We start from the raw sequence: 104762 nt of genomic DNA, 5'->3' as shown, positions 1-104762 counted from the left end.
TGTACTTTTTAGCAAACTGTAACTTGGCCTTTCTTACCAGTGTTTTGTATCTTGTGGCGAACCCTCTGAGATTATGCTGGTGTATTCTTCTCTTTATGGTAGACTTTGACACATCTATGCCTACATCCTGGAGAGTGTTCCTGATCTGTTCAACAGTCAAAAAGGGTTTTTCTTCATGACTGAAAGTATTCTTCAGTCATCCACTACTGTGGTATTCTGGGGTCTACAAGGTCGTTTTCTATTGATAAGCTCACCAGTGCGTTCTTGCCTCTTAATGTACCAAACAGTTGATTTTGACACACCTAAGGTTTTGGCTATATCTCTGATTAATTTATTCTGATAAATTCTCATTTATTTCATGATGGCCTGTTTTAATGGCATTAACACTTCTTTGGTCCTCATGTTGAGAGACAACCCCAACAGACTCCAGGTGCAAGTGTCACATCTAGAATCAACTCTAGATCTTTTGTTAGCTCTCTTGTGCATGAACGAATGATGCAACAACACACAGCTGGCCAAGAAACAACCAAGCAGCCAATTGTCCAATTACTTTTGGTACCCTAAAATCAGAGGACTACGTATAAAAAGATGAAAAGTGATTCCTATATGGTTCACCCAATATAGATATAAATATCCTCGAAATAAAGCTGATATTCTGCACTGTAACCTCATAGTCATTGTTTCATTTCAAATCCAGTGTGTTGGAATACAGAGCCAAAACAGGAAAAATTGTCACTGTCCAAATACTTACGGACTGCACTGTATACTCTATTGCTGTAAGTCAATAAATGTGTGTCCTGTTTTATATTCCATTTTGCGTACTGTATGTATCCCCATTTACTAACTTCATTGCTGTTTTCCTATCTTTTAAGCACTGTACATAGAACTTTCAAACGATCCTAGAATATTAAAATTCGTGCAAACATGAAATTTAAAACGATCATTTTCTTTTTCTTTTTGCTTGTTTGTAAATGTAGCACTTGCATTACATTGATAACTTCTATAGCATTGATTTTTGGCCACACTGTAAGTGGTCAAGCCAATAAAGCAACTTGAATAAAAAGGTCATCGGTTTGGTTTTTTTTTTGCAGTTTCTAAGTGCTTTTGCATAGCCTCGACGCTGATCGGGTTTTTGCCAATTTCCCCGTGACATATCCTATAATTATAACGTCAGGTACTGCGAAAATAAAATAATAATAATAATGACCGACACTATTTTATTTTTATTCATTAATTACAGAGTAATAAAATACCAAAGTGTCTTGTGAAATGCCTTGCAAGTTATTGATATATACTTTTTCATTAACAGTACATTTCTATATATATATTTTTTAAACCTACATTCTTTTAAAATACAATTCTTCAATGAATAAAAAAGGACCTGTAATTCAGTGTTTTTGACAGTCGTTCTTCACTTTTATTCTATTTATCAACCACATTCCTCCGTCGTTTCATTTGCAAATAACTCCTGAACTATACTGTAATTATACAGTAATATACTGTGTAAAGGTAACGTTTAACATTTTAAAAAATTCAAAATGTTAGAGATTATAGACCAAAACATTCACATGAAAAAAAATCGGTTACTTAGAAAAACAGCCACATGCGCATTTTTCATAGAAATAAACACGTTTCACATCTGCATGTACTTATGCATGCACATACATGAATATGCACACATGTCATGTAGTCATGTAATGCTGAGGTCCGAGCAGTCAGAAGTACACCCCGAAATGTTGGGGGCACCTTGCCCGTTTCACTGCCTGCGAGCTGCGCCGGGGCTGCGCCGCGCTCCGAGCCGAGATCCTCTGTGTGTGCGTCTGCTCCGCTGTTGCTGCCCTTTGATCCCTGCATTAGTGTTAGTTAGGGGCTCGGAGACACACATACACAGAGAGCAGCCATAGTCAAGACACAGCAACAACAACACCAACCACCTCCTCCTCCTGTGATCCTATTCCCAACAACACACTCTAAACCGGGGACAGCCAGGTGCACAGCAAGTCCCTGCCATCAGACACTCGCATACAATTTCAATGGAAAAAATCCTTTTTTCTTCTTATCCCTAAACAAGGAGGAGAATGTGAAAAAAGGGGGGAAAATGCCCAGGAGGAAGCAGGAGCAACCCAAGCGCCTGCCTTCACGTAAGTCGATTTCTGGTTTCGTATATTTTTAAATGGCTCTCAGTGTGTTTTCCGCAGTAGTTTAGGGTTAAAGAGGTGAAACGGACAAAGACACGAGGTAGGTTATTTCTCCTTTTTTAGGTCTGTGCTAGGCAGCCATGTTGGCGATGAGTAGCTAGCGAGTGTATTATAAGCAGTGTCTTTAACGCTAAATGATCGATAAAGGTCCTGTTCTCCTAAAGGTTGCGGTCAGTTAGCGTGTCTGTTGGCAGTAAATGGCTTTATGGCAGAGCGTGTTTGCGAATCCGTCCATGGAAGTGTCTCTCTCTCCTGGAAGCGAAAGGGGAGGATCTGAGGATCTGGCCGCAATAAAATGAAGGGTCAGTCGGATCAGACAAGCCAGGCTAGACTCAGGCTTCCATGCCCCAGCGTCAGCAGCAATAGTGCGATCCAGCACCGCTCGGTAACTTATTTCCTCTCTCCATGTAAAACATCTAACTTTCTTCCTTACGATCAAGAGCCCGGAATGCTTTACTCGCGATCCGGGCAGTTTCCGATCGGGGATGCGACGGATAGACGGAGATTTTTAAAGCTTATGTTTTCCGTCCAGCCCTCTCGGTTCAGAAGGGTTCATGTCTGCAAGCTGCCTGTGTCAAAGCCATGGTCGGTCACCTGAAGTTCAGGGTATTTTTCCCCCATATGCAGCCATTCATTGCAGACAGACTGCGATCAATAACGCAGGCATGTAGGCAAGATGGCACTTTTCCTGACTGCCCGGGACCTGTGAAGCGACGCAGCCTTTTAAATTAGCAACGCGCTAAACTTAGCTTTGAATGGACTATCAATCGTTGTTTTTTGTTCATTTGACCCTACGTACGATGTTTACATTGTGCTTTTATCAGTCGAAAAATAAAGCCTGCTGTTGCGCTGTTTGTCCACTAGAGGATACCGAAGGTAGATCTCGGAAAACATTGATCAAAAGACTTCTGTGAGGGATGTTTTCTAAGTAAAACAGTGATTTTGAACCTGTACCTGTGTGTTTCCCTGAACATGCGCTTATGTGGAAAGCGAGCTGCGCATTTATAATGAGGGGTTAATATTTTAAAAACACAAAAGGCATATTATTTTAAATTGTTTTCACTTGTGTTTTATAAACCAGAGAGAAGCACATATATGTGTGCCCACATATTAAAATCTCTCTCCAGTCAGTTGGCAAAGTCGATGAGAAGTATTGTGAATTAGTGTTGACATCGTATTTCCACAGATACAGTGTATAGTGTATCTGATATCATTTGTTCAGTGCAAGTTTTGTCTTTCCCAATATAAGAAATTCTTCAGTAAGAAGAATGGGTAAGCATGTTTATAGGTTTGTAAGGGTTATTTGACAGGGTCTTTCTCTGGACTTCCTTCATCCTTACAGTGTAGTTAGCTGAAATTAAATGGAGCAACACCAAGCAGGCGTGTTCATACACTGAATCTGAAAGTCAGCAGTGACATTGCTGCCAAACACATCACAACACCATTTCAAACACAGTTATTTTAATTTTGACACACAGGACCTGATGGTACAATCCCTTAGAGATTGTGAGCACTACACTTGTTCTTGCCATAGTCTTGAGGTTAGATAAATTTGTGAGGAGCTATGCCATTAACTCATAATAGTTATTTCTTGTCGGTGAAAATTGGATCTGAATTCTCTTTACTAATGCTGTTCTCAATTCCTTACACATCCTGTGTCTTTACAAATAAACTGACAGGCTGATTCCTGAACAGTGTTGCCATTAAATGAGTTACCAGTTTCTTATTCCCTGATATTATCACTGTAAATATAATGTATCTTTATTTTATTTGAAGCCAGTATGGATGCAGTCTATGTTTACACAGCCTGTCTAGTTGTTGTTTAGTTTTCTGTATGATTCCAATTGTCAGTTCAATGCAAGTAAGACAATTGGAAGCACTTTATTTTTCCTTTGTTGAATGATGATGAGGGTGTACAAACTGTTTTAGAAACGTTACGTAAGACTTTAGACCAGCTGATGTCAAAACAGTCTCTTCACTTTTTAGATTTTTTATGTTCTGGATCAAGTGGGTACATTTTTAGTTCATCCACTTCAATTAATAGTCTTGTTTCATTGTGTTTGTTTTTCCCCAAGATTTATTTTTAACACCTGAGTGCCACTTCAGTGTGTTTTCGCCCTGCAGCCCTTATCTGGGTCCTTTTTATGCTCTCCTTAGGTTCCGTTGCAAAATAAAAGAGGGTAGTCCTTGATATAATATATGAAGCACAAAAGTACTAATAAAAAACTCACAATTTCTTATATGATCTTATGTTTTATATGATCTTATATGATCATTTCTTATATTATCCTAATGTATTGAAGATATCGTGTGCTATGCGTAGAGCTTGTTTTCCTGTAGTTAACTCCAGATTAGTGTTATTTCCTCATTATAGACAACCTCTGTACTGTCGATATTGCTTAACCATAGAGGCATACCAGGGTTGTCGGGGGCTTCAGTGCTTTAGTTTAATTAAGGGACTCAAAGGCAGTATCGGGTAATTCAGAGCTTGGCTGAAATGGAGACCAGAAGCTTCGACACTTCCCAAGGTTCTGTATTCCATAGCCATCACCTGATAAGATTCCCTAGAACAGCTCAATATCGCCCAGCATCACATAGAAAATACTTCCTTAATACAGCATTGTGAAACAAAAAGGCGTTTTCTGTAACTCAAAGCCGTAAATGTAAAACCTTTGGGTTAAGTCTCAGTTGTGTTAACCAAATTGTGATGAACAAACCTTTAGCACACTGCTTGTCCAGGGCTGTATTATAGGTCAGTCCTTATTTTATTATTGTAGTCTGTAACACTGTTGGTACTGCTGCTGACATCAGTAGAATGAATATACAGGCAGCTGAATGTTCAGTGCTTTCCCATCGTTCTGAGGTATGAGTTAATATTCCAGTTTGCTGTGGAGTTCCTACAGAAACAGAAATGGTATGTACATTGACCACATAGATGATCCTGTAATGATATGGGTCTGCTTCTGAAGTTAGTAGTTCCAACAGCTTAAGCTGGGTTTGAGGAAGGTGGACACAGGCCCATTTACTCAACTTCATCATTTTCTTTCCCCACAACATAAGTCTAAGACAGCAGCACAATTATGTACTGGTTCTTCAGAAAACATCCGCTTGTGGTAGTACATAAACCTTAGCCCATAGATCTCATAAAAACATTTTTATGGCAGCGGTTCTTAACCTGGGTATGCAACATGTCAGATACACAACATCTTTGTTTCATGAAACCAAGGTACTTTAAGGTAAATGTAAAAACAAAGTCATGTATTATAAATGTTACTACAAAATTTAAATAAATAAATTAAAGGAATAATTCTCTCTCTTTCATTCTATAGTTATGATATAGGTTTATAGAACAGACCTACTGTACTTCCAACGGTTTTTGAATGGGTGCAAGAGCAGATTTTGAGAACCAAGGGGCTGCAGGCTCCAGTAAAGGTTAAGAACCACTGGTGCCTGTGCTCATATCAGTGTAGGCACCTTAGTTTTTGGTTGGCAGTTTGATATGGTGCCAGTGTCTGGTGTTGCAGTACTCACTTGCTGTGGCACTAGGTAACAAGTTCAGAGTTTGACAATTCATGTCCCAGTTCAACAGTTCCTTCTCCTAAAGATTATGTGAAGTTGACTATCCACGATTATTGCAGGAAAACAAGTCGCACAAACGCCATATGTGAAGAATTCAAACGCACAAAATCCAACATGCCCTGAATAGAAAACATCAAATGTCATGCATACATTGGTCCAGACCTCTCTGCCATATTGACGATTGGATTTATATAATGTGATAAACCAGCCTGAGTCTGTGATGTATATGTCTGTATTCTGAAGCTATGTATTCTGTATCTGTAAAACAAAGATACAAATGTGTACTTGAGCTCAGCTCCCCTTTTTTCTTGTCCTTTTCTCAGTTTTTCCTCCTTTTTGTTTTATCTGTTGTTATGAAAGAGGAAAAGTTAATAGTTTAAAAAAAGAAAACATCAAATGTGAATTCTTTTTTCTGAGCTGGTGACAGTGGATGAATTAATTAGTACTCTGTTGAACTCTCCGATAATTGTCCTTTTTAGTGTAGCGGTGCATTCTTTTCTTCAGAATTCACAGTGCCCTTGAAAAACTAGAGGCAACTCTTTTCTCACATGATGTATGTCTACATTACCTAATGTACAAATAAGGGTAATGCAATAATCTGATCTTATCCCCCCCATTAGCATAACAGTATATATACTGGTATTGATTTCTTTTTGTGTTGGACCGAAAGAATGTCCAATACAGTATACAGTAGTATACTGATTGCAGTAGGCCTTTAGTGTGCTTACTATATAGGTTTTGATGTAGCATTATAGTATATATTTGGAAGAACAGGCTAGCAGCTATTTTTAGATGATTTTGGCCATTGTTCCTCTTGACTTCCAAAACACAGAGTACCAGCCAAGAAACAAAGAGGAAACAAATCACAAGCTGTGTTTGAAGTGCTTGTTTGAGTTCTGTGCAGTCTAGTGAGCCAGTGCGGCCTTTCAGCTTTATGATCATAATCTCTGTGCAGTTTAAACAAGGTGAGATGTTTGTTCCTAAAAACAGCATTTACATTTGTGTATTATGATATAGTTACAGAGATGATAAAGTTTACTTATGACAAAGTAGACATCTTAAAAAAAACTCAAGATCACATTAAGACAATTAAGCTCTCCCTCTGGCACATTTCTTGTCACTTTGCACATTTTCATTCTTAGTGTTTAAAAGCCTCACAAATATTGTGCCAACATTATTGTCCTGTTTCCAGATTCTTTTACTGCAGGTGTTACTTTTGTCTATTAGTTAATGGGAAAAATTGTGTGACCGGGACCAATTTATTGGACCACACCGAAAGAACTACAATATAGGAGAATACCAAACTATTTGTGTACAAATGAGCCATTTAGTCTCATGTAGTTCTCTTTTTGTCTGGGCAAACTGTACATTTTCGCCAAAGTGGCTGCTTTGTTTGTAATTATCTTCAAAATGTAACATTTTTACACCATTATGTTCTTATGGGTTGTCGCAGTACAGTGTATTTTTAACCAGTCTTTCAGTTGACCTGTTTTGCACCAATACAGTAATGTTTCATTTAGCAGGAAATATTTAGATTAGATTAGTAGTTGACTGCTAAAAAAAAATAGTTGAATGATTTTGTTTAGATTAATTTATTTAAGTGTCAGATTTTCTCCAGGTATGTATTCATTTTTTTCAATAATATCACATAATATCACCATATCCGTTGTGTGTGCTGAAACAAAGCAGACAATGTTGGTATGAAGTTGGAAATGTAACACAGAGTTTCAGATTTTGGGTGCCGTGAATCAATGCAGTAACCTCAGACTAAGAGCAAATAAGTTCTGGTACAATTTTTTTTTTGTCACCATAGGTAACAAGTAGGAAGGAGAAAGTAAAATTGTACTTTGAGAGAATATCAGACCTTTCCTTTGAACAAAAAGCCAGTCTTGCCCTGAGCAGTGAAGAATCTTTTTTTTAGACCTGTATTTTATCTGTAACCTGTTTTCTAAGTGTAAGATGATTGATGTCTGGCAGTGAGTGAAAGGCCATGGTATCTCCTCACCAGGATGTTTCACTGGCCTTAATGGTACAGAATCTCTCTTTACTAGTGAGTCATCATGGCTCCCCCCTGCAACGGTTATTTTGACCTTGACTGGCCTCGGGCCTGGAAACTTTGGATTAAAGGAAGAGGAAAACACAAGGGGATTTTCCATGTCAGCCTTGGCACCTGATCTGCACAGAGGTTCTGCCAAAACCAAGGTGGTCGAGCCGTCACAGAGACTCTGCTGAATCGAGGTGGAATGATTTGTAATCCACCAGCTTTTATGTAAAAAACAATTAGAGGGCACCCATAAATTGGACTGTGTGTAAAGTACCATGTGTTTCTGTACAGCTGTGTGGGTATCAGGCTCGTAGATGTAGAACTGAATAAGCCTCTACAGCATTCTCCAGCATCTACAATACAGAGAGAAATACAATTAAAGGTTATGAGACATCATGAGTGATAAAATCATCTCAAGGCACTGTGCTGCTCTGAAGTTCAGGAGGTTCAATATTGAAACTATAATAAAGTAACTCTGTTGCTCCTTCTAAATCGATCCTCGATTGAAATGCATCATTTAATAAGTACTTAATATGACGGATCATTACTTGTAAGATATCTCATTGCTTTCTGCTAGATCTTTGTATATCTGAGACATTTTTTTTGCAGTGAGAGACACTGCTGATTCTTCCAATTAATTGTACAAAGACACATGTAACGGGGTCAGTAAGACTATGTGTCACCATAGGCTTCTGTGACAGATATTTGAAAGAAGCTAAAAAGAAACCAAAAATATTTTTTTCAGACCGGGCCCATGCAGCTGATTGTTTCACAGTTAAAAGTCTAATTTAAAGATAAAAAAATTGCACAGTAATTTCACTTGCCCACACCGACCTAGAAAAAAGGAGACCTTTGTCACCCCTGTGAGTCTTTTCATTTGTCCAGCCAGTGTGAAGTTTATTCCTGAAGTTGTCTGAGTGAAATAGGTGTGCTTTTCCTGCTTGAGACTTGAAACGTTTTGACAAGCTGCAACATTAAGATCTACAGCATTGAGAGCAGCCCTTTGGCTACTGTTGCTTTGCACTGAGTAATAAGGATCTCACAGGAGCAGCAGACATACAGTTGGCAGCAATTCACAAAGCAAGACTCAGTATTTCAGCTGGGAAGAGGTGGGGGCTGTCCACAGCTCCGAGCCCCTTTCTGTGTTGTAGTACTAGAGACCATCCAAATCTGTCCTTCCCCACTGGAGAAGGCTTTCAGCTCCCAGCGACAAGAGGAATGGAGCCCTGGGAAGGTCTGGGAAACCTGTTCTGTCCGGTAGCTAGGACACAGTGCTAAAAAGGGATGTGATTTATGAACCGACAAGTTATTCTTACCATGGTTTGTTAAGAGAGAAATGTGTAGTCATCTAGTAAAAGGAGAGAGGGGATTTTAGAATGGGCATCATCATGAGTCAATGTTTTTAAAGCACTGACTTGAGCTCTGGTTTGCTGCATCCCTTCCAGTTTGGAAACCGGGCCTCCTGACCGATCTTATCCCTGCGCTGTCAGCAGGTACTTTTAGCACTTTAGGATGTTACAGCATAAGGTTCCTGAGCAGCTCGCCTGAACGAGGCCTCTTCCGGAAGTACAGGATGAGTCCTAGAGCCTGGAGCCCCCAGGCGCAGTCCTGACAGTGGGTTAACCAGGACTTGGCAAGGTGTGTGTATGTCTGTGTGGGGGGCATCTAGCCAGGCTGTGTAGGCTCCTGAAGGACTGTTAGAAGGACTGGGCCATACTGGTAGGAGCAGAGCCTCCCTCCTTCTGGTCATATCTGGACTTTGCTGTGTCTCTTCCCCTCTGCCCCTCTGGCTGGCCAGACAGAGCAGTTCAGGGACCACACACGCTCTTCTCTGCTGCTCCTTAGTCCCTTATTCCCGAAGCGCTCCATAGAAAGTGGAAGATCCGTGGGAAAAAAGGTTCAAAATGTAGGTAAAGAAATGTTCTTTCGGTCCAATATAAAAAGAAATCAATAGAACCGGGAGTGTGCAGTATAATGTGAGTAATGTTGTTTTTTTTGGTAGTGGTATTATTTTTCTCCTGCCCTGGGATTTTGAAGTAAAACACAGAAACGTATAAGAAGAGGACTATTGCCTGTTCAAAGTGCAGTAATGGTCTTAAAAGTTATGTCCACAGTTCTGTGGCTTTTTACTTTGCTTCAGCATGTAGTTCCTGTCCAATGTCAATTGTATTCCTCGTGAAAATTAGAAAGGTTTTTAAAGTTGGCCTGCTCACGTATGAGGCATTGAATCGTCTAGGTCCAGGTTATTTTAAGGGATTATAAGGGAGTATAGACTAGCTCTTATGTTGAGATCTGCTGATTCAGGTCTTCTTAGACCTGGCAAAGAGGGTGATAGAGCCTTCTTGAGTGTAGCACATCAATTGAACTTATTGACCGGCATCCATTAGAGATTCTGCAAGTGTCAACATTTTTAGAACTCACTTAAAGACCTGTCTTTCACTATTAATATATAATTAATTAATCTTTATTTTATTGAGTCAGTTTAAAAGTGCTCTTTTGGCTCTGTTATGTGTATGATGCACACAATGGTATATATTGCTTTGTGTGTTTTGAAAAGCATTAATAAAATGGTGGTTAGCATTGCTGTTTTGCAGCGCTGGGGCCCTGGGTTCAGTTCTGGACCTGGGGTGCTATCTGCATGGCTATTCTTGTATGTTTTTCTGTGTTCGCATGGGTTTCCTTTGGGTCTTCTGTTTTCCTCCATTTTCCTCACACACTCCAAGGACATACTGATAGGTCAATGGACTTCTGGTAAAATTAGCCCTGGTGTGAGTGTGTGTGCCCTGTGATGGACTGGTGTCCTGTCCAGGGTGCATCCTGCCTTTACCTGTTGCTTTCTGGGATATGCTCTGACTCCTCTGCAGCCCTGTGTTGGATAAAGAGTTTAGAAAATGGATGAATAGATAATGACATGTGTTACTGTTTTCACTGCTTAGAGCTAACTTAAGTTTAACAGTGGTGTTCGGTGTTATGAGAAAACCTGTAGTTTTTCTAAAACGGTAGATGATATGCAGTGGAAAGGAAGACATTGTATAATTGTTTCACCTAAAAAGTGTTGTTCTTTTGGCCTTGATCTTCTGCAAGATGAAACCTTGATAGCTGATTGCTATGAGAAGAAACTGTAGTGTGAGTGTACCAACATATAATACTGAACAAGATTATTATTGCTGCAATTTCTGTGCTAGAGCTTGAAGCCAATTGCATGAAACCAATCCTATTCTGGCATGGTTTTCAAAGGTGTATTATAGGGCTTCACAAATAAAGCTACAACTGACCCACAGTTTTTCAAATGTACATGTATTTGTAGCCCTCTTGATGTCTTATTTAGAAAAGAGGAATTGGCCAGTTTGTAGTCCCTCCAGATGTAGAGTTGTCAAGTGCAGTCAAGTTCAGCCTTACAGCTGCGAAGCTTGCATTAGCCCCGGGCTAGGGTCCTTCTCCTAGTCGGATCAGCACATCCTAGCCTTTTGGTGAGCAGGTGATTTCTGGACATTGTGGTCCGCTTTGTTCTCTCGTAACTGTTTGAGTGGCGGTGAAAGCCCATGAGTGATACTGTGTCTAATAATGGAGAGATTCATTCGCTCCATTCTTTCAGGATGGCACAAGACATCTTTCACCACATTGAAAATGTCATTATTGTGGCTGCAAGCAGCTTAAAGTGCTTGTCTGCATCATTGACCAAAATGTTTTTTTGTTTTCTGTCATCAGGATATTGTTTGTCAGGGGGAGTTAAAGAACATTAGAATCTGAGGGCGAAATATCTGTGGACCTGTCTTGAAGTGAAGTGTCAGTTAAACCTAATGCTTTACTTGTATCTTCAATTTAATGGTATGTAGCAGGATACCAAGACAAGGATAAGATGGGCTGGATGACCTCCTCTTATTTGGAACGTATTTGTAATTCTTATTTTCTTAGTTCATTCTTTATTTGGTAACGCTTAGCAGACACTTTTAATGAAGTTCCTTATTCCTTGAAGCCAGACTTTCATTTACTGGACATGTAAGCCATACATCTTCTCTTTTCTTCTGCTGTCAAATGCATATTTTACAGGATATGTTTGTAAGTCTGGGACAACGTTACAGATTACACAATGATAGGCTGGCTGTCTGATTACTTGGTTTATGTTTTCTTTCTTGCCTCTCACACCTTGTTTTTTTCCCTGTTTAGGTTCTTAATAACTCTCAATGTACCCCATAGCTCATAATTAAACTCTTCCACTCTTTAACCACTTCTGCCCCAAAAAACCCAAATTGGTAATAAATGTATGCTGAAACAATATTTCCGTGCATTGCTGTGCTGAAAAGCTAAAAAGTGTGCAGCATTCCCTCTTAAGGCATAGCAAAGTGCTGCTGAGTGCGAAGTGCAGTAAGGTCAATCAATTTGTTAGCGCGGCAAAGGAAGAGGCTGTAGCTTACTGTAAAATACAGTGACAGAAAATACTACACGTGTAGTATGGCATTGAAATTAGAGGGATTTTGAAGGACAGTTTTTTTACAAAACAAAAAGGTGGATTCCCGCACTACACACTACATGCTGACCTGTTTCTTTAATCCTTACCAGTCACTGGGAAATGGGCAGTATTAACTCTTCCTCCATAAAGTATTCTAGATTACAGTGTAAACCCTAAATGAGCACATTAAAAACCCGATTTGGCCCTTTGCTCAAGATGCATTTTCTCATCCATGATAGGAACTGAATATGTCATTTGCTTGCTTCTGGTTAAAGGTGTTGCAAGAAATAAAAACCTTACAGGAAGTTGTTTATACATTATCATCCTGTGGATTTAGTGAATTAATAGCTGGGTTCCTGCACACTTAATGTTGAGGCCTCACGATGACATTCTTTGATTAGTCTGGACATCTAATCGTTATTGTATCACAACCATGTCTGAGTCTTCAGTCGCATTCTTTTCACTTAATTTTCAAATCGCTGCTTGATTGGACCAGTAGTTCACAAGCTTAGGAGGGCCACAATTCAAGGAGCCAGTTCAAATAGATTTTACTTTGGTTGAATGTCGGTGATAAAATTAGAGCAATTGGCCTTTTGCCCTTACCCCTTTGCACTAAAAATCTTATCATCACCGAAAAAAATCTAAATGAAGAAAAAAGAAAATTTGAACTTGCTGTAACGTGTTCATATTCATCCCTAGTTTACTTTGTGACTTTCTCCATGATAAAAGATGTTAAAAACTGTACAGTACCTGTGTTCATTTCGCACTAGTTGTATGCATGTAGAATAATCTCGATTATTGGTTGAATTGGCTCAGCACTTCCTCATAGAAAAAAAAGGTCAGATTGAGAATCTCAGCAAATTGTGAGGAAGAACCCAGCATGTATTTAGCTGGTCAGAGATGCTAGGATGACATTTCTTTAGGGAATACATCACACAAAACATAGGAGGTAATCATAAAATAAATCTCAAGTAGTTCAAGTAGGTAGCTGTGTCAGCATGCGTAGGCTGCAAGGGAACAAGTAAAGGTTTATTCCATGCTGAAAAGAGAAGAAAAGCGTTCTTCGGTTGTGAGAAAGAGAGGAAAGGAAATAAAATAAATCTCACTTTTCATCAAGCCATGGAAGAAGCCAATAATTAGAGCCTTATACACAGGAGATGGCTGATACTTATTCCACCCCTGTTCCAGAATGTGTTGCTCATGCTGAATCTGACAGCTTTAAGATAGCATGTTTGTAGCCAGATTCCCTCTCCAGTTTATGTGCATTAAGACATTTCTTTCAGCGAAACAGCCATAATAACAGTTTCCACATTTGTCAGATCAGTGTCCAAGGTTTTTAGATGTGGTTTGGTTGTGACAGCTAGACCTTTTGAATACTGGTACAAAGTGAATGACCTTAGTCATCAAGTAGGATCTTAGTGCCCAAATTAAACTGTTGTTTTTGGTTTAAGGGCGATTTCATTTGTGCACCTTGACAGATGATCATTTTTGTGTTCCTGGCTGGAGAATAACACATACTGGGATCCTTCTGATAATTTGTCCCATGGAATTGGGATTCCAGGTGTGAACTGTCCTCTACCAGGAAAAAAAATATCAGTCAACACTCATTTTGTAGTGTGGTTAATATTACAGTATGTGTGTAAAAGTGTCTGTGACACCTTTGCTTTAAGTACTATGTATAGAAAATAGTAGTTCAGGTGGGGAGCTGCGTCAGCATGCGTAGGCTGCAAAGGAACAAGTAATAGGTTTATTCCATGCTGAAAAAAAGAAGAAAGAAAACACAACGTTTCAGCTGTGGAGCCTTCTTCAGGTGCCGCACAGGTGTCCACACCTGAAGAAGGCTCCATGGCTGAAACGTGTTTTCTTTCTTCTTTTTTTCAGCATGGAATAAACCTATTACTTGTTCTCATGTGTAGAAAATATTGAGATTCTCGGGGTCAAAGGTCAAAATGAATAATCATCCATTTTTGACAGGCATAGAATTTTATTTGATCAAGACTTTACTGTGTCCCTAGCTGGAACTTAATATGTGAAATATATTTGGAGGTGTGCTGGAAAGGACTGGAAGTGTAGTCTTCAAAAATGATATAATTTCAGTGCCATTGTGGACAACAGCAACCCATTCGTGTTGGAGATATCAAAGCTTATTTGAGGAAATCTGGAACAATCTAACATGTGTATAGTTGTTTTAATAGTAAGAGCGACTATAGCCTACAACTAAGGAACCCCAAACAATAGACATAACTGCAGTCTGCAGTGTAGTACATTAATACATAGCAAACTGAAAACTGGAGTCAAATTATTTCTTTAATGAAAGAGACAAACTCAAATGGTATTTAAAAGGGAACAATTATTTCAAGATGTGGGCAGAATAAACTTAGCAGCATCTAGTTTATTTTTTATGGTTCCTCATTTACTGCGATTTCAGTTTCCATCCTGTGTGTTGTCTGGAGCAAACGGAGGATTTGTCAGTTTCCTCACAGCAGTATGTCTGGGTAGTTCAGGACACATGCAAGAGGGCAGTGTTAGAGATCTACGTGTAGCGCTCATGCCAGTCCTTAGCGGCAAACGGCAAAAGGCTGAGGGTCTGTACAGACCGCCACTCAAATGTAAGATGGAGTCTCCTGCTGTTAAGTGACGCTGATGCCCATAAAGAGGTTGCCCTTTCCAAGACTCGCACGGACGGTTCTTGAGCTTCCGGAGACTGACGGGATTAAACTGAAAGAGGCATTGCTCCAGGCTGTTATGATCCAGCGCCTGTCACTCCCATGCTACTTAAGACGGCGATCTTTTCGGGTGACTGGGTGGCCAGTGGTTTGGTTCAGTCATCTCCTCTGCACCAAGGCTCTGCTGTATTTTACTGTGTTGTAGACTGGGTTTCTGCATTTCAGGAGCCCCTGTGACCCATCTGTTGGGTATGAGGTGCCTTGTCAAAGTTGAGCAGACAACTGCCCTGCCCTGTACTGTAATTTCTTTAGAAGGTTCTAGACTTACCTGTGTGTTGTCCCCTTCCTAGTACCGTTTTGTTTCAAAATGAGGAGAAATAAGACTGGGGTTTGTTGTCGGCTGTTCTGTTATTGTGCAAATGAGGAAAAGGGGCATGTGGGAGACGATCCATTATTATTCCTGTGCAGTCCCTGAATGTCAGTGACAGGAAGAATGAGACAGAACCCCTGTGGTATTACTGTACTATTACTGTACTAATACAGAAACACATATGTGCCAGTACACTGTTTTCTGAGATGTTCTGTAGTCAATAAAAGGGTATACTGGGGGTGGATGAATCACAAGGTAATATCAAAAGAATAATTGTTTTTCAATATGTTAGCATTGTCCAACATACTGTAGCAATGCAATTGTGTGTGTAGCTGTACGTTTATGAGAAGCTTGAATATTTTTGCTATGATATACTATTTGCTAGTATATCATGTACTGATATTGTACTGAATACTGAAAAGAACCACTTTTCCTTTTGAAAATATATGGATTTTTTTTCATTTTCCTCCTAAGCTGTGGAATCCTTAATAGAACCACTTCAAAAATGGTAAACGGATGGGTCTACTTTTATGTTGTTCTTCTTTTTAATGTCTATTTTTACACTATTTCCCGTGGCTAATTGGATAGTAACAATCGGCCTTCAAGATTTATTTTCATATAGTTCTAAACTGGGTAAATTATTAGGCTTTGCAATTTTCTGGACACTCCTGTATATTCAGATAATAATGGATAGACTTTGTGCAGTAACTTTGAAACAGCTTTATTCATTCTGTTTACAAGACAATCCTTCATCTTATCTTTCGTAAACAGAGTTTTAAAAAAATTACATTTAGGAACTATTCTGTACAAAGGAATAAAACACATTTGGGTTCTTGTAGCATTAATATCATGTCTTATTTGGATATGAAAAGGAAAATACTGGTAGCATGAGCATCTATGACTGTATAACTAATATTACAACGTGGATGGGTTATGTTTTGCTGTAACAACAAAACAGTTGCCTTGATTATTTGAATGTCTACATGCATAAGCAAAACCCGCAAAAACAGCTACTATCATGGAATTATGGAAAAGTTCATTACCACATAACCCTAATAATATATGGCACTGGTAATTATGACCGAAATGTCTCACTCCACTTTTAATTGAAAATAACATTGTCTTAACAATGTCCGGTTTGGTTTCTCAGTTATCCACAGAATTGTGTCAATGCAGTGTTTCTGCAGCAGCATTCAAAAACCCATCCATTCCTGCCCTGATAAGAATAGTGGCAACTGCGTTCTCCATTCTCAAGAAGCAATGACTAAGAATGGAGATTATACCGCTTAACTTTGGGCTAGATAACTTGGCATCTCAAGACCATGTTATTTCCCCTCTTTCAGTAAAAAAAATGCAAGTTAGGAACAACAATTATAATAATTTAAAACCAATTTGTCTTACACTATGTCAAATTCAATTAATTTAATTAACTTACAAAATCCACTTAAAATACAAAATGTTGAAATCTGTGTTTCCCGAATACAAATGTAAGTGTAATGGAAAATCCAGATTATACATTTAAAACAGTTCTATGTGTAATAATAATTATAATATCAATAATATCCTATACTTACATAGCACTTTTCTGTACGCTGTGCTCATAGGGGTGTACAGGTTTTGGGGACTACCCTCCACCACCATATGGATGATGCAACAGCAGCCAGAGTGCGCCAGTGTGCTCAGCACACACCAGCTATCAAAGGGGAGAACAGAGTAATGAAGGAAAATTTGTAGATGGGAATTATTAGGAGGCCGTGGCTGGTAAAGGTGAATGGGGAAATTTGGCCAGGACACCAGATTTACACCAATACTCCTTTCGAGAAACTCCCTGGGATCTTTAATGACCATGGAGAGTCATATATCAGTGGGGGGCAACCTTAAAGGCTCAAAAGCTTAGACAATGAAGCAGATTGCCCACAGCAAACTTAACAAGAAATTGCCAAACTAAGCACATCCTTTACTGATAACCAACACTGAAAAAATGTAAGAAAACAAAACCTGAATGATATGTCCTTGTTATACGCGAATTTACCTCAAGCGGTTTTGAGTATCCGCGCCAATTTTCTGTGTACCATTTTGCCTTGCGCGACTCTAATTCTGAGGATCCGCGAGTTCAAGAAGCATTCGTGCGCTGCAGTGTGTGCTGGCACGAGAGTTCTTTTCACAGGAAGAGAACCGCGTGGTCAGATCTCGTTCTTTCTCAATAAACCTGCATTGCCAGTAGACATGTCAGTCGTTTCTCTCACATTCTCATACTGCTCTGTGAATATTAGTGTACATTATTGCTTTGATGGGTATTGATATGTGATTGTGCAAAGATGTGTTCGTGATAGTGACTTCCTAAATAAAAGTAATAGGCATTAGTTATTGTTCTACCCTGTTATAGATGAAAAAATGTTTGAGAGATTTTAATCTTAGTCTTAATAGGTGGGTCTTAACTTCAGTTACCCTAACCCTTTTTTACCCATAAAGTTTACCAACCGCGAATTTATTTACCACAAAGAGTTTTCAGGAATGTAGTGGCACAAGGTATTACTATATATATCAGGGGTCGGAACCCTTTCAGAAGGGACGTGCGAAGAGTTAGCTCATGTAAATGTTCTTACAGGTTTGTGTGACACTTTTCTAATGTCAATAATAGTCCTGCTCAAATTTTGGTTAGTAAAAAACAAATATTAACATATAATTAATAAATGAAAATACATGTGTTACCATTTAGTCTGATCCTTGCCCTTGCTGAGCCCTCCAGTCTCAGGCTCGTGGTTTGACACTTTAAGCAGCACACAAGCTTCTTGAGTGTTCAGTTGTTGACCAGCTGTGCTTCACAACTTCATGTGTGAAAATATCTGTCCTTAGAGGTATGTTGATCCAAATACTGAGTGCAGTGAAAATGCAACTTTCTTCAAACAGTCAAATTTTACTAGCAGGGACATTCAGCAGGTCATGATAGAAACGCTGTGATCATTTTTAGTAGCCTCAGCTGTGTTTTGCAAATCCCAGAACTTTGAGTTCCATAAGTCAGAGCTTATTCCATAAGTCAGAGCTGTAATTCAATTAGCTACATTCAAAATCCTACATTCAACACCCATCCAATGAACCACTGAAAAATCCATGTTTCTGGTATCAAAGCTGTCTGGTGTAATCATAAAAAGAAAATATTGGACCGGAAAGTTGGAAATCCTGAAATCTGACAGAAAATCCTGATCCCATTTCATGTACGAACACTCCCGACTCAGCAACGTGGATTGTACAATGTTTTGAAAGTTCTTTCAGATGGTAAAAATGGTGGAAAGTTGAGGTGTCGATGATCCGAGAAAGAAATGGCAAGTTTTGCAAGAAATGCCTGCCATGTTTTGAAAGGGCCTGTAAGAGTTTGACCTGCAATCTGCAGATTGAGGTTCAGTTCATTCATATGTGTGGTGATGTTTGCTAGAAACATTAGTTTTGCAGCCCATTTTTCATCATGTTATTAGAGTAGCTTTAAACTTTTTCTGACATAAAGATCTTAATTGCATTAAGACTGTCCACAAAGCTTGTCAGCACCTTTGCATTGCTCCTGAAGGAGGGTTTGAAAGTGCCTGTGCCAGATTGAGCAACAAGGAAATTCACTGTTTTCACATTATTAAGCTCATAATTCGAAATCTTGGCACAAAGATTTTCCTGACCAGTGATACAATGAAAATCTACTGTGGAGTGGCCAGTGAGGTCCGAAACGATCTTTAAGAATCCCTGCTGTTTCCCGTCCATATCAGAGGAACCATCAGTCGTCATAGAAAATATTTTCTTGATGTCAATTCCTCTTTCCTCAAAATGATCAATAAAAGTGTTAGCTATGTCTATGTCTTTCGGCCATTTTACTTATGTGTCTCTCCACCAATCTAACAGACACAGGTAAGTCCTTAATTCTAGTGATGACCATGTCTTTGTTGGCCAAACAAACAAAACATCTGAACAACTAAGAAAAGCCTCTTTTATATTCCCCACCTCTGAATGACTTTCCATGTTTTGCAACACATTGTGTGATTTTGGGACTTCCCTCTGTGGCTTGGTTTTTACTTACACAGAAATTAGTAAAGATGCTGCTTTGTTTCCGTGCCTCACTGTGGTCCGTTTATAGACTCAGCTTTGTCCACCTCAACCTTGAAGTGTTTGTCGTGTTTTGTCTGAAAATGTCATTGGACTGTTGATGTGCAACAAGCGACAGTCTCCCAACATAGAGCACAAACAGAACACTTTTTATGTTTTCTGTATTCATCTTTCCAAAAGGGCTCAAATGAGAGGACATCTAACTTTGCTTTCTTAGCATCCACCATTTTGTCCAAAATGCTTGGCCTTATACTTCACAGGATTGCAAGCTTTCCTGTGAAAACAATAGGCTATCCCCACTTAAAATAATGCAGTTGATTAATAAATAGCAAAGCAAATAAAGAGCTTTCATTGGATAGCGTGTTGTAGAGAATTACAGAACAGCCAAGCCTAGCCCTTATCCTTTTTTTAACTTATTTTCTTCTTAAGACCTTTATCGCGTGAGCTGTAAAAAATCCTTCTGTGTGCCAATAACGGCATGCATGACATAGGCTGTCGACCCCTGCTATATATACTTGTCTCTCATTCAGACTGGCTTCTCCAGTTGAGATTTAGAAATGTTTATGCAACCATGAATAATCCGTACATGCACTATGAAGTGTATTGCTTGGTTTCAGGGGGATCGTGCACTGGTCCTACACAGCAGTAATGCAGGAGGCATTATGGGTCACCCTTAAAGAGCTTAGAGTTTAGAGATCACTTGAAATGAAAATCCGAACACCCTGCAGCTCCTAAGGACCACAGTTGGCAATTTCCTGAGTAAATTGAAGCAATTAATTTACTAAATTAATCAAAACCCAGGTATCCCACGTCTTCACAAACTGGTGATTTGCGGGTGACCTGTGCGCTTGGTGAGACTCTCTGAGACCAGGGTTCACCACCCCTGTCTTAGTTAGTATTCACCATAGGATTGTGTCAACAAAGGAAGGCGCGACCCAAGGTTTTAAAATCTGCACAGGCCTTGAATTTCAATCACCAGGGAGAGCATGACGAAATTTGCTGTTGGCACTACAAACATCAAAAGCTTGATCTGCTTTACTTTTTATTTTCACTTGCGGTGAAATCCATCATTAAATTCTTGGGGGCTGTGTTGAGGTCAAGCAGTATGAGTTTTGAAAGAAGGGTCAGGACCTGAAAAGAGACTTTCTTGAAAGATTGGCAACGAGATTAAAAATCTCTCTTCGGCCATTTGGGTAGCCAATGCATCCTGATGTAACATATAGACGAGCATTGCCCGCATTTACACACATTGAATTCTTCAGATCTGATTATCAAGACGACAGACCAGAGTACTGAAATCAAAGTTTCATACAGCAAATATGCAAAATATTTAGTAGTCTCATAAGTCATAAGTCTAGCAAAAGTTGTAAAATGTTCATACAAGTTTCTGATTGCAAAACTGCCTCATCATAGTAAATCAGATCTCCAAAGAAGAAGGCTCAGCAGCTGAAACCTTGTGTTTCTTCTTTCTACTTTTCAGCGTGGAATTAAGCTTCACTTGTTTACAGTCCTTACTTGGAAGACTATGCTATTCTGCTGTCCTTGACCTCTTTATGACAGTGTCTGTATATGTGTTGTCTTCCCAGACTTCACTGACCACTCCAGGGAACTGTTCACAGATCTGACCTGGTTGTCGGGGCAATGACAAGGCACATTGCTGAGGTGCATGCTGGGTCTTTCGGAAAGTGCCATGTTTCCTGTGGGTGTTAGGGCCCACAGTGCGGGATGAGCCCTCCTCACAGTAGTGCCAGTGATCCGCATGGGAAATCTCAGCCATGTCGTGGGAAGGTAACTGGAGGGTTCTCGTCCTCCTGTGGTAAATCAGATTGCTCTGGGTGCCCAAAAGCCTTCAGAATTGCACTGTGTAAAGATTTGAGCCAGTCCTCTGAGAAGCTTGTGACTTCTACCTTTTCTGTTTTTGCAGTGTGATACAAAAGAGTAGCACTTCACTGGTACAGAAATACCCAGACCTCCATTGAAATGGTGCAAACCGACATTGTCATTTTTTCACACATTAATCTTCCTTTCCAAAGGAGCCCAGCCATTGAGACTAATGGATTGCCAAAATGTGAGGTGCTTCTATTTTTCATTTCTTTTCCCCAACCAGTGTATAAGGATACTGGCACGATACGCTGCTTAAATTTGACATTGCGTTATTAGTTGATCCTCTTGATGAACAGCTTTACTTTGAAGATAATGAAGGTTTCCAAGGGAGAGAGTGTGCAAATGACAAAAACGTGAATTGTGAAATGAATGTATTATGATAAGCTAGTATTCTGTCTCCTGTTTGGGAAAAAAAAACACAGTCCACTTATCATATTGATGTACTATAAAGTAATGAGACAGGACAAATGTGTAGATGTGTTTGTTAACTGGAGAGAATGAGATACTGAGAGTGCCCCAATTAGTGGAATTACCTTCCCTTTTAACATGAGTACTAGTCATTTATAGAGACATACCCATGCAAGATGCTGTTTGCCCAATGTATTTTCCATTCAGTGTTAACGAGGCAGACTGCTGTATGTGCTCATTAGAATAGCCTGCAGTCTTGTCAGGGACGCAGTGCCTGACACTGTGTGGACGTTTAATGGCCTTATTTCTTAATTCTTATTTCTGACTACTCTCTCATTATGATGTAAGTACCTGAGGGGCTTATGGCTTTGCAGGTGTGAGATGGTAGTGTGATGGTGCCTCTGTGTTTTAATAGGAGAAGATAAACTATAGGTGTCTGCTGAAGCGCTTCCTCTGTCTTGTCTTACTAAACACTAAACTTACTAAAATGTTTCCATTGCCTTTCTTCAGTGAGGAAATTATATTATTGTGTTCTGTTTTAGTGTTATGCCAATGACTCATCCAGTCCTCCAATTGTGAAGTTAGACCATCTATTTATGTCTATATGAGACACTGGAGACACTCCATATGAGTTCAAGAAGTGCAGCATGGTGGCAAGGCCGTTAGTACTGGTGCTTTGCTTCTCTTGCGTCCTGGGTTTGATTCCAATCTCGGGCACCTTCTGTGTGGAGTTTGCATGTCAACACTTTTTAATCAATGTATCTAAACTGTCCCAGTATTCTTGTATCCTTTCTAGAATTCAGTCTCCACCTCGCACCATGTGCTCATCATATAGGCTTTGGGACCTGGGAATAAGTAGCTTTCAAATAGTGAAAGTAAATTGGTAGCTTCAATATACCTGCATTCATAGGCAACATTGTGAATCCTGTGGCATTTGGCCTTCAGAGCATGCTGAATCTTTTAGTATTAATGTATCTTTAATCTTCAGTATTAATGTATTGTTAGCATTAGCAGGGGTTCATGGAAGGAAATATTACTGACTTTTTAGATATGTTCTGAACAGGTCAAGAACCCCGTTTCTTGTGTCGTGTAAAAAGTTAAATCACTCATACCTCAGTGTGTACTTAATCATCGTCTCCACAACTCTCAATAGACCCATGTTTTTTCCCCACAAAAAACATTTCTTTTCTAACACAGTCTTCCTCCCGGCATACAAAAACTGAACACTATAAACTCAGCTTGGGTAAACACACATTGTTTTAGTACCCCTGTTTGTCATTTGTTAGTGTGCTTTTCAATTTATTTATAATCAAGCAGTCTACTAGATGTTTAAGTAGAAAGTTATGTCATACACAGCCAAAATGTCCTAAACCACTTTTTCTCCATAAAGGAGAAGAGCTAGAATTAGAGGACAAAATCTTTAAACTTAACAAACAACCTCTTTGTATTTATCATATCTGAAACATGTAATGTAGCCTTGTCTCCTCCAATCTGGATTTTCTTCCTATTATGTAGTAAACATTTCCATTTCAAGGAAAAAATTAACAGAGATAGTGCTCTTTACAGGAATGTGGCCAAGCCTTTGAGTGTGTGTTTTTTCTGCTCTTTAAAATCGATTTATAACACTGATTTACTGCATTCACTAATCAAAGTAACTAATTCACCCTCTCCTGTACCCTTGCTTGCTTAAAAGACATTTTTTGAAATGATCGAGTCTCAGGTAGTTTGGCCAATTTGGCATGTAGGAGAAAACATGGTGATAGGGTTCAGAGTGAAAGCTGTACAACAGGCAGGTCAAGAGCTCTAACCTTATGACCATGTGAATCTGCCCTGTCAGCTGCTGTCTGTGTCACAAGTGTATCTGAAGAATGATGGCAGTCAGAGAGTTCAGGCAGGGTGTGTTGGAGGCCTCCAGTCTGGTTCACTTGAAATAATTGTTGTCATTTGGGTTTTAAGTTTTTCTTTTTCATCTAATGTCAAAATGAGCCATATTGTATTTTTTTATTTTAATAGAATCTCTTGTTATCTTCTTTTCTATACCCACCTGATTTGGAACAGCCAAGTGTGGGCTTTTTTCATGTCTCCCCTCGCAGCTGTAAACCCTGTGACCGCACACGGGGGGACAGTGAGGACGTTTCTCTGACCCGCCCTCCTTGGGGCCTGTCATGTTTTAAACCCTTGGAAGATACGAGGTCCTGTACTCGCAAGCCTGCAAGTGCCCAGGAGGCCATGGGTGTCACTATGCTGCTGAGAGCCAAAAGAGTCCTAGCCAACTGTTACCAGCTTCCCTCACCAGCACTCAGCCAATAGCACACCGCCACTTGGGCAGTACTTGGGGGTCACAGTCGGCTAGGTTGTGCTCTTGTAAACAATGTTTCTAGCCTGGTAGACACTTTATGATACAGGCTCATAAAGCACATAGCACATGCAACAGGATAGTGAGCCTGTGCTCAGGTTAACCAGTTGCGCCCTTTATATGGTATTTTAAATACAGAATGATGAAAGTTTTGAATGAGAAAAAGCTTTTTTTCCCAATTAGTTCAACTGTGAAGTAAGATGAAATCGAGTGCATTTAAAAATCGTTTTATGCACATACAGTACACAGCACCTATAGAACGTTTACACACCCTTTCCAAAATGAAAAAAATTGTGACCAAACAGTCTGAAATCGAGAAGCATTAAATCAGCATCGTACCACAAAACTTCCAAGTGACAATCCAAAATTCAAATTTTGTGCAAAGTAGTTACTTTTATTCTCCAAGTAAGCCATTTATTATTGCACTTAATTAAAGTACTTTCTTTTTATCAGCTGATATTTAAGGTTCAACAGACATCTGTTGTATGTCATGGAGGAAAGCCTCATGTAGATATCATGTGAAAAGCTAAGAAATTTAAAATTTCTTAAAGTATTGCCACACATGCAGTTGGCCTGTTTGTGGTGTCATCCATATATTGTCCTTCTGGCCTCAATTCTCACCTCTCCAGGGCACGGTGACCCCTGCTGGCCAGAAGGAGATTGACTATCCTGATCCCTGCAGACCAGCGTGTTTCAGTTGCTTGGCAACCAGTTGTGCTTCTTCCTTAAGGAACACAATTCAACCAGAAGACATGGTTCACATCAGGGGTGCCATGATAAAGCAAACATTCACTCCCAAAAAGGGGTTAAATATATCGCACAACATTAAAATACAGATGTTCAAAAGCCGTGCCACTTAATGTAATTAATGAGCCAGTACTGGAGTTTGGAACACAAACCGAGTCAACGCTGCTTTTTTTTTTTCTGTGATTGCCCCTGTCACACTTCCATTGTGTGCTGCTCAACATTTTGTTGATATTGGATAGTAATGTAAAAGAGTGTGAGGAGCAGCACAAAGCAGGTTGAAAAGTTTGAGGTGTGGCCAAGCAGCAATACAGACCCTGTTGCTTTGACAACATGTCCTCACAGGTTTGTGAATATTAATAGGTTATCAAGAATATTCACTTTCTTCTTTCGCCCTTGTCTGGCTGGCAGTTAGTTATCTGAGCCTTATGAATATTGATATATGAAGTGTATATTAATGACCCACCGTGACCTTAACCCTATCCTTATTGCCTCCCTGGTGGTAACCGCAGGCTCATGAATATTTATTAAGCTCTGTAACCTCCATTACCCTAATCTTTGCTGTCTAGCCTCCCAGAAGGGCCCGTTGCCATGGTTACCCCTTTACTAAACTCTTTTCAAACCCTGGGAAAAATATGGTTAATAAAAGAGTTTGATAATCAAGTTGTTCTACTGTACTAGAACTAGTTCCTTTTTTTGTAATTGCTGCTGTGTCTTGCCAAAGGTATTTACATATATCTGTGCACAAGTACACTGTTTATATTTTGTAGAATCAGCGCCCTCCACATTTATTTATACCCTCAATGAAATAGGAATGAAAACATCATGTAACAAAAAGATTTATGGATTACATAATGTGTTCTGCTGAAAAACAAAAAAGTAACACTGTAATCTTAACAGAATTCCACAGAGCAAAGTCATTTTTGTTATAAATTATAGGAAACACTAGTGTCACTTTTATTCACACACCTGTGGTTAATATTTTGTAAATCCTCCACTGGCAAGGATGTAACTGACAAGACACCTCCTGTACTGTGCTGTGAGGTTCTAGTATTTCTGAGGGGGGATTTCTGACCATTCCTCCAGGCAGAAGCACCCCAGGTCATTCAGACCCTTGGTTTCTCTTTGAGAACTGCATTCTTAAGTTCAAACCCCAGATATTGGATTGGACTGAGTTCTGAAGATTAAAATAGCTGGTTAACAACATTTATTTTGCACGCAGAGGGAATCAGATGTTTGGAGTTCATGTTCCGAATGAAATTAACAAGGGCTGTAGGACCTGTATGTGCAAGACAACCCCAAAATATAATAATCACCCAGCATATTTCACAGTGGCCAGGAGCGTTTCCTTCACAAGCCTCACCTTTTTAATGATCATACGACACTGAGGGGCACGGCTAATAAACTCTATTTTCATTTAAATTGGACAGTAAGACGTGGTTCCAATTGTCAAGCAGATGTAGTTTGCCAAACTCTGAGTCGCCTCTTTTTGTAGTTCGCCCTCTGAGGGCTTTTCCTTGCAACCTGGCCATGCCTGCCACATGCGGGTTTGAGTCTCTTTTCAGCTCTTTGCATCCTGAAGATGGCAGTTTGTGTTGGCGATCTCCAGCTGTTACATGTGAGTTTACAGTTACATTTTGAACCACTTGTCACACAGACTGTGTTGGCAAGATACTTGCTGTTTTTCTGGCACGGTTGCCACGATCCCAGGTTGCCAGTAGATTCCACTTTTTGTATATTCTGTTACAGCGATTTGACAGTCAATTGAGATTTGTCTTGCCTCTGTGAAGCATGTGGCAACTGAAAGTCTCCTGTGTGTTATTTCTTTCTATACCCCAGTGAAACGGGAAACGTTTGGAGGTTCCTGTATAGTTCAGTGGCTTACACTTCATTTTTAAAAAGCAGTGTAAAATGTTACTGTAGGTTTGTTTTTCTTGATTTGTTTTTTAAAATAATACTTAGAGGGATCAATTTGTCCATTTTCAGGAAGAATAATAAATAATTTGTGTTTAGGAAGTGTTCTGTAAGAAGAGGTGAAAGTAAAATTATAACCTGCTGTCAGATCAAAAAGCCTCTATCCTGCTGTTCTTTAGATTAAGGGTAATAACTTATGTGTCAGAACTCTTTTCTAATTGTTTATACCATAGAGTAGGTGGTATGAAACCGACTGTAAAAGCATGAGACACACATGAACATTTGGAATTGTTCTATTATACAAAGGTGTTTATCAAGCTATTTTGGAACATTTTCAGTGGTATTTTTTATGTTTTAACAACTATAAATGACCATTTAACTATCTGAACATGACTGTGACTAACCCAAGTGCTTCTCTGTCTTGAATTTTATTTAGAGCTTTGTTACTAGTCAGACAGTCCAGCCTGGCTCTAAATGATCTCTAAAAAACACATGCAAGTGAACATTGAAGGCCATAGCAGAAGTGAGAACATAGTGAACAATTTGGGGTATCTGTATTTTTACTTGTTAAAATTAAATTTATGAATGCAAGAATTGGGCAGAATGGCAGAGAAGGATATGAAATCCATCTCTGGTGGACCAGTAGGTGGCACTCTATCCCCTGAACCACAATTTCCAAACAAGGGTCCCAGTATGGTGATGGAGGGGGTGTGTTGTGCTTTAAAAGTGCCATCATTTGGATGAGACACTAACTTTGGTTCTATGCCTGTTAGTGTAAAGCTTTTTGGAAACCTGACGTGCTATGTGAATGCAATTAATTATTATTAAAACCAGCTGTCAAAGGAGACAGTTGTTTCAGTTTTGCCTTTGTACCTGAACAGTCTTGAGAGATTTGTAAAAACACAACAGCGACTAAGGTGAAGACATCCAATCTGCAAATTGTTATGAGGTTGTTGCCCATATAGTTTTATACTCGTATAAATAAAAACAAGGCTTGCAATAGAAATTGAAGACATTAAGAGTGTCTGTCACGACTTTGATTTAAAATAATTGTTTGGCACATTGTGTGAGAGGTGAAATCTTCTGTAGTTCAAGTTAGAAAGCATTATCAGTAGGCACTTTCTTCAGACTCATTGGTTTTTGACATTTTCAATTAGATGTAAGAAAACGTCAATGTAAAAAGTACATTTCTCTTTGCCTACCATTGTGAGGGCTTTCCATACTGCTGTTTCAAAATCCTCATTATTGTAGGACACAGTCTTCCTCAGCAAACGAAAAGCCAGGAGTATGACAGTATACCATACACTATGTTCTGTGTGTGATGTTGTGAATATAATGCTTGTGTATCTCCAGTGAATTCGAAGCTTTAATTCCTGACCTGTTAATAATTGTTACTCACATACCTGGCTTTCTCTGTCAAGAACATTTTCAGTGAAGAGAACTGGCTTTGCCACCATTTCTTGCTTGGGCATAATTCCCTGAAAACAGTTTGACTGGGACATCACAAATAAGCTTTGAGATGGAAGCCCTGCTGTAAATAATTTATTGGAAAGCAGTTTTTCTTTTTCTCACTTCAGGGTTTTTTTGTTTTGCTCGTCACTGCAATGCCTCCTGAACTGCTGTGCATGTTCCCCTGTTGAGGCACCGTTGGGCTAATTTTAGTTGTTGCCTTGCAGATGTGGACAGAGTTGAGGAGGAAGAAGCCGAAGGAGAGACGGTCCCAGAAGACAGCTGGTTTGGGAATGCTTCAGATACTCGCTCCGAGTCCTCCTATGGGGATGTGCAGGATGAACTTCGGGTGTCTCCTGATGCGCCCCAGCAGGATCAGGAGACCTCCGCCGAGAGTTCCCTGGGCTGCCCCACTCCGGTGCACGGGAACTCTCTGGAGCTCTTGGGGCTGGACAGTGAGTCCTTCAAGACGGGGAGCTACGCTGCCAAGGACGCCCTGTCCTCTGTTGTGTCTTCTCTCTATGGGGACGCCTCTCAGGCCCTTGGAAAGCCATTGAGCAGCAATCTCAGGCGTCTCCTCGAGGCAGGCTCCCTCAAGCTGGAAACAGGTGACCTAGCAGCCAGAGGGAGAGGAGGGGACTCCCCTCCAGTAAACCTGGCCACCAGCTTGGCTCTCTCTCCCTCCTCCCATCATGCCCAGCAGTTAAGTGCCCTTGCCCGGAAACTGGTCAACACCGGCTCCACAGCTGTGTCCCCTGCTTCCACGGCACCTCCGAACATCAAACAAGAGCCATGCGACCCCTTCGCCCCCAGCACAAGCAGCAGCGGCAGCAGTGGCAGTAGCTGTGCCGGCAGCTTTGTGTGGGTGGGTGGACCAGAGAAGTGGCCGCCCACCGGCTGCTCGGCCCCCAGCAGCAGCAGCCTCTCCCCGGACTCCGCCATCCAAAAGCTGAAAGCGGCAGCCAATGCCGTGCTCCAGGACAAGAGCGCTGTGGCATCCTCCTCCTCCTCGTCCTCTTCCTCCTCCTCCTCCTCAGCCACAGCTGTGGGGGCCAGAAATGAGGATGCGGTGCGCTTTGACGCCTTTGCCTCTCCTTTCAGCCCGCAGTCGGCTAGCTCCACCCTGGCAGCCCTGTCCAAGAAGGTGAGTGAGAGGGGTCTCTCTGGTGGCCAGACAGAGCACCAGGCCCCTGCCAGTTCCTTCCTCTCGCTGGTCTCCATGACCTCCTCTGCGGCCCTGCTCAAGGAGGTGGCGGCTCGGGCGGCTGGGAGCCTGCTGGCTGACAAGAAGGAGCCACCACTGGTGCCAGGACCACTGGAGGATGTCAAGCCCCTCCTAGACAAGAACCAGAAAATGCCCACATCCTCCCCGAGCCTGGAACTGCTGCTTCCATCCACTCCTAAAGGAAGGACTAAAGCGAGCAGTCAAGGAGGTACTGTATCTCTTTTAGAAGCAATAATGTGCAGTAGAGAAGACTTGGAAGGGTCCTCACAAAGTCTCCGCCTTGATTATCTCGCTTGATTGTTGTCTTACAGTTTCTGATTTGTGATTGTTCCATTCAGGTGCACTTCATGGTGTGCAAGAGAAACGCTACTCTTAAGAGTGGTGTAAAAAGGGAGTGCAGGCCTAATATTGGGAAACAGCTTGAGGCTTTAGGCTGAGGCAGTGTGTCTTTGAAAGAGGTCCAGTCCGATGAGCTCCATGTGAGATTGGAAGTTTTCTGTGGTGGAGGTTCCAGATAATTTATTAAAGATTTATTTATACCAAGTACGGTGTGGTTTTGAAAATGTTGGTCTTTACTTGGTCCTTTGCAATTTATTTTCACAATCTCCTCTCCAGTTTATTGTTACTATTTTATATGTATAGCACTTTATTATTACACATAAAAATAATACTAATAATAAGGCTTTTAAGTTAATACATTTAGCTAAGTAAATAAATATTATGTTTCTTTATTTTATTAGCAAAGCTTTAGTCTTACCTGTTCTTTGTACATCATGAGTGGAAATAGCGTGTCATGCTTCTTAGTCTCAAAGGTGAAGTTCAAGCCTGTTTCAAACGTAAATCCTCTTACAGAGATCTTGAATTTTAAATTAATACAATATCCTTGGCAACCACTGCATTAAAGAGACATGGAGCTAAAATTAGTCTCATTCGAATTTTTTTCTCAGGGCTTCATCAGTAGTGTGTGTCTCTTCTCATCTCAACACCACAGAGCGGCTGTAGAAGAGAGCTCTGAACTGGCTCTGTGGTGTTCCTTAGCGCAGCAGCTACAGCAGTGCGTTTCACTGTAGAGAATAAACCACATTATGGATCACTGTACTGCTCCTCCCAGGTAGTCCTCAGGGTGACAGGCCTGCTTGTGAAACAGCTATACTCAAGAGTGCAGTACAGAAGGAGCTCTAAAACTGAAGGGCAGCACAGCAATCTGGCTCGAAAGTCTGCCTGGCTCTTGACATGGACATTGTACCAAAAGCCATTTGATTCACTGTTAGGCTGTAACTTCATTTCGCCACCTGTAGCCAAGTCAATTCAAGCCAGGTACCCTAAGTGATTGGTACCTGGCATACGCTGACCATCAGCTAGAACATTAGCGTGCAAAGGAAATGGTTGAGACTGGAAAGACACATTGCTCACAGGCCTCGGTGATGCTCCTCCATAAACTCTGCCAAGCAGAGATGTTACTCGGCAGTCGTTGATGTTGACATCTAGAAGCATCCAGCTCTTGTCCTTGAGTGGGTTAAGGCTTGGCAATGTGGTGAACCAGTGTGTGTTGCTGATCCTAGAATGGCACAGGAAGTCATGGATGACTCTTGCCTTAGACCAGCAGAATTGCACTGAAAGACTCTGGGATTATATATATATAACATATAAAAATAAATTGCTGTTTCTTTAATGACATTTGGAGCTCAGCTACCAATAGCTTTTCATGTTGTGCTCAAAGAATCCTGTAGACAAGAAGTCAGTTTCTAAAGTTGGCTTTAATGGCCCACTCTCAGTTCTCATATTCTGAAAGATTTCATTACTGAGCTTGATTTATTGAAAAGATCCAGAATAGAATCTTTTTTTGAATGAGTTATGTGCAGTGCTATTTTCAATTCATTTAAACTCCCTGTTGCTTTGGTATTTTTAAATACATTTCTGAATGCTTAGCTTCTTCTATGACTATAGATCATTCTGATAATTATACCTGACCCTTGTTACTTTCCTTTTTTGCTGTGAAACGTGTTCTATTGAGTTGACTTACATGTTGGTTAATGTTACCCTTATTTCAGTGCCTTTGAAATGAGAAAAATAGATTACCAGCAAATTCCAGTGGCTTTTATAGTGTCTGTTTCTGTCTGTTCTCCACAGCATCTCCTGAAGATGGGGGAAAGCCCTTTCAGTGCCCGGTGTGTGGCTTGGTCATTAAGAGGAAGAGCTACTGGAAGAGACACATGGTGATTCACACAGGCCTGAAGAGTCACCAGTGCCCCCTCTGCCCCTTCCGATGTGCTCGCAAAGACAATCTCAAATCGCACATGAAGGTAGGGCGGGCTGTCCTGTTCACAGCACCTGTACTTCAAATAAGGTCCTGCAGAGTCTGCTGAACTTTGTTGTCATGCACTCAGAGTCATTTTAGTAGAGAGATCCTAACAATTTTTTATTTTAAATCACAAGGATATAAAAATGGGTACAAAAGAGAGGAGGCCTTTCGTCGTGTCTAGCCTAGCTGGTCATCAGTAGCCGATTAATCCAGGATCTCATTCAGGCGTTTCTTTAAAGAAGCCAAGGTCTCGGCTTCAACTACGTGGCTTGGGTGGGTTGTTCCAGACTCCCACAACCCTTTGGGCTTCTTGTTCTCAGTTTTAAATATATTTCCACATAGTTTCCCTTTGAGCCCTCTGGTTGGTGTGTTACTGTGTCATATGACATAGGCGTCATAGGTCATAGGTCAAACCATAGGTGTCTATACAGCACATACAGGTACAACCTGGAACTCTGTTTTAAACCACTTGAATGCCACAACATTTAAATATATACTGTATTTTTCGAGATTGGGAACACTTTAGGTTCTAAACTGAAGGATGTCATATCTGTCATGGCAGTTTTGTCGCGTACTTTGGGTGAATTCATGTATGGATCTCGTAATGTCGATAGCACGGGCAGGTGACTCTCCTGACCTTCAGTGACATGGCGCAGCAGGAACTCTTTCAAGGGGAGATGTGTGCTCACTGAACTGGGTCAATGTTGTGCCCTTGTGCAGGTCCACCAGCACCAGGACCGAGGGGAGACCTTCCAGTGCGAGCTCTGTCCCTTCACCTCCTCCCGGCACTTCAGCCTCAAGCTGCACATGCGCTGCCACCAGCACTTTCCTCGCACGGAGGTCAAGGTCAAGGAGGAGGTCACCACCGACACGGAGGGAGAAGGCTCTGTGCTGGGCGACGCCGCCGCTCTGGGGGACCTGAAGGGCGCAGGCCAGAACTCCCCCCAGCCGCAGGACGCCAGGCTGGGGGCCTCTCCTGCCGAGCCACCCAATCACATGCACATCAAGGAGGAGCCCCAGGAGAGGGACGTGTCCACGCTGTCGCCGTTCTCCCTCTGCAGGGAGCAGACAGCCGCCAGCGCCAAGCCTCTGGACCAGCCAGGGCTGAAACCCAGCCTCCCCTCTCCCGCCTCTCTCTTCAGCCCTGACATCACCACCAAGACAGCCACCGACTTCCTCATAAAGCTCTCAGGTAGGCTGTGCATTACTTTCGCACCTGGAGAGATGATAATGCGCAAACTAACCACCCAAAATACAGTAGATAACAAAAGGATATACAGGCCAATCCCGGTATACATATAAAGTCCCGACATGTAGCAAAATTATTTTTCCTCATAAGAACAAATTAAATGTGGAGGTTCGGGACCATAAGTTTATAAATTTAAGAACAAAGCTTTTCCCATAAGAGTCAAGACGAGAATAGAGTTGAGTTAAGCGATCATAAGGTACAGAAGATGGATGGTGTGTCTCACGTGAAGCTAAGCAAACACAGTACGGAGGGTCCCATTATAAGTCCAGGTTAAATTCCTAAATAGTACAACTTACAGTAAAATTACTTGATAAAGTGAAATTAATATGTAATTAGCCTGAGATGCGCTCCCAACATACAGTTCAATAATGGATATATACAGTTACTGTACCTAGAACCCATAAAAACAATAAATTGTTGTTCGCTGTTTCATGTTAGACTTTTGTTCTACACACTACATGCATTTACCATCACACTTTAATCCACTCTAATCCAATGAGAGACATATTGCGCGTTGGTGGTAAGAAGTCAACTTTAAAAATGGGGCATAGCGATTCATAATCTTAAATTATGTGTAACGGCACTGTCTACAAGAACAACAATGTTTAATTACGTTACTGGCTTATTGTGCCTTGAGAAACGACATATGTTTAGGGAATCTTAATGTCGAGTTTCTTAATCGATTAAGTGCAACAAAGCATATACAACTTTAAAGTATTGTAACGGGGACCATCTGTACCAAAGACAGCACTGAGTTACACTGATTAGCGTTGCTGGAAAATGCACTTTGGGATTTGTATTAAAGCAAACAAGCTCTGGAGTGCAATTTGTTAAAGATGAACAGTGCGTTTGTAATTGAATGCAAAAATAAAAAAGGGTAAAAACGTAGGGCCTTTGCTTTTATGCTAAGTGTGATATCTGCAATGTTGAGATGAAACATCAGGATCATTCTGTCATGTAGTTGAACATTAGGTTAATTAGAAATTCCTATATAATTCAAAATTAAAAAATGAATGTGAAATTAGGAAGGTCTGCTGGACCCTCATTTGACCCTGTCTTGGGACCCTCTGACTCCAAATCTCTCTGTATACAGTGTTATGAGATGCTTTAATTCAGCTCCTCCTGGTGCAATAATTCAGTTCCTCTTCCAGTCTCCTAATCAAATATAAATTACTCTCAGGACTTGCCTTCAGGGGGTGAATTCTAAAAATGTCACTAAGCCTTAAAGAAATCAGAGCAAGAAAGTAAATGTTTTGATCCTGGAGAATTGTTTATGTCTAAACACTTATTGATTCAGTTTAATATACATGCATTTCACACGTTTAAGATATGCAATGTGGTATCTCACCGTAGCTGAGAGCAGTGTGTTCTAGCTATGTTATGAAAGGTGGGCGTGTGTGTTACGTTTCCAAGGTGCAAAGAATAGAATAGCATGTTCGTTTAGTTTTTTGCAGAGAAATGAATAGTTTTGAGAAATTAAGAATGTGGGACAGATAACTAGTGAACAAAAGATGGTCTCCTCGTCGGGCCTGAGGTGTGAGTCTACAGTGATGAAGGAGATAAGGACACTGCCTCCAGTCGAACGGCCTCCTAATATTTACCACTCAGTTTTGACCTGGAGCTGAGCTGACACCCTTAAGGTTGAAAAGCGTGTTGGGGGAGGGGAGGGAAGCATCACGTGGAGACATGTTAGTGAGCAGTATGGTTCCTGTCCGCATTCATGCCAACAAAGATAGAGCGGAGCAAGTAAGTGACATCTCATTTCTCTGGCTGTTAGTGTGTTAGTTGATTAAGGAGGGAAAGAGGATGTGTGAGAGTGGGTTTGGTGATAAATGGTCCTTGTGTCCACTGCTGTTTAACTTCCAGCCACGCTTGACTTGAACTGAGATGCAGTTTTGGTTCTTTTGAACTTCCTGAGGTGAAACAGGAGGATGGACTTTACAAGATCTCTGACATAATTGGAATCCCAAGCTTGGGTTCCCATGTTTGTTACTGTTTGAGTGAACATTTCCCACTCTGCTACTTTGACTCTGCTACCATGCATAAAAAATTGAAATGAAGGGCACTAGTGAAACACAAACTAGAGGAAACAAATGGACACTATGTGGACTTGCATTTAAAAACTGACAACAGGAGGTATTTCTTTTCCCTAAGGGTTGTGAGAGCCTGGAACAAGCTACCCAGCCTTCTTGTTGAAGCTGATAATCCTGACTATCCAGAATAATTAACTGCTAACTGCCAAATGGGCTAGATGGGTCGAATTGACTCCTTTCTTATGTTCTTATGATTAAATTTATCCATCTGTCCATTCATCCAACTTTTACTTTACCAGTAAAGGGTTGCAGGGGAGCCAGAGCCTAACCCAGGTTACACCCACGATGGGACGCCTGATTAAATTTCTGAATGCAGAATATTGCCGTGGATTGGTTTATGACAAACTTTTTCCTCATCGTTTTGAGGAGCATTAAGCAATGATAAAAATAAGAACTATTGCACAGTGCACAAGCTGAAGAGAAAAGATTTTTAATGTCTCAGTGCAACAGAGTAGCAGTCACACTGGTAGCTGTGTGTACCACAGTGGTGTGTACAGTTAATGAATATTTTTTTATTTAGCACCTTTCATGATGTATCATTTCCAGGCAAAAGTAAAAACAAGGAAACGTACACAATTAAAGTACAATAAATTAAATATAGTTTAATGTTCTGTGTAAAAGTGATTTTATAAGTGCTGGATCTAGCATGGGCTGGAAGGTCATTCCACGTCCTTGGTACATCAGAACAGAAAGCACAAAGGTCTCCCAAGGCTCTGAGCCTTATTTTGGGAGCTGAAAGAAAACACAGAGTGCACAGAGTGCAGAAGACATGAAGGTGTGTATGGTGGTGAGAGTTCACTGAAGTGATGGCTATTCAGGTCTCTAAAGGTGAGCAGCAGTATTTTGAATTTTTATTCTGAAGACCATTGTGCAAAGAATCTAGAGGAGAGAAACGCTCATGCAGTTTAGTTTTATTAAGATCAGAGCATCTGAGCTCTGAGCATGCTGCAACTTGTTAAAGGCCTATTTATGTACACCAGCTTACTCTGTATTATGACAGACAAGGCTAGAAAAGGCAGAAGCGTGCACTGTCTCTTCTGCATCGAATTGGAAGAGACATGAATGGTGGCAAACAATATTTCAAAGATTAAAAAAGTTACATTCACAAGTCTGAAATTTAAGAATCAGATTAAGGAGAGCAAGGCAGCATAAGGTATTGTCAGAGTTTAGAAGTATAAATGTTTTTTAACATCTAAGCATCTAAGCAGACAGTTCTTGATCAGAGTCAGCTTTCAAATGATCATAAAAGTAGGTGTCATCAGCATTGAAATGAAAATAGATATCATACCTACAAATAATCTGACCCAGTAGCAAAATATACTTATTAGAATGGGACCATGAACACAGCCCTGTGGGACACCAGGTTGTCCAGTTTTGTCAAGAAGTAAAGAATACACAATTTAGCAAATTATTTTGTATCATTAGATGAGATTTAAACCATGACAAAGTGTGTTCATGGTATACACTAATACCGGCAACCCTTTTAACCAAAAAGGTATGATCAACAGTACTAAAGTCAGCACTGACGTTCCTCAGGAAAAAAAAATAGAAAAAAAACCAGACATAAGCCACAGGTAAATCATTAGAAATCTTAACAAAAGCTATTTCTGTCCTGTGCATCTGTCTGAACCCAGGCTGAAATGGCTGACACAGCGCATTTGTAGCTAAGTGAGCTTGCAACTGAATAGAAGCAGGTTGCTTTAGAATCTATGCTAAAAATGTTGTTAGATATCGTGTGGTAATTATAGTCTGCTGTAAATGAATAGGCTCAAGTCTAATTTTGTTTTTGTAGTACTTGGTTAATATCTGTATGTTTAAGGGCTGAGGAAAATTCCAGATCTTAATGATCCATTGAATATATGTTTGAAAATCGAACAGAGGACTGCAAAATGTTACCAGAGCAAGCTAATGCTCTTCCTGTTCCCATTCCCATTCCCCTTGGCATTGATCGAAGCAGAGCAGGAACAATGGGAACTGGATCCAAGGAGCATGTGTTGGGTTTTCTTTAAGTGATCATTTCAGTCAACTTCCAAAGAGAGACTGCATTAAACTCTGTGAAGTGAGATGCACTAAACGTAAAAGTATGTAAACCTTTCTTAAAAGTGAAATCACAGCAAACAATTTGTCTTGTGATGTTGTCAGCTTCAAACGGAAGAAAATCAGACAGTGGATTGCAGTTTCAACTGTTCTGAGCTGGATTGAAGAGTTAACGTCTTTGCCAAGTACATTACTAAATTCAAGAAGATGGATCGTTGCTGTTGGCTTTCGTACGTTTGTGTATATATATTCAAACATATAGGAAATATAAAAAACATATTCAGTAGAGTTGTGTTTTTTTAGGATTAAAATTGGGAGTCATCATTGTACTTTTAAACTTTCCTGTGTTCAAGAACAGTGATGAAGAAATGTATTATACTGCACACAGTGTAGCCTCTGCACGCCACCCTAAAACTGCTCATGGAAACAGACGTTCACTTTCACTTCGTAGGCAGGCTTTGGTGACCGAGGTGGAAAGGTACTGATGTTATTCCAGCTCAGAGAGTAGAGTAAGGGGTTGAGACAAGTAGACAAGATGGATAAGGAAGAGAAAGGCAGTAGTCATATCTGGCCTGTGTTCTTACTACAGTGATAATGCTAGCAGGACTCTGAGTCTCTCGGAAACTGGAGGCCAGGCCTGGAGGCTGGAGTGAGCAAGACAGGTTGCTACAGAGCTTAAGTGATGCCTTCTGTGTCTATGGCTGAGCTGTTTTGGGTGTTTTGATTTGTAAAGGTGTTTTCAATGTTAGAAATGTGATATAAGCAAAACACATCCAAAGATATTCCTTTGAATGGCCCTTCTTTGACTAAGACAATATCACAAACTTTTTAAGCTTTGCTAGAATAAAGGGCTGAAAACCAGAAATTCCATTGATAGCTGTTTTGAATGTATTCCACATCTCTTACTGTAACTGAGGGACACAGAACGATTGTCTACTGCAAATTTGGCCCAGATTGCACTGAGAATTTTTGCACATTTACATTCAAGACCTGTTTGGCTCCATTGAGGCTGTTTTTTAAAATATTTTGGAAAGTCTGGTCTACTCATTACTACATGTTCAAAACTGCAACCTAATCATATGGATGCACCAAAAAAAGATTATCTTACAATGGAAAACAGTAATGCAGATGACGGTACATGTACAGTATAGTGTTTTTTTTAGAATAGCAGAATTAAGAGTATTTTATCAGAGTTAACACTTCCACACCTTTTCCAAGAGGCAGCATTAATTCAAACAGTAGCTTAGCATCTCAGATTAAAGACAAAAATGTCCCACTTTCTGATCCAACAAGGCAGTATGTGATCTTAATTAGGCAAACACCTTGCAGCTAACAGACAAGTTGTGCTTAGCTTCTGACACCTGAGAAGACGACATTTCACGTTGGTCCAAAATCAGAGCTGAACCAATGCACAAGTCTTCAGGCCTTTCCCACAGCACCTCCCCTGCCTCTGCGGGCCTCTACTGACTCCCAGTTTCAGGACTTGCCCACTTCCCTTGCTATGGTGTGGTCCAATTAAAAGTGCTCTGACTAATGCACATCACCATTAATCAGCACAAGGTGGCTTTGCAGATTGATGACATGGTTGCTTAGTTCTGGGCAGCGGAGTCTGTCAGAAGGGGTAGGAGGTTAGGGCAGCACAGATCCTGGCTGCAGTTCCCTCAACTGGAACATCATTCAGCCACAAAGTGATAACCTCTGGTGTCTGCCGCGCACAACTATTAAATATGTGCTGCAGAGAGGCAGTGGCAGATTTTGTTCATGCCTTGGCAGCGATCGTAAGTTTTTATGTGTTTAATTATTTATTCTTCACATAAACTCTTTGAAATATGACCCATTTTCACAAATCATCTAGGGAGGGCAGCACCATTTCAAGAGCCACATGCATTCGGCATTCACCTTTACACTTTTAACCACATTTAGTCTATCCTCGGCGTAGTATCCATTGTGTGGTGCGAGCATTTTTTTCTGTGCAGTGGCAACTTTTAATGCCAGTCTTTATTAGAATAAATGTAATTAAAGTTATCCAAGTGCTCTGTCTGAAAAGGCACTGGCTGCCTGGTGCAGAAGAGCAGCTCATTCAGGGGTTAACCTGAGCTGCTCCAAAGACCCAGGTTAATTTAATCTGGTTCAGCTGTGGGCGCTGTAGGCGGACAAGGGCAAGCTAAGTGTTTGCATCTCTCCAGCAGTCTGTTTCATCGATTGCTCAAGGTTGTAGTAAGAAAGTCCTGGCTCGCCACTAAACTCTCTGAAGTTGTTATGTAAACCCAGCCTCTGGACAAGGGGGCAAAGCTTGGGCTGGATCCATGAGTCAGTGCCAGACCTGTTTAGGCATAGAGCTTCTCACAGGGTAATTATGTTGCACCTAAACAGTCAACTCAGGAGGGTAATGTCACAATAAGAAATATGGAATTGATCTCAAGGGGTCTGGCTGTAATGACCTGATTCTTTTTCATTCACAAGGTCAGGGCCAGCTGTACTGGATTGAATTGATACAGGCATTCCTTTTCATTCTTTCTTTACAAGGCTTCATCAGAGCTTTCAGATTTGCAATTTTTGTGCAAGCTATAAAGCTTAGTAAATACAATTCTATTTGCTTAGAAATTAACAGAAGTTATTTTTTTGCTGGTTTATTAGAAAAACATAACTGACACACCTGGGCATGTCAGGAATCAGGCAGGTTTCAGTCAGAACGGATAGCTATTTGCAGTGTACAAAACAAAACGGTTTAGCTGCCAGCTGGGAAGCAGGTACAGCAACATCACTGAAACAGTCCAGAGGGGAGAGAGAGCAGCTCCTCTCTGCTAGCTAAAGGCCAGAAGACTGCAGCTAGAGCAGCCAGTTCCTCCAGGGAATCCCCATCTTGCTCTTTTGGCTGCCATCTTGGCAGGGGGAATGAGAACAGGGGAACTCTTCTTCCCAGAACCCTTGTGCAGAGGAGAGACCACTACTCCAGGATTGTTAGTTACTTTGGGAAGTTGTCTCTAGTGGGGAAAAAATTGAATGCTAAGTACCTGAAATCTCAGTATGGGATTTGTTTTTTTCAAATCCAATGAAGCAGTAATATTTTTTCAACTTTCTTGTTCTTTTACAAAAATACAAAGAATGGGGGACTGACACAAACCATAAAGTGGGGTGATTTCAACAGGTGATGGAAAAACCAGCTTTGCACCAGCATATTGCAGCTTAACCACAATTCTTTCCCCAAGAGCAATTGGGATTGAATACAACCAAGAGGAAAAACAAGGGCATCACAGTTTGCACCCATAGAGAGATTTGTTTTAGCTGCAGTTAGCTCTGCCAGCAGTCGGTGTTATACCTGAAGATTGATAGCAGTCTGGGAGCTATGTCACTGAGGAGCAGTCGGGGCCTTGGTGGCACAATGCCATCTGAGAACATACGGTAACATGTTTCCAGGAGCACTATATCAAAGGAGCCCAAAATGTGTTACAATGTATCCCCTGAGGGCATCTGTGACAGAGAGGGCTGCCATTTTTCTTTGCACCTATAAGAGGCGGTACATTATTTGCCTGAGAGTCGATGATAAAAAAATAAAACAGGTTGTATCAGTCCGTACTATATGTCCGTTCATGTTCTCACTGTTTTATCCAGTATGTGGCCAAGGGGGAGCTGGAGTCTACAACAGGAAAGTAACGGTTCAAGGCAGAATACACTCTGGAAGGGATGCCAGTCTTATGGCAAGGCACGCACACACACACACACACACACACACACCAGGGCCAATTTTCCCAGAAGCCAGTTCACCTACCAGTATGTCTTCTGATTATGGGAGGAAATCAGAGCAGCCAGAGGAAACCCACACATACACGGGAAAACATAAAGAATCCATGCAGATAGCACACCAGGTCCGGAATTGAACCCAGGCCCCAGTGCTGAGAGACAGCAGTGCTAACCGCTGCGCTGCTATACTGCCCTAGTGCTATATTATATCCACCGGGAATTTTGTTTCATATTATCGTTACTGATGAAAGTGTGTATGACGTGTTTCAGATGATAGGCTTTATGGAATGGTGTCATGGGGTACTCCTCACATTAGGTTTGAATATCATAATGAAATGGAAATCCATTTGTCTTTTACACAAGGTGTTTTACATTTTTTTATCTTATCAAGGGGCTTGTAACAGGATGTAATAGGCTCTGTAGGATAACATATCATTATCTTATAGAGCCTATTATCCTATAATAAACATAATATTATTATTCTCCAAGGGATAATGCCCAGCAGTAATAAACAGTGCACTGAGTGTGGTCTTATAGCTTTATGTTAAAGCTCACTTAGGGGTGTAGTTTCTGTGGTGAGTTGAAGACCTACATAGGCCTGTGGTAAAATTCTGATCCCTGAACCCCTGGGTTGTGTTTCGTTTTGAAAACAGTCATGTCAGTGTTCTGTTTGGCTCATCCATGGCACAGCAGACGCTAGAGAAAGCTACTCCAAAATTGCATTCCAGTTAACCGTGGACACAAGCCATCTGGCTGCGCCTTGCCCAGGCACCAGCACGGACAGAATTTCCCATTGATTCTCAGGGATGTCTGGAAGCATTTCTGAGTGCATGGAAGAAGCTGAGTCAAACCTTGATGAACTGGCCTGACACCCAGAGGGGAGCTCCCACACCATCTGTGTTGGCCCTGGAGTTACAGAGCAGAGCGTTTGCCCACAAGGAAAACAATGCTGCTTTGCGAATTTTCATTGGAATTGTAGGCTCAATGTCATTCCAGGTTCTGACATAAGTAAAAAATCTACTAATTGGTGTGTTTGTGAATAATGCTGTGTGAGGTATGCAAGCATTGTGGCATCGTCAAGGTTTTCCTGGAGAAGTGAGCTCAGCCTCTCCGGCAGAGAGCCAGACGTGTACTCGGGAGGCCTGACGAAAGCCAACATCTGAAGAATGCTCTTGTCAGTTTGTCACTAAACAATTATAGGTAGTATTCTCAGAAAACATTCAAGCCAAGAGCATAAGGTTTTGCCTTTTGTTTAAATGAATATAGTATGTAGAATTAAGACAAAAGTCATTCTTTTGTCATCTGCTCAGGGTGGGAGTGCTGTTTAGTCATGTGAGTGTTCTGTATGTAATCTGACTGTGGTTAAAATTCCAGGCCACCAGGGGCAAAAGCAGTGACATACAGTAAGTTTGGATGAATGTCTTTATAAGCTTCGCTCTGGCATCACTGCATTGCCATACACTTTAACATGTGCATTCAAGACCATTTCTATTTCTATTTCTCTCTGTTTCCCCCCTTCAGCCGCAACTCAGAAGGAGATGATGAAGCCCCAGTTTTCCGTGAAGGAGGAGCCCCAGGCAGCGGAGCCCCAGAGCCCACGGCTGCCGCAGACCCAGCCCAGCTACGTGTTCTGCCAGGACGGGTCTGTGGGGACAGCGGAGCGAGCCCTGAAGAGCAGCGAGGGCAGCCCTCTGGCCAAGAGCAGCCTGCTAAGCCAGGACATCAACGTGAAGGTGGCGTCGGAGCTGCTGATGAAGCTATCAGGTACCGCTTCCCTGCAGGGCCCCAGCATCTGTGAGCTGGGTTTTCATACCATGCTGCCCAATCTCCCCCGTGATTCTGTTACTGACATACAGACAGAAGCTCTGTACACAAGAAAGACCTTGTCTGATTTTTTCCCTAATGCTGACTTGCAGTAAATAGCCCTGATATATTGTTTTTATCTGTACTTTCTAACCTGACAAGTAACATACTCAGATTTCAAAAACTGTTTTTGAATTTGTTATGAAATCCCTGTTGAAAATGCACCTTTTACCTGTCCGTTTTGCTTCATGTAATAAGGACAGTAAAATGCACAAATCATTCACCACGTTTGAAGCACAGAACCCATCATTTTCATTAAAAACTGCTTGTGGATAAGTAGACATATTGGGATCCCGTGGGCAGATGCAGAGGTCTTTCTGACGGATTTGAAAAGCAGGTTAGTGTTGCCTTGCCTGAGTCCATCCTTGTTTGCAATTAATGGTACAAGAAGTGTTTTACACATGTGCAGTTTGGCAGACTGCCTGCAGGTCAGATTTCACAGTGTGTTAGAGAAAGAGAGTGAGCATTGGTGTCTGACTACTGATACAGTGTGTCATGTGCATTTTTTTACCTCTGGGATATTTTTAACCAGCTTTTAAAACAACAGAGCCCTGGGCTGAATTAATTAGCCCGTTTATTGTCATGTAAGAGAACACATTATATGACAGCAAGCTTTGCGATTCTTATGGTTGGTTTGGAGATACGTCCAAAGCGATGTACAGAGACACTTAGGTGTGATAAGTGTGATTGTCTGGCGTACAATTGCCATGGAAACTTGCGTCTTAAAAATGAAACTGGAATCCGCTGACTTGTCTTCATATACTGTACATTCTGCCTTAAGACCCTGATCACTCACATGGTCAAAATATGTGGATGGCAGAGGCTGTTTAATTTGTGCAGCATTTAAAGACCAATTCAGAAATACTGTAGTTAGGAGAATGTTTCTGTTTAATTGTATAGTCTTTATGGTGTAACTGTGAACTACAGCTTCATATCCATCATAAAGACCCTGGTTACGTAACGGTTTAGTTTTTTTTTAAGTAGTGTCCTTTTAGAGACTGCGTTTTTTAGTTTTCTAATGGTGTTAACGTAGAAACTGATCAGCTTTTCATCTGTGCACTGCTCAAAACATGCGCATTGTCTTGCAGAATTATTGCAACATCTAAAATACAAGGTATTTTTTGTGTTGGTGTTCTTAGGTAGAGGAAAAACTATAACACAACTTTGATGTATGTATCGGAAGAAGCTTCTATGACGTGATCACATTGATCCATGTAATCGTGACCATACGAGCTCGCCTGTGGCATGCATTTATAAGGTTTTGAAGATTGAGACATAGAGTCACCATGATGCATATTTTATTTTTTGGGGAAGACAGAGACAGGATGGCAAGGTTGTCATCAGGGGAACAAGATGGATTTGTAAGTGTGCTAAGAACCAGATGTTGCTAAATAAGGTGAAGGAAGATTATTTTTTTAACTGACTAGTACAAGACTGTAAGAACATCAGTAACAGACAAATTGGATTTGCCAACCCTTGACCCATGGGGTGGAGAGTTATTGTGGGGAAGTACATGCTATTCCTGTGAGAGGACTTTTTTTATATATAAAAAGGACATGGACAGGTCTGTATCAGTTTTGTATCATGTTTTGACTTGGATTGTGGAACAGTTCTTACCAAATTCTGAACATCTTCCAGAATGAAGCAGTACAAGTTTGTGTCTTTGTCCGCAGGGTTAGTTTCTGTGTCCACGGGGTTAGAGTTAGGGTTAGTGTCTGTCTCTTCAGGTTTGGGGTTATTGTCTGTATCCGGAGCGTGGGGGTTAGCGTCTGTGTCCGGAGCGTGGGGGTTACCGTCTGTGTCCGGAGGGTGGAGGCTAGCGTCTGTGTCCGGAGCGTGGGGGTTAGCGTCTGTGTCCGGAGGGTGGAGGCTAGCGTCTGTGTCCGGAGCGTGGGGGTTAGCGTCTGTGTCCGGAGGGTATGGGTTAGCGTCTGTGTCCGGAGCGTGGGGGTTAGCGTCTGTGTCCGGAGGGTAGGGGTTAGCGTCTGTGTCCGGAGCGTGGGGGTTATCGTCTGTGTCCGGAGCGTGGGGGTTATCGTCTGTGTCCGGAGCGTGGGGGTTAGCGTCTGTGTCCAGAGCGTGGGGGTTATCGTCTGTGTCCGGAGGGTAGGGGTTAGCGTCTGTGTCTTCAGGGTTAGGGTTAGTGCATGTGTCGGCAGGTTTGGGGTTAGTGTATGTGACTAGAAGGAGTGTGCTTCCTGTTCATGGTGCATCAGAATACCCCAATGATACCCTTTTCCAGGTGAGGGACCAAACACGGTTATTGGATACATATTGAAAAACTCCAGATGCTGGCCTCAGTATCATTCAGCACTGCTGAATTTAGGGTCATTTAGGGGCTACTCTTGGCCAGGAGTGACGGAGAATGCTGTAGTTGTTCATTCAAATGCTCACTCAGTCAATTAGGCTGCATTGTACAGCCAGTATTTCCATCATTATTTCTGAAAACTAACCCTCATACGCTGAGTTGATTAACATTTGCTATTTCATTCATTTTCAAAATGTACTTAAGGGAATTAAAAGCGATTACAGTCTTGTGTGATAGATTAGTACAGTGTCACCACCCTCAAAACTACATGGTGCGTTATTAAGGATGGTCATTGTATGCACTGCACTAGTTTTAAAAGTAGGTCACTTTTCACCATCCGTTTACAGTAAGTAAGCTTTTACACCTTTCACCCACCACATCTGTTTAATTTATAACATAGCCATCCCTGGGGCTAATTAAAGCGCATAAACAGACTTTCTGCTTATGGTGCCGCTTGAACAGATGTGCCATGATACAGCAGTATACTGCACACATTAACCCAGGTGTGAGCTACACGGTCACATGGAGGGGATTGAGTCATTGGTGTGGTCTGACTTGCAGTGGAGTGTCCTCCTGTCTGTTACAAGTGCCTTTGGTGTGAATTGTACCCTTTCTCAGGGGGAGCCTTCTGAGTGCAGACCTCCTTGCCAGGCATGTCCTTGATAATTAAGTTGAGCCAATCAAAAATGTGACAGCACCCTGACATGCCATGCAGGCTTTTCATTATACCAGTGAAACCCTGATCTTCTGCATTTGCTGCATTTGCACAGAGTGGGAGTGTATGCTGAGGTGCTTTGAAACCGCAGTGTTGCTCTTGCAGTACCGTCGAACTTGCTGTAGAAAACTGCAGCCAGACTAAATAAGTAGGAAATTATTAAATTTCCTTTGTGTACAAAGTGTATAAAATGTGTTGGGCACAACAACGAAGAGCAGGAAATAGCAATGTATTTTATGTAGGTTTTATCTTTGAATTCCTCCATGAAAAGCCCACACATGACCTGTGAAATACAGGGTGCTGTCAGGCTCCTCCCTGCTACATGAAGTGACAAAACCCTTCGCCTGTAATGAAAGGTTAATTCTGATCCTGGGATCTCTAAACAGTAAGACAAGAGTCTGGAGTTACTCCAGACTGCGTTCGCAGTTTGTAAGCAGATGTGCAAACGGGAGCAAAGGTAATACACACCTCGAAATTTCCTGAGACATGCTGTTCCTTACAGCTATCTATCGTATGCTGTTGTATTTCGAGGAGGACCCTAAGAAGTACCAGGACATTATGTTGTTCTTTTGAGCCCTAAAAGCTAACAAAAAGTAATGTTCATAGGACAGATACATTTTCTGGATGGTAGGGGCGGAAACATCAGTACTGACGTGATTAAAATGTTGTGTGCTTAACCAAGCAGCTTTCTTCGAGGTCACTTCTGAGTCTAGGGCCCGGATTGTGTTAACTTATAGCCTTATCTGGAGTGTAGATCTTCGTGTCCTTTTCATGACCTCAGCTTGTGGCTTTCACAGTCCTGCATTTGCATTTGCTGTGGGGGCCTTATTAAAGGATTACTGGGCTGCTAGTTTTCGCTGTCCTGGCGTGGCTCAGCTCTGGACATATCTGGCACCTGTACCCTGGAGTACGCAGCACATACACAATGTATGTCAGCCTCAGACCAGATGAGCACTGCTCACCTAGCGACTGAGAGGCAGGCTTGCTCAGTAATTTCCAAAGGGATGTTCCCCTGTGGACTGCATCGCTGTCCAGGCACATTCATGCTCTCCTGAAAGGTGTGAGCTAATACACAGTTCAGAATGTGAGCCGTTGCTCAGAAATCCTAGAAGCTGGCTCTTCAACATGAATGTACAACTGCAGCTCATTAAACCGGCCTTCTTATATCTTTGAGGTTTCAGCATTTTACCTGTAAGCCAGAATTAAGACATTTGGCATTTTTGCCAAAAAGTTTCCCAAAAAGTTGAAGAACGGATTCTTAAACATCTTGCAGATCCCTTTAAAATTGAGAAGTTAGATCTTACAACTCCACAGTTCATGGAATCTTTTAAGTGTTCTTCAGAAAGTTAAACAAAAAAACACCTGGATTTCAATAAGTTTTCAGTATTTTATACTTTTTATATGGAATTCCATATTTTAATGTAGAATCTATCAAAGTAAATTAACAAAAAATAATTATGTCCAGTCTTTTAATATTTTGCTAAACCTAAATTTAACAAGATACATATTTAAGCTTGAATTCTGATTTGGTCATGTTAACATTATAGACAAAATAAGTTATATTGGTCCTATTAAGCTTAGAAAAAAATACTTTTAAAAACATCAGTGAATGGTAGTTTCATCGTGAAAATTACAGTTTCAAGGGAGTGATGTCATCTTCTGCAACAGGCTCAGTTCCGGTGAGACCTGTTATATTCATCCCCTTCCCCTCCGTGAATGTTCACACATCAGTTGCTGTAATCCAAGTTGCTGCTTCATTGTGTAGCTTGGCACCTGCTGGGATTCCACCTTCAGCATTGTGAAGATTTCTGCTTCACCACAAGAGCGGGTCTCCTGCCACAGGAGAGCTCAACTTTATCCAAGTTCCAAGGAGGTGATGTCACCTTCAGTAAGAGGCTAAAGTGCCACTGGGCCCTGCTGCACAGCTTCAGGAAGAAAATAAGATACTGTTTTCTTTTTCTTCTGAAGAAGAAATATTCAGTCTGGGAGGATTTTGTTTTGTTTGCTTGTTTTTTGTTTTTTATGACTGGTACTCTTCATTTACAGTTGTTGAGTTCTAATTGGTAAAGATGTGGGAAAAACTAAACAAAACAATTTTCTGGTTGAAGAGAACCTAGACCTTCATTGTGTTCTCTACTTTTGACAAAAACTTTTTTTTTCTGAGGTGAAAGCTAATCAAGCTGTTGCAGTGCAGGTCTCTTGGGTAAGCTAGCATGAAAGACATACTGTAAATTCTTACTCCAGTAATATTTGACTGGTAAAGGTGGACCTTGTCTGGAGGTTTTGGTCATCTGTCTGGGTTGGCTTGCTTTCAACAGAAAACAACAAAGAAACGCACCTACAGAAGGCCACAGTGAAAGCAGAGCCCATGGAGATCGACACCCACGATGACCTTCCGTCCTCCGCTCGCCTGCTAGGCTTCTGCACTTTACCAGGACGCGAGAAGAGCGAAGCACTACCCAGTATTCCTGAGGCCTTGATCCGCCCCCAGAAACCACTCTTTTCCCAGGACATTTCGGTCAAAATGGCCTCCGAACTTCTCTTCAAACTATCAGGTATGCATCCCAGACACAGAAAATGGGTCTGAATTAGGGCTTAACTCTGTGGTCTAAGAACAATGACCCATCATTGAAACATTTAAGTTTTGGTCATTTGGTGATTTTCATTTATTCAGTATAATGAGGCAGTGTGAGGATCTTCCATGTGAATTGCAGATAAATTGTATTTTCTTGGAATAACTGTAGAGTCCTTTCTTGGTTGACAGGGAACAGCACATTCAGTTTCCCTTTAAATGGAAGCTGCAAAACACACGCTATCACGACTTAAATATGCATCCGACATAAAGTGGAATGTTTCAAGGCTGTATAATAAGCTCACAGACAGATAGGCTACAAATAGCAAGTGAATTTTTCTACCTATTTTTAAGTGTAAGGCATTACGCATAGTCGGTTGCACACTTTTTTCCCATTTGTAATTGTCATGGCAACACACTCGGAACTCCATCCTCCGTGCTGCCCTGTGCTGTAGCAGTGTCAGGCTTTAAGATGAGGGGTGTTGTGCCATAAAACACTACCAAGGGAGCAGTCACTGTGAAATGAAGTCATTACTGCACTGTGAGAAAGTGTGCAGAAATCCCAGCAATAATATGATGTCTAATACCGATTACATGCAATGCTGCATAGTCCAAACTGACACCTGACACTCTTGGATGTAGTGAAATAAATCAGTGTGACCATGAAAAAGCATATATCTTCTTTATCATAGTGGTCTTCTTTTCTGAAATGCACTAAACTAGGACTTTTGTGTGTCCCCTTGCCTTATATTTCCTCTCTTTCAGAAAAAGTAAGCAAAGCTAACGATCACAAAGACAACAGCATGTTAAACATGAACAGGTAAGTCCCCACAACAGATAGCACTAACGTCGCATGTTGATAGCTGATGTGTAAAATACAAAACTTATCTTTTTTGCAAATTGCAACACATCCCAGTGTCTGTGTTCCATTGACACTCTTACTGGTCAAAGCAAATTTAGATTCTTAAGAACTTCTGTCTCTCTGACCCTTCCTAGCCCTTTCCTTGAAGATGGCTTCAGACAATCACCCTTTGACTCCTGCTCCAAGGATGCTGTTCCCAACGAGGCTGGCTCTTCTGCACGAGCTACACTGCAAGGTAAGCCACAGTCCCTTCCGACAGCCCTGAGCTCTGGAGAGATCCCCTCCACAGTCCCAGCTGCCTCATTAACACATTGCGCACACTTGACTCCCAGGGACAGACTCCTAATGAGGGAGCGCTAGTCAGCCGAGTTCTGTTTCCGAGTGTTTGTGCTTCAGTCCCTGCCTCCCACTGGCTAATGAAACCTTCACTTCTCATCTCGGAGTGGTTAAGGGATGCTACAACGCAAAGGGCAATTAGCATCTGCCATTCTCGTATCCCGTGTTGACGAAAAAGTTATTGTGTTTCTGGATGTCAAAGGTGTCCTGAACGTTAATTTGCCTAACGCAAATTTGCCTAACGTGAGAAGGAATCCTTTCCTTCTCACTTTGAATTCTGTAGACCCCTTCTGTACAATCCAGAATAGAAGCTTAACTGGGAAATATTCTGACATATTCAGTATTGGAACACTTTTTATTTTCCTTACTATAACCTTAGCATAAAATTAAACCTTACAACCTCCCCAAAATCGAAAGAGAACCGCGGCTTTCCTAAAATCTCCCGGAGTTACCAAACACATGTATTGTATTAATTACCTAGAATTTTCTTTTGACCATTTTCGCTGCTCATTGCCTTCGGTTTCCGCAATTCCTGCTTTCGGAAAGATTAAAGACGAGGAAAACGAGTAGCAAACTTCAGTCGTTTTGGCGAGCGCCTGCAATGCAGTCTGTCAGCCATGAAAGTAGCTGTGCTGGAGGAGGAGGTGTTTTGCTCCCAGAAGAAGTGGTGCTGGTGGTGACTGGAAGGGGCAGCAGAAGAGAGCCCTCAGTGTGCGTGTGCAGGCTCAGCACGGCTCCTGACCTTACCTTCCTGTCCAGGGGCAGAAGCATACTGACCGCAAGAAGCCAAGGCACTCCAGCTTTAATCAGCGCAATTAAGCCATTAACTACTTCAAGGCCTGCAGGAACACTTAATTGGCTTAATTAAATATTTAGGTCATTGTTCGAGTAAGACACAGACTTGAATGACTCCTCACTGCTTCCCTCCTTCACATCTGCTTCATAAATATTTAAAGCTCTGTATCAGACTTGATTCAAAGAGCAGGGTTCACACAAAGAAATCCAACCAGTTTTGTTACCTTGGGTGGTTTTAGCCCAGATTGGGGGTGGTTTCTTCCGGCTGCTTGTACAGATTTGTCCAGCTGATTTCTACCACTCTCACAGTTGCTATCAGTCTCAAGACTATGACCAGTGTAATGGAGAGTACTGCTGGTATTTCTGTGATGTAAGTCCATAAAAATCTTAAGTACATAACGCTTTGAGAAATCCAGGCCATAATTAAAATAGATCCTATACTATGGCTCACAATTCATTGCCTTTTCAGTGGATTTGTGGAAAGATCAGGGAGGTAAACTTTGTTCCTGTTTGCACTGTTACATTTTTCTTCTGTACTTTTACTGTAGTTCAGTTCCTAATCCAATACAAAAAGATGGATTGGCTTATTTCAGCTGGGCATAGTTACACGCATGTATAAATTTAAAAAAATATAAATCTGCTTGGTTAACACGGAAAAGAAACAGGTCTCAAATGAAGAACTAATCTGGTCCTTGAGCTTAAAGCTCGGTCTAGTGACAAGGTCTGGCTGTCCATCCAAGAAAGGTATTATGTTAATGAATTCCTGCTTTCTCGCTACAACCTCAGGACAACATTCCCTGACTTGAATGCAAGGCTACTTTCTAAAACTTTTTTTTTACTTTGCTGACACAAAGCTAAGCGAGTTGTTGTCCAAGAGCCTGACATGCTTGACAGGCACTTAAAACAGACTGTTATGGAAAATAGGCTTAATTTTTCTGCCAGTGGAAGAATGAACCGGAAACCCATAGGAATGTCCTTCAGGTTCTTTCTCCAGGGTGAACACATCTGGTCTATAATGGATCCTGTTATAAGTATTGATATTGTATGTGCCAAAAGAGGACTGTTTTTAAATCTTCTATTTCCGCTGGGCCTCCCTCCCCCCATCAATCCCTCACTCCTTATTGGTTCTGATAATATTCTGAAAAATTTGTGCTTTTTGCTCTTGGCATATTCACCGCAAGAGCAGTAGTAAAGGCTTTTGCTGAGTAACCAAAGGCTATTATATTTTTCAGTGGATTGAAAGCCAAAATACCACAATTAAAGTTACTTTAATTTAAATCTAGCGATTCTGCTTTCTTTTTGGTGATGGTTTAATGTTGGCGTACAAGCAGTGTGTGGAAGCTGTAAGCTTTATTTTGCGCATATAAATAGAATTACGATTATGGCACAGCGTCACAGATTGTAAGAGGCATTCTCCAAAATACCAGTACAAATACAAGATTTGAAAAAAGAGAGAGAAATCTGCTTTCTGGGAAGTCTGCCTTACAGCCATCAAAAAACATTTTTCTGCTCTCCTTTCCGCTTTTGCCAATAAAATCTGATGTAGCCAAGCAGCAAAGTATGAGAAGCGAATCTCAGTGCACGAGAGAATCCATTCTTATGCCACGTACAGCAAGGAACACAATGGCGAAGAAGTAAGAATGTTTCCAAGGGAACGTTTCAGTTTTCAGAACATTTATGTAGAATATCAGTGCTTGGAGCGACGGAGTGATGTTCTACACATTGTCCAACTTTTCCTGTGGATAGCAAGAGAAAAGCAAACTGCAACAAACACAGAGAGCAGTGATTTCAGAAAGGCATATATGGAAAAATAAAATGTCTAAATTAAATGTATATTAATATTAGTTTTATGGAGTTTTGTGTCAGATGAGACACTCGAAGACTGCTCACATGGGAATTACGTGTCACCTTTTTCAAGTCTGATGGACATAAAATGGAGAATGTCTGAGATGAGCTGAGCAGGAGTTTTGTGTTTCACTGTTTTCAGTTTCTATTATGAAAAAGGCGACTTAAATATAAACATTATTGTAAATTTAGTTAATAATGTGTTTCGGTGATGTCCACGTGTGTGGGAAGGGGGGCAGTGATCTGGAAATCTTTCTGCTGATGTAAGTGTGCCTTGGGATCGAAATGACTGACATTTGAAACAGCTGATAACATACTAGCTGTTTACTTTAAGAACAGAAGAACACATCTATCGTAGGACAGAAGCGTATCAACTTAAAAAATCTTTCAGCACCACTAGCATTGCACTACTTGTCATAGACTAGTATTTCCCAACCTGCTGTGTACCAGGGTCCAGTACCCTGGGATTCTCCTTTGAGGACCACTTAGGCTGAAAAGCAGTCCAGAGCAGGAATACAGTTCAATCTATACTGTTTACAAGGTTACAACAGGGACCAGTGTCGATCCGCGGACCAGAAGTTGAGAAACGTGCTTTTAGGCGACCCTACTGTGAAATACTTTCTGGAAAAGTCACTGAAAAACATGGGTGTCATACCCAAGTTGGGCCATCATCAAAAAGCTCTGTTAGTGTTAGTGTATTCATCGCTTTATATCAGTCCATTTAATAACTGCTTCATCAAAAACAGAGTCGTGGGGCTGCTGAAGCCTATCACAACGTGCAAGGGTGGGGTACACCCTGAACTGTTCACCAGTCCATCGCAGGGCACACACAGACGCACACGCAGCGAGATGCACACACTACCAGTATGTCTTTGGCCTGTGGCAGGAACCTCACACAGACATGAGAAGAACCTGCAATGCGATTATTTTACACCTTACACATAACCTTATCGGTATAAAGTGGAAACAATTAGAACAGGGAAGAAGAGATATAGACTGGATCAGATTTTGAAAGGCAAAATTTGAGGTGCTGTAGGTGCATCCAGGAAGACAGATCAGTGGCAGTAGTTGTCCATGAAGAATTGCCAGAACTCAAAGACGGGAAGCAGAGGAAGATCTGGGAGGATCAGCAGCACATAAGAGACAGATTAGAAATAGTAGGTATAGTTAGTGTAAAGAAAGTTTCATCCTGGGCAACAGCCACAGAGATCCAAAGAAGAAAGATATAATGAAACTCAAAGGAACAGTAGTTGCACGCTCAGTGACAAAGGATGAGAGGATGGTCGATCAGTGTCAAAAGCTTCTGAGAGGTCAAGGAAAACAAGAATGTAAAGTAGTTTAAACAACAAGTGGAGAGTCAGTTGTGTTAAGATATTGATATGGCATAAGAGTAATAACGGCATTTAGACATTCTGCCAGAATCATGTATTCCCACATCTTAGCAAAAGCCAGAAATACTCTGGCTTTTTTTTCAGAATGAAAGTGACAGTTTGAAACTTTCACTTGGTGGCAGTACGCGGCATCAAGGTTAATTCAGGAAAACGCTTGTCTGTTCCTTATTGAACATTTTCACCTGGGAACGAGAGCGGAAAAGTCCTGGGCGCACGGCGGCGGCTGACATGTTGATGCGTGTGTGTTCCAGACCCGGAGAAGCCAGGCCTGGAGCCAGGAAACGGGATGCCTCAGTGGAGGCTGAACGAGCAGCTCTTGCCGTGTACTGTGTGTGGAAAGGTTTTTGGGAGACAGCAGACACTGTCTCGGCATCTCTCCCTGCATACTGGTAAGTACCAATACACAAGCAAATGCAAAAAAAGGAAAATAAAAGCATCTGACAGAAGATAGTAATGTGTTGTCACCAGTTTTTAATGGTTCTGTTATCCAAAGTTATGTAAAAAAAAGTATGATTCTAAAGCACTGTACATATGCGTCCCACTGCATTTGGCTTTGCATTTTTAACAAAATGACAACAGCATAGAAATATAAAGGAAATAATGTTAAGAAAACTAGACACATTTTTTAAATGTTTAATCAACAGTAGTTTTCTATTTCTTAACAACCATTCCATAATCTATTCCAATATAGAATCTCCTATTGTATAGCTTGACAGCCTCTGTACCCACATGGGAAGCTTAATAAAGTGTGGAAAAGAACAGGCACCTCTGACTCCCCCCCTCACCCCCTCATCGAGCCATACAGCTCTGCAGCAACCTGCAGGAGAGCCAGCTCTGACTGGAGGAGGAGCACGTCTCTCTCTGATGTCAACCCTGCCGCAACTGTCCAAGGAATTCTGGTCACAGCTGACTGCTGACATGACCCAAGCTTAAACTCGCAGCGTCTTATTCATGGAGTCACTCGGCAGGCACTCAGAGACAATTCCTTCTGATTGTTTGCTTTTGTCTGTTAGTTTTTATTGCGTGAACATACTATAAATGCGCCAAAACTACACACCCATTCAAAGAACATTAGATCACGTATTACCTGTGTAAGATGTGTAATGTATACTGTATATATCCAATAGTAATTCTGTAGGAAGAAAACAAGAAATGATTTGGCTATAAAACAAATCTAGACAAAGACACTTCTTTTCATTGTTCATTGCTTCATGATGATTCCTGCACCCTGTATGCTGTATAATTGATTGTCCTTTTTGTGTTGATATAATAATAATAATTGCTTACACATACATAGCGCTATTCTGGACACTCCACTCAAAGCGCTTCACAGGTAATGGGGGCTCCCCTCCACCACCATCAATGTGCAACATCCATCTGGATGATGTGACGGTAGCCATAGTGCGCCAGAACGCTCACCACACATCAGGTATCATTGGGAAGGAGAGCAGAGTAATGTAGCCAATTCATAGAGGGGGATTATTAGGAAGCCATGATTGGTAAGGGCCAATGGGAAATATGGCCAGGATGCCGGGGTTACACTCCTACTCTTTTCAAGAAACGCCCTGGGATTTTTAATGACCACAGAAAGTCAGGACCTCGGTCTTACGTCTCATCCGAAGGACGGTGCCTGTTTACAATATAGTGTCCCCGTCACTATACTGGGGCATTAGGACCCAAATAGACTGCAGGGTGAGCGCCCCCTGCTGGCCCCACTAACACCTCTTTCAGCAGCAACCTTAGTTTTTCCCAGGAGGTCTCCCATCCAGGTACTGACCAGGCTCACACCTGCTTAGCTTCAGTGGGCTGCTGGCAATATATTTCTCCTACAATTCAAATAGCCTGTGTATTTTAAGATGCTTAGAACAGAGATTGCACGCCTAAGGACAGGGGCTCCCTGCACAGTTTTACTCTGTTTGCTGTTCCAGAAGAGCGGAAGTACAAGTGTCACCTGTGTCCTTACGCAGCCAAGTGCCGTGCAAATCTCAATCAGCACCTCACCATCCACTCCGTCAAGCTGGTGAGCACTGATGCTGAGCAGATCGTCAGTGCTGTGACTGCGGAAACCAGAGAACGCAAGAATTGCCCCTACTACTACAGGTAGTAGACACGCCCTGGACACATAGCTACACTAAGACATTGCCTGGACATGTAGCTCAGCTTAGACATGTCCCGAACAGGCAGCTAACCTTAGACATGTCCCATATAGATAGCTAACCTTAGACATGTCCCGGACAGGTGGATAACCTTAGACATGTCCCGGACAAGTAAGTTATAGCACTGGACTTGCTAATGCTGAACTAACCTCACATGCATGCTGTGTACAACTAACAAATATTATTAGTACATCCCTTGTGACTAAATTGAAAATCTTTAAACGTGTCAAATAATTATGGCTCAAAAAAGCAGTTATTTAGCAGAATTAAAAAACACAAAATAATAGTATATCATTTTACATATCCAAGTACATTTTGAAATAAGAAAGCTGCGTTGTTGATTTGCACAGCAATCTAATGCTGCTAACACATTGTTACAGCTATGACATTGAGCTGTAGAATACCACTAACCCTATCATCATCGCCAGCGACCTAGAACTAAGCTTATTCAAATGTAACTGCTCTAGTAAGGCGATGTCTGTAATCCAGGACGCTAGTGTATTGTAAGTCTGCTTTTGATTATAAAGTGCCGTCTGCTTTTGTTTGATCAGAAGCAGCAATCTCTTCAGTTTGTCTGTAGCTGTCCGATGCGAGGCTTTGTGACTGATGATTTAAATGATGTCTGTGCCCCCTGCAGCTGCCATGTGTGTGGGTTTGAGACGGAGCTCAATGCCCAGTTTGTCAGTCACATGTCTCTTCACGTAGATAAGGAGCAGTGGATGTTCTCTATCTGCTGCAGCACTTGTGAATTTGTGTGCAGCGAGGAGACGGAGATGAAGACGCATGTAAATACAGGCCATGCAGGTAAGCCAAGGGTGAGGGGAAGGCGATCTCGGGGGCCCTGCTGTGCCTGCTTGTGTCTCTTCTGCTCCCTTCCCTTTGCCTTTTTCTTTTTTTGCCACCTCTCTTCTGGTGATTCATGTGACATTTTGTACCTCTCCCTGTTCTGCCGAATAAGATTGCTTGCAAAATGTGACATAAAGGCTAGTCATGCTCTGACGAGTCCCTGAATCACGAGCAAGGAGTATCAGCAGTCGCTCTGTACACCTGAGGCCAAGTCTCTGTTCTTATCCTCCCCAGCTGTATTGAGTTCTGGGGAACATTCATTAGTGCTGTTTGAAAATCATGATGTAAATGACATTATGAAACTAAATCACATAAAAATGTTCCCTCATAAAATAGTAAAATACATACTGTATGACAAATCATGTAGTACTGTAGCTTACTGTGTCCTGAATCTCTTTGCACCACGAATTCAACTAATACCAGTTTCTATTTATGAACATATAGTTGGAGTAAGTGTTTCTCAACCTTTTTGGTATAATAGCCCAGTGACGAATGAAATCTTTGCAGAGGGCTGATAATGACCAGAGGTTTGGTGGAATCAGGGCCAGAGAACATATATACAAAATGGTCCTGTTCTGCAGTGTTTTAGCTAGCTGCAGGTTACAACAGGCCAAAGAATCTGCCCAGTTCACGTCAAAGCTTGGCGTTTATGACTGATGGCGCAGTTGCAGAAATGTACTTTTTAACGAGGAACAACACTGTCAAGGTGAGGAAAGGGGCCACGTTTATTTGTCAGTGGAGATTCAGTGCTAGCAATAGGACATCTCCCTGAAAAGCCAAAAATCTACCGCGCTGTGTTGTCACTCATGTAGTTAGGCAGTCTAGCACAAGGATGAGGCTGTTTGACAGACGAGTGTTTAGATCCTCTCATCACCCTGCAGCAGGCTGAGTGCTCTGCTTGTTAGGACACAGGGATTCACAGTTCCTGCAACACTGTCCACAGACTGCAAACCCCAAGTAACAATATTCTCATATTGTGTACTATATATGTACTGTAGTTAGTCTCTGTGGTACTATTATATAGAAAAATTGGTGCAAGGTATTTCACTCACAATGAAATATATACCTGTATATAAATCTATTTAATTGTTGCTTGTCCTGAATTGTCCAGATTACAACCTCCGTTCATGTCACCCCATACAGAAAATAAATCTAAACAGAAAGAACTGCTTTGGGTGCTGTATTGATCTCCAGACTGGCTGGGTGTCATACTAAAATATCTTCATGACATGGCTTAAGTGTAAATCTTGAATACGCCCAGTAGTCAGTCTCGGAAAGAAAAGCACCTCCAGTTTGCTGTGCCAAGTCTGCCCACTCTCCCCCGGTCCTGGAAGCTCAACTGTGAAGATGTGAAGACGTGATGAGTGGACTTTGTCAGCCCGCCTCCATGTTTTTAAAGGCTTTAATCAAACCTCCTATTTCCAAGTCTAAAAATAATCCTTACTCTTAACCTGCAAGTGTGACTCATAACCTGAAACCCCCAGATTAGTCTAGTTTCTTTTTCTCTGCTTTGTTCAACTTCCATGAGGGGCTGGTGTTGTCATGTTTTGTATAAGGAAAAGCCAGAGGTTAAACAATGCTTTGTACAAATATCAAAACTTTTTAACAACAGCTCTTAGTTAACTACCAAGGACTTATAACCAAGTCCTGCTTATTCGCAGTAGATACATTCTTGAACTTAATGTGAATAAGAAAAAATGCAAATAATGGGGAAAATCTGTTCTTTATCATATATGTCTACACCCTGTGTATAACTAATACTCCATGTAAATTAACATAAATATGCCAAATAACATGAAGAACACAATAGAAAATACACTACTGCATAGTTTTTCATTATAGAACTGAACATAAAGCACATACAGTTATTGAGCGCAGTAATCTTCAGAAAATTGTGATGAAGCGGGAGAGATGCGATGGTTAATGAGGTGTAAAAACATGTGCTGGCCAATATTGAATAAGAATCTTTTTGATCTGAGAAGCTTTCCACCTCTGAGAATGTTCTAGAAACTTCAGGAATGACTTGTCCACAGGTCATTTTAATTCTTTTGGACTTTTGTCTGAAGCCAGAAGTTGCACAGAAGTCTCACAGATTTATTCATTTTATCTGTGCGGTCCTCTCTACTCACTGTTTTGTGGCGTAAGATGATTTCTAAAAAAAAATGTCTTACCCTTTGTTCAAAATGTAAAAAGAGACTTTAAAAATCAAAAAGACTTTAAAATTCGGATAGCAATTGTACATTTTAATGATATGCTGCTAAAAAATCTTACATTATTTCTTCTGACATTTTAAATGATTTTCATTTTAATAAGGCTCATATCAGACAAAGGTCAAGCAGTTCGGTGTGATAATGAGTTTCTGCACACTATGCTGTTATTGTCGTATATATTCTGGCCATTTCCATTAGGTTGTGTTTTGGGATGAAGGAGGTGCTTAATTAAAAGCGATATTGACCCTAAGTGTGTGGTGTCCTAAAAGCTGGGCTCTTTTTCATGCTGGATATTTTTACCATTAAGGTTTCAACTCTAAAAGCCCTCTGAGTGAGACTAAGAGCACGTCCTCCTCGCTGTCAGCTCTCAGCGACTCGGTCAACGGCTCTGAGAGCAGCGACATCGCCCATAGCAACGAGGAGCTGAAGAGCCTGCTGGCCCCGCCCTCTTCTGTGGGCAGCCAGGCCAGCTCCGGCAGCCACCTGGGATCTGGGGCAGAAGAGAAGTCAGAAAAGGGTACGTCCTCACCTCTGAGAGTCCCGCTCTTTTCAGTCCTCCAGAAGTGCACACCTAAGGTTTCACAAAAGATTGTCTAAATCGGGAAACATCCACCAAAAACGTCAGTAAATATTGTTTTTTTCTTTAATTAAGCACAAACCTGCTAATCCATAAGAGGAAAAAGAAAGGTGCTGCAGTGTTATTGCTGCTGTGGAAACGCAACACTTAGAACGTGGCAATTAATAAAGCAGTACTTGTGTGGTAATAATGTAGTTTCCTACTGTTGTGTAACTGCAATACTTTTGTGTAAGGAATACACTGAGCACCACAACAAGAGTTTACTGATCTCTTCACAACTGTCTCCAGTCATGTATAAAGTGCCTCCCTTATTTATATCTGTTTTAGCAGAGTATCACGGCATCAGTCCAACATTTCAGTGGAGGACCTGTCCCTTCTCGCTTCGACTGGTGCCTGTTGGAGGCACGTGCTGGGTTTAATGCAGTCTTCTCCAGTCCTGGTCCTCAGGGGTCACTGTGCCTGCAACTCTTCATTCCAACAGATCTCTTAATGACTGCCTAGTTGCACTCATTATGGGCTTAATAAAACCAGTTTTTCCAATTCTTAAGGTGGAGGTGATGTTTAAAGCCTGCTGGACTGCTGATCTCCAGAACCAGGATTGGACTCTCCTAGATCATAGTGCTGGATCCTAGAAAACAGCTGTCTATGCCTCAGGATGAACTCTGCTACTCTGTATGACATGTAGTATTACCATAGCTGTTTCTTGCAAGAGTCGAGAGATAAAATTAATGGTTTCTTGAGAAACTTACCAGTGCGGTTTAAAAATGGAAGATTCGTCTTAGGTTATGATGTATAAGTAGTATACATAGGACACAAAAACATCTTTCTGGAAGGGATCACTTGTCAACTGCTCGGTGGTCACATGTTAAAAGTGAAATTAGCTGCAGAATAGCTCCTATTTGGTAATCTGTTACAGGGCTGTGTCTCATTGTTTATTCTTTGTAGTAATTTCAGCATTTGGTTAATATGCAATTTAAAATAGAATAATACTGTTAGAGTGGGATTTCCAGGCTTTTTATCTACACAACTATAAATGTCACTTTCACAGACCAGACATCATAAACCATATTTATATTTTCCTGGGGCAACATGTGGCAGTAAATTTGACCTTAACCTCCTGGCTATTATGCAGGCAAACTGCAGTCATATTGATTTTTTAGGAAGATAAAAAGAGAGCTTTTGAAATATACTTGCTACACAGCTGAGTGCTGTTCTTTGCTCTAGCTAGTTTAAGGAAGACTGTGATGGCTGTGGTTTAAAACGTGCTGGAAACTCCAGAGGGTCAACTAGAGAAGGATGAACTCTTGTCTGTATGAGTGTAAGAAACCCACTACACCACAGATTGAGAAAAACAGATTTACAAAATGACAGGGCCATTTTTACTGTTGTACATTCCATGATCCCAGCGTGGAACATATACCACCCAGAATGCTTGGTACAACTCGTCATATAATGAAACAAAGAAATGAGCATATCTGGATTTTAAATCCCTTCAATTCAAACAAAAACATGCCAAATAAATATGATAAATGCACGAAAGCCTTTTACTCTTTTATGTCAGTATGTGTTTATCTTAAGGCTGTTTGAAATTCTTGATCATTTGGTTTGTATTAGGTCATCAGTCAACAGATCTGTGCATTTTTTAAAATAATGATAGTGGCCTTAAAAAGTCTGCCTTACACACTGTTTTTTCATAAACACTAGGACCACTTAGGTGTCTAAGAAAGTACAAACGATACATGTCTGATGCTTAATGTGACTTTATTTTCCTTTTTATTGGAACATAATACCTCTCTTACCTCAAATTATTCACCTAATCAATCCGATTCATAAAGCATATTTCTAAAATAAAGCTGGTAATGCATAATTATGATACTAAAAATCTCACTCACTTCTCCTTTTCCCTATTTGTTGTTGACACTGTGTCAGAAGGTTGTCAATCAAACAGCAAAGTTTTCCTGATGCTAGGCTGTGACGTGTGAGCAGCACAAGGAACACTTCCGAATGTACTTTTTCTGATGCCCAGAGTAATGTTTCGTGAGCTGTGAGTGGATATTGCTTCCGTTTTACCTGCAGTGTTCCACACTGACATGACATCCGCGTTGTACAGCTGCCCGTCTAATTCAAAACCCAATGAAATGCGCAACGGCTCCGTTTGTATCTTGGCATGGCAAAGAATGCGCAAGTATTTCATGCATCCTGTTCTGTGAAAACAGGACGTGATTTCCGTTACGGGTTGGCCACTTCGAAATACTGGAAAAAACAAGAGATGGTTTCTCTCTGATGAGTTCACGCCCTGCCTCTCCCTTGGAATCGCCCGCAGGTTTTGAGTGCGTGTTCTGCAACTTTGTCTGCAAGACGAAAATGATGTACGAACGCCACCTGCAGATCCACCTGATCACGCGGATGTTCGAGTGCGACGTCTGCCACAAGTTCATGAAGACCCCCGAGCAGCTGCTGGAGCACAAGAAATGCCACACAGTCCCCACTGGAGGGCTCAAGTAAGGAAAGCAAGTACAGCGGAGGCTTCTTCCCCATTTGTCTCTCTGAGGCAGCGCACTTGTTTAATGTAGCTGGATCATCCACCAGACAGCACCTGATTTTTAGAGATCCTCTATTAAGCATGCAAAAAACACACCCTTTTCAAAATCAGTAAGGAAATATCATTGGTGAGGAAAAACAAGGTGATTTTGGCTGCAGCGTTTTCTGCTGTATTAACATGGAGATTGAACACTGAACAGCTCTGGACCTGTTTCGATTCCCCATCACATTCCCATTTTCAACCTGTATAAATGTAAGTGTTTCAGCTCTCCTGCATTAAAGAATAGGGAAGGCTGTATTGGGTCAGCTACATTAAAGCTTTGTGCAAAGCCATTGTTTTATGTTTTTTTTAACCCACGGTCAAACACACTTGGATGACTACAAATATACATCAGTCGTAATTATGTGTGCTTTATTTTTGCACCTTCCGTAATATAAAGCATGCCACTCCCTCCAAAAGTCAAAACTGGTATTTTCACTTTGAACTCTGATTGTAATCAGTTCTCATAAAACACTTGACTGATTAGCACAACTCCTGAAAGTGAATAGGTCTGTCCTCTTAAGTCCATTGAACTGGTAGTGTGGAACTTTTCATTTTGAAGGAGCACAAGTATTGGGACAGTTGACTGACAGTCATAAAAGAGCTGTGAGCGTCACGTCAGTCTATCATGATTGCCTTCATTGTTAGACCAGGGAATTTGGAAGCTGAAGGAAAAAGGGAGCTCAGTCAGAATCACAGCACAGAAACTGAGCATACCAGTATCAACAATCTGAAATGTACTGAACACGAACGAAACCACAGGCATAATTACCAATCGGCCAAGACCAAGTCAGGCAAAAATAATGTGCAGTTGATGGTCGAAAAAAGTCTGGGAGCTATGAATGAGAACCGTGAAGCAGCCTCAGGAGTGCAGGGGTGAAGGTATCACAATCCACAGCTGGCAGAAGAATGAAACAGGAACTTTTTCAAAGATCATACCGCAAGATGTTAACTCTCATCAGACTCTTCATGAACTGAAAATCCAGATTACTTTTTCATTGGTACTAGAAAGGTGAGCCGGGGGTGTTTTGGGCAAATGAGACCGAGATCAACCTCGGTCAGCCTAGGCCATGACATCACCTCACCTCGCCTGTGAAGCATGGTGGGGGTCCGCCTCTGGAACTGCCTCACTCCACTTTATTGATAATGTAACTAATGGCTAACGAAAGTCAGTCTCCTGATTTAAATCCATCTGAGTTCATGCTTTGCATGCTGAAGGAAAAAGTAGCCACAGCACCCAAGAATAGGCAAGAATGCAAAGGGAGTGCAGCTGGCAAAACACCTCCAATGGTCACACAAAGAGTGTAGTGGGGTCAGTAAGTCGTTATGCAGTAGCTCCCGCGAAGGAATTTGAAATTCCATACTGACCTTTACACTGTGACATTTTTGTAATGGTCACTGAAAATCAACTTGTTCAACGCAAACTGTGGCTTTGTTTAATATAGCACTACATATGCTTGCATTCCCTAGTCATGAAATGTTACTGTATATTGTACTTGTCCTTTACATTAGTCGTGTGATCACAAATGAAAATTCCTCGATTGTAAAACAAAAATAACATTGTTTTTCCTGTCCCACTACAAATTTAGGGCACTGTAAATATATGGATATAAGATAAGTATTATAAAAATCAGCATATTTTCTTATTATTCACAAAAGATGTACCAAAGTTTGCCTAGGACTGTACATTCATTGACTTGTTTCAAGTAATGTTTAAGACTTTTGTACAAGCCAGTCATACAGTACAGCATGTGTTATGAATGGAAGATGGTAGACCAGACACACATCCAAGAGCAGCTGGCAAAATAGAAACATAGAAAGAAAAAACACAACAGGTCTTATGTACAGTAGTTTATTCAACAAATTTTTTTCTTTCTAGTTTTCAGTATGGAATTTTGCAGACTCAACTAGAAACCTGCTTGTAACTCCAGGCTTATGATGAGTTTTTCCAAAGTTAGAACAATGGCTTGCCTTACCACTCATTGTGCTTCAAAAGAGTTTTCAAACCCTAGTCCTGGAGGGCCAGTGTATCTATGAGTTTTTACTCCAGCAGAACTCTTAATGTATATCTGCGCATTTGTGACTTAATTCGACCTGTGTATTGTTTTAAGCCAGCTCTTCAGAAAGCTCTGTAGAAAGACTTGGAACAACCTGCAGGCTCACTTGACTCCAGGTCCAGGGTTAGATATTCCCTGGATATTAGATATGGACCTGAAAGGGACCCCGGTCTAGGTATTTCAGTAGCTGTCTTCAGCTCACATCTCCTAAGAGCGAAGGAAGGACGGCCGTCATATCATTCCTGTTCCATTTCAGCACTTCGCTACTTCTCTGAACTTGACATGAACGAACACACTGACTTGGCAGAAGACCATTCCTCCTCAACCTACTTTTACACGGCTCTAACAAGGCCTGTTTCAAATGGCACTACATCAGTGATTTGGTGGTTGCACATTGGAAGATCGAGGGTCTAGCCTTCGAGTGAAGTGTGAAGATAAGGGATAAAGATCTGTTGAGTGTGGTTATTAGCCGTATGTGTGTAAGTGCTGAAATGATTCCTTCTTGATCTTTTTGTTGCGAGAGTTTCTCATTTCTATCTACAATACAGTGACCATTTCAACCTATATTTTGTTTTAAAGAGACATACACTATTGTAATAACAAGAATCGTCCAGCTTTCAAGTTAAAAGCTGGAAGTAGAGCTTGAAAGCTCCTTTGTACCTCTTTTCCTGTGCGCTGTCATCTGGACTGTATGGAGATCGGTGGGCTGTCTTAATCAGTGATGCTCAGGCAGCCAGCTGGGCTTGGGCGCACAGGGCAGGGCAGTGTTTATCCTCTAGCATATAGGGGAGTGCAGGATAAAGGGGCTTCACCATTGGTTTCTGAGGTGATTCTGTTCTGCAGGGTTTGTGAAGCACTCTGGGGTCCTGAGCAGATGAAAGGTGCTATATAAATGTAAGTCTCGTTCATTTATTCATTTACCTATGTACAAAATAAAACCTGGAGAATTAAATTATCTGCATCACAAAAAAAAACACTCACATCAACAATATACACACACCAACAAACACGTTTTCACTTTTCAGCTCTTACCCCCTTCATCACGCTTTAGGGAGTGTGTTTGCGTAATATTTTTTAACAAACGCTCCTGCCTCTTATATTCTTCCCTTTCCTGTCTAACGCCCGCTTCCGTCTGTGTCTGTTCTGTCCCAGGTGCCCTTTCTGCATCTACTCCACCAACCGGCCCACGGCCATGGAGTGCCACCTGAAAACGCACTACAAGATGGAGTACAAGTGCCGCATCTGCCAGGCGGTCAAGGCCAACCAGCTGGAGCTGGAGATGCACATCCGCGAGCACCGGCTGGGCAACCACTACAAGTGCGAGCAGTGCGGCTACCTGTCCAAGACCGCGAACAAGCTGATCGAGCACGTCCGCGTGCACACGGGCGAGCGGCCCTTCCACTGCGACCAGTGCAGCTACAGCTGCAAGCGGAAGGACAACCTCAACCTGCACAAGAAGCTGAAGCACGCCCCCCGGCAGACCTTCAGCTGTGCCGAGTGCTCCTTCACCACCACGCACCCCTTCGTCTTCAGCCGCCACGTCAAGAAGCACCAGAATGGGGAGCCGCCCGATGAGGAGCCACACCGCCAGCTGCGGAAGGGCAAGGAGGCCTTCCTTGTGGGCAGCGCCGGCAGCGCCAGCAGCAGCAGCAGCAGCAGCGAGAGCAGCAGCCCCCTGCTCACCATGTCCGCCTCTCAGGCGCTGCAGTCCGTGGCGCTGTCCGTGACGGGCAAGCAACAGGAAGCCAAGCCGGCCCTCCACTACCTTTCGGCCAATGGCACGTCCTTCGCCTCCCGCTACGAGAAGTACAGGAACTGCGATCTGGCTCACCTCATCCCCCTCACCACCCTGTTCCCCCCGAGCCAGTTCGGGGGAGGCAGCACATTCCACCCGCCTTCCTCCTCCTCCTTCTCCAGACTACATCCCTCCTCCTGTTCCTCCCCCTCCCTGTCCCTGTCTCCCGACGCGCTCAAACACTCCTTCCTCGCCTACCTGGGACTGACCGAGAAGGCAAAGACGGTGTGATGCTGCCTCGCTTCCCTCCCTTGACCGTTGCGGGAGCGAACTGTGCCGCCCGCTGCAATAGGACCTGTCCGACCAAGTTACCATAACGTGCTGGATATAAAAGTAGTCGAGGTAGAAAATTCAAAGGCTGTATGTGCTTAATGCATTTATATCAAAGCTGCTTTCTTTTCTGTTGTAATTTAGTTTCTTTGCTTTTTTTTTGTAAAGAGGAACCCACTGCACTACCTGAAACGTTTATAAAAGACAAGAGAGAGGAAGAAGTGCTGCACACGTCCTACTAGAGATTGCTTTTCTCAAAGCTTTAGGAAGCATGCTTTTCTGTCCTGACTTCACAGGTGTTAGTATGGTCTTGGACCAGGGACGCTGAACACCACAGCATTGCCGGTAGCCTGTATTTGTCCGTGTCCCTCTGGCTGTTTGAAGGCGACGTTGTCGTGGGTTTTTGAGCCGTCTACCAGAGCAGACCCGGATTTATTGTGAATGTCTTCTTTCAAAGGACAGCAACTATTTTTGATTCCCATTGCCTTCTTTTACCTGAGAAAGCACTCTTTGATGAGATATACACCTCATTTCCACTGCAAGTGGCGACAGCAGGTACAACATAGGTGTTTCAAATCATTTACGAAGATCTACGTCCAATCAAAGTCAAAGTTGAATATAATAATATCATTAAGAAATCATGAAATGCATTTGGAATTTAAGTGGAATTACAGAAGATGGTCTGAATAAATTATGTATCAGCTGGTTCAGTCTGGGTAGCTGTGGTTTTTTAATGACTTTTTTGAGCCAGAAATACTCCCGTTACCTCTTTATTTTGTATTTAGAAAAGCTGAAGAAATTAAGAATTGCAAATACTCAGACATGAGCGCCTGTAAATTTGTACTATAGCTGTAAAATGTGATGTATCTGAAGAAGTGAAAACATTTTCACTCAGTGTTTTACAACCACGTGCAATTTCCTTCCAAATGTGCTCTGTCTCCTGCTTTCTGGATAAAAGGTCATTTGGAGGATGACAGATAACAGCTATTTAGTCCTTAAACTCAGTTTTATTGTAGAGTTTAACACATAATGGGTGATTTGTTTAATGACCATGGCCTTTACCTCCTATCTAATGCTGTTTCCAGGTGCCCATGTTCAGTTTTTTGTATTATAAAAGCTGTTCCAAAAGGACTTTTTTGAATGTAAATTTAGACGTGACAAAAAGCTAGGTATAAAGTTCCAAGATTGGTTAAGATTTAATGTAAACAACAGAGTATTTGGTGGCCTTTTGTGTTAGTGTTTAATACTTGTTTTTATTATCAGAGATTCTGTCATGACATGTGATATAAATCACACCTTGAAAAAGGCTTATGTGTGTAGTGAGAAAGTCACCATTCATTTTCTATGATGTATCATCTCTCTATTCTTTTTACATTTGCCATGGAGACATTATATCCTCTTGAGCTTTTCTCCTTTTTATTTTTAAAAACATAATTGCACTTAATAGCTTCGAAATTAAAATAAAATGCACTTAATATTCCCTTTACATACTGTATAAAGATACAAGAACCAGGGTTTATTGTACAGTATAATTGATTTTGCCTGTAAGGTAGTCCTGTAAAGAAACACTCTCATTCATATATACTATGTTATTTTTTTGTATTATAAAAAAGTTTGTTTTTAGATGCACATTTCTGGTGGTGCAGTGGTTTCCATGTGTTAAACCCTCTAAGGAATGGAGAAATACAATGTTATGTACAGAAAGTCCTCTCTTCTTTGGTTATTTGATAAATAGATGTTAGAGGTCAAACTCCTGGGCAAAGGTGCTCAGGCTAAATGAAAAAAGGCAGTTTTGCACAGTGCTTTAGTCTTGCACTATTTTATATTTGTCATTTAGAAAAACAAAGTATACCTGGCTGAGATTTGGCATTATCTCTGTATACAAAAAGGAAAGAGGCAAAACTCAATGATTTACCCTCATAGGTGAGAGGAAGTTCCTACCTATGGCACTCATGTTTCCTAAGTGGTCTTTAAGCCAAAACGATTTACTGTTTGCAAAGGGATTTTGAATTCGCACCAATTTTTTTGTGTCTTGTTTTTTTTTTTATTTTGTTTTTGTAATGGAAAACAAAGCTAACTTTTAAAAAGGCAGGTTTTAAAGACCAAAAGAAAATTGAAAAAAAAATTGGGCTGCGCGCTGAGGAATGAGTTTGTTTGGTTCTGAAAGCAGGGGGAAGGCAGTGTGCCTTTGCTCCCCCTGCAATTTTGCTATGTGTATGTACAGCATGCAGTCCTGGTGCTACATTATTTCAATATGGGGTGCTCTTGAACAGTCAAGTTAAGAACTCCCTTCAAATTTACATTATCTTTTATACTCTAGTGCCACTTGGTGGAAGGGAACAGTCTGAGATAGCTGAGAATGAGTAAAACTGATTTTCAGTGTCGACTCTGAAAAACGTGTCTGCTGACACTTTTTGTCTGCCTTTGAATATATCTAAAATGGCTGCACTTTCATGCAGTGTTCAATGGAAAAAACTGACAGTAATCAGGCTGTCCTTTCTATACCAGTATTTCTAAGCACTTGATTCAGCTATTATTTGGCTACGTGTAAGCAGCACAGTGATTTAAAGTTATTGCGTGACTACCTTTAGCACTTCGGAAGATGCATGATATTGCAAACTCTAGTTCTTAGCACTTACTTTTTTTTCTTAAAAGCAAACTTTTTTTGGATTCCATTTAATCATGCTGTTATTTCTCTGCACTCTTTTCTGTCCTTGTTTTGCTTTAAGTTTGCTGTATTTACTTCTCAAAGAAGCTCAATAATACTTTAGTATTTTCTTTCGGCACAGTAAAATGTTATGTACTGTATAAAGCTTTTTTATTACTTCATCTTTAAGGCTGTACAGGGTTGTTTGTGACAATAACTGGTAATTAGATCATTTTGTATTTTTTTGTTCTGTTGGTTTTTTTTGCATTATTTTATGTTCAATTGCCAGTTCTCATTGTAACAGGATTTGGAAGTAAAGCTTACTCCAGATATTGTTCTTGTTTTGTCTTCTTTATCCATTTTCAGTATTGTAATATGTTAATTTTATTTCCTCGATGTTTCAAGATTGTACCTTTAGGGAGCATTCTTCAGTGTTTTCAGTGTGATTTATTTTGTGTTTGAGATTACATTGATAGACCCTTAAAGACATGTTTTGTCCTTTATGGAGGTGATAAAAAATACTGTTATATTTTGGTGTTAAATACTACTTCTGTTGTAAGACCGAAGTATTAAGTACGCAACAAGTGAAGTTTTAAGACTACAACAAAATTAATAAGTAGAGCCTTAGAAGATGTATAAAATTGGGTTATGTGACAAATTCTTTTTTTTTTATTGCTACTTGTTCTTACTCACCCAAACGGAGTAATGAAAGCAGATCCACTAGAGTTGTTTGCAGGTGTTAAAAGACATGTTTTTCACTGTTAACTACAGCTAAAGACCACCTTGGACTATGGCTCCCCTGCAGTGAATAGTGTTTCAGATCTTTCCCAGACTCCTACCTGAAGTCTGTTTGGCTGTAAGATTTTTTAAATTGTTTTACTGTTGAAGAAGCAACTTATTTTTTTTTAAGATGGAACTTCCGCAGGATACTGCCACATTGTTATATTATAATAAAAGGATTAAAGAGGTCAATACCTCCATGCCACTCAAAGTGCAGTGCCAAACTGCTTTTCTAACAGCACTGCTGGGACAGTCTTCTTCATTTGCAGCTGTGCAAGTTAATGTGGTCTCTTAATAGGTATGTTAGGCAAAGTAGGAACACCCCTTTACCAATGGGGTTTTTTCAAAGATGCATAGAACACAATATCCATTTGCTGTCCGTCTTTTGATTGGGTTTGGTGGGAAGGGCATAAGAAATAATGCACTCCTACCTGGATCTGCCTTTTGAGAGGGTAGAGATGCTCAGGTGTATATATGGAAGTTTCACACATATCCCACCCAAAAGCCATTTCATTTCATTATACAGTACGTATTCTAAGTCACTATGCATAATCGGCATTTCTAGTGTAATACACTTTAAAACTTACAGGCACATCTGTTTAAAGACATATTTACTACACCCTTAGTGCAAATGTAAAAGCTGTGCCCAATGGCCTCTGTGCGAATCAATGTATACAGTTCACTAAGCAGTTCGGTTGAGCAAAGGTTCATGCAATAGCTGACTAATGTTTCTTTCATGGTCAGGAGCTGCAGAAGGCTTGCTGTTAATCTTGTGTAGAATCTCCATGTGTATCCTGCCTTGGATTTGGAGTTGCCCTTACCAAGTGATGCAGAATTTCCAACAATCTGCCAGAAATGAAAAAGGCAAAGATCCTTTAGCAAGGGCCATGCCAATCATGTATAGCTCATATCGCATTAACAAAGGAATCACGATGAACACCTTTAAGGTAATAATATTACCTTTAAGGTAATATTCCTCAATGCATACTAGCAATGACAAACCCCAGTCTCCCAAATATCTTTGGAGTGATTTGAATACTCCATGTGCCACTTTTTACAGCAGATGACTGAACTATTAATAACTAAATTCATTAATAGCCTTTGTGTCTGTCTTATTAATGTCTGTACCAAATTGTATCAATGTTTACTTTAGGGTAAACTTTGGCTAAACCCAATTTGGTTGACGTCTTGCTATTTTGTCAGAAATTGAAGTTATTCTGCTGCAAGTACAGTAAATGATGTATACAATAATCTGTTTTCTGGTTATCCAGAATAATCTTATACCACCACTTTCCCAGGGCTTCCTATTAATTAGTATTTTTAATGAGCTTTTCATTACAATGAGGTTCAGTTAGACTAATCATCTGAATAACAGTCCATCACCAGTCAGCAAGACCACAAGCACAGTATAAACACTACTTTTCACAAGCTAGTCATTCGAATTACGTATGAAAGGGTGTGAGGTCCAGTTTCCCCCAAGAGGCCATAACTAGCTTTTAGTGTCCACATAGCTCACAGATATTAACAGGTTTGATTAAATCATTGTAAACATTGTAGGTTTCACTACCTCAGATGCACTGTCCACACCAAAGAAGTGCTTTTCATCTGAATTAAAAAGATCCAGAAAAGGAATAAGATCAAAACGTATAGACAAGGACCCTGGGATTTGACTGAAGTGATTTAGATGGAAATCTGCCTGATTTTTCTGGCACATCTTTTACTTTTACAAATCATAATGTCCACAGAGAGCAATCATTTCTAAATACATCTTAGTCCTGAAGTCTTGTCACATACACTAAATCAGCTGTCTTGTCTCAGCCTTTATGTAGCTGCTAAAAAAAGGATGCTTCATGGTTGTTGATTGACATGTTTCCCCGCACTTTCCTGTGAGTGCCGGTACTGACTGTGCCAGGGCTGAGTCACCCATTCCGGGTGGATCTGGAAGTCGGAGGCTTTGTGTCCCGCTGCCTCGCGATGGCCCAGGCCCTTCCGCTGTGCTCGCTGAGGGTCTGTGGACAGGGTTTTTAACAGGCTCGCCACAGCCGCGGTTTCTGCAATAAATCAAGAAGAGGGGACAGACGGAGAGAGGGAGAAAATAGCTATAACCCTTCTGAGAAAGAAAAAAATAGACACATCATTCACTTTGATAGCCCTGTCTTACCAGCAGCCTTCAGCTTGTGAGACAGCACAACCTGTTGGAAAATCACCTCAGATTCCCCCCAGGCAGTCAGGAAATGCAGAATGGTTCACCATGACCCACGTGCACAGTCGCTGCACAATGGCTAGCTAGCTAGGTTAATTGGCACAGTAGTAATGATACTTAATACAGTATCTTAACACAAAATGGTAAGTAAAAATCTACAAAACTGGTGCTTGATAGAAAGGAAGAAGTACTTGAGACTGCAGTGAGGTACATGTGGTGTAAGCACTCCAAACATGAGTCAACAAGACATCCATTCCTCAGTACTGGAACTAGGATCTTTTTATGGAAGTTGTTTTATATAGTTTTCTACTTTTTGTGTGACAGCTGAAAAAATCCCCCAACTTCATCAAAATGTATCCTTTGAAAACATACAAAGATAATGTGGTTGTTCCACAGCTTTCCTGTTCACCTGCATACAGCTTGATTTACTTTTATGCCTTTTTTAAAAGTTTGAATAAATTATTACAATTCTCGTAATCAGTTAAGCAGAGGAAACATTTATGCTTTTACGGACAGTACATGCAGTCACTTGAAATAGAAAGTTTGGTCCTGTCCAGTCTTTTTCAATGTACCTTCTTTCCCTGCCCTCCTGAGCCACTGGTTCATTGGCACAATGCACTCTGGTCTGATGTGTTTGGACATGGCCTTCTCACAAAAGCAACAGCAAAAACAGAAAGTAAGGATAAAAAATGACATTATATCATACATTATGTCAGACCATATACAGTACATAATACAGAATCAAGTAATTATGAACATTTAAGTTGTTTTAGAATTTAAAGTTTTGTTTTTGGCAAGGCTCAAGTTTTAAAATGAGATTTTTATTAATGTCACTCAGGGCACAGACATCACCCTTACCTGGCTGATGTAGCTGTGTGCAGGAGAGCCTTCTTTTAGTGAGCTCCCACGCTGCTGAAACATGCTCACTGCCAAGTCCTGGACAGCTTTGCTCTCTACCACAGAAATGTAGCATAAAGGATTCAAAATTGAAAATCTTACATTTTTAATGAGGCTTCCTATAGAAAATTGAAGAAAAAGCTGTATACTTAAAAGCAGTGTTAAGTGCTTTTGGAATTAAGGTAACAAACATTTACTTTTACAGAACCTTATTGCCCTCCTAACACTTCTATTCCCTATCCAACTCCCACCTCTGCTCTTCTGTCTTTTGTTTCTTTCTTTTTTTTCTCACTTCTCCAGCCTGTTTTTTTATATTTGATGTTCTGCTGCCAATCCACACCCAACAATGCACTGCTAATTGATAACCAACATTGTGATTGTTGTTCGAATCCCATGCAGTTGGTGTTGCTGTCATTATGCCTTTTTTAGACATATAAACTGTAAAGAAGGTGAATCTTTTAAAGTGCTCGGTTGTTTTCTGTTTCTATGGCCATTGTGACTTGGTGGGACAGCTGCTTTTTCAGTCTTAATAATTCTACAGACGTTCTTTTAAATTAAGAGTGAGCTATTTATGTCCTGACATGTTCCCAGAATTCTTGCTATTACTCTTTTCATCACCCTAGTTTCCCACCGAGCCTCAATCTGCCTGCAGGATGATCACTAATCAGCTCATCATGCCATCACACTGTTCATCACTTCAACGGCCAAAAAAGGATCAGAATCCAGCTACTGCCTCTGCTGTGATTTACCCCATCTACATGTTAATTTGAATTCAATAAAATACTAGAAAATCCACTGAGCTTATATGTACTCCACAAAAAATGCCAACAATTACATAAAATTATAAGACATGTGGTTAATGATTTTCTCTTTTTAGATAAAGGAACTACAGCTACAAGAGCATATCAACATTATTCAGTTAGTGTTATTCCTAATTCATTGAACAAAATAAATGTTACGCTTCAAAATAAAAGCTTTTGTTTTTTTAAAGAAACTTGTCTTTAAACAAGTCATGTGACTAGGTTATTGAAAATTATTTACTTTTCACTAATCCATCTTAATTTATTAAGCGATATGTTATTCATTGCATAATCCAAAATTGTTCTACCAAAGTGGTAATATTTTATCAGGCTGTAGATTAAGCATAATTACAGTATTTCTAATGAAAGCACTGGTAATTGACTTTAAATTAGATTGCTGAAATCTATACTCATTTTTCTGAAAAAGGAGCGGTAGTACAATTTGTCACAATGAAAAGAAATGTGGCAATGCATGACAAAAGACGGAGAGACTGTCTCAAATCTATTCTTTTTAATTAGCAAGTTAACAGATACAAAACAAAAATTAGGGACAAGGTGTACTAGTGTAGTGTGCAGTATATAGAACCACTGAGAAATAAGCAAGGATTTTTCTCTTTTTAAATATTTCTTCTAGATACGGGAAGAATTTTAAATACCTGGAGTGAAGAAGAATCTAGCACAAGGTACATGAAAAATCAAAGGAAATCATCTATAGGCTCCCATGCCATATAAGCCCCAACACTAATAATAAACAGCAGATCTAGGGTTCCACTGTGAAGTTTATTTTATCCAGACATTTTTGCTATATTTTGACTCCACAAAGTTTCATATGACAAATACATTGCTTGGTTCAAGTTATCAATGCAAGACAGAGGAAACCGCAGTCCACCTGGTATAGATTAGGTGTAGGGCTGCCAACTCTCCTGGAGTTTACCTGAAATTATCATACTCTCCTGCACAGCACTTGGTCCAGTCATGGATTAGTTCTGAACAGAGGCACTTTCGAGATCACCCGATTCAAGGATACAAACTTCTGACGGAACTGACAAAATCAACCCCATGGACTTCTTCAGACTCAACGGTGTAACACAAAGCAGATGGCACAAGTGGGAACTACTTGTACTAGTAGGACTCACTTTACTGAAAGGATTGTAGTTGTATGGCACTTGCTGAGATCCATTCATCCATTTTCTAACCACTTTATCCAATACAGGGTGGTGGGGAAGCCGGAGCCTATCCCAGCAAGCAACAAACACCAGGAAAAGAGACACCAGTCCATCATAGAGCACATTTTTCACAGACACAGCACACACACTCACACCAGGGCCAATTAACTTACCAGCATGTCTTTGGAATGTGGGAAGAAACCCAAGTGAACACAGGGAGAACATACAAACTGGGGGAATGGCTTCTGCAAAGAGTCTGTTTTTCAGAATGTTCCAGTCAAACATATCCCAGATGTTTTCACTTGGGTTCACAGCAGGCAAACATGAACTTTGAACGTTGTAAGCTCAAAGAAATGCTTATGTTGCGTGTGTTGCAAATGCAAAGAAATGCTTAAATCCTGGCAGTGTGGGTTTTGCCACGTAAGAAACTGAGGTCTGTCTCCGCCAGTTTATACTAACAGAGGACCGAAAATGTGTGGAGACGTATGTTGGACAACAGCTTGTGACCAAAGTTCAGACTAGAACTCAGCATTCACTGCTCGCCACGCCATCACTCCTCCACCACAATAATCTAATTTGCCATAGTCTGCCACGCACGTTTCAGCTGTTCCTGAGCTGTGGAGAGTCCCAGTGATGACGTTTAGTGTGGCAGACTGAAGCCACTTGTGAATATTTTGAACACAAATGAAACAGAGCTGTCTTGCTGGAGTGAAGTGGAGTACCAGGACAAGGGTCATGTCCCAACACTGCCAGTTGTCCCAGCAAGGCCTAACACATGAGAAATGGACATTAAGGCCTTGTGCAACCATATACAGTACTGCGAGATCTCAGCATCCTAAGCCATGATTCCTCTCTGCATTAGTCAATCATGGCTTGCATCTTGCAGAAAAGTATTAGAGCTTATAAATACACTAATTAAAAGGGCTGCATCATGACATTATTACACCGAATAATGTTCCATGAAACGTGCACACTGGTGTTTGTTACCAGCTCGGAAACAGCAGTGAAACAGTCCCCATACTGTTATCTGTAACTCAGATTGGTGACCTGAGGATTTATTGCATCATTTCCCATAAGAGGAAGTTACTGCATTTTTATTGCCTGTAGGTAATGTATATACCAAATCATTTAACTTGAGGTGAAAACGCATTACTTTTAGGGTTTGGAAAGCAGAGTACTGTTATTTTTAACAGACAAGTTAAAGTGTGTTTTTCTGAATATTGCATTTTTCCATGTACTGGATTTATTTTAATTGTCTTTACTTTTTGTAGAAATGCTAAAACTGATTTATATGAGTGGTAATAAAAAAGCTGCTTCAAACCCAATGAAGATTTGGATAAAGATTTAGTTAAATGAAATTACTTAAGGATTACCAAAACCTCTTTGTACCAAACCTTCTAAAAATGACCACTAAAATCTATAGAATGACTAAAACAGAATGGCTTCCTAAGTTGTGATTTTTCCCTTTTTCTAAGAAACAAAAGCAGTTTTTTTCACCACAATATTGTACAAGCTTTTCCAGTTAAAGCTGTCTAGAAGACCTTAACCTTCTTAACCTTTGACCACATCTTAGGAAAACTGGCTTCAGCACATCAATAGTTTTGGCTTTTTTGCTCGTACTTTAGTCAGTTTTGGTTTTATTACATCTGGTTCAACTCCTGGGGGAACAGTCTGCAGATTCACAAGAGGAGCTGATCTTGTTGCCAAAGTTGTGTAATCCCACAGTGACCTCTCTTGACCTCCTCAGCAAGGGAAGCTGCTTAAACAGTGTGTGTATACAGGAACTCAAGCTGCAGAATAAAGACAGCAAGACTTCCTGTTCGTCACTGCCTCTTTCTGAACTCAGCATCTTCAAGTAAACCTCAAACTGTATATACCCCTTAGACTTCACAATTGTATGTTACACAGGAGTGCGAGAGCCGTTTTAAAATCTGAGTGAATGCAGATTCAGAATAGAAACGGGCTTGACTTTATTTTTGCTTTGAGGCCAGCTTAAAGGTGTGCAAACATGCTTATTTCATAAGCAACATGCAAGGACTTTGTACATGAAGATATGGAATCAATTAGCTAAAAGGAAGAAGACAAGAATTCCTCCTTGAATTTGTAGCTATGAGCCACCTTCTAAATTTATTTTGAAGTGATGTTGAGACAGAAACATTTACATGGAATGGATGTCCCATGGATAACATCCAAACCAAGTGTACTTTGGCACTGTTTCTTTGATATATGCATTTTAGGTTCTCGGTAATAGTAGAGGTAGCAAATTGTAGGGCACTATAAATGTGACCATTTACTGTAATCTGAGAATTCCAATTTAATCTCAAATAAAGTAATATAAACACTGCAACACAAAATAGTGCAAAGAAAGTCTTGGCAGGTGCTGATAACTTCAAGACTGTTGCAATTTCCTCTGAGATATGAATTGACAAAATAGGACAAATTAAACAAAAACAGAATGCAAAACAAGGTCTGGACACTTCAAAGCCTAACATTTTCAGGTCCCTGGGCATTAAAGAGGGTGTAAAATGTAAATGATCAATCAGATTGTTACCCACCAGCTTCTGGAGCAAGATTCATCCAGGCCCTAGCTGCCTGAGCCAGCTGTGAGCTGCAGAACACCATCTCAAGTACCTGCAATACCGAGAGCCAGATAAAACCCAGAGCACTCTACAGTGAGGCTAGCTGCTGTATACAGTATATGTCCACTAACTTTTCGGTACATTGCAAATGTTTCAAAAATGTTAGTGGACAATGCACTGAACATGTTAAACCAGAAAAGAAATGGGGTTGTAATAAAGTATCCTAAATTTTCATACAGATTAATATTCTCCAGTAATAAATGTTTATCAAACAAAGAAAACACTTAACACTGAAAATACAGCACCACAATTAAATAATAATAATAATAATAATAATAATATATTGTATGGTGTATCTGCCTCTGTAATGATCTCAGAATAAACGGTTCAATAAAAATATAAGCCTGCTGTGGTGCAGAATTACATAGGTACTGTATATATTTATAATTAGATTAAAATCAATTATGAGCTCATTAACTCATAATTAATAAGAAAATTAAATAATGTACATATATTAATTTATGACAAAGTCAAGTTTAATATGTCCTCTAGATTCAAATTTTAAAACATCAGACTTATTTACCTTTCTAAGTAATACAGTGGTTCGTGTTGATAAAAGGGTACATTCTATTATGATTTCCTTAATCTGTTATCACTGAACCAAAAATAGGTAGAGATTTTACAGAGAGTGAAGGGGGGGGGGGGCGTTTCTGCATCATCAAACTACCCAATTCAAACTGACAAGGTAAACAACAAAGCAGAATGTCAATGTTTCCCTTAGTCAGACAAGATGCTGTTTGCTTCAGACACAAGGTTTCCACAGCTACCTAACCATGTCAACCAATCACAAGGGCTGTTTGATCTTCATAGGTCTGAATTCAATCATCATCAAACAAATTATAATTACAATAGCACATAATAATACCCATCTTATTAAAACAGCCCTGACACTTGACAGGCAGAAAGGAAGCATTATGTTCAATAAATCTGTGAAGATACCAGGAGGAATTAGAAATATTCTACAAGCCCAATTTCTTTAAAATATCATTAGATCTGTATAAGAAAAGACACCCAGCATTCATTTTGACATGTGCACCAAAAGTGCTAATAAAAGACACCTTGCAGTACAGGTCCTGTGTCTCCTGTCTGTGTACTCTGCTCCTTTTCCTTAAGCATCTTGCTTTCTGTATCTTTTCCTACAATGCATTTTTATGCTAAATGAAGACAATGAAGAGGTCTGAATAGCATATTTCACAATTGAAGCTGATGAGCATGTATGATGTGCTCACAGTTTGCATTAAAGACACATCTGCTGTGTCCAAAAACAGAATATGAGTACACAGAGTACCTGCAGTGATGCCATTTCTATGACCTTTGTTTAAAGTATAGATGTAGATGGAGGTTATGTTCTGTAATTTCAGCATACAGAGTACTTATTGAGGACACCAAGAGACTGTACAGTTCATTTATCCTATATTAATGGATTTTTGACTGCCTGATACAAGACAACAATGTTCTTGAACCTATTGCCAAAGGGAACATGGCTTTGAAAATAATGAATTGTATATACAGTAGATCCTAAACTTCCTAGAAAGTGAGTATTAAAATGATGAAGCATTTGTAGACGCTACATAACTGCAAATGTCATCCACGCTCCAATGAGAAGGCCCATCCATTGTCAGTCGCCGCTCATCACGGTGAGGGTCACAGCAAGCTATAGCACTCCTGGGAGCACTCTTCTGTTTCCACTGCAGTGTCACGGAGAAAGGCCCAATTCAGAATAGCTAATCAAGCTGGCCGGCATGTCTCTGGAAGAAACTGGGAGCATTCTGCTGAAAAGTGCAAAATCCACACAGGCTAACCCTCAAAACGTAGATCAAACTCTTAAGCTGTCCTTGATGGGACTGTTAATATATGCTACTCTTTCCTCCAAAGACAATTTAATGACCTATGATCAGTGTTGCAAAAGCTGAATTGCATGCTTGCCTTAGAGCTAAAAAATGAATAATGTTAACCTTGTTTAATATAACCAGCTACTGTACAAAGGTGTACAATGCTTAATTTTACGTTTAGTCTTTCAATAACAGTACATTTGAAATAGCCAGTTAGTATCCTGCTAATATTTACTATAACACTGGGAACCAGCCTGACCAGTCAGCAACAGGGGTCACCAATGCATCTGAAACTGAGGACCATTCCTCCCATTTCAACCAGCTCAACAGCAGCAGAGCTCAACAAGGTATCCCTGGATGCTCCCAGTCCCATTTAGGTAGTGGATTCAAATGGATTTCTCCTTAATTTTCTAGAGTTCAAGCATCATTAATCAGGCAGTTTCACTGGCTGACTACTTTGAGAACCTTAAACGTAATGTTTTTGCTAGTGTTACTGTTTTGGTTTTTACCATTACACTCTATCATATTGCTGATGTGATTCCTTTTAGATATGAGATTACAAGGTCAATCATGGTTTCAATCTGATTTAAGTGCTTCTTTCCTCCTGTTTGAGAAATATGGCCAAACTGCATTAGGAGGAAATTACATTACCAGCCTTCATCTTTATTGACAGAGGAAATGCCTGGTTTCCCAAGACAAAACAGTCCCAATTAAGCTCAGCCTATGTGCCCAGAATTTTCACTTTTCTATTGGCCATGCTTGTATAATGTTTGTGAATAGGATCATTGGCTATTGCATTATTCACCCCACCTAAAGCACACAAAACACTTCTCAGTACCCAACCTAGCATTCATACACTAAAAAAGCATCATGCAGTATGAATACCAAAACTGTGGCAAAATTGCCATTCTAGTATGCAAATCTGTACGAACATGATAATGTTTTTGCTTATTTGTGTAGTGCCCAACAATCACTCAAGTCAACCCTCCCTTTTACTTTTGAAAGTGTGCTTGTACATTTTTCGCTACTCTTGCAAATTCCCCAGATGTGGGAACTTGTTAAAGTATGTGAGGGTTTTATTAGACAGGTCAGGGTAAATGGGTGCACAAAGGTTAAGTGCACCTCTAATGTCCTTATTAACCTTTTATATAGTCCTCCAGACACCCCCACCATGCAAGCTCCCCTCACAACTACTGCTTCTCTGTTACAGAGTCTTTGAACATCTTTTCCAGTTCCATCTTTCTGTGCTTTCTTAGAGACAGCAGGCCTGCAAGCGTTCCTTCAGTCCTGACCCTGTCAAGTCACCTATCTCTTTCTGTTTCTCCATACGCGCAGGACACAACCACATTTGCCACTGCTGTACCTGTCCACACACCTGACAAACCATATGCCCCGTTTTAGTTCACAAAGCAACTTCCATCATATTAGGAAAGTGGATTATGCGATATTATGATCACTGACAGTGTAGACAAGCATTTCATTTAAAGTTTAAACAATCTGAAAAGAAGCTGCAAGCGGAATTAGATTACACTTGATGACGACCACCTCTGGGAAAATTGCATTCTTATTCAGTTTTGCGGTATTCATAACTGATTCACTGTAAGAAGCTCTGAGATGGTGATGAATAGGAAAAAGACACTCTATATAAGAAAGTACTGAACCAACTGGTTCTCGGTTTTACACAGAGAGAGGGAGGGTTGTCATTAATTCAAATGAACCTCAGTTATTTTCAATGAGGAATGTAATTCAGCTGCACGTGATATGATAAATAGCTTCTTGCATAGAAAAACACCAGCCCATAATTTAGGACAACATTTCTACGCAGATTTGAAACAACCATACAGTGCTATTGATTTCCTGTGATATGCTGTGATCAATCTGTAGAATCTACATTTGTGCTCTACTCCTTCTTTAGCATTCTTTTAAAATGCTGACACCTGCAGTATGACAGAATAAGGGCAATTTTTTTTAGCTCCGGTTGGATCCGTCCAGAAGGTCAAATCAGTCCATCTGTGATTCAACAAAGAGCACCATCTTCTTGGGCCTGCTTTGTAGAGCCTGCTACGTCTTGGGCCTGCTACAAGTTGCAGGAAGCTGTAAAGTGTACAGTGCACAGAGGCTAGGAGCCCCCTCAGTGGTAGGTGAACATGTGACTTTCCTCATGAGCCTGTTTTGCACAAATGCCCACTTTTATGTGCCCTTCATTCAGCTTTTCAATTTTACACCAAGGATGTCTCACAAACCGCACTGCCAAACCTGTGCAGAAGAATGGAGTTCAATTCATGTCTACAGTAATTACATGGGTCAGTAAGTGAGCGTGAATGCTATTCTATTAGTGGACAAGGGAAGGGAACAAATCAGAGAGAAGTGACATGTAAACGTAGTTACAACTGCCCTCCCAACTAACAACTTTAACAAGCTTCACATGAATTCCGGCTGTTAAACATGTTATACAATTTCTAGATTGGCAAAGCTGGAACATTTCTACCTTTCCATTTGTGCTCTGAGGTACAGTTATGCTCTCTATGCCACCTCAGGATTGATTACCTGAAAATGTGTGCCGTTTCTGTTGAAATAGTTATTTTTTGGGGATTTCAATAATTGGTTGTAAATACAAACCTTTAATCTGAAAGGCACTTCCAATGTCAGTTCCATATCCTAACATTTAATAATTAAGAGAGTGGCTTATGTTTTTTAATGCAGAGACTTACTTCATAGGTAAAACAAAAAACAATGAATACTGAAAACATGGCATCACTTTTTCTTACTATAAAACTTGGCTCACCGTCCTGCCTTAGGGTATGAATAACAACAGCTCAGAATTTCCATCTCTTACTGATATTGAAATAAATATGTGACATATCACTATGTTTCCGGTCAACACGCTGTGTGTGAGGGAAGGTCAATGCAGTCAGACACCGAGGAAAAATGACATTCTGCACTGGGTGTTTAGGAAAAAAAGGAACTAAGAAAAATACAAAAAGCAAAGAAAATGTATATGAGAGAGAAAGAGATCACTTTATTGGCCATATACAATTTCTTGCATTAGGAATTTGTCTTTTCGCACACCCCAACTTGCTCTCCATGAAACACACAGACAGGGAGAGAAGCTTGCGGTCAGAGCGCAGGGTCAGCCATTTATATGTTGCCCCGGGAGCAGTTGGGGTTAAGGGCCTTGCTCAAGGGCTCAACGGAGTAGGATTCCTATTGCTGGCCACGGGTATGAACCGGCAACCTTCCAGCCACAGAGCCACCGCACTGCCCCTATATGAGTATTTTAAATATATATATGCAGTACTATATCAAAGGTTTGAATCTTTAAGGACTGCGAAAGTCAACAGACTGGCCAAACTGTACTATGCTGAAAAGAGAAGAAAAGTTACGTAGCTACCTACTTGAACTACTTCAGCCAAACTGTACTACTTCTGTCACAGAGTGACAAAATAGGTGTAGACCAATAGGCATTGGGGGCTATACTGCCTTCAAGGTTGCTTTAATTGGCCAGTAAAGGAACAAGTAAAGGTTTATTCCATGCTGAAAAGAAAAGAGACATGTTTCGGCTGTGGAGCCAGTGTCTCTGTAAGACTTTGTCTTCCTTGTCCTCGGAGCGTCCCATTTATCAAAGGTCCTCCTTGTGCAGACACAGCTCAAAGGTGACATGTGGGATTGCGAGAGAGGTCTATTTGGGCCTCAGACTGAGAGGGGGGCTCTGGAACAGGGCAAGAACAGACAGAGCATCGTCACATCTGGCCATCTGCAAACAGCCAGTTCATTAACGAGCCCCAAGCCATGTGTGAGCTCTGCCCACACTCAGGGCATCACATTTCTTCTAAATTTTCTCCATTCATTGGAAGTTTCATTTCACACCTCTCTACACCTATTCTGACTTCACACCTGTTGATTGGCCTCTCTTTCTGTCCCCTGCTCCCGCCTCTCACTCCTCCTCCCTCCCAGCCTTTGTTCTCCTGCTACATTACCTTTGCCTGCTGCCTTGTCTCTCTCACACCTGAAGAGGGCTCCACGGCCAAAACATTGTGTTTTCTTTCTTCTTTTTTTCAGCATGGAATAAACCTATTACTTGTTCCATCACAGGGACACCTCCGTCTTCCCCATAACGAGTCGTGACTCCTGGCTAGAAAAGGGCAGGACAAGTCCCAGTCAGAGTGCAGCAGGCTCAGATTAGAGGGACAGACTGCGCCACTGGACACTGGAGAAGGCTTGGACGCCAGAGGGGACTGTACAGACAGCAGGAGAGGAAGGCTTTGGCATCGTCTCTCTCCCCTCCCGCCCGATATCGATCTCGGAGACACCTGAGTGGATTGTGAGGGATCACTTTGATTGGGTCAGGTCAAGACTGAAGAGGATACCTAACACCACTGAATGACGACAGAGTTTCTTCACTGTGGCAGTAGAGAGTAACTAGGGTCCATGAGTGTTCATGTGTTTCTGTGAGCGAGTCCCTTGGGGATTCTTATTTTGTGTGTGCTCTTTTAAGAGACATTACTACTCTTGACTGTAGCTGTAAAAACACTACCTGTCTTGTCTGATCTGTGGCAGCACTGGTGGCTCTAAGAGATAAGATCCTTTTGTGGGGGGAAAGGATTCTACTACCCTTATAATTTCTAGTTGATATAGCCAGCTACAAAGCAGAAGAATCCTGCAATCTGGGGTTCACCATCCATGACATTTGTTCACCAACAAAAAAGGAGGGCAATATGTCAGTTCTCTCAAGCAAAGGGGGCTCTTACCTCTGGCATTCCCAACAGCATGGTGGTCCACAGAATTAAAGTATCCAGAAACAGTATGTAGCTTGGTCACTAAAAAAACTCTGGAACACAAGGAAAGTAAAACATTAATATTAACCATTGAAAGGTGTGAAGGAATCTGAAAGTGGCAGAGAAGAAGAAAACGTAATTCCAAAACATTTTTACAATACGTACAGCATGCTATCCTGTCAGGTATCGTTTAAAAAGCATAAAATGAGGTTAGTGGGTTTTTGTTTCATTGCCACCACCTAAGTTTCTTTTTATTTTTCAAATGCCAAGCTCATACGATCTTTGGGGAGTGACGCGTTTTGGGAAGCACTACAACATAATTTGTCTGACCTACAATTCTCACAATTGCTGAAAATAATACTACATTTATTTCTTCCCGCTTTCCAAGAAACCCAATGCGCTGGTGGAAAGATGCGATTTCATTGCTAGTTGTATCGCGTACAACCAAAAACGCCATAAAAACTACGTTTAATTTTCAGTTGCACCTGTTAAAATATGAACTTAGAAAACCTCAGCGGGAAGGCGGTCGGGTTCTTACTCCGACGGATGGGGCTTCTCCATGCGAGTTGGAGAGCTCGGCCTGACCCTGCACTGCGTTGGCTCGTCCAGTGTTTTGGTGCAATGCTGTCCCCTATAGGTAGTAAAACTCTCTAGCCGTTTTCGGGTGTCAGCTTCCCACGACGATCTGGCCACCCTCCGAATCCTCTCAAACTCGTACGGGTCCAAGGGTCTCTGAAGAAGCTCCCAGTCTTCGGTGTCAAACCACCGTTTTTTGAATACCTCTTTTCCGTAGCTAGACCGCGGTGCTGAAGATGTCATTTCTTCTTTAAGCAAGGCAGCGCCTGGTCAGTGATGTCAGTTTAATTCGTCAGTATTTTAATTTACGTGGCCGTGCTGAGGGAGTTGAAGTTTCACTGCATTTGTTCCACAAAGAAAGAAACGCCAAGTCGGCAGCCTACTCTTCGATGTGGTTGGTGCTTAAACAGGTTTTAAAGAGCTCCTGTGTTGATTCTGTTTGCTAAGCAACAGACAGCCGACGACAAGCAATGATTAAGGCTATAAGGGGTACCCTGGCTTAAAGCCTTGAACCATTGTACGTTTGTTGTCTGCGAATGAACAAAAGAAAGTCGCGCCCTCCCCCTGGATCACTTTAATCAGCCGACATGCCTTCTGAAAGAGGGGACAGGTGAGGCTTGTGATTGTACTGTAACAGCAATGTGCTGTACCAATCGTCGCAAGTGATATTAAGCATTGAACTGAGCAGTAAACGCAAAATGATCATCCACGTGTTATTGTCGGGCAGTAAAAAAAAAAGAAAAACAATCGCCTTGCATCAATCAGATTCCTTTAGGACCATTTTTCTTAAAATCAGAAATGTCATCACATTCTTGGTATAGAAAGACGTGCAATGTAACACGAGTATTCAGTTTTTCAACTTTCTCCTTAAACCGCTTCTTAAATTTTAAAGAAAGGGGCGTTTCATAAAACCATCCTATGTAAATAGTTTAGATTTTATTGTGCCTTAAAAATACTCAAATGATCTAGAGATGGTGCATCAAACTCACTTCCTGCAGGTTCTGCTTGGTTTATAGGATTTCATTTACACAGTGGATCTAACTAACTGCATAATTGTAATATTTCTAGCCTAATTTCAGAATGTATTAAAACTGCAATTTTAATTAAGTAAATATTTGGAGTCAGGAACTGAAAATATATCTTAGGAAACATACCATAAATCTCTAACTAAATGACAGGCTCAAAATACACCATGTGCTCCTGGAATTTAACCATTAAATAGCCAGACGTATGTTTTAAAATGAGGTTGCCCAAACTGTCCTGTGGTATACTTCCTGATATACAACGAGGTTCGGTGTGAAGACTTCTTAAACACATAAAATTAGGAAATCTCTAAGACAATACATTTTCAGGTAAAGATAAAGAAAACTCATTGCCAAGATTAGGACTTTATTTCTTCGTAAATGAAAAAATGGTTATAAACGTTCATTACAATTTTCATTGTCAAAAAGCACCTTCAAATAGGTCAATACAAACTAGCTAACTACAAGACATACAGTATTTACTATCAGATTGTTTCCAATGTTCAATGCACATGTGCATTATGGTGTTCAGCATATAAGTTTTCGGCATGGTCTCTCTTTCTTATAAGAAAACCTGGTTTACAGAGATCATGTATGGAAAATGGCAAAAAAGCAGGTCTGCTGAAGAAATGCTTGTGAAAACAGACATAATAGTCAAAAGACCTTGTACATTTTACAAAGCACAAAGTAAATGTTCAAAGAAAAACATACACTGGTGTTTTACTGATTTAGGTCCTATCAAATAATAGCTAGCCTTTTTATGTTTGCATTCTGAGAACCAGATTGCAGCCCAAGACTGGAGATTCATATTCCTGTACTGTAAGTGCACGGACACGACTGAGGAGATCTACGCCCACATCAGCAGCACTTCAAGCAAACAAACAGATCCTACATGACAGACTTGTACAGGCTAGAGATCAGATGGTTCAGAGTATCTCGAGGAGCAGCACAGCGATTGTTGCCAAGGTGTTCAGATAGTCATTTGACCCTCACTCAGTAAAAAGCAGCTGCCTGGAAGAGGTTGATATCTAAAGGCAGAAATCTGCGTGAGGGGAATAAACACAAGGAAGGCAGATGGCCTTCAACCCTTTTCTTTTGATGCCAATTATTCAGCTTTTTAAATTACATAAATATGTATGTTTTGTAAGATTTCACCTTCTTTTAAATGGAAATGTAAAATGCCTGCATCTCTCTCTTCCATTCCTCAAAATTCCCGGGCAACCACATGATGAATGCAGTGTATAGTCATTTTTTTATTTTTAAAACCGGCAATGGTTGGACCTTTACACTGCAGAGCCTCTTATAAGGAGGTATGGATGGGGCTGTGGATAAGGAACATGCTCAAAGTTGGTAATTTGCTGGAAGGCACGATGTAAATAGCACAGCCTTCTAACTATAGCTCCTAATCATGGCATGTTCAAGTAGGGGTGCCATGTGCAGGGATTTAGGGCACATTCGTGTTCAACTTTCTCCATCTAATCACATCATCAAATCCAGGTTCACATTTAGCTCAGTTGTAAAAGGAGAGATTTATTCACTTCCCTGTAAGTTCAATTGGACAACAGTCCTTGCCCATTTAAGACTAGCAAACATTCACAAAATCCCCATCACACCACCTTCACAACCCCTATTTCCTTCAGGACACGGTTATTGAAACACTTTCACAGGGGTATTGTGTTGAGGTTCACACTGCAGTTGAATTACAATATTTATAGACTGAAAGACCTCCTTTTCTACTGTTTAGAGAGCAGAAGAGCTATGAGTCCTAATCAATTTTTTATGCAAAGTTAATTTGCAAAGCTTTCTTTTTCTGGGCACAAGAGAGCACTATCTGGGGCCCTTGGGTAAAGCAGATGAAGGGAATGAATGTTTCAGAAAATAGCTAAGAAGATGGTTTTTTGAAGCAGATACTTTGGGATTTCTTAAGCAAAGCTGCCTCAAACCATGGTACTCCCATCAGCAAGCTCGATGGTCAGGATAAGATTGTTCTGTTGGAAGGTAGTGTTTGGTGTTGGCCACACAAAACATTTCTCATGGAGACCCTAAAGTCAGACTTTTGACTCATCTGTCCAAGGAACCCACTTCCTTGGCTTGTGTCTCATCTGGGTGCTCTTTTTTGAGCTTCAGATAGGCAGCAGCATTCTTGTAATTGAGCAGTAGTTTCTTCTGGCTACCCTCCTATAAAAATCCTTTTCCATTCGGTCTTTCCCTCATGGTTGAGACATGAACACTGACAGTAGCCACAGAGAGAGAGAGGTCCCCAGATCCTCAGATGTTACTATTGTGTTATGCCTGATGTCCTGGATGATTTTCTGTGCTGCTCTTGGAGAGATCTGGGCAGGAAGACTGGCCTTTGGTAGAGTCACAGTGGTGTTGAATATTGTCTATTTGTAGACTGTTTGACAGTGGACAGATGCAGCCCCAAATGTTTAGGAATGATTTTTTAACCCTCTCTAAAGCAATGAGCAATAGCTACTCTTTTTCTGAGATCCTCTAAATTTTTGGTGATCGTGGTTTGACATGTTTCCTTTAACGTGTATGGAAAACAAAAAACTCACAAAGCGTCTGGCCAGTATACAGGACAGGGATGCACAAACCCTGCCCCCTTTTACCTGTCACCCAATTGTTAAACCACTTGATTCTAATTACCCCATTAACTGTGCTAATTCTTATCCTTTTTTCTACTTCATACACAAATTTGTCTCAAAAACATTGAATCGGTCAATATAAACTCGTGGTTATTTCAGAAAAGACTGCTTTTGATTAAACAAGGATTGTAATTCCCATTCCCATAATTATATTGGGGAGTGACACATATTCTTTGACACTGTACATGCATTCTATCACCACAGAAATAGTTTAAAACAATCCACTCTCCTTTGTCATTTTTTTCCCCAATGTCACCTTCTTTCTTGGAGTAAAGGAAAATTTTAATTTTAGAAATGATCCGATCACTATACAAATAATTATCACCTAAGGAGTCTTAGGTATAATCTTTCTGGACTATGCAGAATATCATTACTGACCAAGACCTACAGAAAATATTATAGAAGCAATTAGTTTCAGCTTTAAATGAACAGCAATATTTCCTATCTTCCATCCGCCTGTACAGTGGGGAAAAAAATGCTTCTGTAATTCATAAATAACATGATCCAAAATCGTCCAGTCCAAGGAGGTAAACTCTACCCTTCCATCGTGTGCAAGAAGCAGCAATGATGAAATCATTAGCGCTCTGTCCTCCTCACAGCTTGCAGCTTGCAGGAGGGACACCTGGACCTTCTTCCTTCTGCCAGCAACCTGGTGCTGTGCTGTAGGTCTGTTGCGCTGCCAGGACAGCGGCCTTGTGGTTGAGATGTTAAAGTAGGTTCCCATCTGCTCCACTGACACCAGCGCTCCTATGGCTCTTGTCGTACAGAGCGATGGTAAGAGCTACCGCAACTTGGCAAAACGGCTTTAAACATCAATCTGGGACGACCTCAAGCTCCGAGGATTTACCTTCTGGTCAGGACAAAACACGGTTTTCTAGGATTCGAATGAAGATTCACATAGAAACCAGCCAGCTCGACTGTTCTCCTCTGCATTTTGATATTTTCAGTTACTGTATGTAATGTCATTCTTAAAAGTGAATTATTCGCTGTCCCAGAAATGGAAATACCGCCTTTTCTAACTTCAGAAGGTTTCTACCCATGTGAGCGCTCGTTCTGTTTTTTTTTCATTACATTACAAAGCCAGAAACAAACGAACTTTTTGTACGATCCAATATAAAAGAATAATAACAAAATATATTTATTTGACTGCAGGATCATGAAGAGCCGCATGCTTGAAGGTTTTATGAGATTACGCTAAAACACCAATATCAAGAGATTTACAGTCAGTGGTGATATAACCAGCTGTGGAACTTAAAATCTAAATTTCTGGCAGTACTGTCAGAATGACCACCTTTTGCATTAATGTTTCCTATTGGTATCATTTTAATCTAGTTTATAATTAGAATTGGGGAAAGATTATAAAATGTGTGGAAATACTTGGATTGTTTCATGGAAAGAGCTCAGTGTAATATTTTGTCAGCATTAAATTATCAGTCTCAAATGATTTCAGTAATACTGGTTAGTGTACCAAAAGCTGCATAATTCAATATTGGGTATTTTAATAGGTACGTACACATTCTTTGTGTTAAATTCATACAGTAATTGGACAATTACCGGGTGTAAAAAAGGAAGCAAGATTACTCAGAATTATGCTTAGAAAAAAAAGAAGAATCACATTTTCAAACTAATCATTGAAGGTCAGGCGAAAAATTATGCCAACCTGCTTTATTTCTCACAGCTAATGAAACGGAGACATTGCCAGCAACAAACTGGCCAGAGTAGAAAAAAAACGTTTGCAATGAACTGTTACCAATACGTGCCAACTGTATAGCCACTCTTACACAAACCGAATTCTCAGTCTCTCTGGACAGGCGCTTGGCAACCTAAAAACAAAATGTCACGACCAAACATTCTCTGCCCTCTTGTGCGTACTTCTGTGTTCTCAAACACACACAAAAATAGTACCAGGAAATCTTTCCCCCTTGTTTTGCTCTCCATAATTCCCATGCAGATGTTACTGGGCAGATAAAATGCTTACTCTCTTTTACAGGAACGCTGGTGTTAGTGCTGTTCTGTGGAGAAAAGCAGCGACAGATATGACAGTTTTAAAGAGAACAAGGCTAAGTGTGGCAGCCAGATGCGTCCTGTGTCCACTGGCAGCTGGTCTTTCTGTCAAAACAAGGCCACCTGGACCTCTGCCCAAGGAGGAAGAGGGCATGTGGAAAGAATGGGCACAGGCAAAGAGGGCATCTGGACTATTCAAGAAAACACGTAGGCCTACATTTTTATCTAGGACAATAATTCTCAGAATAGACAAGTGAAAAAAGTTCTCTTCACAAATTCAAAGAAGGGCAAAAGATTCAACAGCTTTCGTTTCACACCTGTGCTCAACTGTGCTGAAAAGGGCAACTTGTTCATTCAAAGGCTGAAGTTTAAAGATGTCGCCATCGCAAAAAGGAGGTGCTCTAACCCTGGTGCCCTGGTTAAATTCCAGTTCAGAATTTCTGGATCTGGCTTTTGTGATCCTCCCCCTCCAGTTCAGTCAGCCAAGCCTGATGGGATTTTTCTAAAGTATTCAAACACATGAAGGATGTCATACTCACACAACTCATGAGCATCCTTCAGCAGGAACTGAAAATAGGGAACACTGGAATGTTATAGTTCATCCGTTCGCAAAACAGGACAAAAGAGAACAAGGCAATTATAAACCTGTATGGCTTTGAATACACAACAGCAATAATAATAGATACAGGTAATGCTTATGAAACTGTATATTTAAATTTCCAGAAAACCTTTGATATGAAATGATTAAATCTCGGACTGAAAGTTGTGGGAATCCAGGGAGACTGTGTGGATTGTGAAAATGTGACAACAGATTATTTCATTTTTACGGGGTATATTCAACATAATGAATTGATTCAGCATAATCAAATTTGTCATAATAACAGTTACACGGAAATACATTGCACTGTTACTGAATACTTTAATGCTAATTTAAATATTTATTCTATAGGAAACGGATGATGTTGTCACAGTGAAAGCAAGAATATATTGGCATTCAGTGTGATTTTCCAGTGCATTCACACGATCCTGACATCACAGCAACCATCAAAAGGCATGTTATGAGCCTTTGGACAGAACGCTAAGTCACTATTGTGACAGTAAGTGCAGCTGTGACTTCCTCCCACATATAGGTATTATTTACAACATGAGTTAGGGTAGTGACTTCAACAACATGGCTGGGTAGTTTGTTCCCACAAACATCTGTATAAAAAAGCACCTCCTGGTGTCTTGTCAGTAAAGGACAAGCTAGAGCTGTAACTGGGAGGTGATTAGCAGATTACCACAAGGATCCAATGATCAACTGTGCTACAGTTAAAAAAACGGATAAAATCTGCAGATGACAGGAAGAAATAGGAGCAGCACCAAACATCAATTGACACTGGGCAAACCACTGGCAAAGAAATAATCATAACATAACTCATTTTTCAGTATCAAACAGAGTAAGGATCTTAACTGGGCAATGTTACACAGAAAAATATAATTATGTGCTGTTTCTACCATGTGCTTTGAATGACAATATATGGTCAAAAATAACACCCAGGCTTCTAACTTTGATTAATTTCTCATTTAAGTACCATCAACACTGATGCTGAAATCCCCAGCAAATCCTCAAATGTTACATAGCCAAGATTTACAAATAGGTCCCTATTAGTTCAATAGAATCCAAACAAACAAAAGGAAGATCTAGTGACCATTAAATTTACTTTCTGCAAGGCCCAGTAAAATGTCTCTATTGACATGATCAAAAACTGTGCTTAAGGTTACAAGGAGGAGATTATATTAACCAAAGTCAGAAATCACCCATAAGTCATTCACTAAGTTAAACAAAGGCTGTACAGTATCAGTACTGTTCCTTTGCTATGTCTTGTCTACTGGCACCCAAATGACCTTAAAGTCTATTACCTTGTGCTCTTCTCTTGTAATTTCTCATGTTTCCACATATCTATTGCATGCTGCTGGACCACAATGGTTTGGCACACTTTCCTAGAAGTTGTTACAGACTAACTCTGTGAGACTCTTGCATTGATCCAATCGAGACAGAATACCTAACAGATATTAAATGCTGGAAGATAGTTCCATCCATTCAGAGACAAAGAGAACTCTCAGTCAGGTAGAAATATTACGCAGGAAGTAAAGAACACAACTAAAATCTCAAAAAAAGGAGACCAACCTCTAATTTCAACAGGGCTCCTAGAGTACTTTACTGAATTTTGTTCATCTTCTCTGTTTGTAGCCAGTAGGATATTGTAACGATAGTCTCAGGATATATTTGTGGGATGCAGTAATTAAACAGCTGAATCCAGTTAGTGAGACAGCTCAGGCAATTTAAGTTTGGGCTAAACAGATTCAATTTTCTGTCTTAAGCTGAAGCTGAATTGTTTTTGAATATTTCATAATTGTGGAAAGTGAAATACTTGACAGGACCCAAGTGGAGTTTGTAAAACAATAATGTTACAAACAACTTTGAAAAACCCAAGCTGATTTGTTATGAAATAACTCCATTTTTAAATGTTGAGGATGGATCTATACCCAGGCATCCATTTTCTAAGGGTAACTGGGGAAAAGCCTGACTTACCCGGCTCTGATTTCTATTCAGGAACACGCCTAGCACGCAAGTCACTGGAGAAGCAGCTGGATTTCATTTCTTTGGAGCTGGCAGCAATCTTCCCTATAGCAGTGAGTCACCATGCAGGATTTATCCTGATATCATCTTCCAAAATGTACAAAGAAAGGGATTTGGTAATTATTCACATAAATGCATTAACAGAGGTCAATCAAGCTCCCCTCTTCGCAATAACTCCGGTGATTATCTCAAGAGCCTTTTTTCTCTTTCCTGTGAGGCCTTAAATCAAGGAGAGCCAAGTAAATCAGTGATGGCAAACAGCCAGCATTGAACGAAAATGATTTTCCTGTTTTATCAAAGTTTTGACTCCTAGGAATACTGATGTTATGGTCTTTACAAAGGGCCACAAATATCACACTATCACTGTATTTGCCTTATGGGAAACATATATTTTGAACTGGTTTCACATGACACTGCATACTGTAAAATAAATAAAGGGTTGCTAGAGAGCCAATTGAGCCCCAAGGTTAGCAAGTCAGCTCCCAGGAAGATGTGGTGTAAGTGACAAAAATTAATTGGAACGACATCCATAAAAAGAAAAATATTTCATATGGGAATAATACTTTAAGTTTGAACAATACACTGAGCCACAAATCCTAATCACAAAAAAGCATTAGACAGAGTAAGAGAAAGCACATTGTCAGAATAGTTAAAGATGGTGCATCGAGAAAGAAGGAGTTAAATAGAAGATGGTAAATACCAGAGCAAAGTACCATTTTCTCTCATAGAGGCAAGTTAAAAAGGTTTAGATCAAATATTCACAATTTCTACTGACAAAATCAAGACCAGGCACTTGTAGAAGCTCAACCATGTGAAACAAGGGCCTGGGGTTACAAGTGGAAATTAAGATGGAAAGCATAGCAGACAGAAACCAGTCCACACTGTGGATGCTGACTGTTTGAGATCTCATGAAATGGCTCTGTGAGATTCTAGGATTCATTACCTATTTGCAACCAAACAATCAAATTGTGGACTCCTTATACTCTCAATACAACACAGCAAGACTATTGCCTTTAAAACAATGCCCAGGTCTCTTGCAAATTAACATTGTTTCAAGTAAAATATTATTCTGATGTTGATTCAAGTGCTCATTCAATATGTATGATGTGAGAAGCAGAGTGAACCTAATTCACAGTAAAACTCAGTTACAAAAGCACAATGCTGCGCCAGTATATTAAATCTAGTTCATCACGTGCTAACACCTTTAGGCAGTTAGCTCAGTGGATCACCAGGGGACCCATGCCGTTTGAGAAGCATTCTCCAGTTTAATTATTCAGTTAAATGCCAGCCTGTGTTGGCAATATAATAAGGATCAGTAACAAATAGCCACTGAGAGCTTCTGAAGTGTTCTGGTCATTTGTGTGAGTTAAAAGTCCCCCAAACATTTCTCAGGATATTGTATTCTACTTTAAAGCCAGAGAGTTAATAACACCATAATATAACCAACTGTTTCTGTAGTCCATGAGGTTCAACAGATGGGCACAAATACTACAGTCGGCCCAAAACCTTCTGCCCTAACAAACGAAGTCCCTTCAGGACTTGAAGACACATGAAAGTCAAGCAACTGAGGTAGAGACTAAAGTTCACAACCACTCCCTGTGCTAGCTTGTGGTCCAGGTGTGGTCCTTCAGTCAGGACACATTGCTGGTTCATCGTGGGAAACGTGTGACATGGGTACTCAAAGGGTGGTGCATTATGGCTGATGTTGTGGCAGGCATGGGCTGGGTAGCCTTGGTTTGCTGTGTAAACTGCAAGCTGTGCTAGCATCGGCACCAACTGTCCCACAAGGCACAGCGAGTCTCAGTGGCGTTAAAATGGCAAGCTGGCACAACAATCAACACGAGTCAGGGTTCACCTCCGTGAGCCAACTTAATCAATAATCAGTGAGGGGGCTTAATACACAACCTGCAACTCCAAATTAAAGAAGACCATGGACAACTGCAATAACAAAAACGTTTTTCCAAATAAGGATGTTTTTCTTTGTGGCTCTAACCTTCTGAAGACAGTACATGGCAATGGATATCACACCGATACAACACATAGGTCCAAAGGCTGAACGTACGAAGAGGTATATTTAAAAAAAAGGAGTCAAGATTTTAGATTCAAAACGGTAATACAAGTGTTTGTTTTCAAAGTTGTATTTAAAGTAAAGCAAAAATTGTAGGACCACTGACAGTTTCCCAAGAACTCAGGTTTAATACTTTTTTATTTATTCATTTTGATTGAAATGATGTCCTAAAACTGAAATAAAAACAAGACAACTTCTGAGTAAAATTTTTCTCCCCCCTGGTTTTTAAAAGATGTCCGAGAACCTGGTTGCTCCTGAAGTAAAACAAGAAAGTGTTGTTTCTGGATGGAAAGGAAACGGCCCCAGGCTGACGTTCTGCTTGCAGCTCTGCTTCCACTCCGGCCTGTCAGTGCCCTGCTGAGAAAGCCTTGAGCAGCATATCTGCAGCGAGTCCGGAGGAGAGGGCTCCGCTGGTGACCCTGCGCTCCAGCTCGGGGATCTGTTCCCGCACGGCTGGGTGCTCCTGGAAGAGTCTCAGCACGCTCTCCTGGATCACGTTCCACATCCACACCTTCTGCTGGCCCTGCCTGCGGGACACCAGCTCACCGCTCCGCAGCATGGCCTCCTGGAACTCGGTCAGCAGAGCCCAGAGCTCAGGAACTCCCTGCCCCGTACGGGAGGACACCTGCACCACCTAGTGGTGGACAAGACAAGACACTCACTGCAACAGCAGGATAAACTGCCTGTTGAGAATTTCAAACACGTGAAAACACTGCACGAATACTACTTGTATTAACCTGCTCCATTACCTGCTCTCCTACCAACTCCCTAACAATAGACCTCTCCATAGCCAAAAGACCAAATCTGATTTTTTTTCTCCACTTTAACTCAAAATTAGTGGAATTACGTAACACTGCTTTTGCGCTCCTCGGTCCTGATTGTCACCGATTAGTCATGTTAGCTCATCTTTTATGTTTTTGCTGCTACTGCTCAAATCCCGTTTTTTGTCACAAATGTTTACAGACCCTGGAAGACCATGTAAATTTAGCCAGCATTCTCAAGCCAAATGTCATGCACTTGAAGATGCATTTCTTTTGTTTAATTTAGAATCACCAATTAATTGCGTTACACTCACCTGATGTGGAATGGCCAATTTCAACTCGAAACATTATTAGTGACTGAAGCTCACTACCCTTTTTTTGCATACAAATCATTACATACAATGATTTGTAATGCACTCTTAAATGCTGAATTATCAGCCTGTCCAGATAATGCCTCTTTATCTAAGGCAGCCCAGTGATGGAGAGCAAAAGTAAACGGAAGATTTAAAATCTGTGTGGCAACTGCAATTTCGCAGGGCAGGAACAGCACACTGATTTACTGATTCAAGACAAGTACTTGCAATATTTTGTCATTCCAGTTGGCCTCTAATAAGAAAAGCACAACACTACACTAACCTTGCACACTATCCATCACACTGCCTGTTGTGAAAGTGAACCCTGCTGAAGGACCATAATTCCAGGTTGCACGCATAAAAAAAGATTCCAAACCACCTGCTTTGTTAGGGGGTGTATTAGCATGAAGCGTTAGCCAAGCCTGTCTGAGACGCAAACGTCTTGTATGTAGTAGTCACAGAGGAGTGCGAGTGAAGTAGTAATTAGTGTAGTAGGAAATTCTCTGTTTGTTGGAGTAGTTATATCTTTGTAGTAGGTCTATGGCAGAACCAAAAGAAATATAAAAAGGAGAAAAATAATCATACAAACAGCAGTGTGGTAGTGAAGGATGACTACTGCACAGGTATACATTTGCTGTCTGACGTTCGCAGCACTCAGCATTACATCACTGGTAAAGATGCCCGTCTATCCTGTGAAAAGACTACAGGGGGCTGTGGAATGACACAACGGAGTAAGAGAGTCCCTCATAACACTAGATGAGCTCTGTGATCTTCGAGCCTGGGCCATGTCACTAGCCGACTGTGACTGAGATTCCCAATTGACCGAGTGTCCCAGGCCAGCCTCACAGGTGCCTGTTGCTGGACGGGGACTCTCTCCTCCTCCAGTGTGTGCTGAACATCCTGTATGGGGCTGCGTGGCCTGGGAGGCATCAAGAGGCGAAGCATCAGAGCCCATAGGTGTTTGTAGATGCAAGCCAAGATGCAAATAAAACAGCTATCAAATCAGGTGGGTATAATTAAAAAAAGTTTCTAAAAGTATTAACAAAATAAAAATATTATACTTTTGTTTTGTTTGGGCTTCAAACTCCTGAAAAAGCATCCTATCCAGGTTGCACACCTCCACTATGTAGAAGTGCATTTAAAACCAAGAACAGGAGGCCCTTCTTTACACAAAGGGTGGTAGAAGTGTTAAACATGCTATCCAACCATACTGGTGAAGTTTATATGTAAGTCTATATCAGTCTCTTAGTCTATATGACTTCTTTCAAAAAACAGCTGGATGAGATCAGTTACTACCAAACGGGATAGGTGGATCAAATGGCCTCTCATTTGTAACTTTTATTATGTTCTTATGTTTTCATGTGTGAATACGTGAGGACTCATTTCAAGACATAATCTCTTAATCCCAGCACTTCACCATAATGTCCCCTATTGTTTTTGAACAAGCAATTTCACATGAATAATGACAAAACCTAAGTTTGTGCACCATCTCCCTGGAGATTAATTTAGGCCCTGTACAGGATTTATAGCATATTTTAGGCATAGAGCATAATGCTTCTTTAACGTAACCAATTAAGCAAATTGGAGTTGAGAGTAAATGAGGAATTGACTGGTTTTTAAATAGGAAAAAAAACGGAAAAGAGAAGCTGACAGTGCCACTAGGTGGCGACAAAGGACCAGAGAGCAGATGCTAACAGGATCCTGATGACGATGTGCAGTGTGGCAGGTGTTCACACAGGAGCATAAGCTAACACAGGCCCTGCCTCTTTCCCATCACTTTCTCTTGACTGGTTTTCCACATCTGTGATCTCTATTAAGTAAATACTTTTCTACCAGTTAAAGCAAAATCTATCCTAAAGCACAAAGTTGTGATTAAACTCTAAAATGCATATGGTACATAGTATATCTACATTTCACAATGAATAAATCACCCCTTTACTACTATAACCACCTTGGGTTGCCATGTCTTGGACTTCTTCCTGAGCAGTTTCAAAGCGCTGGTGTACTCGGCTTGTATTTTCCGCGCAGGAACCAGCAAATCTCCGTCTGCCTTCGTCACAACGACCAAGTCGGCCATCTCAATGATCCCCCTTTTGATGCCCTGTGCAGGTGAAATTGTCAGGTATGGTTTTCAGAACATGTACATTAATTGCAATACACTCGACCTTCAATTTCCAAGCACCCGGTTAACGGATATTTGCGACAAAGAATCTGGCACTTTCATACCCATTTTTCCCGCGACAAAGAGATTTTCACTACAGTGAGCACACGTCCTTTGTCCACTAACAGAAGAGGTCATCCTCATGGCGTGACCTCCCACACCTGCCTACTACAACACAGGTCCCCAGTGTGTCTGATTCTTATCTTTTTTACACATTTTATTTATATTGATAACCAAGGTACTTGGCAAAACAGGGCAATTGTCGTCAACAAGCACAACAGTGCTCTAACTGACGACCCAGTCCAACATTAGGATACAAATAAATAAGTGATTTTCTAGACCTTGGAAACATTTTGGAAGGTTTTACATGAAAAGTAATGGGATTTTTTGGGGGAGGTTAAAAATTTTAACATTACAAACAGGTTTTCGAGAAAGGAGCTACATTAGTTAATCAAGGCATGGATGTACTGTATTGGGTTACGCTGCTTTGAAGTAAAGATAAGGGCTCCATGTAAACAAACATTGGCTTGGATACCCAGGATCAGGAGCTGTGTGGCAGCAGTGCTATCTGCTACGCAAACAAGCTATGTTCAATAAATTTAAATTTATTATTTAAGCACATATCCTTTTTTAAAACGGATTATAGTGGATTGTGACCCAGGTATCATTCTAGAAATTTCGTTTTCTATCATTGAGCTATATGAAAAAGTAACACATCAATTTAAAGCTAAGATACTGCTGTACAGTGAACATTATTTAATTAATGAATTGATTTAAATTTAGTTCCGAACTGCCTGGTCATACAGCTGTGATCAAACTTGAGTTCCAGCAACCTCCTGTGTAATTCCTGTTCCTCGGTTGACTGACCTGCAGCTCATCGCCCCCTGCAGGTGGAATCAGTAACACAAACATGTCTACCATGTCTGCCACAGCAAACTCGGACTGCCCCACACCTGCAATAAAAGAGCAATGAGAACAGAAACTGGCCTGTCGTGATCCTTATTTATCCAAAACATAACTCAATGACTCTGTAGTAAACAGAACTTATTTCTGAATGGAGCAAAGAGGATTTGGGGTTTGTGGGTTCTCTAAACCCTAAAGATGGACAGCAAACTCAACCCAGTCGGTCACTTTCAAGCTGACAAATACAAGGCTCAGTAGGCGTGGCTGGCATTACTATTTGCGCTGTTACAGGAATTATACGGATCAACATTTATACGGCTCCAGTGAAATGAAAAGCTTAATCTAGTAATTTGCAGGTTTGCTAAAGAAATTACAACCAGAATAAATACTATTTATTCTAATACACATTTATGATTGTTTATGCCTGTTTTTACACATATCAATATATATTCATTCACAACTCATATAGACACTCACCTCTTGTTACATGCACTTTACCTCTGAGTACCCACTTGTAATGAGCAACACATTTACTGCATAGACCTATTTTTGTTATACGAGTAAACTTCCCTTGCTAATACAATCTGCAAGCATATAGCTCATTCTTTATGGGCTTTCTTCTCTTTGGCAGCACAAGATTAACCATTTTCATTCTGAAAGGTACTTAATCTCAACTGGTTTCAATTATGAACACATGGAACAAATTGGACACTTTTACTTGGATTTTAATGTGAGCTTCGTGTTGCTTTTATGGGTTTTCACATTTATGAACAAAAAATTCTGGAACCAACTGTGCTCATACAGCGAGGGATGAGTGTATATTTAATTTGTTTCCAACACTTAGTGACTGACTATTTTCATTGAGCAAACATCGACAAACTGTAAGTTAAAAACATACTGTAAGCATAAAAAATAAGAATTAACCCTTGCACATGCAATTCCTAGTTGATTGATTTTTGTCAATAAATCATTAATTGTTAAAATAAATTAATTAAGCTCTATCAAAAGCCATTCCACTGAAGTTTAAGATTTTACATTTGCTCCTCTTTTCAAAGCTGAACTGTGTTTAGGTCTGGCTTTGCTAACCTGGCTAATCCCCTCAGTAGAGTTCATCTGCCAGCAAACTTTAGGTTTTATTACAATACTGCAAGTCTTACCTACTGTCTCAACCAGCACTATGTCATAGCCTGCCCCCTCACACAGTACTATTGCCTCATTGGTGGTCCTCGTCACCCCTCCAAGTGTCCCTGAGGTGGGGGATGGGCGGATGAAAGCCCTCATGTCCCTCGACAGCTCTGTCATGCGGGTTTTGTCACCCATAAGAGAGCCTAAAATGGAAAAAAAAATGGGGATAAGGAAGTATTTTCCCCAATACCAGTATGAGAGTTGTAATTGCAGCTTATATGCCACAGCTTCTAAATAGCTTGTAAACAGCCACAATGAAGGAAAATTTGTTAATTATTAGTTAACTGGTTAAGGTACTAATGCACATGGGTGTAACTATGTCGTGGTCTGGTATTTAAGATAAGATCACTTTATTAGCCATATACAATTTCTTGCATTAGGAATTCATCTTTCGCATACCCCAGCTTGCTCACCATGAGACACACAGACAGGGAGAGAAGCTTGGGGTTAGAGCGCAGGGTCAGCCATTTATACAGCACCCCTGGAGCAGTTGGGGTTAAAGGCCTTGCTCAGGGGCCCAATGGAGTAGGATTCCTCTGCTGGCCATGGGATTTGAACTGGCAACCTTCCAGCCACAGGCGCAGATCCTTAGCCACAGTGCCACCGTAATGATGTTTACAATACAACAGCCTTTAATTTTGTAGCTTGTAGTAAGACAAGTTATAACAATAGATTTATTCCATGCTGAAAAAAGAAGAAAGAAAACACAACATTTCGGCTGCAGAGTCTTCTTTGGTGTGATACTCGAAGAAGGCTCCACAGCCAAAATGTTGTGTTTTCTTTCTTCTTTTTTTCAGCATGGAATAAACCTATTACTTGTTCCTTTGCAGCCTACACATGCTGACGCAGCTACCCACCTGAACTACTTCTAGTTATAATGAACATTAAAATCATTTTTTAAGTATAGCTTTTAAAAGAAAAAAAATGCAATGTGATAAAATTATAACATAACAGATCACAAAACGTCAAGAGATAATACATTATCATAAGAATGCAGGTCAATGTCTACAGTCAGTGTGAAGTGGAAGGAGCAATCAAGTTGTATTCAAACACAGACCCATCACTCCGATGCATCTGAGGTACAATTGCCCCCAGAAACACTCCCTGCACGGCACCGCAGTCTAGGTGTCGCAGACTTACCACCAGTGGTGCAGGACGAGGGGTCCACTGCCAGAACTGACACCTTGTGCCCTCTTCCTGTAAGCATCTTCCCAACAACCTCGATGAAGGACGACTTTCCAGCGCCTGGGGGACCAGACAGCCCTGCACAATCACAGCAAACAGTTTCAGGAGCAGCAAGAGGAGAACCAACCACAGTGGTTTCACTTCATAAACACTCCCTCTTCAGAGAACTTGCCTCCTGGTTTCCGGAGGGGTGTGCGTACAATTAGATCAGGTGCTAAGGAAGCCTTAAAGCTTAGCAATCCACTCAACTGGTCTGACATTTTAGCCCACTTGTGTGAAAAGTCAACACCTGTGAAGGGAGTGTTGTCCACTGTATCCCTCTATAACAAATCAGAGCTCTAACAAAGGGGTTACTCCGAGGAGCCTAGCAGACATGGTACATAATGAGCCCACAGCGACACCCAGAGCTGAGAAGAAACGGGCACCTCACTGACCCACTCTGAAAGCTAGAGGCTTTCCTCCGTTGAGCTCCTCTCGAAGTTTTCTGTAAGCCATGACCTGCTGGAGCAGGACCTGAGCCAGTTCCTTCTTGCGAGGGTGCCTGGACTCCACCAAGGTGATGGACTGTGCCAGGCAGGCCCTGTGTCCCCGGATCAGGCCTTCATACAGCTGGGCCAGCTGCCTCCTCTCCCTGGCCTCCAGCTCCCCCGCCTGCTGGCCCAGGGCGGCTTCCACACAGAACCATCGCGGCCGCTCCGCGCTCACCCAGGCCCCGCTGCCTCCTCCGCCTGGCCACAGAGTAACGTGAGCAGCACCACTAACACACCAGCGCCGGGGGGGCCTCGTCTGTGACAGGGAGCCGAGGTGGCGAAGCCGTGACAAGAGACCAGAGCAGCCCATTGCCCAGTTCAGTCTGCCCCTCCTCACTCATTCACAGGAAACACGCCTGAAGGACATGGGAAAAACAGCATTAACAAATAACAAGCTCCTGTATTTCACAGATAAAATACATTAATGCTATTCTAATCGCCATTCATTAGCCACCATTTTGTGGGCACCCCGTGTCAGTAACAACCATGCGCTAATTATACTAGTTCCTTGTATTTATTTTAGCACTTTTCAACCTAGAGAACCTCTAAATGTTTTATGTAGGGTGAAAAACTTCATTCAAGACTCAGCTTTCATTTGGAGGTCCCCCTTGTCAGTACTGACCAGGCTCTGTTCCTCTTGAGCTCTGAGGAGATCAGGCTTCAGGTTGGCAGTGTTGCTGCCTAAGCGATACTGACTGTGTTGCTTACAGGATGAGCTGAAAATGACAAACTATCCAACCTATCTTGACATTTTAGACAAAAAACCCATACTGAAATACCATGTCCCTTTCTGAGCTCCCCAGTTAAGTCGAACAAATACTAACTACCAGTTCTTACCCACAAGAAGACATTTTGTAACTAGCAAACAAGGAAAATAGGGGCTGCTTCTACAGGGGGTGGACAAAATAACGGAAATACCACATGAAAAAGGAGTTTAACTTTGAAGTAACTAAATCACAATTACAAATGCAGCTGCGGATGTGAGTCATATTAGGTTGATTGCCAATTAGCAATATCTGTCAGCTATAAAAGAGGTCTGACAATCAGCACTCTGATATGTGAGTTTTCAAAGCAACAAAAAGTTCCAAAGAGGCCAAATACGCGGTGCCCGAATTGCAGGTGCATTGGTCACAAAAACTGCAAAGTTATTTAATGTGTCAAGGGGAACAGTCTCAAAAATAATGACAGCATATGCCAAACATGGACAAACTGCATCAGCAAAGAGGAACAGTGGTCACAAGTCCAAGCTCACCGACAGGGACAGACAGACCCTTCACAGGAGAGTTGCTGAAGTACAGAGTAGAGTACAGCCTCAACAATTACCACAGAACTGAATCAGCACCTCTGTGACCCAGTGTCTACAAAAACTAACATCATCAGCTTCACAAAGCTGGAATTTATGGCAGGGCTGCCATTCAGAAACCACTTGTATCCAAGGCCAACACACAAAGACACATAACCTGGTGTAAGGAACACAAAACCTGGACCCCTGAGCAATGGAGAAAAGTAATATGGTCTGATGAGTCATTTTTTGCCCTAATTCCTACATCTGGATGGGTTTGTTTGGAGAAAGCCAAAGGATGCCTTCAACCCACAATGTCTGCTGCCAACTGTTAAACATGGTGGGGGATCCGTAATGGTACGGGCAGCCATCTCCTGGGAGTCATTAGGTCCGATGATTGCTCTGCATGGTCGTATAACAGCCAAGCAATATGAGGCCATTTTACAGGACCAGGTGCACCCTATGGTGCAAACACTGTTCCCTCATGATGTTCCCATATTCCAGGATGATAATGCCTCCATACACACTGCCAAACAAATTCAAGAGTGGTCTTCCATGGCCTCCCCAATCACCAGATCTAAACATCACTGAACCTTTATGGGAAGTTCTGGAGCGCAGAGTGAAGTAGGCTTTCCTTCTTGAAGAAGGGTGCAATATCCCACTACACACAGATCAGGACTTGTATGACAGCATTCCAAGGGGGATTGAAGCTGTTCTGAAGGCAAAGGGTGGCCCTACTCCTTATTAGGTCCTCGATATAAATATATTGTTAGCTGTTGTCGTTATTTTGTCCATCCCCTTGGTTACAAGCATTTTGGGGGAAAGGAGCAATCTCTTCTGGTGCTGTTATGTTCACAAGAAACGAGATCAGTTACAAAAGAGATAATAAAAATAAAGGAAAACAATACTGGAACGTTGTTCCTCACTTCATTTTAAATAGAAAATGTTTAAGCTTTTTTAAAAAACAAAATCACAAAAATACGCAGTTGATTCTTAAGTTATCACACCAGTCCTCTTTTTCTATTGCCACCTTCAATGGACTTCATTCTAAATGGCTAAAATAAAACCCCAAAATAGAACAAAGTGCTAAATAAATTATTACGAAAAAGATTAAACGCCTTCCACTACGGTGCTTGCTCGAACATAACAGATCCACGTCTTACCTGGCTGTGACAAATATTTTGTAAATGCATTGCTAATCATGCGTTTTCGCCCGTGTATATTTTCTTTCTACAAAGCACAATGATTATGCACCATGATAACAGAAACGAACTGAAAAACACATTTGACCTCAGGGACGTTCAGCTGACTTCTGTACTTCCCACTTCCTGTCACATTGGGAAAGACTCCCTTTAGAGAAACAACAGAGAAGTAAACGAGGTAGAAAACATAAATCCGAAATTATATTTTATCGTGATTTTCTTACAGTTCTTTTGTGTGCTTTAAAATGAATCTCTCTCTTAATTAAAAAAGTGACGGCGCGTAATACTAATCTTTAAAAACTACATCTCCCATGGTCCTTCCCCCTACACTACTCTAAATAGGTTGTTTCGCATAGATTGTGTAATGCTGACCCCTAGTGGGTAAGATCTCCAGGACATTTGAATGTACAGTATGCCTGTTTCTGGTTTGATGTTTAAAAAAGTGATAAAAACTGAAAATGAATTAAATTCTGGGATGTAATAGGAGCCGTTTGCTTCCTGGTCTGTAGTGGCTGTGTAGTGCTGGACAGTAAAATTAGGATGTAC

At 41.0% G+C, this 104762-nt stretch overlaps 3 protein-coding genes across 5 annotated transcripts; 1 reads left to right on the top strand and 2 right to left on the bottom strand.

The window, feature by feature from the left end:
• Positions 1–1885: 1885 nt before the first annotated feature.
• On the top strand, positions 1886–68949 carry znf827 (zinc finger protein 827). Of its 3 annotated transcripts, XM_088915140.1 has the most exons (15): positions 1886–2141; positions 28376–29581; positions 31504–31676; positions 32396–32867; positions 42317–42559; positions 48000–48236; positions 49019–49073; positions 49250–49350; positions 53734–53871; positions 55411–55582; positions 56276–56442; positions 59002–59211; positions 61595–61772; positions 64753–64803; positions 65062–65125. In XM_088915140.1, exons 1-14 carry the CDS (start codon positions 2099–2101, stop codon positions 64799–64801), a joined length of 3444 nt encoding a protein of 1147 aa, XP_088771266.1. In that variant the 5' UTR covers positions 1886–2098; the 3' UTR covers positions 64802–64803; positions 65062–65125. The 3 variants fall into 3 exon arrangements, with proteins under 3 accessions (XP_088771266.1, XP_088771265.1, XP_088771264.1); XM_088915139.1 differs by lacking the exon at positions 64753–64803 and having other exon boundaries at positions 55450–55582; positions 65062–68949; XM_088915138.1 differs by lacking the exon at positions 64753–64803 and having other exon boundaries at positions 65062–68949.
• A 2300-nt stretch (positions 68950–71249) lies between these two features.
• LOC148841257 (uncharacterized) lies at positions 71250–84532 on the bottom strand. The gene is made up of 8 exons (XM_088920890.1): positions 84252–84532; positions 83687–83766; positions 83184–83248; positions 83017–83070; positions 77023–77098; positions 72463–72557; positions 72177–72249; positions 71250–71452 (listed from the first exon to the last, which is right to left on the bottom strand). The coding sequence occupies exons 1-8, from the start codon at positions 84530–84532 to the stop codon at positions 71250–71252; spliced, it is 927 nt and encodes a 308-aa protein (XP_088777016.1).
• Positions 84533–94708: 10176 nt separating this feature from the next.
• mmaa (metabolism of cobalamin associated A) lies at positions 94709–104332 on the bottom strand. The gene is made up of 7 exons (XM_088923011.1): positions 104178–104332; positions 101637–102088; positions 101158–101280; positions 99990–100160; positions 98797–98882; positions 97720–97869; positions 94709–95288 (listed from the first exon to the last, which is right to left on the bottom strand). The coding sequence occupies exons 2-7, from the start codon at positions 102040–102042 to the stop codon at positions 95001–95003; spliced, it is 1224 nt and encodes a 407-aa protein (XP_088779137.1). The 5' UTR covers positions 102043–102088; positions 104178–104332; the 3' UTR covers positions 94709–95000.
• Between the last annotated feature and the right edge of the window lie 430 nt (positions 104333–104762).

This window comes from Atractosteus spatula, chromosome 1 (assembly GCF_055471065.1).
Source record: "Atractosteus spatula isolate fAtrSpa1 chromosome 1, fAtrSpa1.hap1, whole genome shotgun sequence".
NCBI lineage: Eukaryota > Metazoa > Chordata > Actinopteri > Semionotiformes > Lepisosteidae > Atractosteus > Atractosteus spatula.
Note: the sequence above shows the minus strand (reverse complement) of the source record. Positions and strands in the feature narration are given on the sequence as shown.

What these genes read in the sequence shown, in the direction of transcription:
- LOC148841257 (XM_088920890.1), bottom strand. Translation starts at nt 84,532, where the DNA reads ATGACATCTTCAGCACCGCGGTCTAGCTACGGAAAAGAGGTATTCAAA. An exon ending in GAGAAGCCCCATCCGTCGGA is followed by an intron (nt 83,767 to 84,251) that starts GTAAGAACCCGA and finishes CTTGTGTTCCAG; the next exon opens with AGTTTTTTTAGTGACCAAGC. An exon ending in GAATCTTGCTCCAGAAGCTG is followed by an intron (nt 72,558 to 77,022) that starts GTGGGTAACAAT and finishes TTTCTGTGGTAG; the next exon opens with AGAGCAAAGCTGTCCAGGAC.
- mmaa (XM_088923011.1), bottom strand. Translation starts at nt 102,042, where the DNA reads ATGGGCTGCTCTGGTCTCTTGTCACGGCTTCGCCACCTCGGCTCCCTG. An exon ending in CTCGTCCTGCACCACTGGTG is followed by an intron (nt 100,161 to 101,157) that starts GTAAGTCTGCGA and finishes TTTCCATTTTAG; the next exon opens with GCTCTCTTATGGGTGACAAA. An exon ending in CAGGGGGCGATGAGCTGCAG is followed by an intron (nt 97,870 to 98,796) that starts GTCAGTCAACCG and finishes TCACCTGCACAG; the next exon opens with GGCATCAAAAGGGGGATCAT.
- znf827 (XM_088915138.1), top strand. Translation starts at nt 2,099, where the DNA reads ATGCCCAGGAGGAAGCAGGAGCAACCCAAGCGCCTGCCTTCAC. An exon ending in TAAAGCGAGCAGTCAAGGAG is followed by an intron (nt 29,582 to 31,503) that starts GTACTGTATCTC and finishes TGTTCTCCACAG; the next exon opens with CATCTCCTGAAGATGGGGGA. An exon ending in AGAAGAGAAGTCAGAAAAGG is followed by an intron (nt 59,212 to 61,594) that starts GTACGTCCTCAC and finishes AATCGCCCGCAG; the next exon opens with GTTTTGAGTGCGTGTTCTGC.